We start from the raw sequence: 136839 nt of genomic DNA on the forward strand, positions 1-136839 counted from the left end.
GACATGAATTGAATCATCAGATATGACTAGAAATTTCTTTCTTGGGGTATCTGGGTGGCTCAGTTGGTTAAGTGTCTGCCTTCGGCCCAGGTCATGATCTCAGGGTCCTGAGATTGAGCCTGGGGCATTGTGCTCCCCGTTCAGTGGGGAGTCTGCTTCTCCCTCTCCTTCTGCCTCTCCCTCTGGTTCACTCTCTCTCTCTCTGTCTCTCAAATGAATAAATAAAATCTAAAAGAAAGGAAAAAAGAAAAAAAAAAGAGAAAGTTCTTTCTTGTATCCAGACAAAATCTCCCTTCTGGCAATGATGAGATTTTATTTTGGTGCTTCCCAAAATGCGGCCTGTGAACCTCCTTGGATTACTTACTGGGTTCTACCCAGAATGTCCTAAGGACAGACTCCCAGTTGTCTTTTCTCCTTAGACTCCACTTGGTCATGTTTTCAAGGGACAGAGCCCTGGGCTCTGCATCTCTGACAGCCTTCCCAAACAATTCTTTTTTTTTTTTTTTTTAAAGATTTATTTATTTATTTATTCATGAGAGACAGAGAGAGAGAGAGAGGCAGAGACACAGGCAGAGGGAGAAGCAGGCTCCATGCAGGGAGCCCAACGTGGGACTTGATCCCAGGTCTCCAGGATCACACCCCAGGCTGCAGGCGGCGCTAAACCGCTGCGCCACCAGGGCTGCCCCCAAACAATTCTTGAGCACAGCAGAGTGCTCTGTTCTTACCAGAAAACCACTGATAAGGTGAATGAAACGCACTGCTTCTGCGTCTAGGGGTTGGAGGGACCTGGGTTCAAATCCCAGTTCCATCACTAACTTAATTAAGATTTCTGTGCCTTGGGCACCTGGGTGGCTCAGTGGTTGAGTGTCTGCCTTTGGCTCAGGTCATGATCCCAGGGTCCTGGGATCAAGTCCTCTATCAAGGACCCTGCTTCTCCCTCTGCCTTTGTCTCTGCCTCACTCTGGGTGTCTCTCATGAATAAATAAATCTTCAAAAAAAAATCTCTGTGCCTTGGTTTCCTGGTTTTTAAAGGGATAATGTCTATGTGAGTCTATGTGAAGATTAAATACATGCAAATGGTTTAAGACTTAGGCCAGACCCAAGTAAGTGCTCAACAAATGTTAGCCATTGTTTTTCTCCTGCTAAGTGTGCCCAGTTGCTCCTGCTGTCCCTCTGTGGCACAGGCCAGGATCCCTCATCATCCCAGAAATTCCCCAGGTGAGACACGTTGGGAGCAGGGCAAATGGAAGCAGGGGAGGATGTCCCGGTGAGAGCGTTGGGCTTGAGCTCCCTGCTGCAATCCGTGATACACTGTGAGGAAACGCTTGGCCACTGGGGGGCAGCATCCGCCTAGCTCATTTTAACAACAGCTTTCTCCGCATTATCACGCTGTAGCGTTAGAAGGGTGGAAGCCTTAACGGGGTCTTACTGGACTCCGGGTTAGGTGCTTTACCTAACATCCACCCTCCTCCAGGCAGCGCTTAGTGAACAGATGTGGCCTAAATATCACCTATAAAGAAACGTTTTGCATAAAGAACCCTGTTTTCCCATTACCTTGAATTATAAAATGGGAATTTTGCTCCTAAACCTGGAGTCTCCCACTGGGGAGGCGCCCAGTGACAGTTTTCTGAGTGTCCATATGCCTGGCCACCAGGATTCCTCATTCCTCTCAAGCACACCGGAGGCTCCTCCAACCAGCAGGCCCAAGTGCTGTAGGACGATGTTTGGCCGGGACATAGGACTCCCTGCATGCCCATCTCAAGGGTCTAAACGGAGGCCACCAGGTAGTCACTCTGCCTGCAGGTCCCTGAGAATAGGCTGTGTGTGCATTAGGGCTATCCCCAAAGCCACCACTGGGTGGCTGGCTGCTTATGCCACAAGCTCTGGGCAGCTGGATTCAATCCTGTGGGACGGACAATGCTATGAAACAGTGCAAACCCCCAGGCTCAGAATAATGCCGTCCGAGGGGTGTGGAAGCTGGTATGCATTCTCCCTAGAAGCTGCTTCCTGGCAGCCTGCCTTACCCTCAGGCAGAGTGGCCTTCGGTGGTTCTGGGGGGGAATGTCTGCAGCACAGAGATGCAAGAACTCTAGGTGGAAGTTTGCTGGGGATGAGCAGGGCCGTGACAGTGGTATGACTGTTGCCTCTGACTTGGGTGCTGGCCACCCATCGTCCCAACCCTAATTCCCCTTGCCTCCAGCCACAGCCCCTGATCTAGGATGGGAATCCATTCCTTCCCACTTTCTTAGATGATGTCATGTTTGCTGGCTGGCCAGCATCAGCTTCTGGAGAGCCCATTCCTTATGAGTTTTGGGGGCAGGCAGAGTCTTCTGTGTTGCTTGCAATAAAGAGTCCCGACACACTCACTCCAAGTCCAGGTGGCCCGGGTGGGGCTGCACCCTCCACTCCAGAATGAGCACATAGGCCAGGCCAAAGCCAATGAGCAAACCCCATTGCCTTGGCTGAGGCCATCATGTTACCTACCTCTAGGGAATGTCATTCTCTCCCAGAGTCTCTCTGCTAGATTCAGAATTGTAAAGCTGGAGCCTTTGGCCACTTTGTCAACTCGGAGGGAGAGCCTATTTGAGAATGCAGTCAATCCCGAAAAAGCATGTCCTGGTGGCATTGTGTGAGTCCCTGCCCCAGGCACCTGGGAAGCCAGCATTACCTCTGGACACTTCAGTTATCCAAGTCTCTAAGGTGGGTCACTGACATCAAGGAAGCTACCAGGCTTCCCAGAGGCCTGGACAACCTTGCAGGTGTTAGTTTCCTACGGCTGCTATGACAAATTACCACAAGCATAGTGGCTTAAAACGGATTTATTATCTTATACAGGCATCTAGTTCGGAGCTGCTGCAGGTTCTGTTCCAGACCACTGCAATAGAGCAAACATCACAATAAAGCAAGCCAAATGAAGTCTTTGGCTCCTTACTGCATATAAAATTATGTTTACACTTTACTGGAGCCTATTAAGTGTGCGATAACATTATGTCAAAAAAAAGTGATGCACACACCTCAGTTTTAAAATACTTTATTGACACAGAGACATGAAGTGAGCAAACGTTGTTGGAAAAATAGACTTGCTCAACTCAGGGTGGCCAGGAACCTTCAATTTGTAAAAAACACATGATCTGGGTAGTGCCATAAAACAAGGAGTGCCTATGGTTCTGTAGGCCCAAAGTCAGAAACCCAAAGTCAGTCAGCAGGGCTGTATTTCTGGAAACTCTGGGGGAGAATCCGTCTCTTTGCCTGTCCTAGCTTCTACAGGCCATCCCCATTCCTTGGCTTATGGCCCTCAGTGCTCCAACCTTTACCTACGTTACCTCTCCTTCTTGGACTTTGACACTCTGGCCTACCTCTTTATGAAGGCCCACCCAGATCACCCAGAATAATCTTCCCATCTCCAGATCCTTAATCACACCTGCAAAGTCCCATCTGCCATGTAAAATAACCTCATCACAGGCTCCGGGATTAGGACATGGACTGTGGGGACCACTATTCAGCCCACTACAGAGCTCAAAGACTTAAGAGGACTCTTCTTACTAGTATTTTCCTAGTCAGTCCTTTTCCCTTAAGAATAAAGTAGCTTAACAAAGCACAGTTAATTAAAAAAAAAAAAAAAAAACTATATTAATACTGTTATCTATTGAATGCCTACCATGTGCCAGGCACAGAAGGAAAAAAACATTATTGACACCATGTGAGGAGGTTATTTGCCCAGTTGGGAAGCAACAGGGCACACCCGAGCCCACGTGTCTCCCTTGAAAGGCACTGATGTCCGAAGAGGTTGTATGTCTTCCCTTAGTGACAGGAAGGCAGACCCTAGTCTAGGACTGGGTTGAGATGGGACACCTCAGAGGCACTCTGCACCCTGGACGCTACCCTTGGACACCCTCCATGCTGAGCAGCCTCACCCTTTGGCACAGAGAACTGACAAAGCCTCTGATCTCCTTACAACCTAAGGAAATCTTATCTGTTCTCAGTTCTGGTAACTCCCCCACCCTACTGACTGTACCCTTTGGGCACTGGTCCTGTATCCAGGGGACGGTTCTGAGCTGGCCCAATGAGAGGACACAGCGGACTCCTGAGACAGGCCTGGGATTTGGAGTGGTTGTAGGATTTTACCAAAGGCTTGACAGGCTAGAGAAAGAAGAGCTATATTTATAGATTGGCCTTCCCCAGACTTGTCAACAAATTCCCTCCAAATGCATGTGTAGAGGCAGATAAAAATACAAAAGAAACGTATGCCCTACATAGGCAAGAAAGAGATTTGATGAGTTCACCCCCCTGCTGCAAGAACAATCAACCACCACTACATCAGGGAAGAGAATTTCATCTTCCCAATCATTTAAAGCAAGTTGGAATTGTTTATGATGAAAAGTGGCCAACGGTGAAATAAAAAACATGACCGGCAAGGGAGTGAGGTGACAAGCTGCAGAAGCAGCGCCAGAGGAGGGGCCTGAGCTCAGGGACCCTGGTGACACAGCAAACAACGTTGGACTCTTAAGAGTCGATGCCATGAGTTCACCGGTGTCTTGAGTGAAATCTAGAAGTGGATGATCACCTCTTCTTGTGTCCTAGTTTGGAATCTCCACGTGATGTATGTCCTAATTCTCAACCTGCCACCCTGAAAACCTAGCAATGAGTGACAGCAGGACTTGATGTCACCTATGTAGAAAGAAGTACATGGATGAAGTAAATCTAATTCTCAGTATGAAGATTTCAGCAGTTTTGTACTCATGACAACCTGTGGATTAATTTAAGGAGCTTGAACACACAAGCGAACCCAGCATATATTCGCTTTGGGGTTTTTATCTGGAATGCGGAATTGAAATTAGATGCGTGATTTTCATTTTGGAGATATAAGAGAATTGTTAGTAAACAGCTTTGAACTGCTCCAGAGAACTTCATTTACATTTATAATATTCCAATTGCTTTGTGCTGAGCAAGAATCTGCTGCTTCAATTTGAATTTGCCTCAAATGGGAGTCTATGTACTGAAAAGAATTATTAAAATCTGCAAATATGTTTAAAATAGTTACAGGAATTAATTATTTAAATGGGGAGATTTAAATAGGATTGTTTGGGGGGTGGTTAACTGTTACATGTATGATTGATTAGGGCAAGCAAGAATGTTTTTATTTTTACAGAAAAAATGACATTGTCAATATAATAAGACATATGTGATGACCTAAAATGCTTAAGAAATAGATTTTTAAATTTTTACCTCTTTAACAGATTGAATTTTTAAAGTAACTATAGCCATTTGCACACATACGAGCACACTTGAATACTGAAAATATCCAATCAGGGTATTTCTCTAAAGAATGGGCTCAATAAGCACACTTTCATTCAAATGAACCTCAACAATTCTTTTCTAAAGTGAGCAGTGAAAAAGTCGATTGATCATACCTCTAGAAACTGTGCGTTGGGGACACCTGAGTGGCTCAGTGATTGAGTGTCTGCCTTTGGCTCAGCATGTGATCCTGGGGTCCTGGGATGGAGTCCTTCATCGGGCTCCCTGCACGGAGCCTGCTCCTTCCTCTGTCTGTCTCTGCCTCTCTCTCTGTGTCTCTCATGAATAAATAAATAAAATCTTAAAAACAACTATGGGATGGTAAAGAGCTTGTACCTGGTACCCAGGAAACTTTCTGGCTGGAACAATTTCTCTCTCTCCTCAACTCTTATAGCACTGTGCCCTTGGTTGGACTCATCTGTAAATAGCTAAAATAGGGCATCTTGTGTATTAGCCTTTCTCAAAAGGACTTTGACCCTGAGACCAGGCTCTGGCCTTGTTCCACAGCAGATGGACACTGAGCATTCACTGGATATATTTTACCAGCCAGTGGTAAAACCAGTGTCATTTCCCAAAGCAAATGCCAACCTCTACCTCCATGTCCTTACTTCTGAACAGTCCTCTTGCCTCTTTCCCTGGACAAGTGAGTATTCTAGAATGTTCTAAGATTCTAGGAGCTCTGTATTACTGCATTGGCTTTCCCTTTTTTAAAAAAAAAAAAAAAAGATTTTATTTGAGAGAGAGAGAGAGAGAATACAAGGTGGGGGGAGGGGCAGAGGGAGAGGAAGAAGCAAGCTCCCTATTTGGGAAGCCTGACGCAGGGCTGTATCCCAGGACCCTGAGATCATGACCCGAGCTAAAGGTAGACGCTTAACTGACTGAACCACCCAGGCTGAACCACCCCAACAGCAGAACATTTCGAATAGCAAGGGCCGAGGGGACTCTTACTGAGACAGTTCAGTGTGTTCCCCTGTAGCAAAAAATAAAAGGAAGGAGGGCACACAGATGTCACCGAGCTGTCCAATGCCAGAGAAAACAAAAGCAGGGCTTATCATTAGAGTCCCTTCCTTACACATCCATGACCTCATCTTCAACTCATAGGAGCCTTCTGAGGAAATCACCTTATCTTGTTTAAAATACTGATAGCAGGGCAGCCCCGGGGGCTCAGCGGTTTAGCACCTGCCTTCGGCCCAAGGCCTGGTCCTGGAGACCAAGGATTGAGTCCCACGTCGGGCTCCCTGCATGGAGCCTGCTTCTCCCTCTGCCTGTGTCTCTGCCTCTCTCTCTCTCTCTCTCTCTCTCTCTCGCTCTCATGAATAAATAATTTTTTAAAAGTCTTTAAAAAAAGGAGATAGCAAAGTGTAAATGAGGGATGAATGCGCCAGGGTCAAAAACCTTTTAGGGTTGGGTACAGGTGCCCCATATCATCCTTGACCCGACGCACACTTCTGGAAAACGGTAAGCAAGGAGCAAGGCAAGAGCCATCATGGGAGTGCTGTTGCTTTAATATGGTGTGTGACAAGCAATATCAAAGTTATCCACACTCTCCAATCTCATTCTGACCATTTCTAATCGGTAATATTAAAACTAAAGGGGGAAAAAAGTGTGTGCTAACCATACCTCTGGACTTAAAAATGAGAAGATAAGACACATAAATTCTCTTCCTTAAAAACAGCCATTTCAAAAGATTTTCTTTAATATCATAAAATATTTTCATGGACAAGTGAGCTAGCAAACACACATGCACCAATGTGCCTTCTGACAAGATCCCCCCTGACCCCCACCCTCCCACCCCCACATCAAGGTGGACATGAGATTGGAGAAATGAATACAGCAGATGATACAGAGAGAGAAAAAAAATCGATAAAAAGTACGGAATAGAACATTGTGCTTGGTTATTTTCCTATGTCACAACAAAACAAAACGTTTCGGTGCAAACAGTTAATTTTTCCTCTTTTCCATTTAAGTCTGGTGGAGAAAAAAATACTTTTTCTATAATAAAATATGTGGGTTTTTTTGTTTTTTGTTTTTGTTTTTGTTTTTTTTTACTTTTTTTAACATAACTTTTTTTTTTTCTTTTTTGCAGAAAATAATTTTGTAAACTGTCACTTGGCGGGCGGGGAGGCTCGATGCCACGTGGGGTCCCGGCTGGTGCCCGGCTGGAGGCTGAGCGAGGAGACCTAACCCGGGCGGGAGAGGGGGGCAGCGGGGGGCGCAGGGCGGGGGGCGCACAGCGGGCAATGAGGGCGCTGGCCGGGGGCGGGTTAGAGGTCGCTCTCGCCGTACAGCGCCGTGGAGAAGGACATGTAGTCCAGAGCACCCGGCACGGCGTCGGGGCCCGAGTAGGGGGCCATCCGCGCGATGCAGTACTCGGCCTGGTCGGGGGGCAGCTCTCGGCGCAGCTCGTCCACGGTGATGTAGTTCTGCGGAGAGAGCGCAGGGTGGCCGCGGCCACTATCGGGTCACTGGAGGCAGCGGTACCCCAACCGGACCCCGTCCCCTCCCTTCTGCTTCTGGTTAGAGAGGGGTGTGCGCACACACATCCACAGGTGTATCACGTATGCACGGGTTTAGGAGGCAGACACACGCACACCTACACATGTGTGTATTTACAAAATATACATTCATTTTAAATCTCCTGTTTGCCATGTCCATACATATGCTGGCCTGCTTCTGAGCTAATCCAAGTGCTAACTGCACCTCTAATTTCATGTATGACTCTAGTCTGCAGTAGCCACGGACTAAAGCAACACCAGCAGGTACTGTGGTGAAACATAGTGGGACCCCGCACCGGCTCAAGCGAGTGCTCTGGAGGTCGTGTAATTTCAGCAAAAACGGTGAGCATCCAAGTGGGACATCACCAGGCAGACAGCTGTGTCAACCATGTTTATAAGATGTGGGCCTGCCCCCACCTGGCCTCGCTCCCAGTCCCAGTCTCTGCTTGCCCATGGCAGGTCTACTGGGGGGTTGCTTATTTTGGGAGTTTTAGGCTCCAGAAGTGCTCAATCGGAGGCTCTGACCCACAGGGTGGCCTCCAACCCCATGGCCTACCTCTGCCAGAGTCCCCTAGGAACCGGTGGGACTCTGGCAGAGTCCCAAGTCTCAAGAAGGTGGGGTTGCCCTCAGGTCACTCCAAAAGTCAGGCAACTAGGCTCCTTTCTAAGGGCCTCCGAGACCCAGAGTCAGGTCAAGCAGGTGGCTTCTGAGGGTCATTCTGGCTCCAAGGGCTAGGGCTCTACTAGGGTGTCCTTGAACTTAAATCAGACCTTTAGAAACCTCCATAGGTTGTCTTTTTCCCTTATAGATCGACACATTTCAGAAATTAATGCTCCCCACTGGCTTTTGCTTTTTATTAACTGAATCTTTTCAGTCTGAAGGAAGGATGGCATAAGGATCACCCTATGGATTTTGCACAACGGAAATATGGCCTCTAGACATCCCCCGCTTGGCCAGTTTCCCCCGGTGTTCCCACTTTCCCATGGCCAGGCAGTGCTTTGCGGGGAACTTGGGAAACTGAACTGACTGCAGCTCCAGATCGACAAATGAGAGACATGCTTCCCTCCTGCTCCCCGCCATCCTTCCACGCCGGTGCCCAGAGTGATGTAAGGGTGAAGTCTGAGTTCTCCGATCGCCCTTCCATCACTAGGGTACATACCCACTCCCCTCTACCCAGCTCTACTCTCATCACTCCATCCCACAAGTGAAGGAGTCCCGCACCCTGGCTGGAGACCCCTTTAAGCTCATATTGTGTCCTAACACCTTAGCTGATCCTAAAGCATTACAAAAATTGATAGAGGTGGACGGCCATGGGAGGCCCAGTGGGAGGAAGGGGCCACAGTGAGGGGAGGATCCGACCTCCCCTCCAGATGCAAGTAGCCCCTGCACAGCGCCCACGCCATGGTAGACCCACCTTGTCCCCAGCCAGGATCTTGAAGGAGGCCATGACTTGGTCGGCTGTGTCTGTGTCGGCCGTCTCCCGAGACATAAAGTCGATGAAGGCCTGGAACGTCACTACCCCCAGGCGGTTGGGATCCACGATGCTCATGATGCGGGCAAATTCTGCCTCTCCCTGGAGAGAAGAGCCAACCCAAGCCTGTCATCCTCTCAGCGACAGCCTGCTGGGAATCTCTCATATGGACCTGAAGCCCCTGGGGCTCAGGCTGTTAGGCTGTTAGGGGGAGCACAGCAGCCCCCTGACCTAGCCTGGGCTGTCCTGAGGGCATCACAGGGACAAGACACCCAAGAATGAAGACTTAGTTCAGGCCTCCCAGCCCCACTCACAGGTTCCCTCAGGAGCAAAGAGTGACAATGCTGACCACAGCTATCATGGCTGCCAGCGCACAGCACGTACTGGTGCAAGAGGCGCTCTTCCAGCTGCTGCATGTGTTTCATTTTATTTCACCCTCCCCACCACCTTATGACGCAAGTCATTATTATTTCCATCAGGTTTCCAGATAAGAAACCTGAGGCCCAGACAGGCTTGGTGACTCATTCAAGGTCACACAGCCAGTAGGCAATAGAGTTGGGATTTACACTTGGATGGTCTGGCTCCAAGGCCTGTGTCCTCCTTACCATGCTGTACTCCCTGTGTGTCAGACACATGTGCGGCACCCATGCAAGTTCCTTCATTTAACCCTGACCACAGTCCTGCAGGGTTCCCCTCACCTCATCCCGGTCCCCAAGCTGGGGGTGGCAGGGCTAGGACCTACTCCTGGGTTCACTGTGTCTAGAGCCTGTGCCCTTGCCCTGCCCTGGGCAGCCCACAAGCTCTGCATTTTGCACCATGGCCCAGGAGTTGCCTGGCTGCCCAGCTCAGGCCCCTGCTCTGCTCTGCTTAGAAGGCCTGCCTGAGGGCAGACAACTGAGAAGGTTGTGAAGGCCAAGGAGTGACAGGTGGGGCTGGAGCCACCACCAGGGCAGAGGCAGAAATCTGTGTGCCTCATAAAAGATGGAAGTAGAGTCAAACCCGACCCAGGAAGTCCAAACCACCAGTCCTTACTGTTAGCCTTGGAGCCAGCCCTGCTATCCACCACGTCAGTGAAAAAGCCCATCTCCACAGTAAGTACCAAAAAATACGCCAGCAGAGACCAAGGTGAGAAGGCCAGACCTCTGGGACACACACAGGCCACGAGGCTGGGCCCCGCCTTCGGGGGTCATCTTCCCACAGACCGGAATCTTGAGGCCCCTCCAGGGAGAGCAGCCCCTAACTTGAGAGCTTCCAGCCTGCCCTGGCCTGGACTTGGCCTCTCTGGCCAGCTGGCTGGCCCTCGTCAGAACAGAGGGTGGGGTTTACATTACCATGTTGTAACCCATGGAGATAAGGCAGGCGCGGAAATCATCCGTGTCCATCATGCCTGTCTTCTTCTGTGGGGGCAGTGGCACCAAGACACAGGAGGGTCAGAGGCAGGAGGAGGAAGGGCCAGCCCAGGGCCAGAAGACAGGGCACAGAAGGCCGGAAGGGGAAGTCGAAGTGTATGGTTGGGGGGTTAGGAAGGGAAAGAAACACAGGAGACACATCCACAGGGAGGAGAGAGGAGGGAGATGCAGAAGTCCGTCCACAGGATGGAGAGTGACGAGGAGAGAGGGAGGTGGGCCCCGAGCAGGTTCCCACGAAAGACGATCGAGGGCAGAAGTCAGAGGTTGAAGCAGTGGGAAGAGGAGCCCGACATGGGCCCGGTGGGGACAGTGGGAGAGGATGAGCCCCAAGGCCCACAGGAAAGGGGAGACAGGGAGATCCAGACAGAGAGAGAAAAGAAAAAGGAGAAACGCGTTATTTCTCGCCCCGGATGCCACCCCTGAGTGTGCTCCATGCAGGAGGCGAGTACCTGGGGGTCGTTGCCAATATCATAACCCAAGCTGATGAGGCAGGCTTTGAACTCCTCGGGACCCAGCGTGCCGGAGTGATCCTGAGGCCGCCGTGCGCCAGGCAGCGAGCCATGCGGTGCCAGGGAGGTGGAGGCCGTGAGGGGAGGGGGGTGGGCCATGCCCCGGGTGGAGGGTGGCGTGTGTGGGGAGACACAGGGACAAAGGCATGCGGATGGAGAGGGTGGAGGGTGGAAAGGGCAGGGGAGGAGGGGAAATAAAAGTGCACACGGTTAGACACACAGACGTGGTCCAGAGGGTGCCCTCTCCCTGGCACACACAGCCCTGCTCCGGGAAGCAGGCCAGAAGGGAGCATGGTGAGCCATGGGGGTGAGAAGCTCCCCCAGAAGTGCCCAGCCCACCCCAGTCCCAATGCCCTGACCCGGCTTTCCAAGAGGGCTTCACCCACCCAGGAGGCTGGAGGACGGTGAAGCAGGCAGGGGTGGTGGGCAGCACCTAACCCCATGCTCCTACCCCTCTGGCTACCCAGAAGCCCCAGGGCACTGAGAGGACAGCCCATGTAAAGCCCAGCCTGTCCCAGAGCTAGAATGAAATCCCAGGACTAACACCATCGATGTCCCCACGGAGTCTCCCAAAGGCTGCTGGGGGGTGGGGGCAGGGGAGGGAGGCTCTGCTCCTCTGCCCTGAGGCAAAGGCAAGCATTAGTTCCCAAAGCCAGGGGACAGCAGGCCTGCCCTTGAGGCTATGGTAGCCTTGCTCCCAAGGGCCAACTCCTCAGACAGGAGAGCAAGTGCCAGGGGCCAAAGATCCTCGCTCCGCTCATTACATGAGTTCTTGCTCCAGAAAAGCAGGGAAATTCACAGGACACCAGGACAGGCTTCCTAAGGCCAGTTGTGAGGTGCGAAGAGTCAGAGCAGGATGATAGCACTTCTCGCTCTCCCTCCTCCTCCTCCTCCTCCTCTGCCTCCTCCTCCCTTGCCTAGGAACTGGCCCAGCACGGCTGCCCGTCTCCTGGGTAGTGCCCCCCAGGGCTTTGGGGCAGGGGCCAGGGACTGCTCCAAGTGTAGGGGGAGGGGGCTCTCACCCGGTCAAAGTGGTTGAAGGAGGCCCGAAATTCATTCATTTGCTCCTGGCTGATGCCCTTGGCATCTCGGGTCAGGATCTGATTCTCCACTTCGTTGATGGTCCTGGCGATGGTGGTGAGGAGCTGCTCCCAGCCCACACGGATGTGCTGGGGATGGTGGTGATTGAGGAGCCTGTCAGCCAGGGGCCCCAGGCCTGGGCCTAGGCTGTTCCTGGCTATTCCTCCCCCAACTATTGAAATGGCCTAAGCAATCAGAGCCGGACTTCATCCAGATTGACAGCATCACCAGGACAAGGACAACACATCAGGACAGAGGACCCAGATGATGAAAGGGGAAGCATGGGCAGAGTGGTGGCCTCTGCCTGAGACAGCAGAGACCAAAACTGACAGCATGGGCCAGGTCAGGAAGTAAGCCAAGTTTGGTAGGCGGAAGGATTAAAGAATGAAGCTTGTGTAAGTCCCTGTATATCCCACTCTAGAGCCACACACACAAGCCTTCATGACCCAAATAATTCACCACTTGGAAAGCAGATGCCTCAGTCAGTGTTTGGAGGCCACCCGCATTGAATCGCCAGGATGCTTGTTAAAAATTTAGATTCCTCAGCCCCATCCCAGACCTAGTGAATCAAATTCTGGAGATGGAGTCTGAAAATCTGCATTCTCAAGACAAGCTCCCTGGGAGAGTCAGAAGGAACTGAAGACCCAGAGCTCCAGGGGTGAGGAGCAGTGAGTAGCTCCTCACTCCCAAGTGAGAGTTTGTCCTCCTATGACCACTTTCCTTAGAAGATGAATAAGTCCCAGTCCAGGGGATAGGGGACAGAAGGGGATCTGGAGCTCCCTTCCTGGAGAAGCAAGGTGGGTGCCACCCACCTCCATGGTGTAGTTGGTGTGCTTGTTGTCAAAGATGAGTGCCTCCTGGATGAGCTGGTGGTCACCCTCGAGCTGGTCGATCTTGGGCTTATAGTTGACGATGCTCTTCTCGTACTGTCGCAGGTGGCTGAGCTGGTCCTCCAGCGTCCCGTGCATCTCAATGGAGATCCGCCCTATCTCCTGCTCACCCAGAAGGAAGCCCTTGTCAGACTGCCCCACTCTGTCCCTGGGGTAGGGGCTGGGGAACCCAGGTCATTGATCAGCCCCTCAGAGGCTTCTCATTTCCCATCCCAGCACCAGGAAACCCATCACTGGTAATTAATCGAGAACAAGCAGGGATACACCTTGGTGTGGAAACAGCATCATAGAGGGGTATGGGAGGCATCGTTACACCTCTTGGGTACCTGTCAACCTCAGAAAGGGGCTGCATGTTCAGTTCCTAACCTAAATGTTCACTCCTCTGCTTGCCATTCTAACTCCCAGTGTGAGCCTGTTCCCAACTATCACCCATCCTGGGGACTCTCTCTCTGCCCACAGAGCCAGCTTCCTTGCAGCCTCAGAACACCTGACTTGCCTCCTCCGTGGTCATGCACCTGCTGTCCTGCTCCTAGGGTACCTGCCTCAGCCTGCCTAAATCCTACATGCCCCATGGGCCAGGCCTCTCAGCACCGCTTCTGTCTATACCTCATCCATGTAAACAAAACTTGCTTGTAAAAGCCCTTTCTGTGCACTTGATTGGACCCAGCAGATATTTCCTGAGCACCTACTATGCACCATGTGCTAAGCAGGTGGGGTGGGTGTGAGAGACACACGAATATGAACTGGACATAGTCTCTGCCCTCAGGGAGCTTAGAGGGACACCATGCTCTAACCCAAGCAGTGCCCCTTCCCTCATCTACAGCACCCCAATACCTGGCCCAACAGTTCAACAAAAAATTCCATGCTTGCCCAAAGCTCAGTTCTTTCTGGAAAGATCATTCTTTTTTGACAAAGCTCTCTGCTCAGGAGGAAGGGAGACGTGGTCAGCCAAATGAGCCAAAGGATAAATAAGCTAGTCAGTTCCCCAGGCACTCATCCTTCTATGGGACTTTCTCATGTGGCTCTTCAGTGACATCTGGGTGTGGGTCTTTGCTCCCAAACCAGAGATTGGAATCAATCCACTGGCCTAGTCTACAGGCTACACACCCTCTGTAGAGCAGCAGACCAATTGTGGGCTTAGGATCGGCATTCCTCCCTGGGTCCTGCCTAGGAGGAGACAGGGCAAGCCTGATGGGCTGGGATGGTGCTGGTAAGGGGTGGAAGCCCCATCCCTGCCTCCGGTATTGGGACCCACCTCCATCTTGGTCTGAATCCAGGGCCCGATGACATTGGCCTGGGCTGCAAACTGCTTACGTAGCCTCTCATTGTGCTGTTGGCGAGCGTGCTCCTCCGTCAGGGCCTGGTCCCTCCGTGGCACCAACTGCCGCACCTGGGGTGGGAACAATCGTGGGCCATTGGGGATGGGCCAGCCACCTGCCCCATACTTCAGATGAGGAAATGGAGGAGCCATGAAGGGAAGGAGCCAGTCAGTACTAGAACAGGAGTCAACAAGTTGACCTGTTCCAGAAATTCCATCATTCCTTAACTTGACAGATGAGTGCTAACCATGTGATAATGAAAAAAATAGAATCAATGAAAATCAATAAAAATCAACCAAAAAAGGGACAAAATCCCTGCCCTTATAAAACTCACAATGGCAGCCAATGCCCCCCCAGCCCTTGGACTCACGTGGTCCCATTTGCCATTGATCTCCTGAGGAGTGATGGTTGTGTAGGGGTTGGTGCCTGCCATGTTGACGTGGTAGGTCTGGACAATCTTGGACACCTCGTTGTGGATACCTAGGATGGCCAGGCGCTCCTTGTCGGCATCAGGGAGGGTGGCCTTGAACTGCTCATGGGCTGTGGTCAGTCCCTGGAGGCAAGAGAAGTACAGTGAATGGTGTCTCCTGTGGGCAAGATGAACTAAGGGAGCCCTACAGGTCCCAGGATAGAGGTGGGCAGAAAGGCCACTGAGGCTTGGCCCCATACCAGCTAGGAGACCCAGAGGCATCAACCAAGGATGCTCATGGCTGAGAACCAGGTGACTGGGGCTGGCCATGGGGAGGTGAGGGCAGAGCCATCAAAGCAACAGATTCATGGTTAGGGCTGGTGAAGTCAGGAGCAACTACCCTAGAGTGTGCACTACCCCACAGTCAGGTCAGGGACAGGGGTGCCCCGTGTTTCCTCCCCAGGTAACCTCCCGCAACCTAGGCTTCCTTTACAGAATCTTTTAAATCTAATCCCCTGTAGCCATATAAAAGAATAAGGGGGATCCCTGGGTGGCGCAGCGGTTTGGCGCAGCGGTTTGGCGCCTGCCTTTGGCCCAGGGCGCGATCCTGGAGACCCGGGATCGAGTCCCACATCAGGCTCCCGGTGCATGGAGCCTGCTTCTCCCTCTGCCTGTGTCTCTCTGCCTCTCTCTCTCTCTGTGACTATCATGAATAAATAAATAAAATCTTAAAAAAAAAAAAAAAGAATAAGGAAGCTGTTTATTGCTATGCAATGAGATCCAAAACATTAAGTTAAAAAGAAAGGTTTAGAATACAGTATATAATAAAAAATGCTTTTTGTCTTAAAAAGGAGTATGAGGAGGGCAGCCCCAGTGGCTCAGCGATTTAGCGCCACCTTCAGCCCAGGGCATGATCCTGGAGACCCAGGATCGAGTCCCGCATTGGGCTCCCTGCATGGAGCCTGCTTCTCCCTCTGCCTGTGTCTCTGCCTCCCTCCTTCCCCCCCCCTCTCTCTCTATCTGTCTCTCATGAATAAATAAAATCTTTAAAAAAAAAAAATAAAAAGGAGTGTGGGGAAGAAGGCATTAATAAGTAAATATATTTGCTTGCATATGCAGAGACTATGTGGGCATACTGCTTCCCTCTAGGGAGGGCCCTAGGGTTGGAGGGAGAATTTATGGCATATCCTTTTTATCTTCTAGATTTTATACCATCTGTATATATTACCTAATCATAAATAAATAAAATGTAATTCTTTTGATGTATAAAATCTTTGGATGCTCCCCCCATCCATCTATCCTCTCCCTACACAACAGTCCTGCCAGAGTGAGGTTTACAAGGTGAGGTTTCCACAGGTGCCTGGGGAAGTCGGCCTTCACTGGTGTGGGGTTTGCAGCACACCTGGATCTCCTCAATGGTGTGCACGATGAAGGTGTCCTGTAGATCTTCCATGGCCCCCTCCATCCAGTTGTTGAAAGGTGCAGCCCGCTTGGCATACTCCAAGTACAGCTGGTCAATGGTCTCCAGCAATTTCTCTGTCCGCTGGGAGTGACAGTTGAGGGGAAGGGGTGGACAGGGAGATATTCAGCAGAGTCATATTTAAAATCACCACTCCCTGTCCACCCCCAGAGACTCCAAGGTCCTCCCAGCCAGACTCAAGACTTCAGTCTAAGTCTAGAAGCACCAGACTAAGTTCTCCGAGACACTGGTTCTTAATATAGGGTCTATCACCATCCCACATTGGGATCACCCAGCCTGACCCCCATCTGATCTGTAGAATAGGAAAGTTCTCAAATGGCTGGGGTTGCACTGCAAAGTATACTAAACCAGGGGGATGAGGTATGGTTAGGGCCAGAGACAAGGCATCTCCATCAATGCAATGCCCAATGCAGTGCCAGAGTGAATCCTCAACAGTCAGGCCAGAGCAGTTCCAGGGAACACAGTGGAGCCTTTTGGCCCAAAGCAAAGGGAATCACAAAGCAGGAAGAGGCAGGCACGCAAAGCTGCTAGAGGCAGGTCTCCCATCTCCCTCAGGGGTCCTTACCTCCAGAGCTTCCCTCCGCTTCTGGGTTAGCGCTCCCAGATTGTCCCACTGGTCACAAATCTTTTGGCACCGGGCATTGACACTGGGTGAGTCGTAATAGTCCAGCTCACTAAAAGGGAAGAGACAGGAAGAATCAGGTGACCCGGGGGGGTTACCTGCATGGCCTACTCTCCTCTCCCTGGGTCTGGGGATGTGAGTGGTACACGGAGGCTGGGCGTGCTCCCTTCATTAAGACCTTCCAGGTGCGCCTCCCACCCCTAACTCCTTGGCTTTCAGAAGATTGCTGGGCCAGTTCTCTCTAAGGGCCCCTGCCACACCTCAGCTGGAGGCGATGCCAGTCTTGACCTCAGTGCCCAATGGCAACGAGCCACTGAGACCTAGCAAGAGCTATGGGCAAACCTGGTCATCCTCTGGTCCTGTGCTAGTTACAGGTGACTGGATGCCCTCAACGGTAGGGTCATGGGCTCACTCTCCATCTGGGGGGACACTCATAATCTTCTGCATTGACGCCCTTCCCACCCAAGTGTCCACTGTACCCATCACCCTCCTCACTCTTCATAGCTACACTCCACTTCCCACCACTGCCCCAACCCTTGCCAGGCCATGCCTACTTGAGCTCCTGTGCGATGGCGGCAATCTGCTCCACACGGTCCTGGTGGGCAGCCAGGTCACTCTCAAAGGCCTCGTGCTTCTTGAGCAGGGCCTTGATCTCCGAGAGAGTGGCAGTCTCATAATCCTTCTGCCGTAGCATAGCCTCTTTGCCTGGATTCGGAGAGAGGGGGTACAAGGCTGAGCAGAAGCTAGAGGCCCCATGTTCTTGGCCCCAGGAGCCCCATTTCCGGGGTTATGTCCCCAGATGTCCATCCTACAGCAATCAGTCATCTGCAGTTTGAGAAAGCATCCACTGTGAGGCTGGCTCAGGGAAGTTACTACCTTCTATGGAACATGTGTAGGGCCATGAGGAGTAGTTACATACAAAGGCTATGCAGGACTAAGCCCTGTGGCATAGCCAGGAAAAAACAAGCCAGGCACCGCAGGGATACCCCATCTTTTAGCGTTTCTCCAGCTACTGTTGCTAGCTCCCAGCAGCCCTGCAGGGACTGCTCCCCTTAATTACTCTCAGGATGGGGTCAGCATGTCCAGTGCACTCTACACCTGATCCATCAGTGGCCATGACCTCCTCTGACTGATAGGGGCACTGCCCTCTCTTTCGGAGCAAGGCTTGCATTTCTTGGATTGCAGTTTCCCAGGAGGAAATGAGATGAGGAATGAACCTCCTGGGACTACTGATATATGAATGTCTGCCAGCTGTCATGTGAAGCACCTGGTACAGGACAGGGGCTGCCCTGGCTCTGCCCACATGTGCACCCTCTACATCTGGGCCTGTCAGGGATGCTCAACCCTGCTCAGGCTCTGGAGGCGGAAAGACTGTGCCCAATGTGGCCTTTCTTTCCTTCCCTCTACTTTCTTTCTTTTTTTTTTTTAAGATTTTATTTATTCATGAGAGACACACAGAGAGAGGCAGAGACACAAGCAGAGGGAGAAGCAGGCTCCATGTAGGGAGCCCCATGTGGGACTCGATCCCAGAACTCCAGGATCATACCCTGAGTGGAAGGCAGACTCTCAACCGCTGAGCCACCCAGGCATTCCTTTCTTTTCTTTTTTTTTTTTTTTTTTTTTTAAGGATTTCATTTTTAAGTCATCTCTACGCCCAAGGCAAGGCTCAAACTCACAACCCCAAGACCAAGAGTCTTCTGACGGAGCCAGTTGGGCACCTCTCTACTTTTTTTTCTTTAGGTCAGAATATTAATATGACAGGTTTAGGAGGAAAAAATTATAGATGAGCCTATTTATCAACTCCTTTCCAGTCTTTCCTTGTACGGCTGCTGTGTTAAAACCAGAAGATATATGTAAGTTGTGTTTCCTGCTTTTCAAACATTCAGCAGCACGTCATCAGAGTCTCTGCTCTGGCTCCAGGTTTCATGTGTGCCTCCCCCGGAGGCTGAGCCACCACTGGCATGACCACTTGCCACCCTCTTGTGGGGTGTTCAGGCCTCTCCACTTATGCTGTTAGAGAGGGTCTCACAGCGAATATCTCTAGACATGTGATTTCCCCACATTTAAGATGAATGCTTTAGACAGCCTCAAGAACTCCTGGGTCAGCAGGCAATAACACTGTTAGGCATGCATAGCCAGATCGCTTTGCCCAGAGGCTGTGCCAGCAATGACTGCCAGCATGTCAGCAATGCTCATGTCCTAGCTGGTGGCTTGCTGGCTGATGGGGCCAGTCCCTGCTCTGCACCTTCCTGTGAGCTGTGCCTTGGCCCCAGAGAGGCCATGATAGAAGCACATGGGTGAACTGGGGCAATCTCCACTTCCATTCTGCACCATGCACACCTAGATACGGAATTTCATACATGTGCAATGGGCTGGGTAGCAGCGACCTCTCATCATTGTGTCCTCATGGCATGGAGCTGAACCGGCCCGCTCAGGCTGAGTCAAGCCCACTTCCATCCCCTACCAAGCCACACTGCTCCCAAGTGGCCACAGGGTATACCTGTCCCTAACCGTCTCCAGCCTAGGATCTGAAGAGCACAATGGAGGCTAATGGGGGAGTGTGGAGACATTGCATCCATCCGCCAGGAGGGTCTGCCGAGGCTCCAGCTGAAGTGGCTGGAGGACCCCAGCAGACGAGCAGTGTGGATCCCACTCCAGCCCTTGCCCGGGTTCTGAGGAAAAGACTATCAGGAAGAGGGAAGGCAGTGGAGCAAAAATCCTCAGAGCTCCCATTCACGGAGTGTGTTCTACGTGCTGGGCACTCAGTGAAGCATGAAATGCACTTATCATATTTACTCCTACAACAACCCTATGAGGAGATATGCCCAGTTGAACAGTGTCCCCTTGAAACTCATGCCAACGCAGAACTTCAGAATCTGACTTTATTTGAAAATAGGGTCTTTATAGATGCAATGAGTTAAAATGAGATCATATTAAGACTAGGGAGGGCCCCAAATCCAATGACTGGAGTTTTTATGAGAAAAAGAAGGAGAGGACGGAGTGGCCAACGGCCTGCAGAGCAACATGCCTAAGTTTTATTGTGACTACTGCGACACATACCTCACCCATGACTCTCCATCTGTGAGAAAGACACACTGCAGTGGTAGGAAACACAAAGAGAATGTGAAAGACTACTATCAGAAATGGATGGAAGAGCAGGCTCAGAGCCTGATCGACAAAACAACCGCTGCATTTCAACAAGGAAAGATACCTCCTACTCCATTCTCTGCTCCTCCTCCTGCAGGGGCAATGATCCCACCTCCCCCCAGTCTCCCGGGTCCTCCTCGCCCTGGTATGATGCCAGCCCCCCATATGGGGGGCCCTCCCATGATGCCAATGATGGGCCCTCCTCCTCCTGGGATGATGCCAGTGGGACCTGCTCCTGGAATGAGGCCACCTATGGGAGGCCATATGCCAATGATGCCTGGGCCCCCAATGATGAGACCTCCTGCTCGTCCCATGATGGTGCCCACTCGGCCAGGAATGACTCGACCAGACAGATAAGGAGAGACAGGAACCTCTTTATATTCATTTTATATTACTTGTTCTACTTCACCAGGAGATCATGGTGCTGTGACTCTGGGTGTTTTCTAACAGCATGACAAGGAAGACTTGCTTCCCCTTCCTATTGAGAATAGTTTTTGCAGGGGAGTAGTGAGACAAAAAAAAAGGCAATTTTCATTTGTATTGTGAAATGTGAAAATAAAATTGTCAACTGTTTTAGTTAAAAAAAAAAAAAAAAAGAAAAAAAGAAAAAGAAGGAGAGGGCACCCAGGTGGCTCAATTGGTTAAGGTCTCCCTACGGCTCAAGTCATGATCCTGGGGTCCTGGGATCGAGCCCCACGTCGGGCTCACTGCTCAGTGGGGACCTGCTTCTCCCTCTCCCTCTGCCCCCTGCCCTGCTCGTGCTCTCTCTCTAATAAATAAATAAAATCTTTAAAACAAAGAAACAAAAAAACTAACAGTGAATTACACACACAGCACTGTCATGTGCCAGGAATCCTTCTCAACGCTTTGGATGTACTCATTCATTCCATTCTCATAAACCCAGCAAGTTGGCTCTGTGATCATCCCCACTTTACAGACGAGGAAGCAGAGATGACCAAAAGGCTAATGGACTTGTCTAATGACAAGGAACTAGTAAGAGACAAAGCAAAACAAAGAGCAGGAGAGAAAGGAGCTGTGTGGCTGGCGGTCCAGCTGGCAGAGCGCGAAAGCGGAACCCCCGGGGCGGCGGGCGGCTGGGCTGGCCTTACCGTCCGTCCAGGCCTCGTGGATGGAAGCCTTCTGCCGGAACTTCTCTGCCAGGTGGTCGAGCCGCTCCAGCCTCCGGATTTCATTCAGCAGCCACTCCTCGTAGCCTTTCTCAGCCTGCTCTAGACAGCCCCAGGCATTGTTGATGTCCTGAAGGGATGGGAAGCACAGGGTCAGCCCCTCCTGGCCCCCGAGGCCCCCCACAACTGCCCTGTGCCTTCTAGAAGAAGCCCCTTCCCCATCTCAGCCATACACTGGTGTTCCCTGAGCTCCTGGACACCAGCCTCCTGGGCAGGGAGTGAGGCCCAAGTCCACATGGGCCAGCCAGCTACAGGGCTTTGGGCGTGTAGGCCTGTGGGGAAAGAGCCCGACCCCTCTGTGGCCCAGGATTCCAACCAATCACAGAGGATGTAGGATAAGGCAGGGGAAAAGAGCAACTAACGAACAAGGCAGGCAGGCATGGGAGCCTCCCAGGCTCCCCCACATTTCTGGATCTGCTCTCGGGCTCTGGGCAGTAGCCTGGAGCCTGCAGGGACCCTGGTCTGGGCAAGCTGGCCAAGCACCTGAGAGAGTGACAGCTGCTGAGCACAAACCCACGGCCCTTTAGACAGGAAGCCACCCACAGGGTCACTCCTGCAATTAGCACAGGGTGCGTGCTGGGCAGATATGGGCTGAACTGGCCTGTGTGCCATCCGGGGGCCCCAGGGACAGGCTGCCTCCACCCAGAGTAGGGGGTGCTTCTAACTCACAGAGCACCCGCCCGGTAGTGGGGCTCTAGCCACCTAAGACCTACTGTTTCAGCCTGAAATCTGTAAAAAGACTACAATTTTCCAAAGTGCATACACAACAGGGCCTGTTTCCTCTCCTCCAGGGTCCCCCAGGATCCTGCCTCCTTACAACGCCGTCTGCCTGCTTTGCCCATTCCCTGCCCTTCCCACCTTATATGCCCACACCTCATAACTTCTCATTCACTTTGGTGAATTTTTAAATTTTCTTTTGCATGTTTCTCTGGCTCACAACATTTCTCCCCAAGTCTGAGGGTAAGGTAAGGGGGAAGGAGAAAACATAAGTAACCTAAATTTAACAACTTGGAAAGCCATTCACAATATAATTTTAGTTTTTTTTTTTTTAAGCAGCTTATTAAATAAAACATGCTTTAGGATTTCCTTAAAAATTATACTTACGTAGACTAAAAGAATCTTTTCTAAAAAGCTTTTTTTCTTAAGTAGACTCCATGCCCAGCATGGAGCCCAAGTAGACTCCATGCATGGAGTTCACAGCCTGAACTCACAACCCTGAGACCAAGGCCTGAGCGGAGATTAAGAGTTGGACGCCCAAACAACTAAGCCACCCAGGCATCCGGTAAAAAACATTTTTAAGTTGATATTGGGCAGTTAAGATTATGAGTAATTTTTATTTTCTGTATCTTGCCTATTTGTATCTTTGAAATACCCTACCCCCCTCCAAAATCCCTTAACTTGCCTAAGATAACACATTTTTAAAAAGTGCTTTAAAAAGATTCTACAGCAGTAAAAATTATCCTAATTGCTACTGAATTGTGGCCTGTTTGGTTCAATATGTCAAGAGGCATTTTGAGGGACACCTGGGTGGTTCAGTGGTTGAGCATTTGCCTTTGGCTCAGGGCATGATCCTGGGGTCCTGGGATCGAGTCCCACATTGGGCTCCCCGCATGGAGCCTGCTTCTCCCTCTGTCTGTGTCTCTGCCTCTCTCCCTCTCTGCGTCACTATAAATAAACAAATAAAATCTTAAAAAAAAAAAGAGGCATTTTGTTTGCAAAGATGATTTTCAGAGGGGTGGGGGAGGAGGCGGTGCTAGAGGTCCAGGTGGGAGTCTGGCAGGGTGAGTCTGGCCTAGAATAGTCGGGGCGGGGGGTGCTTGAGCCTGGGGGGCAATCTGGACGGGAGAAACGATCTCCGGAGCAGTGTAGCAGACGGAGAAGACACGTCCCGCCCTGAGCAGGAGCAGCCCAGGGGCTGGAGGCAGTCCAGCGGGGCTGTGGGGGCCTGGGCTCCCCGGCGCTCACCGAGACCATCCTGCCCTCCGAGGGCATGAAGGCGGGCCTGTTGCTGAGGCGCAGCTTGGTCTGCAGCGTGTTGAAGTTGATCTCCAGCTGGCACTTCTCCTGCACCTTGGGCGGCTTGTGCAGGCGCCGGTAGTCCCGGAAGTCCTCCAGCTTCTGCTGCATGGCATGCATGGTGTTCTCTGGCGCCCGGTTCTCCAGCCACGGGATGGTGCGGCGGATCCACTCCAACAGCTGGAGGAGGGGAGGGCGGCAAGGGTTGTTCCCCTCTCCTCCTGATGGCCTTTTGGCCCTTCCCCCCCGGGGGAGCTGGCGGACGTCTGTCCCCGCAGCACACACTGTCCCAACTACCACTCCCTGGCTGCAAGGCCAGGTTCCAGGGTGTTCCCTCTTAGAATCACAGGCTTCATGCAGCCTGGCCATCAGCCTCCTCTCTGCCAGCAGAAGTTGTTAACTCAACCTCCCTGCTCTGTCTGCTGGGGGCAGAACCGCAGACCTGCTAGGAAGTCAGCTCGACCAGGAGACCCGAGCTCTGGTTCCAGCTCTACCACCTGGCTGGGCCTCTGTGTCCTTGTCTGTACCAGGGAGGGGGTTAACAGTTGTTTCCTGAGGCTCTTGTCACCTGGCCATCTAGAATTCTAGAATGAGGATCTCGAACTCAGAAAGGAAGTGGCTGGCTTCTGGGGACACAGGCAGGGAACAGCCTGGATGAAGGGATGACAGTGGAGAAGCTGGAGGAGGAGTGTTGGTGGTCACAGGAAATAAAATGAGCGCCTGTAGGGTGTCAGCTTGTCCCCCAGATTAACTCACTGGGATGATGACAGGAACCCCAGGGGGCCATATGCTATGATCCTCCCCTAGGTTGCAGAGGGGTGACTGAGGCACCATGAGGTTATGTGACCTGCCAAAGTGACAAGCTGGAATGGCAGAGCAGGGGTTAAACCTGGCACCTGGGTTCTTACTATGCTGGATGGCAGATCCACCAAGAGGCCGGGCTGAGCTGTTCAGAAGACTGAATTCTTTTAAGGAAGAAGCAAGTAGAGCCTTAACCCAAATATAGTCAGTGGCAAAACAGCAAACCCAGCTCTGTGTCCTGTCCCCTGGGTGGGCCCAGCTGCTAAGCTAGCTTGAGCCAGCCCAGGTCCATCTCCAGTTCCTATCATCTCAGAACCAGGTGTTCTCCTTTTCTAGCCCAACCAACTCACAGAACAACAGTGTACCAGGCTAGAAAGGCCCCTCAGAGGTCTTGGCTTAGTTCTTACTTGACAAGTGAAAAAAACCAAGACCCAGACAGGTGATGAGTTTGCCAGGCTCACTGTTGGTTGGTGAGAAAAAAAGCCAGAGACTCGGCCCTCTGGGGCCCAGAGATCGGCCCTGTCTCTGCCTTCTAGGAGAGCCAGAGAGGAGCCGAAGCTGCCCTGGACTTGCTGTGCTGGGACCAAGGACTATGCCCAGCCTTAGACTGCACCCCAGGGATGGGTTTGGAGGTACAGGTTCTGGGGGCTCCCACTTGCCCCAGGGTGGAGTAGGAGAGCCTTGCTGGAGCCAGGCCAGGAGAACCCAGGAGGTACCCACATCGCTGGCCAGCTTCTCATAGTCTTCCATGAGCTGCTCGTTCTCCTGGTTGACGGCCAGCACCTTGCAGATGCGATTGGCTGCTGTCTCCGCCTGGCAACAAGAAAGGGGGGGTGGTGGTCACGGTCAGCCCGGGGCAGCAGGAGCTGCCACCCCTGCAGCTCCATGTGGCAGGAAGGCAGCTTCCAAGGTTTCGAATCCACATCTTCCTTGTCAGCCTCTGCCAGCCCATGCTGGGTCCCAAGGATCAAGTGAGCTCAAAGAGAGATCTTGGTGGCTGAACTCGGGGCCCCTGGAGAAGGATCTGAGCTTGAGGCCAACCATGCATGTTGGGAAGACACTAGCGTGATGACTGATACAATCAAAAGGGTCAGCTCAAGTGAAGAGGTGAGTCTAGAACCCAAAGTGCAGGCCCTGGGATTCCCAAGGCTCATGCTCTCAGGCTGGATTTGCCAGGATCTTGGGAGATGCAGAAATTCAAAGCTGGGAGTCTGGAATAAGGTGCAGAGGGGCCTCTCGGGATCCCTACAGAATCTGCTCCTACCTAGCTCAAAGCCCAAAGAACATCACAGAAGATTCAGGGACCCTCTACGGCATAAAGTGCAAGACTTTAAGGATCAACCAAACACGGGCAGAATGTGCAGGAAGCACAGGCGGGAAAGCTAAGCACAGGTGTGTGCTGAGTGAGAGCTAGGCTAGCAGACGCCGGACATGAGTCCTGGGGACAAGAGAAATGAAAGGGGACTGACTCAGATGCAAAGGCCTGGAAACTCCAGGGCATACCGCCTTCTCAGGCCATGGAGGGTGTTGTGGAATCAACACCAGCAAGGGCCAGACGGTCCTATATCACCTGCCACTCCGGTGATTTTTAAATTCATCTGTTCACATAATGACCCAACTCCAAGGGGAAGGGAACTCAAAGCCTTTTTGGGGTCCTGGGATAGAAAGACAGCCTAGGGATGGGAGCAGATAATGCCGATGAACAAACAGATATGAATCCTGGGGCTCTAGAGAAGGGTGACCCTGCAGATATCAAGGGCTTAAGGGATAGAAAGATGGGACCCACAACTGGTTGATGAACAAGACAAAATCTTATTGCTGCAAGATAAACAGAGGCTAGACATAAGGGAGAACTTCCTGAGAATGAAGGTGCTTTGAACTGAAAAGAAGTAATTCAGATGTAAATGTTTTCTCTTTGAAGAACTTTCCAAATAGGACACACGCCCACTGAATTGTGTGACTGGGAGTGACTGCTGGGATGTGTGTGTGTGTGAGGGGACAGAATGAGCATAAAGGTCCTTTCAGGCTCAAAGTCAAGAGATTGCACCCTCCAGGGCAAGACTTCAGAGTAAGAAGGCCTCCACCAGGTCCAACTGTGGGATTGGCCAGAGGGCCTCCACGATGGGATGGGTCCTTTGAGTCCCAGGTCTCAAGAAACGGAGGCAAGGAATCTAATCCTTAGACCCTTACCCATTTGCCTTCCAGCCTAACTGCCCTGGAGATGCCATGGCCACTTCTCACATGGAGCTCCTGATTGATCATCCTTCCTCTTAAGAGCCAACAGGTAACCACAGGGAATCCCAAAAGGTGACAAGGAGGGACATTCCTTCCTTGTGGGGCTCTGGAAAGAGGAAAGTCATAGGAAACAGACCAACTGCCCCACGAGGAGGGCTGGGGTAGCAATCCACCTGAAGTCACCAGGGCCACTTCCTGAGGCTGAGGCAAGGGACACAGGGGGCCAGTGGTCTCTGTGTGGACACAGGTAAGCTATCCCCAGCATGATGACCCAAGTGGGTAAGAATCAGAGATGGCCCACATCCTAGGCAAGAAGCAGCTCCCACTGTGATGTCTGATGGATAAAGCCCTCCTTGGCCTTGTTATCCTCCTGATTCATCTTGAAATCCTGGGCTCAGTGGTCATAAGCTTTGACTTGTGTGTCAATGTCAAACTGGTAAACTAAATGAGGCCTGTGTTCATTTTAAGAATTTTAAGAGATCTGTCCTGTGAGCCACAGGAGCCTCCCCCATCCCTCAGAGACTGTTGGCTGTTTCAGGGTCAACAGAGGCTCCTTCTGGATGAAGTCTGGCAGGGGGGAGGGGAGTCCCAAGTGGGCCACCTGGGAATTTTTCAGAGACCTGCCTCTTTCCCAAGCCAGCAACTCAGCCTGCCTACACCCAGGTGGCTTCACCCAGAGAGACTGAGAAAACCCATCATTACAACCAGGAAATCTGCCTTTGGAAAGAAAGGATAGGCATTACGGAGCAAGAGTACTTTCTTTCAAAAAGGCAATGGCCTGTCTGCAAACTCCATCAGGGTTGCCTCTGCCCTCAAGGGACAGCCCAGCTCCCACAGTTACCTTTAGGAAAGAAACAGGCTCCTGGAATCCAGATTTTATTTTATGGGGAAGACAGGTAGAAACTTCAAGGCCTTGATCTATTTCTTTTGCTCACTGCTTAACTCCCCTAGGCTGGCAGCCACCCTGCTGCAGAAGCCTACTACGTGACACTTGCTTCCACATTGGTCCTTTTACAAAGAATGGTTCAGCCATCCAGCACCCCCAGCCCAGGAGGTCACAGAGACCACGAAGGAAAGTAAGGTCTATAGGACATAATTGCTGGGGTGGAAGGCAAGTGAGACTTTTGAGGGTGGGATTGAAGCCTACCCTAATTGTCCCACTCATTTTCTAGAAATGGTTTCTCCTGTGGCTACAAGAACTCCATCATGATGGGGGATTTAGGAGAGAGGTACCCAGCACCACCATGTCATAAAGAGACTGCTCAAGGGAGACATTGGTTCTAGGGGAGGAAAGACTCAATCTCTTAGAGAAACAGAAATTGAAACACCATCAGAAGAACAACCCTAGAAAAGTCCTGGCCTTAGGCTGTTCTGGCAAGAGGAGATGGGGTGCTTTGGACCCCAAGAAGCAAAACCAGACTGCCCAAGACCTTTCTGATGTTGACAGGATTTGCATGAAATCAGGGACATGAGTGAAAATAACAGGAACAGGCTGAGAAAATATTCCATAACACTGGGCAAAAGGATCACTTCTAAATGCCAAAGGAAGACTTCTAGACATTTGTGTATACCTTCCCTTGGTTTATTTTTCATGACTTACATTCAACTGTATTATTATGCAGCTTAACACAGAACAATCTGGTTTTATGTTAGAGTTGTTTTTTAAGTTATGGACTATTATTCCTGGAATACTAATAACTTAGCTATCCCAAGCCAAACTGCTGTTCTAAGAAGCAACATCAAATTCACCGGTACAGGTAGTGACGTCTACCATCCAAAGTGCATCCAAGTGACGCACAATGGCTCTGCCTTCCACCACTCACAGATTCACATGAATGCCACAAAAATGTCACCTGTGACCTTTTTAGTCAAAAATCTCCCAAATTCTATCTAGAATTGCCCATTTCCTTCCTCCCACAGCCTTTCCCAGAGTCTAAATCAGCAGCCAGCCCCAGTGTCCCTGCCGGTGGGGCCCGCAGGCCAAGGGGCTCAGCATGCTCCCCAGCAGCCATCATCTCCGGCTTCACTCGTGTGCCTCGCGCTGGGCAGCGGGAGGGCCCTGGCACCACTGTTAACTCACCCTCCCCTCACAGGCTGCACCGTCACACCTTGAAGCTGTCACACAAGCTGAGACTGCCTTCCCAACCCTTGCCACACCTTCACTAGAGGACTCCTATTCAACCCTTAGGCCCCCAAGCTCCAGGGCCTCTCATTCAAGAAAGCTGTCGTGTCGTGCAGCCCCACAGCCCTCTGATCCACTTGTCCCCTGCTCAGCTCTGTGGCAGAGCAGGCGCTGATCAGATGGCAGCCAAGGCTGGCTTCTGGGTGGAAGGGCTCCCCCAAGTGGACTGTGCATTCCTCGAGGGCAAGAATGGTGGTTCCCTCCAAGAGGAGATTCATGATGTGAAAAAGCAACCGACGGGCCAACAGGGCAGGTGCAGACATCACCATCAACTCCTGAAAGCAACCAGAAACACCTACCGCAGAGCTGGTCAGGGCCAGCTCATTATTTCTCACAAGCATCCCCAACAGACCATGAACTTCAAAGCACAGATTACATAAACAAAATCCGCTGCTTTCTGATGATTCTAAATCGACACAGGGGAAGGGGAGGAGTGAAGAAAACGGAGAAAGAACCAGAACCCAAACCACCATTTCAAACAGAAGTGGGTCTTTGTCTGACCAGGAAAACCAACGACGTGCACTCGCGTGCTACATGCCTGTTTATGGGTCCATGGACTGTGACACACACTCGCCCGCACACGTGTACACACGTGCATGCATGCAAGACACTCTGCCGTCTTTCTAGTTCCACTGTCCACGGCTTGACAAGGGAAAGACAGTGGAGAGGATGCAGGGCGTTGGGCATGGGTTTCAGCATATTTCCCCCCACTGGCACCAGACACGGAGACAGTCAAGACAAGAAGAGAGTATGAGTCTGAAAGAATCCTCCTTCTTCCATAGGGGAGGGGGAGACCTCCCCTACCCCTGGCCCACTTGGCTCTAAGCAGTTGCCTGAATCCTTAGAAGTAGTTGGGGCCAACTCCGGAAGAGGCCCCTGACCCGGGACATGAGAATGCACCACCACCTCCACCCACTAGTGACCTTGTCCTTCAATGTGGACAAAAGTAGCATGAAATGATTGCAACAAGGATGAGAGGGAAGGAAGAGGGCATGGGCGGGGGCCGGGAGCGGGGGGGCGGGGGGAGGTGGCATGAGACCCGGGAGGGAAGAAAGCAGGCTGCTACATGCACACGCACATATGCACATGTGAGCACATACTCTCGCACACACTCCCGTCCGAGCATGATCATCAGCCAGGACACAGGGAAGGCCAGTGTCAGCAGGCATGAAGCCCAGGAGAGAACCCTTGGAGGAGCAGGGGAGAAAGAGGAAGAGCTGGAAAGAGGAAACCCCCCCTCACCCACCCCAGCTGTGGCTGCAAGCAGGCAGGGCTGGGAGCCCACCCGAGAAGTAGACAGATGCTGCTTACACCCTGGCTGAGAGGTGGGGGGTCAGAGGAGCCAGAAGAAGGTGACAAGAGAGCAGCAGCAGAGATGGGATAGAGAAAGGAAGCAAGAAGCAGACCAGAGAAGAGGCTGGAAGGGGCTGGAGGGGGGTGGAGGGCCAGGACACCTGTGAGGCAGCCTGCACACGGGACAGCTCTCCAGTCTCAGGGGGGACAAGGTGAGGCCCGGAAGGGAGGCAGGGAGAGTTCTGGGTGCCCATCTGGCCAGGAAACAGGGCTGCTACTAGCTCACACGGTGTTTCTGTGTGATTGAGAGGCGCCTCTTCCCAAGGCACCTCTATTGGAAAACTATCATACTGCTGTGTTTGAGAATGTTTCTACTGCCATCTGCAGGAGGACCTCAGTGACAAATATTCAAATCTCCACGGTCTACAGTGGACACAGGGTCCCACTGCGGAGCGTGCAGCCTGCACCACGTCCGTGGCAGGCCCGGCTGGGAAGGGCTCTGAGCCTCCGGCCCGGACGCCAGGAAGACGGCAGGAAGATTTCTCCCTGCCCGTCTGCTGGGTCATTTGAGAGGATGGGCTGGCCAAAGCAGGGAGGGGAGAAGAGGAAGGAGTCCTGAACCTTTAGGGGAACAGTCAGGAAGCACAGCCAAGAGCTGTACTCTCGGGATAAGGGCTCCTGACTCAGGCTCCAGGGAAGGAGCGGAGACCGCAGGCTTCGTTCCCATCCGCGGCCGCCAGCGCGTACGGACAGAAACACGGGGGCCGGCCAGAGGCTGGGGCTCTCCGGCACCTTCCGGCGTCCCGGCCAAGGTTCAGAGAGCACCCTGCCCTCCTCCAAGAGGCAGAGGGGCTTCTCCAGCCCCTCCTGTCACTGCAGGGCTGTGGCCCCACGGGGCGTTGCCAGAGCATCCAGGGAAGACTGAAGAGGCGGGCGGAGGGTGGCGGGGAGAGCGGACGAGGCCGAGGGGGAGCTCACCTTCCGCGCACCCGAGAAGGCGTGGCAGTGACATGAAACAATAGGGCACATGGCCTTCCCCTCCGGCCTTAGCGTGCCTACACATCTGCACAGAGAAGGAGAAGAGGTTGAGGAGAAAGGGCGGCGGCAGCAAGAATAAACCCAAACAGCCGTGGTGGACGGAGAGGACACAGGACAGTTGCATGGGCAGCAAATGAGGGAATGGGCAGAAAGAGGAAAAATGAGATGGTGGGAGGAGTAAGGGGAGGGGAGGGAGCACAAGCTAAGACAGGGAAGGGGGAGGAAGAGCAGAGGGGAAGGCTGGGCGGAGGTGGGGGGAGCACCCCCATCATGCATTTGGAGACAGGTCACTCAGACTCCATGCAGAGGGTGAGGAATTTGCCTAGCACATCCATGTGATGTGACAAGTCCACAGCCCCAAATCATGAAGGCCCGGCCTGCGGTCTGTGGTCATGTCGACCTGCATGTTGTGTTTCCAGGGTCCTGCCTGTGAGACGGGTCTAGGAGAGGGGCTGCTGCTGCCTGAGCTAAGCTTCACAACAAAACATTCAAATCTTTAATGTCTGTGGTGTGAACAGTGCTCTTTAGTTGTGGTACCCTTGTGCAGTGCAGAACCTGCACAACCAGACTTTGAACTCAGGCCTCCCTCCCTGAGCAAAACTGAGCCAGGGTATTTGAAGGGGTTCACAGCTGCCCACCTCCTCCCTCCCCCCACCTCCAAGGAGGGGATATAGAAGGATATAGAAGGTACCAGGAACCCACAAGAAGCTGTGGACAGATTTGCTAAATCATGCCCATGAGTGGGAGAAAGGTGGGAACTTTGTGACACGTTTGTAAAATAGGTCAGTGAAGACAGGAGATGCCTCTCCAGGAGAAGCCCTGCGGCTCTTTTAATGCCTGTAGCTTCAACGAAGGTGAGCACAGAGGAGCTGCTGCCCACTGCGCCTTGCAGGCATCCAGAACCCCCAGGCTGACTTCACACAGGCAGCTCTTCCTGCTTAAGCCAGCCCTCTGGGCCCCAGAAGGCGAGCTCTAGCCCAGTCTTCTCAGAGACTGCAGAGGAAGAGGAGAGAAGGAGCAGAGATGCAGGGTGGGAGAGGAGCCGAGCAAGAGCAGCACGCCACGTTGGCACCGGGAGCTAACTCTACCAAAGAGACCATCCAGACCCTGTTGCCGGGGAGAGGCGGGTGGGGCAGGGGCGCATGGTTTGGGGCCCGGCATGAGGTGTGCTGCGCAAGGAAGGGGCAGGGGCCCTGGTACCTTCTGGGCTCCAGAGAAGGCATGGTAGAAGCTGGACACGTAAGTCATGATGGCTTTCTCATCCGGTCGGGCGGTTCCGACGATATCTGTCAAGAAAAATCTGGAGTTAAAAGCCAGCTGGTGAACACATGATGCACTTCCTGATGTGACGTGGAGAGTTTATAGAACCACCAAGTCCTCTTGCCCAAATGTTGAGCCTGAGTCCTACGGGCTTCTGGCATCAATCTCCATGTACAGGAACATGAGAGATAGACAGTGGAGAAAAATAGTGCCCCAGGGAAACAAACAACAGACCCTGAATATGGAACGTTCCATGAACGGCTGGCCCGGTGTCTGTAGCAAGTTCAATGGCAGGAGGAAAAAGGAACGGAAGGAGGAGGGAAGTGCTACAGATGGGAAAAGACAGAAGAAATAGAACTAAACGCCACATGCAGACCTTATTTGGATCCTGATTAAAACAAACTAACTCGCAAAAGAAATGACTGGAAAAAATTTGATTTTGAATTGGGCAGTAGATATATCAAGGGATAACAGTCAACTTGCTAAGCATGAAATTTGTTTCATGGTTGCATAAGAAAATACCCATATTTTTAAGGTATGTATTCTGAAGTATGTAGTAGTGAAATGCTGTGATGTCTGCGATTTGTTTTCAAATACTTCACCTAAGGGATCCCTGGATGGCTCAGCAGTTTAGCGCCTGCCTTCCACCCAGGGCGTGATCCCATAGTCCCGGGATCGAGTCCCACATCAGGCTTCCTGCATGGAGCCTGCTTCTCCCTCTGCCTGTGTCTCTGCCTCTCTCTCTCGGTCTCTCATGAATGAATAAATAAAATCTTTTAAAAAATAAAATAAAAATAAAATAAAATACTTCACCTAAGAAAACAAAAGGGGAAAAGAAGTGGCAAAGTCTATAATTGTTTTATTGGGATGATGGGTATATGGAAGTTCATAGACTAGTCTTCCAGCTTTGGCATATATTTGAAAATGGTCCCAGACAGACATTGTCACACACTATCCCCTCTCCCTCCTATTCTCCCCTAAGGGCCCATTCATCTTTCTAAAAAGTACTTTGCTTTTCCATAAATGCTGGTTGTCCCTTCCCTCTCCCCTACAAGTCAGGTGTGGATATAGACCCCAAACTCCTAACCACCCTGTGAAGTACCCTGAGAGCTCTCATGTGTATGGACATGTGAATAGACTTCTGTTTGCTTTTCTCTTGTTAATCTGTCTTTTGCCAGTCTAATTCACAGGATCCCAGCTGGAGAGCCGGAGAGGGTAGGGGAAAGGAGTTCTTCCCTCCCCTACAACAACAAGGAAATGCTGTGTTCCATCCCAGCACCCACTACCCCGATTCCAAGATGGAGACGGGAACCACCCTGAGGCGGTCAGTACAGAGCAGCCTCAAAGGCACCAGCCAGCACCCATCGCCAGCTAGCCTCCTCTCCAAACCCCAGGGAACTGAGGAATCCCTGACAGGCGGGTGCCCCTTGCCCCGGGCTCTCCAGATGAGGTCCCAGAGCCAGGCCTCTTCCCTTCCCATGTCAGGCCGTTGAGGCCCATCCCTCTTCTCTCTGACAGGTGAGAGAAGAGCCAGAGGCACAGAAGGAAAACACCTTTTACCTTCAGCATCCAACATCTTGGGGATGTCCAGGTACTTCTCTGCCACATCAAAGGCTGTGTTCAGATTTGTGAGTGGGTCGTCCTAGAGGAAGAAGAGGATGAAGGCATGGGGGGAGGGCCTAAGAAGTCACCGGTAACCCACATCTGGTGGTCAAAGATGGGGGCGCAGAGAGGACTTCCATGGTCCCCTCTCCCCCAGGGCTTGCTGGGTGGGCATTTACAATACCAGTTTTCCTTCTCCAGGCCTCATGTGTCAGAGAAACAGGGTGAAGAACACTGGCCTACAGCCCAAGAAGGAACAGCTCAGATATACACACTGGAAGAGTCCACAGGCCTGGGCACTGTTGGTCTTGACTTCCAGTTGCAGCTCTCCCAGCAGCTGGCAGGGGTGGGGCGGGGCTGGTCAGTAACCCAGCCTCCACTTCCCCTCTGGTATTAGGAGGTGCACTGGGAAACCTCAAGCCCCTCTGCTGCTTCACGGTCCATGAAATGTGGGGGCTCCTTCAAACGGCCACAGCCTTTGGACTATTCTGGCTTCTGGCACCATCTCTAGAACACAGACTGGGGACTGAGAAGGATGCGGAGGAATGAGAGCCCGTGGGCACCATGGGTGGGACAGGTAAACCAGTGCAGCTGCCATGGAACATTAACACAGGAGGGAGGGTCCTCAAGTTAAACCAGGACTGCCGCATGACTCAGCAATCCCACCTCTGGGTACATATCCCAAAGAATGGAAAGCAGGGACTGCAGGAGATAGCTGGACGCCCCTATTCACAGCAGCGTTATTCACAAGAGCTGCGGGGTGCAAACAGCACAACTGCCCAGTGACAGATGAGCAGACTAACCAGGGTGGTGTCCACACAGTGGACCATTATCCTGCCTTCAAAAGGAAGGACATTCTGACACATGCTACCACCTGGGTCAACCTGGAAAACTTCAGCTCAGTGAAACAAGCCAGACACAAATACTGTACAATTCACTTATATATGAGGCGTCTAGATGACTCAAACCCGTCGACTCAGAAAGTAGAATGGTGGCTGCTGGGGGCTGGCAGTGTGGGGAGTGGGGCATGATGGTTTCGTGAGTTTGGAGGCCCCATGGTACAGGATGAAGAGCTGAGGAGACAACCTATGGGAATGCATCCCTGCCACCACCCTGGACACCTCAGCATGGCTTGGGTTTTTACATCATATATGTTTTGTGTTTTCATGTACGTTACCTTTTACGTTACGTGTGCTTCACAACGATTAAAAGAATTTCTTCTAACGTGGGGAAAAAACCACCACGTAGGGATGGGAGCTCCTTGCTAGGTCTCCCGCACTATTTCCTGGCTCTCTAGAATAACCTAAAGCAACCTGGTTTTGTCAGCCCAGGACTCAGTTTCCTCATTTGCTAAGATGAGAATCACAAGGTTACAAAGAAATAAATAACATTCATCCAGGATGCTTTCAGGAAGAAACTACTCAAAATAGAGAAGGTGGAGTCCTTCTGGGAAAGTTTCTGACGGCTTCCAGAATGATTAAAAAAAAAAAAAAAAAAGACAATGCCAAGCAGTGAAAGTCACTTCCGTCCAGGACCTCAAGTAGCCCTCAGGCCCCGGGCTACACCCACAAGCCACACTCAATTTCCAGGGACAGCCAGGCTCCCTTGCCCACGTAAGGCCACAGCGGGAAGGAAGAGCTTCCCAGCCAGAGCCCCACAGCTCTCTCCTGTGTCCAAATGCCAGCTAGCTCTGGCAACCCATGCTTTCTGGAAAGCATTCACAATTCAGTGAGACCAGGTCTGTGCTAGGATTTGGGCTGGATTTTGCTGATGCAACTAAATTAAGGAGAGGAGAGACAGACGCAGTGAAACAGGGAAAAAAGATAAGACACACAGGGTGGGCAGCTGGCCGAGTAGCAAAGGCGCCTAGGCTCTCACCCCCCAGATGACTAAGACCCCTGCAGTCCGTGGAACGGGGGAAGGGACTGAACAGCCACAGGCAGCAGGGCCCCACTTTATAGGGGGTGGCAAATGGCTATGGATTCACTGGCTGCCACCACATCGACACAGGGATGCCCACCGTCACTGAAGTGCATCAGGCAAACAGTATGAAGGTATGGGATGCCGCCTCTGGAAGAAAAGTAATTACCACTTCTAGGGTTTCCTGCCTCGGCTCTGTTTGATTTGGCCACACAGCTCTCAGGTAAGTCAGGAGCTTCTCAACCTCATTTTCTTCCTTGCCAGGCAGCTGAGCTAGAGTGCAGGGACCCTCCCACCCACTAAGACAGTGGCCTGGGAAGTCAGGCGAGCACACGTACCTTCCGCAGCTTCCCGTAGTCAATCAGCTCAGGCCGGTGTCGATGGATCAAGGCACAGAAACCGAGGCCGTCCTTCCAGCTGTCCGAGGGAGAGAGAAGGTGGGAGGCAAGCTGGTGAGTGGGGCTGGACAGAACTCTAAAAGAGGGGAAATCCCTAAAAGAGAATTGGGGGGGGGGTCCTCCTTTTTTCCACAGAGTGCTTTGGAGCAGGAATGAGGGGAAGACAGGATGAGAAGAAACATTTCTTCCGGCCACAATCCCAGGCACTGGGGTCAGGATCCTGTGGGGCCTGAGAAGCTGAGACACCTACCACATCCAACTTAGTCTCCACCAAGGTCTCTGTCTGTGCCCCCCCTGCTCTATTCCAGTGCCCCAGGCTGGAACTTCCTGGACAGTCCCCTTGGGAAGCTCCCCAGTAGCTCCAGCATCAAGCAAAAGCATACACAGCAGCACAACCACATCAAAGGCACTGCTGGGAGAGAAGGAGTGTTGTGGGGGCAGGGGCTGTGGACCTCCCCTAGAAAGCCACTTCTTCCCCAAGGACCTCTGCTCTGTTCTAGAGCTGAGACTAACCCAGCCAAAGGGGGCCGAGGGGTCTTAGGGGAACAGCATAGGTTCTGCAAGAGCCCCTCAGCCCCCAGCCACTCACCTTATGTGGAAATTCTGGATGTTGACATTTTTGTAAGGGGCTGTCTTTCTTTGACACCACAAGAGCAGCCCTTCCTTCGCAGAAGTCTCTGTGAGGAGGGGGATGACGGGCGGAGAGGTCAGTGGGCTGGCTCACCACAGAGAGGGGGTGTTGGCTCACAGGAAGCCCCACCAGGACCACGGGGTCCCGGCTTGTTCACATGAGGGGTCCCTACAAAGACCCCTAGATTCCAACCCTGGGGCTACCGGGCCACTAAGAGTTTCCTCAACAAGGTTTGAGAAGTTATTTGAGAAACAAAAAAGTAAGACAGGCAGCTTTTACGAGCTAGCCACATTACATTTAAATATTGAGGTAATGGCCTTTCAAACTTTCAGAATACCTCCCCCATCATTCCCCTTTATTCAAAGACATGTAGCACTACAAAATAAATCAGCAACCTATGTGAGGTCTATGTTTGATTGGTCTATAAAATCTAAAGTCCTGGAATCTCCACACAGGGGTCTACAAGCTGTGCAGAGTACACACAGCCGTGTGGGGCAAAAGCATTAGGATCATCTAAAAAAATAAAGTTCCTTTATATTTAATGCATGGATTGATACCATTGCTGTATGTGTGAAGCAGACCCGTGTCTGTAAAATAAAGCAAGGAGGTATCCGAGGGGACCCCAGGAGCTCCCAGCCCAGAAGGGCTGCAAACCACACTGCCCCCATGGGCTCACATCTGTGAACTGCAGATATGGTACCCAGCAAAGAGGGTTCCTGGGTGATCTCATTTACTCTCAATTTACAAAATGGACTTTTAAATGACATTAAATGATTTCTGCAAAGATAATGTTTCCAGCGCAAGCAAACAAAAAAATCAGCAAAGCTAATGCTTCTACTCAGCTCAAGCTCATCAGCTATATAAGATTAAAACAATGACAACAGCCCCAAAGAATCAAATTGATCTCATCAAGAAGGCAATTTGAAAGTGGATTTATATTCACCATCACTAACTAGCACCGTATATGAAGTGGACACCTTTTTAGCCACTTCCACCCTAAATACCATATATCTATAATCCAAACTTCAGATGGCTGTATCATCATGTGTCAAACCAAAATTTCCATAAGAAAGTGATTTATTCTACATTCTTCCCATCAAAAAAATTACTTTGAATAAAAATCTTTTTAAGATTCACAGGACATGACCATGAACAAAAATATATTTTTTAGGTTACATATTTATTTTTTTGGTCTCTGCACCGGGTGTGGGGCTTGAACTCACAACCTCAAGATCAGGAGTCACACGTTCCACCAACTGAGCCAGCCAGGTGCCCCATGAATACAAAATATTTTAAAATATTATCTCCATCTCACCTTTTTAAAATTTGTTTTGGTGTGTATATTTCATAATATGAATATCAATATACTAATATAACTTATTACAAAATAAATACACACATATCAGATAGAAAGCTCAAAAACTGCTGGAGTGTGGAATCAAAAGTTTATTTATTTATTTATTTTCTTTCCTTTTTTTTTTTTTGGAACCAAAATTTAAAAAGATCCCAGCCCCAGACTACCATGGCCTCTCAAAGATCTGTGAAGTGGCCACCAGAGGGCACTATGGGAGCAAAGTGGAGACCCTGGAGTAGACTCGGAATCCTGAGACACTCTCTCCTGGTTACTAAGCTATTTCCCTACCCTTTTGGATTGAACAACCTAAAACCCAATACTTCCCACAGCACCTTAGTGTCCCAAAGTGAGGAGGATTCTCTGGGGCCAACATACCAGTGGGAACCAGCACCTAAGCAGTTCTGATTTCTTTACAGATGAGGGAGGCAGATGCCAGCGATGGGCCAGAAGCCCAGGATGTGGTCCACAATTAGGCCCCTGTTGCCAGGGGTCAGGGAATTCACCAGGCTGAGCTCAGGGAGGAGGATGGTGAGGGCAGGGGAGAGAAGGGAGCTTGGGAGACTAAAGGCACAGAGCAGAAGACCCACCTTCCACAGAGATGTCCTGGATGGCAAAGCGGAGGATGATGGTCCAGATCATGCCCAGAGTCATTTTCACATTCCCATCCACGATTTCTAGAGAAATGGCATCAGGACATGTTAGGATGGCTTTTAGCAGGGGCAGAGTTAAAATTCCCGGAGTGCCCACATCACTGAGAGTACAGAGACAGAAATCAAAGACCACACAGCTCCACCTCTAGGGAAAAGTAAGAATGTTTTTAAAAGTACTATTAGGCATCACAGGTGCCAGGAAAGAAGTCTATTTGGGGGTGATCCAGGACACAGGGTAGGTGTGACCAATTTCACTGGGTACATCAAGGAAGGCAAGAGAGAAGGGGGTGTCCTCACCAGCCTGACAGAGAAGAGGGAGAGGTTTCTAAATCATCACAAATGTTCTGGCAACTTTGTGAGTTGGGGAAGTCTGGGTAATCACAGCTCTCAAATTAGCCATCCACACGCAAAAAGCCAGTGTAGGGAACAGAAAGCAATCAATCCAACAAAGCTTTGTAAACTGACATCTTGAAGGATTTACTAACTCACAAATCAACCCCATGGCATTACTTGGGTATCAAAATACATATTTAAAAAAAAATCAAACAACAGCTTCCAGATCACAGTTAAGAGATAACCCACTAAATTCAGTCTAAGCAACACTTTAGATTTTTTTTAAAATGCTATAAATTCTATGAAGTAATTCTTTCCTTCCTTCCTTCCTTCCTTCCTTCCTTCCTTCCTTCCTTCCTTCCTTCCTTCCTTTCTTTTCTTTCCTTTCTTTCCTTTCTTTCCTGCTTTCCTTCTTTCTTTCTTTCTTTCTTTCTGTATCAAGCCCAGAAGCAGGGAATACAAACATAAGTACCTGTCCTTAAGGAGCCCAAGACATGGAGTCCTTTATGGTCTTGGGGGCTAAGCCCATGACAATCAAATGCAGACTCCTTGCCTTCACCTGCTTCCAAACTAGGAGACAGTAACTCAGCCCCATGGCAAGGTACTCTCAGCTAACAGTCTGGCATCCAAAGAATATCGTATTTTTTCCAACCTGAAAAACTAACTATGGGAAAAAAAAACAAAAAGAACCATGAGAAGGGGTACTTCCAGGAACTCCCGATATCCTGAGCCCATGTTCACTAGGGTCTGCTTCCAACAAGTGTCTTAAGCAAGAGTAGATTCCACTAAAGAAACTACATTCTAAGATCTCATCCCCTTTCTCAAAAGGGAGGGCAACACCGCATGCTGCTATATATCCAACAAGGTACAGAGCACTGCCGCTGCTTCCCGGTGAGGCAGGTGACTCTGCTGAGCCTGTGCTGGGGTGCTGAGGTGGACAGGTGACCACGTTGGACAGGAGACAGGATGTAACTCTTCCTGCTAACAAGGGCCTTTCAGAGCCCGTCCCAGAGCCCCAGACACCAGCAGGGCACAGATCTGAGTGGGAGGAATTCGATAAGACACAGAGAACAGAGTAGGGTACAACCGTCTTCTTGAAGATGTACAACAGCCAGGTAGCACATTGCAGAACATGCTGGGAGAACACAGAGGCAGGTAGTAGTTAAGAATCAGTTCATAAAGATTTTATTTGAGAGAGAGAATAAGCAAGGGGAGTGGCAGAAGGAGAGGGAGAAGCAGATTCCATGCTGAGCAAGGAGCCCAATCCCAGGACCTGGGATCATGACCTGAGCCAAAGGCTGACACACAACCCACTAAGCTACCCAGGTGCCCCATGATTTGGTTTTTTAAAAATTCCCTTTCATTTGTAACTTCCAATGGTTTCGTATCTATAACATTTAAACAGTTTATATAAATTCATAAGGAAAAAAGCCTAAATTCCTAATAGGCAAAGAACCTGAATAAATACTTCACAAAACACAAAATATAACCAATTTATAAGTATGCTCAATCTCCCTTGTAATTAAAGAAGATATTTCCCCAGCTATTAAATTAGCAAAGTTAAAAACTCTTTAATGTGTGTTGATGGTAACAAGCTACGACACTGTGGCTAGAAGTGTAAATTGGTTTCAAAAAACAAAAAACAAAAAAACAAAAAACGGGCAGCCCAGGTGGCTCAGTGGTTTAGCGCCACCTTCAGCCGAGGGCGTGATCCTGGAGACCTGGGATCAAGTCCCACATCAGGCTCTCTGCGTGGAGCCTGCTTCTCCCTCTGCCTGTGTCTGTGCCTCTCTCTCTCTCTCTCTGTGTGTATGTGTGTGTGTGTGTGTGTCTCATGAGTAAATAAAATCTTTAAAAAACAAAAAAACACTCTCTGGGGGTGCCTGAGTGGTACAGTCGCTTAAGCGGCAGTCTCTTGGTTTCAGCTCAGGTCGTGACCGTAGGGTCGTGAAATAAAATCCCATGTGGGCTCCATGCTCAGTGCAGAGTCTGCTCTGGATTCTCTCTCCCTTCCCTCTGCCCCTCTCACTCATGCATGCTCACAGGCTCGCTTGCTCTCTAATAAATAAATCTTATTAAAAACAAAAAACAAAAATACACTTTCTGGGAAATAATTTGGCAACAGGATCAAGCATCTTGAAGTTGTTTGACTTTTTGACAGTGAAATCTACCTCTACGAATCTATGCCTAGCCAATAATCTGACATGCAGGGTACGGCTGCCATATAAAAGAGCCTGTCATGGCCCCAAGCTGGAAACCACGAATATACCAAGTACCAGTGTGACGGAGTAAATCCCCTGCCCCCATCACTCCTCTGCTCAGAACCCCCATGGCTTCCCATCTTACTCAGAGTCAAAGCCAATGGCCAGTGAGGCTCTGATAGTGGAGGGGGGCCCCACCTCCTCCAGTTACACGGCCTCCCCGTAGCTCTCTCTTCCCTGGGTATCCACTGTCCCTCACCTCCCTCCATCTGCTCTTCATCTGCTCCTGGAAACCTCCCACTTTACTCCCTGCTTGACTCTTCTCCATCTGACACGTGTGTGTGTGTGCGTGTGTGTGCGCGTGCATGCGTGTGTATTTTCTCTCTCCCCACTTCTAGAACATAAGCTCCGTGAGGGGAACAATTTTTTTGTTTTACATCACTGCTTAGAGCCCAGCATAGCTCCTGGCACAAAGAAAACCTTCCATCAACATCTGTTGAATAAATGAACGAACGAATGAATACCGGAGGGCACTACACATGTGTAGGCAGAGGTTACCCAGGCCTGTGGCTGGGAGAACAGAGCGGCACTCAGGCTCCTCCAGGGAAGGACTCGGGTCTGGAACAGAGCACAGCTGTGCTCTACAATTAACACAGCCACTAAAAATGACATTCACACATTTTTAATGACTTGGAGAAATCTTTATGATATGAAGAGTAGAAAATGCAAGAATTAAATTTCATGGACATTTTCAATACAGGAGGCATCTTTTTAAGGTCTAAAAGAGGCATGAAAAAAATGGGGCCACCGGACCTTTCCAAGAGTGTGACTGCAGCCCCAGCCCCCGCCTGTGCCCCCATCCTGTGGTCCCCTCTTCTGCCCTACTTTCGAAGGCCAAATACCTGGGCCTCCTGCTGGCCTTGGGCTCACAGCCCTCCCCAGCACTAAGGGAGACAGTGGCTTCTTTTTTGGGTCTTGCGTACTTATTCCTCTCTCCCTTCCCCAGAAACCGCCAGGATTTTTGCTCACTGAATTCTCACTCATACCAGATCCTGCAAGAAACAGGAGAGCCAAGTACAGGCAAAAAGAGTGGGGTGTGTTGACACCCACGCCCTACCCTAGCCTCGGGGCCCACTGGCTCCTTGTCCCACACCCAGAGCGTAGCCCCCCAAGCGACCCCCAGGACAAATCCTTTTCCCAGGCATCTATGTCTGGAGCAGGGACACACCATCTCCCAGCAGCTTATGTCAGGGGGCAGGCATGCTGAGTCTAAAGGAAGGTCCCACGGCCACAGCTGGGCCATGTGAAAGAAACATGAGGATAGACTACAATGTCTGATGTGGGTGCGGGAAGAAGGCAGTGGGGGTCGGGGGGCATGTTTCTGCCATTCCTGGTCTATAGCCAGCCAAGAAGCTGTTGGCATCCTGTATTTACCCCCTGCCCCCACTCCAGGGGTGCAGTCACCTGCACATGATTCAGAGAATGAAGACATTCCCCCTCAACAGAAACCAGAACCAGACCCCCCGGGTTCCCCCTCAACAGAAACCAGACCCCCCGGGTTAACCAGCTTGCAGACCAATGCTCTAGCTACTGCACCACCGTCCCTCCGCCCTGAGGACAGGGGATAAATCTTCAAGACCACACCCAGGCTCTTGGCACCCAGAGCCATCAGACTTTCCCCGCCCAAAGATCGTAGGATAAAAAAATCCTTCCTGGTCCTCTCACCTAGTTAAATCCCAACCTCTCACCTAGGTCAGGTCTCAATTCCACTAAGTCTAGACATTCTAAATCAAGTGCAGTACAGGAAAGCCCAAGGATCTACTCTAATCCCTCCTGGATGTACGGAGGTCCCTTGCTCTCAGCCTCCACCTGAACACCTTCAGGAACAGGGGCCATATACCCCTCCAGGGCACCCATTCCATTCCATGCCCATAGGTCCTTCCCGTCATCCAGAATCAGCCTGCCCATGGGCTCTCCCGGGCCTGGTGCTGCCCCTCAGGGGCTCATGAGAGTCTAGTCCTGCACCATGTGATAATCCCCCTGTGATAATCCCACCGTGAGGTCTTGCCCACGCTGGGCCTGCTTCCCTCAGCCCAGAATGTTCTTCAGGGTAACCAGCAGCATCTCTCCCCGCCCCAACCCCTATGAGAGCTCATTCCAAGTGATCTGCTCCACTGCCTTTTATTTTATAGTCTAGAGCAGTAAACTTCATTTCATTAAAATAAACAAAACCCATTTGTGGCCTCATCCAGTTTCCTGGCACAGCAGAGCAGTCACCCCAGCATGATCTTAGCGCTCAGTATGAAACGGGAGAGGTGATTTCAAAGCGGAAGGCTCAGCCTAACGCACAGACTCCCTAGGGCAGTGAGAAGAGAAGGATTATCTCATTTTGAAGGAGCCTTTCCAAATCTTTAGAGAAGCGAGGCCTGTGTGAAAAAGAAAAAAAATTAGAAAGCCGTGGCCAGCTAAGCTGACTTTCCGGAAGGTCGAGGTGCTGCATGGAGTTTATGCCCAGACCTGTCTTTGCTCCTCACCCTCTGCTGGAGCAAGCGTAGCCAAGCTGACCCACCACTCCGTGGCTGAGGAAAAAGCAGACAGGAAAGTCTTGTCCTCAGCCCCCACGCACCACATCTGGAGTGATGGGAAGAGGTTCAGACCCCAGCTCCAGAGCCCAGACTCCCAGGTTCAGCCTGGCTCTGCCACGTGGAAGCAGTCTGGCCCAGAGCCCGTGCTCAACCACACCACGTGCTTCCACCCTAGCGACTATTCTAAACCTCGGCTGCCTTGATTATAAAATGTGGCTGGTGATGGTCACCCTACAGGCCTGCTCACAAGTAGACGGGGACAGCATCCTGTCTAGCCAGACAAAGAGCTGGAACCAAGTGCTATTCTCTCTCACCTTCCCCTTTGGACTTCAGTTTTGTTTTTGTTTTTAATTTGTGAGTAGCTATTTAATTTTTCTTTCTAAAAATCTGGATTTCTGGCTTCTTTTGAAAAACTGGAAGATCTAGCAATGCTGGACCTGTATTCCCAACAGATGATTAGATCTGCATGGCAGGTGCCCCACTTAGGACGTGCTACCCCCAGTTCTCCACAATCCCTACCCATCCCTACCACCACCCCTGCCCCCCCCCATACATCCTTTACTTCCCTGCCCCTGTGGGCATGTGAGCTTGCACCAGACCAGCTGAGCGCCACCTTCTTTGGTTTCCCAACCCTGCTTAGTTGAAACTTTTTCAGCCAAGTCTTTAATCTTCCCTAACAGAGCAAACTACTCTTTTCTTCTTATTAAGAAGCAGAGAATATGTCCCCACTCACAAAACAAGTACCCTGCTATGTGTGCGTCCTTTGAACATTTTCTGAGCACCTGCTGTGTGTGTCACACTGTTAGGAGCTGGCGCCACACAGACGTGGAAGGCATCAGCTTCAGCTGAAGGTGTGCTGGGACACATGGGGCACCACCCATGACTGCTCAAGTGTTAGCTTGTGTCCCCAGTAAGGTAGGGGTTGGCAAATTTTTTTCTGCAAAAGTGTGATAGGAAATATTTTCAGCTTTGCAGGCCATTCGGTCACTGTCTCAACTATCCTGCCAATAGTAGCAGGAAAGCAGATAATTTTTATGAAAACCCATGCCAGCTGAATTTGACACCACGGCCTATCGTTTGCCAATACTGTGCTAAAATTTGTGTTTGATGTAGCAACATAAAATCCCTCAATTTCTAGGAAGAAAGGGGGGCAAGGGAGGGCTTTAAACTCATCAACCAGAAAACAGATCTGCTCCTATGATTTACTGGAGCAAGTCCTCCACCGTCTTCAAGAGGCCACTTTTCAGGGGCATTTCTTTGGTATCATACAGACCTGAGTTCTGGCTTTGCCACTTACCAACACTGGGATCTTAAGTAAGTTATTTCATCTTGTTAGGCATGTGTTTCCTTTTCATCAAATGAGGATAATAATTAGAGCCACCAGAGAGTCTGTGAGAGGGTTCCAGGAGATCGCTGGTACAAAGGGCTTTGGCACAGTACCTGCCACAGCCTGTGTGCTCAGGGATCACAGCCGTGCACATACCTCCAATGATGAACGAACGGATAGAAACTTGTACTTTCTCTAGATTTCTGACACCACACAGCAGGTGCCCAGTGAGTCTCGTCTGAATCCATGGGGTGCAGTCCTGACACGGCCTGGCCACGACGTTCCGTTCTAATCACCTCCACCCTCCCCAAATCCTTCAGTGCCATCACACTGCACACAAGACTGCCTCTTTTAAATAAGAACAAACTAACAACGATTTATATTGAGCTTTAAAAAAAAAATTCAAATGAAGGAAAAGAGAGTCAAGAAGCTAATCTGCAGAGAAATGTTATGAAGATTGTTCCTGAAGGCTTCTGGACATTGGTCTTCCCGGGGCTCCGTGGGGCCTCAGGGCAGCCTTCACCCTCCACCCAGCCCGTGTCTGACACTCTCCAGGCAACAGAATTCCCTGCCTCGGGCAGCAAAGCAGACAGGCCTGTGGGTGAGGGAGGTGGCATGCCACTCTCACAGGATCTCATGGCACCAGGATTTGGTTGGAGGCGTTGGGCATCGAGGTGAGAACCGGAGAGCCAGCCCTTGCTTTTCCAGGGAAGAAGTTGTGGAATAGTCAGGAAGGGCCTCTGAGTGGGAGGGCAGCCAGGCTGAGGCAGCAGAGAGTGATGGTCAAGGCAGAAGGAACTGCACATGCAAAGGCACCCAACCCCTTCTAATCCATACTGCTTGGCCTGGGGAGATGTGTGGGCACTTTAGATGTGGGGGGTGCTGAGACTAGATGGGAATCGTAGTTGTTACATGAAGAATCCACAGGTCGACCAGATGGAGGTGCTAGCAGCCCCACTTCCAAATGCACCCGGGGGGTGTGGGAACCCAGGAGTCAGGGCAGAAAAGGCCAAGAGAACAGGGAGCAGGATATGAGGTGTGGTGTAGCAGCCAGAGAAGGCCTCACTCACCTTCAGCTCCAATGGACACAAGCTTGACACCCTTGCTGGCTATGAAATCCAGGGCCTTGTTGACGTTGGAGATCTTGTGCACTCTCATTTTGCCTCTCTCCGGCTTGGCCAAGCGCTCCCCTGAATACAGACCAAGAGGGAGGGTGGGGGGGAGGTCAGATGCTGTTTCCCAGGAGTGGGGCTGCTCTCATGATACTTTCACCCAGGTGCAGCTGAGTGCCCCCCCCCCCACCACCACCACCACCAGCAGGGACCAACAGGGAGAGTGGACCCTGCCTTTCCTGCCACTTCTCAAACCTACCACTTGCCTCCACCCAAAAGATCTGTAATCAGCCCCACATGTCAGGGACTTGGCTGGGCGCTAGGAATACAGGGGTGAGCAAAACAGTTCCCTGCCTCCATGCGCTTACGGACCAGGAGGAGACAGACCTTCAACAGAGAGACACACAAATGTACGCACATGAACAAACACCAAGAAAGATAAATGCTTAAAAAGAGGATGCAGAGGAGGGCAGGTGGGGGATGAAGGAGTTGTGGAATAGTCAGGAAGGGCCTCTGAGTGGGAGGGCAGCCAGGCTGAGGCAGCAGGGAGTGATGGTCAAGGCAGAAGGAACTGCACACGCAAAGGCATCCAATCCCTTCTAATCCATACTGTTTGGCCTGGGGAGATGTGTGGGCACTTTAGAATATTCTGAAAAAGTTCCCTAGTGTTTACGTGGAGCTGCCCACAGTGTTCCTCTCTTACTCGAGAACTGCTGCCTCTCGTGGGCATCCTTGGCTCAGCTCTAAGACAACTCTCCACCAGCAGCCCACCCCCTCCTCCAACTCAGGTTCCAGGACCAGAAGCTGCAGGCAAAGAGCCAGTTCTCCAAACACCCCAGCAAGGGTGAGCACTTCCAGCTTACAACAGAGGCCCTCAGGGACCCTTTTTAAACTAAAACTAAGGGGCAGGCTCCCTGCTCAGCGGGGAGTCTGCTTCTCCCTCTGCCCCTCCCCCTGGTCCTTCTCTCTCTCAAATAAATAAAACCTTTTAAAAAATAAATAAATAAATAAACTAAAACTAAAAATGGGTTACATGCGTGCCCATAGCCGGGGAAGGGGCACATAGCTTTAGAGTCTCTAAAAGGCCAGACTCCAAAATGCTAAGAACTATCATCCTGGAGTCCGAGACTCAGGACCCTTGCACCTGCCACAGTCTCCAGCCCCACCTAACCACACGTCCCCTCCCCGCCACACCCAGCACATTAGTAGCCTGGCTGAGAGCAGGGCAGCCACAATGTGGGAGCAGCACTTCTCCAGGGGGCCTCCCAGCCCCCCAACTTCTAGAGAACAGACTTCCTGCCGCAGATATGATTAGGCCTGGCAGCTCCAGGGAAGCACAGCTGGGGTTTTATGATTAAATTAAGACTTTCCACTAGTGGTTCTCCCAAGGCTGTGGTCATTGCTTGGCCTCCCCAACAAGGTACTCTACCAAGCTCCTGGGCAGATGAAATGCCACAGGGACTCCCTCTCATAGGATGGATAAGGTGACACCCCATCCCGCTCCCCCACCTTGCAGCCTGAAGGCTCTTCTGCTGAAGCCCCAGCCCTTAGTCCTGCCAAGCACGGGCTCCCTAGCCAGCCCCCAACTGTACACACTGGCCAGCACAGGACTTCATTGGGACAGGGGAGGCAGCAGGCCAGCAGTTCTCAAACTTCAGATACCCAGCCCCCTCTCCCTGCCTCCTAAGTTTTTGATTTAGGAAGTTTGGGGTGAATGTGCAGGTGGAGAAGCGGTCCCGCAGGTTCTGGTGTCAGTAGTCCAGGGACACCACTTAGAGGACCTTGAGGGGCAGCCATCCCTTCCTTCTGTCATTCTACCCACCTCAAAGATGTTCGAGGATGAAATGGCAACATCTTAGTGACTCAATGTCCCCCACTCCAGGGAAAGAGACAAGCCCCCTTCACAGACGTGCACAGGTCCCCCTTGGGCACAGGCCCACCTGTTCAGTGGTGGTTATGCAGAAAAGCCCACTTCAGGGCATCTGGTCACTCTGATATTTGTTGAGCATCACATACATGCCAAGTACAATCCTGAGCACTTGGGACACAGAGATGAGACCATCCCGTCCCCCCAAGCAGCTCAGGGTGAGATGGGGAAAAGAACAAATGGGCCAAAAATGATCATGCTGTGGGAAAACTGACATAACCAAAGAATTAATGGGATGTTACAGGAGCCCAGAGTTGAGCAGCCACTCTTATGGGGAAAGCTTTCCTGGACGGAAACCCTGAGCTGAGTTTTAAAGAATGAAAAAGAATACTAGGTTTGTTTAAACTAAGAAATGTTGGAAAAGGAGGCAGTGAAGGACATTCTAAAAGGAAAGGCAGTTAGAGGAAAACAGTATGGCAGTAGCTAAAAAATATTAAACACAGAATTACTATATGATCCAGCAATTCCACTTCTGGGTTTATACCCAAAAGACTTGAAAGCAGGGGCTCAAACAGGTAGATGTACACCCATGTTCACAGCAGCACTTTTCGCAATAACCACAAGATAGAAGCAGCACAAACGTCCACGAGAAGATGAATGGATAAACAGAATGCGGTATGCACCTGCAACGAGTATTAGCCTTAAAAAGGAAGGAGAGCCTGCACGTGGATGACCCTGCAAGACGTCACGATGAAATAAGTCACAAAAGGACATATACTGGATGAGTCCACTCATACGAGGTGCTGAGAACAGTCAAACAGACTAAGAGAAGGGTGACTGCCAGGGGCTCAAGGGAGAAGGGAATGGGCAGTCGCTGTTTCCAGGGCACGGAGTCTCCGTGCGGGATGACAGAGAGGTCTGCAGATGGTTGGCGGTGGCTGCACAGCAATGTGAATGTACTTAGTACTTAGTGAAATCGAAAATGTTCAAAATGCTAAGTTTCATGTTCAGTAGATTTCTACCACGCACACACAACCCCCCAGCCCTACCCCCACCCCACAACACACAGATTTCACCTGCAAGAGGATATTTCAAAGTGTTGGGGAACAAGTCAATTGGAGCTTCTGCAGAAGTGCAGAGAGCGTGTCCTTGGTGAGGACTGCCTGTCTCTTGGGGTGGCAGAGGGCCTGAGGTCTGATACCTTTTTGGGAAGTCAGTTGAACACAAAACAGGTGCCAGCTCACAAAGGATCCTGCAAGCTATACTAAGGAATGTGGGCTGCAGGCTTCGAGCCCTGAGGAGGCTCTGAAGGGTTCTAAGCAGGGAACAGCGAGACCATATTTGGGCCGTCAGATGGCCCCTCTGGCTGCGGTGTGGGTGATGGGACTGTGGCGGTGTAGAAGGAACTGGGAGGGGGTCAAAGGCCTCTGCGGATCATTGGGGTAGAGCTGATGTAGGCCCACACTGACACCACGCAGCAGAGGTCAAAAGGTAACAGAAGAAGGAAATAGAATGAACATAACCTGAATGCCAAGTTGGCAAGCAAAGCAGAGGAAGAGCTGTCTCTAATTCCTACATTAGGTTTGGGAGAAGAAGATTAAGATAATAGGAGGAGGGACGCCTGGGTGGCTCAGCGGTTGAGCATCTTCCTTCATCTCCAGGCCTGATCCCAGGTCCGAGGATAGAGTCCCACAACAGGCTCTCTGTGAGGAGCCTGCTTCTCCCTCTGCCTGTGTCTCTACCTCTCTCTGTATCTCTCATGAATAAACAAATACGATCTTGGGGAAAAAAAAGATTATAGGAGGAAAGAGATCTGTCAGGGCCAGGGGTAGTCTTGGGCATGCTGGGGAGCAGGGGGTGCTGAGGGACATCTGGGTCTATATGGGGCCTGAGGGAAAAGGCTGGACTGCGAGGAGGTCTGGGACTCACTGGCATCAAGGCAGAAGGTAAAGTGAAGAGAGTAGCTAAGATCACCCAGTGTATATACCAAGATGAGAATGTTGGAACTACCAACCTCTAAGGAATGGTGGAGGAAAGGTATTCATAAGAAAGAGGAGCTCTGCATTCAAGAGGAGCTGTCCCTCCAGATTTCTGGACATCCAGATTCTACACTGGGGGCCAGATAAGGAAGCCGGATCCTCTAGATAAAGGGAGAGAGGGACTAGTGAAGCCACAGTTTAGAGATGGTCAGTCATGGTTACATGACGACCATGCAGTCCTAGCACTCTGGAGGGGAAGGGACCTCTGAGACTACCCTTCAAACTGCCTCTTTGTGCAAATGAGAGTGCTGAGGCAAAAAGGAAGTGACTTGTCCAAGGACGTGTGGATGGCTGGCAGCAGAGCTGGGACCAAACCCAGCCTCCTAGTCTGAATTCACACATGTCGCCCACAACTTCTTTCAAGAGACCCAAAGCTCACCATGACCAAAGGCAGAGCAGAAGCAGAGATGTCAGAGCAGCATTCCCAAAGTGGCCGAACCCAGCAGGCAGCACCTCGTCCTCGGCCAGGGTGGCCCACCTCACCTGAGATGACCTCCAGCAGCAGCATGAGCTTCAGTCCATCCCGGAAGTCCTCCTCGATGTTCTCGATCTGCGTGCCCGCCTTGCGGAGGTGGGAGTTGCACCATGCCGTGAACGTCTGGGCAAAGGAAAGAAGAGCAAGCAGTTAGGCTCCCCATGAGTCACATGGTCTCTGAGCCCTCACAGGGACCCCAGTGGGTCTCCAGGACCTACCTGCCTCATGCCCTCTCCAATTGCTGTGTGTAAGGCGTGGGTGGGCACGCGTGGGATGGACAATGCAATACCCTCTAGTGACTCCCCTCCCACAGTTCGAAGGGCCAGCAATTTACCTCTTCAATAAGGCTTCATTTCCATCATCACAGTTACAAAAACCCCAGAGGTAACAGATTAAGCCTTTATTAATTAATCAGGGCAAATTCATTCATTAAATCTTGGTCCATTTGGCAGCTGGCTAAGGGAAAGAATTAGTTAAGTCCTGCTGGACTCAAGAGTTCAGAGGCCCAGAATCAGGACAAGGAGAGAAAGGTGAGGATCCCAATGCGCACTATGTGGGTCTGGCATCAGGATGCAAAGCACCTCAAGCTGCAAAGGTGTGAGGAAGAATTCCAGAAAGGGCATCTAAGGAGACTAAATGAAAGACCATCTCTACTGTGACTTTCTAGTCTGCAGGATAGGGGGTAGAGGGTGGGGATAGGGGGCAGCAATGGCTGAAATGGCTTCTGGATAAACCAAGCAGTCCCATGCCAACAGCACCACCTCGTGGCTCACACAAGGAACAGGGCGACTCAAAAAACAGAAACAAAAGCCTGTGCTTTCCCAGGCTTTTCCCAGGCCCACCCAAAATGTGGGCAGGGGTTGCTCCCCTGCTGTCACGTTCCATGGGAAACAGAAAGAAGGGCTCTCTAGCTTCAGAACCAAACTACTTCTTGGCAACTCCAGGCATCTATGCACCAAATGTCACTCTCAACTACACAGGGGCTCAAGAGCTCGTGTCCGGCTCTCCTCCCACCCGCCCCACAAAGTTGCAATGGTGAGCAGCGAGTTACTCAAGCAGTAGCAGCCACCCCAGAACTCCCCCTCCTCCTAAGAAAGGTCATCAGACACATGACCCCCTTCCCCCACCACTTCCTCTTGCCCTGGGGAACAAAGGGAAGTGGCAAAGAACAGGCAGGAGGGAGGAACACCATACCATTAGGGGTAAAGAAATGGCTGCTTAGGTTTATAAGCAAGAGTTGAAGAGCCTGTGGGCAAGAAGAGATGGTATCAGTCCATCAGGTGTGGAGGAGGAGGCAGCATTAGGATACCCCCAAGTCTGGGCCTCATCTTTAAATCATGCTTCACGGGCAGCCTGGGTGGCTCAGCGGTTTAACGCCGCCTTCAGCCCAGGGTGTGATCCTGCATGGAGCCTGCTTCTCCCTCTGCCTGTGTCTCTGCCTCTCTCTCTGTCTCTGTGTCTGTCATGAATAAATAAAATCTTTTAAAAATCAATCAATCAATCATGCTTCACTAAGAATTCACCAACATAGGTGACTTCTCTCTCCTGACAAATACTGTTCCAACTCTGTGGATCAGTCTGCTCCCGTGACAGCAGAGGCATGTGTATGCTATACAAAAGCTTCGGGAAGACTGGCATACAGACTGAGGGTGGGCAGGGGATATACACTCATCCTCAACCTGGAATGTCCTCCATGTCATGCTTGGCTAGCTCACTCTCATCTTCCAAGATCAGGCTAAGATATCACCTCCTCCTGGAAGCCTTCCTAAAAGCCAGCCATGACAACATCTGGGTTGGGAGCACAGAACCCAAAGCACTCTGTGCCCACTCCATCATTGCCCATATCCCACCATTGCATGGTGCTTGCTGACCACTTGTCAGAATGGGAGCTCCTGAGGGTGTGAACTCAGTGCTCTTCTTAGAGTCCCAGAGCACAGAGTCAGGCACACAGCAGTGAACAAAAAAGCAAAACCCCTGTCCTATGCAGCAGACATTCTAGTGGGTGGAAAAATTGGGTAACTGGGTGAAGGAGCCAGTGAGGAATTCATGCAAAGTCAGGGGTGAGGGGGTCCTGGAAGCCCCAACTACACCTGTGGATGATGCCAGATGGTTATCGGGGCAAGGGGTTGGTGGACCAAATAGCACCCTCGGGGACCCTCCAGAAGTGTAAGCTCAGAGGAAGAATACTTACTGGGTGACCTTCCTCTAGTGTTGGCACTGTAACCTGGCAGAAGACCAGAGGTTACTTAGCCTCTCTTTTCATTTTGTTAAGACTTTTTTTATTGCAAAAAATATTAGAGGGGCGCCTGGGTGTCTCAGGTGGTTAAGTGTCTGCCTTCAGCTCAGGGTCCTGGGACTGAACCCCACGTCAGGCTCCCAGCTCAATGGGGAGTCTGCTTCTCCCCATTGCTCGTGCTCTCTGTCTCATCATTTCTCTAATAAAATCTTTTAAAAATATATTAAGAGAATTTATCTTGAAGAGAATTTATTTTGTGGTTCCATATTCTCTCCCAGCTGGGACCTACCCCGGTGTCAACATGCTGTATATATCTGGGGGGAGGGTGGCTTTTCTCATTTACCACCATCTGGAATTTCCACAGCGCTTGCCCTCCTCTCCCTTCCAGGCCCGCACTCAGCCTCTGCCCGAGGTTTTCTACACACTCAAGGTGAATTGGACCCCCGCTTGTACCCCTCCCTTCCCCACAGCAGGGAATAGTTTCAGGTCCCATCTGGCCAAGGTCCTGGTGGGAATCACCTGCATCTTGGCCCAGCGGGGAGCTGTGAAATCTGTTTATCACTCAGTTGTGGAGAGGGGCTGGGGACAAGAGGAAGAAGAGGCAGGTTTTGAAAAATATATACTGGTTTTGCAAGAGGAAAATGCTGCTGAAAGCAGCCAGCCGCATTTCCTGGGGAAGCCAGGCTCCAAGCTCTGGAAGACAAAAATGCACCTGTGTTTGCTCACGGCTCCCGCACAAAGGCCTGCTTCTGAGGCCTCCAGCTGCACGGCACTGCACTGGGTTAAATCCCTGGGTCTCCTATCCTCGGCCCGCAGGGGACTGCCTTGAAGGGGAGGGTGAGCACCTCCCATGCAGCTCAAGCAGAGGTAGGGCACAGTGGAGATAACCGGGTCACTGAGAACATGCCTGTCGGGGCGCACCAGATCTGGGTTTGATGCCCAAATCGACCATGTGCCAGCTGAGTGACTTTGAGATTACCCTCCCTAAACTTTAGCTCCCTGACCAGTGAAAGGGAGACAGTGAAAGCACTTTATAAACCCAAGAGGATTAGCTAGAAAACACTCATGAAGTGCCTGTCATTTAGAAAGCGGGGAAGGAAAAGCAGCTCCCCTGAAACCTACCGGTGGTTTCACTGCTCTGCGCCCCCCAGCCTGCAGCCGCCTCCCTGTCCTAAGCCACCAAACTCTGTCTGGGTCCCACTCCGAAACTAGTGCCCGAGCTCCACGATGACACCCAGTGTGTCTCAGACTCTGATGTGTTATGGGGAAGGACTAAAATTGTGGTATGCAGTACAGAACACCTGTGATTTGGCTTTCTCCGCAACAGAGAAGAAACCAAAGGGGCAACGGAGTGGGGAGGAGCGATGTGGGCTTCCAGGCACACCACGCAGCTATCTCCTCTCGTCCCCACCTGTTGTGTCTGAGACTGAAGATTCATGGTTCCCTGGCCGGGGCAGTCCTCCACAAGCTCCTCAGTAAAGAGCTTAATAAACTGGATTCACAGCATAGAGATCAAGTAATTTCCACCAGAAACGCAAAGGGTGGAGATGTCCCAGTTGCTCGTGAAGATGCACGAACAGGGGATCCCTGGGTGGCGCAGCGGTTTAGCGCCTGCCTTTGGCCCAGGGCGCGATCCTGGAGACCCGGGATCAAGTCCCACATCGGGCTCCCGGTGCATGGAGCCTGCTTCTCCCTCTGCCTGTGTCTCTGCCTCTGTATCTCTCATGAATAAATAAATAAAATCTTAAAAAAAAAAAAAGAAAAAATGGGTCACTGTTAAGTGACACTACCGATCAAGTGGAATCTGGGTGACCGGTCAGCATTGGCACAGAGTCTGAGTTGCTGGAGCATCGGGAGAGCTGGCGTGGGATGGGCAGCCTCTCTAGAGGCAGCATGGGGGAGGGAGGTGAGGAGAGCAGGGCCAGGAAGCAGACAGGTGGTTACCAAGACATAGGAGAGCATTCTGGATGGTGAGCAGATCAGAAACATGTCTTTGCAGGTAACTCTGAGACCTGGGGCTCTCTGATCAGAGGACAGAAGAGAGGACTCAGCAGCTTACCTCAAAGATTTGAAAGACCTTCCTGTGAATGAGGAAATAAGCTTGTTAGGTACAGCCCCAGGCAGGACAAGGCAGGAAGCAAAGTGAGAAACATAGATTCTAGAGCAAGATTGACCCAGATCCAGTCTCAGCTCTGCTGCTGAGTGATCTTAGGCAAGTGACTTTACTTAATCTCCACATCTGTAAAATGGGTGTAAGAATAGAACCTGGTCAGCCTGGGTGGCTCAGCAGTTTAGCGCCGTCTTCAGCTCAGGGTGTGATCCCAGGGTCCAGCATTGAGTCTCACATCGGGCTCCCTGCAGGAAGCCTGCTTCTCCCTCTGCCTATATGTCTCTGCCTCTCTCTGTATCTCTCATTGGAAAAAAAAAAAAAAAGAATAGAACCCACCTCAAAAGATGGCGAGGAGCAATGCTGCAAATACATGTCAACTACTGAGTACAATCACCCACACATAAGGCTCAATGAATGGTGGCTACCATTATTAGGAAAGTGCCGGGAACACTAGAGTTCAATGTAATAAACAGACCAAATGTTGTATGTACAGTGTGCAATCTGCCAAAGGCACGTGCTTGGTGAGGGTGCTGGGAAGGGATCCACATAACCCTGGGGGCTGAGCTAAGTCCCTTATGATGCTGATTCTTTAAGAGACCAAGACAGTCCTTAAAAATGTTACTTTAGAGATGTGTTTAAAGAGCTCAGTTACCAAGAGTCACACTTAAACGTGTGAGCAGGGCTTCTCAACCTCCGTACTATTGATATTTGAGGTTGGTTTCTTGTCAGGGGTCAGGGGGCCTGTCCTGTGCATCACAGGATGTTCAGCAGCAACCCTGGACCCTCCCATGAGATGCCACTAACATCTCCTCATTTCACGTGGTGACAACCAAAGACCACCACCAGTCAAGAACCTAGAGGAGATAAACATATGCCATATAAAAGAACAGTATTAGTGGCTAACATCTACTAAGCACTTGGTGTATACAAGACCCTCTTCTGAGTGCTCTAACCCCTTTAACTCATATATCTTCATAACAACACTGTGAGCCAGGCGCTATCATTCTGCCTTATTTTACAGATGAGGAAATGAAGCCTCAAAGAGGTTTTTTTTTTTTTTTTTTTTTTTAAGATTTCATTTATTTATTCACGAGAGACACGAGAGAGAAGCAGAGACACAGGCAGAGGAAGTGCTTCTTAATCAGGCTCCATGCAGGGAGCCTGATGTGGGAGTCAATCTCCGGTCTCCAGGATTAGGCCCTGGGCTGAAGGCAGGCGCCAAACCGCTGAGCCACCCGGGCTGCCTCTCAAAGAGGTTTAATAAGTGAGCAGAAGGAACAAGCGTAAGGAGAGTGGGGCTGGGGCTCCTGGCTGGCTCGGTCCATAGAGCATGTGATGCTTGATCTCAGGGGCTGTGAGCTGGAGCCCTACGTTGGGTGTAGAGAGTACTTAGAAATTAGAAGTTATTTTAAATTAAAAAAATAAAAGGCCCTTAGAGTCTCTGGCTCTACTGTGGGAAAACATGAAGTCTTTTTTTTTTTTAATACTTTATTTATTTGACAGAGAGAGAGAGCACAAGCAGGGGGAGCTGCAGAGGGAAAGGGAGAAGCAGGCTCCCCCCTGAGCAGGGAGCCCAATGCAGGGCTCAATCCCAGGACACTAGGATCATGACCTGTGCCCGAGGCAGATGCTTAACCGACTGAGCCACCCAGGCGCCCCACATGAAATCTTTCTAAGTCTCCTAACAAAAAAAAGTGGCACACATAGGAACATACAATGTGTTGACACGAGCACTGAGCACAAGACAGTGCTTAGCACAGGTACCCCTCCTAACACCACAGCTGCCACCAGCCATCTAGGGATCTGGGAGCAAAAGCTGACAGGACTTCCTGCCAGGAGTAGTGGGGCCTCCCCTCATTAGGGCTTGATCGAGGACTGATAACCTGGCACCAGGGTCAATTAGATGTGCCACACACACTGCCATACTTTGTGAACTGAAACAAAGGTACCAATTTTCATTCGTTACCTTTGCAAAAAATAAGTTCCTGCTAATTCCCACTGCAGGGTAGGTATAGGGACAAGGCCTGCAGCATGTCACAGCAGGCAGGCCAATGTGATACCCCCCTGGGGAAAGCTACTCACCACGGGGAACTGAACTGCACACAAGCCCTAGCCCAGTGCTGGGGCGCTGCTCTGGGTAAGTAATGCTAAATAAAAGGCATGAGTATGAAAATGTTCTTGTCAGCCTTACTGGAGAGGAAAAAATTAGAAATGGCCTGAAATTATATTAATAGAGCATTAGTAAAGTAAATTATGATTCATCCACTTAATGGAACATTACACGATCACAATGAGGCGTTCTGAAACTATATATTATTAGGGAAAAAAAACCTTAAATATAATTAACAAAAAAGGCAAGATATAGAACTGTTATGTACTGCAGGTTCAAAATTAAGTGAGTGATCACAGGAACATGAAAAGCACCTGAAAAAAAAAAAAAAACCATCCACACGTGAACAGTGCTGGTGCCCCAGGAACCAGAGGTCCACAGCTTTCTCTGCTTCCCTTGTTCAGGCACCTGCAAATATGGCCGGTGTTAACCATCTGCTCCCTCACCCTTCTCCCTGCTAGCACTTTCCTTTTTGATGTTTACTCGCCACCGAGCACAATCCAGGCCATCCACTCTTGGCTGACCTCACCAGAGAAGCCTCCGTTGACAAAGGTGCCTTTTCTATTGGTCACACAACAGAGTAAACAAGATAACCCACCTGCAGCCAAATAAGACGGGTTGGCAGTGGGGGAAGGACAGGAGCGCCACCTCACTCATCCACGGGGCCCCAGGCTCACGTGCTGACCACACCTCTCCCAGTCACATCCTCCCACTCCTCTGGGATCCTTCCAGGGGAGCTATTGTTCAGGAGGCAGGGGTCAGGGAACCTGAGCCCTGCTCTGCCTCAGCCAGGTGTTCGTGTGATCCCAGATAAATCACCTCGACCCCTTCCAGCTATGTAACCCCAAATATGTCCCTCATTCCTTGCAGGCTGGAATCGAGCAACTTTTCCCGTCAAAACATGCCTAATTAAAAGACAGCACAGACGTGAGCAACGCTTGTGGTGAGCATAGCATACTGCACAGAATTGTCGAGAATCACTACTGTACACCTGAAATTAATGGAATGCCACGTGTCAACTATACTTCATTAAAAAAAAAAAAAAAAAGACACAACCAAAGGACAATCTTTTGTTCCTTGTAGGGTTGATTCTGATTGGTAGGCTCTGCTCCTAATCAAAAGAGGCCAATAAATTCCATAGGGACAGTTTCATCTCTATGAACTCAAAGATCTGTGTTTCAGTGTTAAGACTGCCAGCTCCTGCCCTCACAACCAGACACCTGCTAGTAGTTTGCTGATCATCCACAAAAGCTAGATGTCAAAATATCCCTGGAAGGACATACAGGGACCTGAAAGAGTGGCTGCCTCCAGGGAAGGGAGTGGGGCCTCCTGACAGAGGGGGGAAGGACATTTGCTTTTTTACAGAATGCCCTTTTGTTTCTTTGGAATTTTACGCCCCATACAGTCATCACCTAGTTAACAACAACAAAAAAGCTACACAAATATAAGAAAAGCTGGGGTACCTGGGTGGCTCAGTGGTTGAGCTTCTGCCTTCAGCTCAGAGTGTGATCCCTGAGACCCAGGATCGAGTCCCCCATCGGGCTCCCTGCATGGAGCCTGTTTCTCCCTCTGCCTGTGTCTCTGCCGGTCTCTCTGTCTCTCATGAACAAATAAAGTCTTTAAAATATAAAGTCTATCTGCAAGCATATACATTTATTTAAGTCAGACCTCTGCGATGGGATAAGGAAACTTCCCATTTGTTTGGGAATTTTTTTGTAGGGGTGAGGGATCAGTGCTCATATAGTATCGGGGGTGGGAGGGAAACAGCTGTTTCCAAAATAAAAAAAGGAAAAAAAAATTCAACCCATCTCCTTAAAAGAATTAGTAAGAGAATCAAATAAGATATTTTATAGAGAAAGGGTTGTGGAAAACTTTAAAGTGCCTTATCAGTGTAGAATATTACAAGAAAGTCATAATTAGGAGCCAGGGCATGAGGATAAATCAGTCATTGTGCGCATGTGCACACACACGCGTGCACGCACACACACACACACACACACACACACACACCCCTACTCCAATAGTTAGTAAACTACTAACTGTGGGGGAAGATGAAAAGCACTACCCCCTGGCCAAGTAGCTCCAGAAAAACCCCAACCTAGCTTCTAAACCTCATGAAAGTGGTACATGGCTGCTCATTCTCAATGCCCCTCCCTGGAATAGAGCAACCCAGACTAGATTCATCAAGTAAAAAATCAGTTCTCCGGCTGCCAGTCCCCAACACCCCTTCCAGTGGGTGCTCTGCTGTGGCTGCCAGTCAGAGCGCAGCACGTCCCTGGTGGTGCCACTGGCTGCGGTGGGTGGCCATCAGATCAGGGGCCCCTAACGGGGCCGGGCCAGCACGTGTGTGCAGGGCTTTGTTCTCCCAGCACCTGCTGGCCCAGCCAGGGTGCCTTCTCTCTCCCTCAGGCCACCCTGGAGACCCTCTCGTCCCCACACACATGGCCAGTCGAGCTAGGGTGTGGGCGCTAGGTGGTTTGTCTAGGCAGAGAGCTGCCCAGAAGTGATCTCAGATGCCCGCTGCTCTCATAACATAAACAGGAGTATCTGGTTAACTTATCGAGGGCACACTGCCAGCCTTTCAAAGCAAGCTGTCAGCTGGCTCGTTCAAAGATGAAAAGCAGAGTCCTCAAGAACATCTCCACCCAGATCTATTTACTTTCCCCCAACCTGGGAGTGGTTGCTGACAAAGTTGAGAGCCGCCAGGCAGTTTCCTCTGTTTGGAAACGGCACCTCTCTAACAGCTTGCCCCCCAGGCTACATGAATGCTGGGATCCTGGAAAGTCAGGGTGCAGGTGGCTGAGGCACCCGGCAGAGCCAGGCTTTGGAACTGGACAGGGCTGGAGTTGCAGTCCCACCCACACCTCTCACCAGCTCTGTCAGGACAGGACTCTCAGTCTCGGCCTCAGGATGCCCACCTATAAAATGGGGATAGTAAGGCCTACACAGCACAGCATGAGAAAGGACCAAATGAGATCTTACATTCTTAATTAAAGACTATCTGCTGCTGTGTCCATAGCAGACACTTTAAAAGTCTTAATCCAGCCTGTCTCTGTCCCTCTATGTGACCTTAATTAACCTGTCCAGGCCTCAATCGCTTCATCTGACAAATGGGATACATAATACCCCTGCTTTGCAGGTTGTTGTCAAAATGAGGCCAATGGAAGCAAACAGAACAGAGCAGGAGCCCATAAACGTCCGTTGCCATACTGCTCTCACTTCCCAAGCCTTTCTGTTGAATCAAGGTTAATTATTCACAGAGCTCTACAGGCTGGAAAGAAAGACATCCTGTTTTTTCTTTCCCCCCACTAATGAGGAAATCTTGAGATCAGCCTCCCAGCCAGGTTGGGAGACTAGGTGGGGAGCAAGGGCCTGTGTGTGTTTCCTGGTTTATGTCCACCTGCAGCCCATGTTGGGAGACAAAAGGGTGGCCAAGAGCAGGGGACTGAATGGCTGGCTCATCCTGGTCGGCGGTTGGACCTAATGAACATGCTCGAGTTGGAGAGAGCTCCAGGAGCATCCTTCTTGACAAGGCCCTCAGAAAGCAGACCAAGGCCTGGGCAGCTCGGTGCCTTCCTGCCATGTAGGTGGCACTTGCAAGCTCCTGAGAGACCTGGGGACCATTTTAAAAGACAGGTGGCGTGTGATCCCTGTGAAGAAGCAAAGGCTGTCCTGTTAGCTCCCGGCCAGTGAGAGTCAGCTGCCTCCACCAACCTCCACCTCCACAGCCAGAGACCAAAGAACAGCAATGGCTGGCAGCCATGGGCAGGCTCCGTCAACTGTGGCCTCTGTGATCCCGGTCCACTGGGCCTCAGCTGTCACATCAGTAAGACGAAGACAAACATGAGCATCTATTCCACACGGTTGTTGTGTGGGAGTGTTGCCTGAGCTGATGCGAAGGGCTTAGCCCAGTGCTGCACTCAGATTAAATGCTCGCTAGATGTTAAAATCCAAAAAGCTATCTACAGAGACAGAAAGTAGAGTCCTGATTGCTTAGGGCTGGAAGCAGGGGAGAGAGAGGGCCCAGCTAAGGGACATGGGGTTTTTTTTTGAAGTGATGAACATGTTCTCCAACTGACTGCGAGGATGGTTGCACAGCTGTGAGTGTACTAACCACCATTTGACCATATCCTTTAAATGGGTGAAGTGTATGTAAATTTTATTTCCAAAAAGTGATTCTAAAAACAAACAACTAAACTAAAATGTTCCAGGACCCCACTAAGCCTCTTACCATGGTTTCATTGTTGTTGTTCACCCATTAGTCTCACTGGCAAGAAACCAGCCAAAAAAGCAGGCTCTGGACCCTCCCCGGCTCCAAGCCCCAGCTCCACTGCCTGAACTAACTACCCAGCTACTGACTGTGGCCCAAACGCAAGCTAACTCGAGGATTCCAAGGCGACAGGGACCGCTCTCCCCTTTGGTCACATGGAGCACTGGAGCCAGGCCTGAACTGTGAGCTGGAGGTACCACTGGCCTTCTCGAGGCCTCCCTGAGGAGTAGCCACTTTGAAGGTCAGGTCACAGCCCAGGACCTCTGCTCCTCTGGCCACACCCCACAGCAGGGCGACATCTTGCTCTGGAGACCAGCATGAGAAGGACCCACTGACCACTGCCGACTTTGGGCTGCTCCCACCTGGAACACCGCCCCCACGTCTGGAGTCCAGCTCTGGCCCCTGCAGGTCTGATAGCACACAGGCCTCGGCAGGCTGTAGCTCACAGGAGTAGCCCACATTCCTTTTCCAAAGAAGGAAAAGCCACCCAAAAGTGAGGTCATTTGGTTTTTCTGGCAAGGACGTGCACAGCTATCGGCCACTCAGTTACACAGAAAACTTCCCTGGATGACAAGGATTTGGCCCAGCCTGGTATTCATAAAATTTGGGGACTTGTGGTCTGGCCAACTTGACCCTAACTAGACTTCCCTGTGTAGCAGAGGTGTGACCCTTAACTTTACATCTCGAAGCCCCAATCTGTGAAAGCACATTGAGTAGAAACGGTCCTGCAAGAGCATACGAACTGTGTGTATGACATGGTCAGCAGGCTCCATGCAGGAGTTATGGAGGTTGCCTTGGTGCCTGGTGTCTTCCTGAGCCTGGGCCAGCATGCTCCAGCAGGCCCTGCACCCCACCTCCTCCAGCCCTGGACTCCTTGACCCTGCCACAGACACATGACCAATAGGAACTCAGCACCAGTCTGGCCCAGCCTGAAGCCAACACCACGACGGCACCCACCTCCCACCTGAGGGACTGCCATGCAGCAGCCACATGACCTCACACCAAATACAGGTAGAAACATAGCCTCCTGAGGGCAAGTTCAAAGCTCCAGGGAACCCAGAGGCACCCCATGCAGAAAGCAGGGGTGGCGGCACGAGCTGGGATTCCAAGAACTGGAAGCATCACAAGCCGGGAGGAATTTCCCCGGTGCCTGGTGGTGGGGGAGCACAAACTTCCCGAACAGTATATAGGTAAGGTATAGACCGTACCTATAAACTGGTGCTCCTTGGGGCACAGGGGCTTTCTGTAGAAGACCTCCACAGCTCTCATCGATGACAGCAACTACCCCGTGCCTAGGAGCAAGTTTCTGGTTCCTGGAGCACTGAGTGGAGAAGGGAACTGAGGCTGAGACCCCTCCAGTGAAGCCTTCTACCTTCACTCAGAGTGGGAAATAATGGGGCACCAGCCAGCATCACCCACCCAACCACCCAGCTCCACCCGCACCAGTCCTGGATCTAAGAGCCACAGGGGCAACTGGCCTCAGGCAGTCCCTGGCCTGGATCAGGGAGGGAAGCTAAAGGGCAGCCCAGGACACTGGGCTAAGAGTCACCCCCAGGGCTCATATCCTGCCACGAGAGAAAGTCCTGGAGCTGGTGGCTCCCTAGGGATATAGAATGGGCCGGGCAGGTTTTTCTTCTAAGTCTCAGTTTTAGGGAGGTGGAAACAGGGTTTGAACTCTTGTCTCTTTTGGCTTTCTGAACACAAAGCCCATTGAGAGAGATCAGGAATAAATTAAAGGGGCAGCCAAGTTGGGGATGTGTATGCCAAAGTGTGGGCCACTGGCTTGTTTGGGCTTGGATTGGTCTGATGTCAGCAGCCTCCCCCAGAGTGGTCCACAGCAGATGCTCCTGACTTGCCTGGCTCCAGGATCCCCTGCCTGTGAGCTGGATTCACATGGGACTTGAGGTCAACACGATGGGCTCCGAAATCAAGGCATGACAAATGTTAATCAAAGACTCATATAAATAACGGTGTATGTGCTGAGTTTAAATGTATATATGAATTGTTCTGGAAGGTATGAGGCTAAAACAGGCCCCTAACTTGGTCATGTGTGTGTGTTCAGGCGTGCATGCATACCCACACCTGACTGCTGCTCTGAGGAAGTCGATGAATTTTTTTTTAAGACTTACTTATTTTAGAGAGGGAGAGAGCACACACATGAAGAACAAAGGGAAAGGGAGAGAGAATCTCAGGCAGACTCCATGCTGAGTGCAGAGACTGATTGATACAAGACTGGATCATGTCCTGAGTCTGAGATCATGACCAGAGCCGAAACTAAGAGTTGGACACTTAACTGACTGCACCAGCCAGGTGCCCCAGTCAGTGAATTTTTAAAGCTGAGGAATTTTAATTAGGTGATAAGACTGTAAATGTGAAGGGGAGGCCATATAATTTATCATCCAAATCAGGGCACTTCAAAATAAGAGGAGGTGCTATTAATAATTACATCAGGGCATCCACTGATCAATGAGTATACACACACACACACACACACACACACACATATACACACACACATAGGATATTACTCAGCTATCCAAAAAATGAAATCTTGCCATTTGCAATGACATGGATGGAACTAGAGGGTATTACGCGGAGTGAAATAAGTCAATCAGAGAAAGACAATTATATGATTTCACTCATATGTGGAATTTAAGAAACAAAACAGAGGAGAGTTGAGGAAGGGAGGGAAAAATAAGGCAAGATGTAATTAGAGAGGGAAACAAACCAGAAGAGACTCTTAACCATAGGAAACAAACAGGGTTGCTAGAGGGTAGGTAGATAGGGGATGGGGTATTTGGGTGACGGGCATTAAAGAGGGCACTTGATGGGCACCTGGGTGGCTCAGGTCGTGATCCCGAGGTCCTGGGATTGAGTCCCACATCGGGATCCCCTCAGGGAGCCTGCTTCTCCTTCTGCCTGTGTCTCTGCCTCTCTCTCTGTGTCTCTCATGAATAAATAAATAAAATCTTAAAAAAAAAAAAGGGCACTTGATGTAATGAGCACTGGGTTTTATATGCAACTGATGAATCACTGAACTCTACCTCTGAAACTAATGATACACTATATGTTAATTGAATTTAAATTTTAAAAAATATAAATACATCAGGACAACAGGTGCAAACCAAGCCATATGGTCACCTTATGCACATGTGTGGGGTAGGGTGTGGTCAGGAGGGCGAGGCCACCCAAGCGGAGGGAATCAGTCCTCAGGCACAAGGGAATGAAGCCTTGGACCACTGGACAATGGTGCAGGAGGAAGGCGGGGGGGCAGAGGCTGAGGTCAGCCGACCACAGGGGTTTGAGGCTCATACGCAAGGTTAGGATGGTTTCTCCTGAGAACAAACGGAAGCCACTGCAGAGGTCTGTTTGACTTCAGTGGAGTGTCGGAAAGGGTGAGGATGAGGGGGGTGCAGGGATCAGGTGTTGGATGATACATAATTACACCTGCATCTTGGAAAGAGATTCCTAATTTTGGTGTGAAGAACAGATCAGAGGTGGGCAAGAACGTCAGCAGAGAACAGTCAGGAGACCAAACAAAGGTCCAGGCAAGAGATAAAAGAGGCTTAGCCCAGGGCTAAGTGGAGACAGAGAGGTGGGTGGACGCAAGTACACCTGGGGGTCAAGGAGGGATCAGAGGTCACCCTCAGATTTTGTACCTGAGCCAAGAGATGGATGAATGGATGAAGGTGCCACCACCGGAAGCCAGCTTTCCACCACACGCCCCTGACCAGCCAGACACCCGCAGCACCTCACTGCGGCTGCAAAGGAGGGTCTACAGGCCTCAGCCTGACAATCTAATGTGAAAGTCAGCGTGGAAGGATCTGAGCGGCCAGGACGCCCTCCCAAGCCCACCGGCCACTGCTCTGTCAGTCCTCCCCACCTCCCTGTGAGGTAGGCTCTACCACTGATCCCATCTTACAGGTGACAAAGCAGACACGGAGCCCACAAAGTCACTCAAGGTCACATCAAACAGTACGTGGAGGAGCCAGAATTTAGGCTGCAGAGCCCAAGCTTCTAATCACAGGCTCGGCCAGCCTGGACCGACCCACCCGAGGGCCCAGCAGCAGGGCACGGGCACCAGCCCCGCATGAGGCTCCCCCCCGCCCCGCACTGCCCACGGGCCCCCTGTCACCCCGACCCAGGCAGATCACCCTCCAGGAGTGGAGCCGGGGAAAGGCGGTCGTACTGTGCAGAAGGGACGGACAGCCTTGGTCTTAGAACAGCCTAAAGGAGCAGGTCCAGGGCCACCCTCCCGCCCTCCCCAAGCCTTTCCACCAAAACCCAGAGAAAACCTGGTTGAAATCATTAAGAGCCTTCTAAAGGGAAACTGGAAAGGGCTTTCCTTTATGGACCAGGCCAACCTTGGGAACAAGAAAGCAGGTGAGGCAGTGGAGCCCTGTACTGGGAAGGGCCGGCTGACCCTGGCAGCAGCCCCTCCTCACTTCTCACACACTCTGAGCAGGGGGCTCACCCCGCCTCTGCTTCGAGAAGGCTTCCCAGACCTAACCATACAGGGTAGAGGGGCAGGAGAGGTGGACACTAGCTACCCACAGGACTTCGACGATTCCACCAACAGCCCTGAGATGATATTTGAGCCCTGTCCACCTGGCCCATGCCACCTCCCTATCCTCCTTCTATCTATGGACCCACAGTGGCCGTGAGACAAAACCCACGGCTTATCATGCTCAGCTGGGCCTGGCTTTCAGAAAGCACACCTGGGGAAGTGTCCCCAGCTGAGTGGGTGTCAGGGCTCCCAGCCGGCCACCACCCTACCACCTATTCACTATGGCTGGTCTCTCTCTGCAGGCCTCCCTCATGGGGCAGCAGAAAGACGCCACTGTTCCCCCTCTGCCACCACCACAACCATGATACTCACCTCCTTCTTGTCACCCCACCTCTCTCCATCCCCCACCTTTTCCATGCTTCAGTAGAATGTTTGCAGGGACAATGGACACATGGCACTGGGAGATCCAAGTTCTAATTCTGGTTCCACCACAAGGGAGCACAGGGCCCCAGACTGTCCCAGAAGCTTCACGGTTTCCTCACCTAGAACATCTTCCACTTTAGGGGGGGCCACACCTGCCTCATAGCTGTCTCAGTGGACTCTTGTGAAATCAAATGACACAGCCACTAGGACAGCAATCTGAGGGCAGCAAATGCGAGAGTTTCCAAAATTGGCCTCATTATAAAACATGCTGAAAAGGCAGATCCTAGGGATCCCTGGGCGTCTCCGCGGTTTAGCACCTCCCTTCAGCCTGGGGCATGATCCTGGAGACCCAGGATCAAGTCCCGCGTCAGGCTCCCTGCATGGAGCCTGCTTCTCCCTCTGCCTGTGTCTCTGCCTCTCTCTCTCTTTGTGTCTCTCATGAATAAATAAATAAAATCTTTAAAAAAAAATGAAAAGGCAGATCCCACCCCCAACGACCGGCATTCTGGTTCAGGAGTTCTGGGGTGGGACCCATGAATCAGAATTTTTAACAAGTATCAAGTACTCCAAGTGAACCCTATAATCAAGCAAGTTGGTGCAACTCTAGTCTCCGAGAAACATAGAGGAAGTCTTACCACCTTGCCTGTGCAGAGAAGGGCAAGAGGCGTTTGCTAGAAGCGCTCCTTGGCTCTGTGCACACATAGGAGATAACAATCCCTGCCCACACTTAGGGGGCCACCAGGTCCGGGACATCAACCGGAGTGGTTGACATCCTTCGTCTCATTTAGTCTTGGCAGGGACCCTGCAGGATAGATTGCCTTCTTTAGACAGAAAAAGAAACTAAAGCTCAGCATAAGGATCTGCTCAAGGACACAAGGCTAAGATGGCAGAGCTTCCCTTCACCCCAGAACTGGCACCACCAAAGCTTGAGTTCTTCTCAACACACTGCAGCCTGGCAAGAGGAACTGTCCTGCAGATGGGGCAGGACAGTTCCAAGGAGAAGACAGCGGCAAGTAGGACCACCCTTCTGTTCCCTCCCCCGAGCCTGGATGGGGTCCCAGTCATCCTATCCTGCAGGACAAACGGGGACCCCACTTCATGGACACGGAGGCTGCTATTTCCTGTCTTCAAATATAAGGGAGACAGGGGTCCGGGAGCCGGCAATCCATGAAGGTAGGCGGGACCCAGCGTGGAGAGTCCTGAGCCAGAATGCCTGGAGTTGAAGTGAGGGTCTGGCAGGAGAGGGTGCAGGGATCCAAGAACATGTAGCATTGGAATGAAGCCCAAGGTACCCTGGACCCCTTCTTCCCCCAAACACATAATCCCTGCTAAGTGGGTGGCAGCAACCCCATGACAATGCATGGAGAGGAAGCTGCAGCCACCCAGCCAGAGAGCTTCACACCACCCCTTCCTCCTCCCATCCAGCCTCTCCCGGGGGGCTCGGCCTGGGACCAGGCAACAGAGCAGCACAGGGAAAGCACAGGGCAGTCCCCAAACCTCACCTTCCAGCACCAAGTCCTCACCTGGGCCTGGTGGCTGGTGCCTCCCCTCCCACTTGAAGGGCACAGCAATGACCACAGCTGACAATCAGTGACATTTATTTACCATACAAGCACTTTGTACCGGTTATCACACATACTCTTTGCAACAACTTTAAGAGTTAGATTTTGACCCCCATTTCAGAGATGGAAAAACTGAGGCTCCAGAGGGTTAAGCACCCCAGCTGGCAAAGAACAAGCCCTCAACCAAAAACCAGGAGTTCTGAGACACCAAATTCCACAGTTCCTTCCCCTGCTTTCTCCTCCCTCACTGGGCATCTACTGAGCACAGGGTACCAAACCAGCTACTACCAGAACAAGAGATGGCCCCACTCCAGGGAGCCCCAGCGGAGCTGACGGATGGACGTGGCTCATGGTGGAGCCAGCAAGCAGGCAGAAACCAGTTTGCTCTGTGTGGGGCTCCAGGTGCAGCCATACTTGGCAGCCCGGCTTGAGACAGTGGTCAACTGCAGGTGCAGCAGATGTGGTGAGAACAGAAATCGGGAGAGGACATTCTGCTCTGTTATCTAGCAACAGACAGAACTTCTCTCCAAAGGAAGCTAGGAAATTTTACATCAGTCTCTGTAACTCAGTGGCCAAAAATCTATCTCACAATTACCCTCCAGGAGAGCCTCTGGCACAGAAACAGCCTGGAACAGGAAGATCGGGAGAGGGGCAGAGTGGGAGGCATGGAGAAGAGTGGGGCCCTGCTGGTTCTGGGGACCCCACTCCTCTCCAGAGTGCCCAGGAGGCTGCAGTCCCCTTCCCAGGATCTGTAGCAGGAAAAAGGCTGGGACCTGGCCCCAAAAGATGCCAGAGCTTCTCATTAACTTGGTGGCTCAAGACTTCCCCAGAGCTGTGCCACAGCCAGCACCAGCCATGGTAACCCCATAGTGATCCCATGGTGACCCAGCTGGCCAGCCCGCCCACCTCTGTAGGCAGCTACTGGGGCAAGCCCAACTGACCAGGGACCTGGCCCTGGGGGGAGGAAAAAGAGGTGGTATCCAGAACCGTCTGTGGACCTATCAATCCTGCCTTGGGGGCTCAAAGTGCCTGAAAAGCATAAACAGTCAATACACAATACATAGCAATTGCACTTCTGAGTAGTCACAGAAAAGAACTGAAAGCAAGGACTCAAAGAGATATATGTACACCCATGTTCACAGCAGTATTATGCAGAATAGCCAAAAGGTGGAAGCAATCCGAATGTCCATCAAAAGATGAATGGGGGCACCTGGGTGGCTCAGTGGTTGAGCATCTGCCTTTGGCTCAGGTTGTGATCCCAGGGTCCTGGGATCGAGTCAGCATCAGGCTCCCCTCAGGGAGCCTGCTTCTCCCTCTGCCTATGTCTCTGCCTCTCTCTGTGCCACTCATGAATAAATAAATAAAATCTTTTTTTTAAAAAAGATGGATGGATAAACAATGTGGTGTATGCATACAACGGAATATTGGTGAACCATAAAAAGGAAGGCAATGCTAACAGAGGGCACAACACAGATGAACGTAGAGGACATGATGCTAAGTGAATAAGCCAGATACAAAAGCACAAAAAATGTACAATCCCCCCCTTTTTTATATATTTTATTTATTCAGGAGAGAGAGAGAGAGAGGCAGAGACACAGGCAGAGGGAGAAGCAGGCTCCACGCAGGGAGCCCGACGTGGGACTGGATCCCGGGACTCCAGGATCATGCCCTGGGCTGAAGGTGGCGCTAAACCGCTGAGCCACCCAGGGATCCCCATACAATCCCACTTTAATGCAGCACCCAAAGCAGTCAAATTCACAGAGAAGACAGTAGAAGAGTGGTTGTCTTGGGCTCGGGGAGGAGGGAATAGGGAGTTTGTGTTTAACGGGGACAGTTTCAGTTTTGCCAGATGACAAGAGCTCTAGACCTGGACGGTGGTGATGGTTGCACAATGCTGTGAATGCACTTAATGTCATTGAACTGCACACTTCAAAATGGTAAAAATGGGGGTGGGGGGGCACCTGGGTAGGTCAATCAGTTAAGCCTCTGCCTTCAGCTCAGGTCATGATCCCGGGGTCCTGGGATCCAGCCCCAAGTTGGGGTCCTTGCTCAGTGAGGGGGAGAGGCGGTCAACTTCTTCCTCTGCCTCTCCCCCCCACTCGTGTTCACACACTCTCATGCTTTCTCTCTAAAATTAATTTAAAAAAATTTTTTTAAATGGTAAAAATGGGGGGCATCTGGGTGGCTCAGTGGTTGAGTATCTGCCTTTGGCTCAGGGTGTGATCCTGGGGTCCTGGAATCATGTCTTCATCAGGTTCCCTGCAGGGAGCCTGCTTCTCCCTCTGCCTATGTCTCTGCCTCGCTCTGTGTGTCTTTCATGAATAAAAAAATAAAAATCTTAAAAAAAGGTAAAAATGGTAAATTTTATGTTATGTCTAGTTTACCACAAACAATCTCTATTTTTAAGTATATAGGGACGCAGATTAAACACAAAACCTTTATGTGTGGCATAGAAAAAAATAACCATATTACATGCAGGGAAATTTTTTTAACCATAAGCAAGTCATACTCTCATAATAAAACAGAACAGACACTGAAGACTTATCAACCCAAAACATTTCAAATCGTGATCCATGCAAGTGTTTAAGAACTGCCCACTCTATGCAGCAGGGCAATGCCATCGCCTGGCTCCTCTCCTTGCCACCAACGCCAGTCTGCCCGGCACTAAAGATGAGAGACACCTGCCCCACCCCCACCCCCCTTGGCAGGAAAGGTGGACTTGAGGTGGGGGGCCAGCTATAATGCACAGGACCTCCCCGGCCCTACACCCCTCATGAAAACAGCAACGGGGGAGTGCCCCCAGGGCCAGAGGTGATGGGGAACCAGGGTGCCGCCCCTCCCTGGGCACAGACTCCATGGTGACTCCGGCTTTGGAAGGAAATGAGCCAGTGTGCCCCATTTCCCCTTCTAGGAAGGCACGAGGGAATGACTTAGCCCAGTCCCTGCCTGGGAGGGCTCTGGGGAAACCTTGTCCCAGTTCACTCCCATCCCCTCCCCCTCAGGAGGACAGGAAGCTGCAGGGAAGAGGGAGAAGCACAAAGGCCAAGATGGGCCTTTCCTCCTCCTGCCCTCAGTTCCCACCAAGGAGGATGCAGACTCGGGGCTCCGGCGTGGATGCTCCCACCGATGAGCTGTGTGGCCCTGCCTCAGGTTCCTTATCTGTGACTCAAAAGGGTGGGATGCTTGCTATCAGTGGCTCCTTTTGGCTCTGAAACCGTAGGCTTCTGTACCAGCTGGGCGAGATTGCAGAACTGGGAAAGGACTGGGGAAGACAAGACAGGGCCTTGGAACAAGGAGAGCCTGGCTCCAGGGACCCGAGCCCGGTACCCCCCCGCCCGAAGCAATGCATCTGACTGGAGCACCAGCACCCCCGCCCTCAGACCACACCACTCGGTCATTCAATTCATGTTTCCCAAGCTCTCGGCCGGTGCCAGGGGCCGTGCGAGCCCAGACCGCCCAGGCCGCCCAGGCCGGAGGCATCACAGCCTCCCAGACGTCTCTACCCCGAGCCAGCCCTCTGGGAAAGCAGGGCCTGGAAGAGTAATACAAGCAGCAGGCAGAAGGGGAAGCCGTACGGGGCCCCGAAAAGAGCACCAAACCAAACTGAGAGCCAGGGAAGTGTGGTCTGAATCCCACGTCTGCTGCTGATTTGCTGTGTGAGGACCCTGGACTAGCTTCTTCAGTCCTCTCTGCCTCAGTTTCCAGATCTGCCAAGAGGGGACTGGGGCCGGTGTCTGCAGGCCCTTCCGGCTCTGGCAGCTCGGAACACCTCATCCCGGGATCCCGGGATCCCAGCAGCACTGCTGACCCCTGACCATCCGGGCCCCAAGGACTCCAGACAAGCCGAGCTGACAGTCGGCCAGCTCCGGGGGAGTTCTGAGGCACCAGGGACGGAGCCGAGCCCCGCCAGGCCCAGCTGCTGGAGGCCGTCTGAAGGCAAACATCTGCTGGAGGTCCACGGATACAGTGGACGCCGCAGATTTCTCAAGGCTGGAACTCGGGATGGGGTCAGAGGACCAGAAGGAAGCTTTGTGCATTCTCGGCGCCCCAGTGCCTGGCAGGGCAAAGTGGTGCCCCCCCATCCCCATCTCTGCCGGATTTGAACCATAAACACAGCCCTTTTCTGAAGGGAACGGCTTAACACAAACCAGATGTGGTAGGGACTTTCCCCCACCCCCTCCTGGCCCTAAAATTAAACATTCAGTGTCTCCTCTGCCAAATTCACTTGAAGGCCGAGCCTTAAAGAGCCAGCACCTCCGGTTCTCACCCTCACACGTTCTCAATCACATCCCTGCTTAAACAAAATGTCAAAATCCCCAAATGGCAAGTGTGGATGGGGCGGCCCCCCAGGAGTGCCTGGCACCCATGCGGGCCAGGGACAGACTGAAAAGAAAAGGTCACTGGAGAAGAAATGTGGATCCTCTACCACCAGCCCCAAAGGGACCAAAAGGGCAGTCTTCCAGAGGTGGTTCCTAAGCCTGGGGAGCACCAGCCCTGTCCCTAGAAGACTCTGGAGATTCCTGAAAAGTCCATTTCCAGGACTAGAGTTTACAGTCTGTAAAAATGGGATGAATAACAGGCATCTTATTTACCTCTGATCTCATGCAGGGCTGTGAGGATCCAGACAGAGTCCATCCACCTCAAGAGAACTGGACTCTACTGGGCTGCCAGGCTGGTTGCTCCCCTGTCCTGAAAGATCTTTCTAACCCCAACAAAAGGCCCAGACATCCACCTATCTGTCCTCACCTCCCCATGCTGCCCCCACCCGTGCTAGGGCCATGCCTCAGCACCTAGCACTAATCAGCTGGCCCAGTGGAGGCACATCTTACCTCCCCAGCAAGAGGACACGTTCCCTCCCCTACTCTTTAACTCGGGAAACCATGTCTTATACCTTCTGTGTACTCCACAGCACCTAGCAGTACACAGCACACACACTGAGCATGCTCAGGACAGACGGTTAAATCTCACGTAGCCACCAAGCAAAAAATATAAATAAATAAATAAATAAATAAATAAATATTCAGAGAGGGATAGTGCTTCAGATAGAAATTACCTGACTTGCTATAAAATTTAAATACGATTTTTTTAAAGATTTTATTTATTTGACAGAGAGAGAACACACAAACGGGGGGAGCAGCAGGCAGAGGGAGAGGGAGAAACAGGTTCCCCACTGAGCAGGGAGCCCAATACGGGGCTTGATCCCAGGACGTGGGGATCATGACCTGAGCAGAAGACAAGGTGCTTAACCAACTGAGCCACCCAGGTGCCCCTAAATACAATTTTTTCTTAAGAAGTATTTCATCTTACAACCTCAAAACAGACGTTTTCATTTTTGCTTATCATCTTTCTGTTTACACTGGTTTTGACAGTTGCAGCTGATTATAATGCACATACCATATAGTGTTAACATTCAACAGACTACTGAATATTTCATTCCTGTATAATCTTTATAAATGTCATTTTAAAGGCTTGAAAAAATATGTTCTATCACTATCAGGTAGGTTCATGAAATGTACGCCCCCTCCCCATGTTACTTAGACATTGGAAACAAATTTCTAGATAGCCCAGAGAATATTCTTAGACATTTCTATTCTGTTGGACAGTCCTCTGCAGGCAAAATCCTGGAGGCTGGGGGAGTAGAATTACCAGGCCAAAGGGTATAAACATTTTCACAGCTTTTGCTACATAGATGAGCCATGATGCTGGTCCACAGGCTGCACCAATCCCAAGTGCCTTTAGAACACAGTGCAACTAGAACTTTGTTCAACTAGAACCTTTCCTGATTGGACTGTCTTTTATAAAACTGTTTCTCAGTGAAGTTGTATTGACTGGTAGATTTCATCAACTCTAGGCTTCCAGAATAAGTGCTCTAGGGATCCTTTTTCTTGGATCTTTGCTCCAAGCCCCACCTTTTCCATACTAACCCTGGTAACCCTAGTCCGTTCTATATCAATGGCTAGTTGTAGAGCTGAGGCCTCCTCTACCAAACTCAGTCTCCCCCATTTCTGAGATCCCTGATCCCCTTCTATACTGAGGCCCCCACAGTACCACATCCATAGAGAAACTCCTGATAGTCTGAGAGGCAACCAGGGGGTGCTTGACCTAGAGCCCCCAAAATGATGCCCAGGGATGTTGCATTGCACTTAAAGATTTAAACTGAATCTCACGGGCCTTCTAGGCTCCTGGTTGCCTGGGTCCATCATCAGGGGCCTGAGTCTGTGCCAATAAAACACACTGCTGCTAGCAGACCCCAGGCTGAAAAGACCCAGGAGCGTGACAATGAGGCGGCACTCACAGTCTAGAGCCAACCCCAAACTCCTGTTGTCACGCTGTCTGCACGAAAGCTAGAACCCAGACAATAGTTCACAGTCCAAATTTGGCTCAATGGACACTAGAGGTTCAGAGGTCACTAAGGTGCGACAGGGTGGGGTACAGGGCGAGGCAGGATACAGAATGCTGAAAAGCCCTCTCTCCACAGGAAACTAAATAACAGAGCTGGATGTTCACTGAAAGACACAGATGTTTGTGCTCAGTAAGCAGGCAGGGCCACCTGTGTGTTAGAGACGGCCCTTTGGAATGCCCAGGATGAGAAGAGCGTGGCCCCCAACATTAGCACTGCAGTATTGCTTTAAAACAGCCTTGCACAAAAAAAAAAAAAAAAAAAAAAAAAAAAACAGCCTTGCAGGGGCGCCTGTCAGAAGAGCATGACAAGTCTAAATCTCAGGGTCATGAGTTCAAGCCCCACCTTGTGCATGGAACCTCCTTAAAAAAAAAAAAAAAAAAGAATTTAATTAAAAAATAAGGGATCCCTGGGTGGCGCAGCGGTTTAGCGCCTGCCTTTGGCCCAGGGCGCGATCCTGGAGACCCGGGATCGAATCCCACGTCAGGCTCCCGGTGCATGGAGCCTGCTTCTCCCTCTGCCTATGTCTCTGCCTCTCTCTCTCTCTCTCTCTCTGTGTGTGACTATCATAAATAAATGAAAAAAAATTAAAAAAAAAGAGATACGAGACCCATATTAATAAAGAATGCATTAAAAAAAAAAAAAAAAAAAAAAAAAAAAAAATAAAACAGCCTTGCAGACAGTCAACTGGCCCAAAACAATGCACCATCAGAGAAGCAAAAACAGATTTTCTTTCCTTTCCTTACTTTCCCTCTACATAATGTGGGTTTAGGATCCAGAAGAGACATTTGGTTCACATTTGCGGGAAACTCCTACCATTCAGACTGAAGCAACAATATTCTCCATGTAAACCTTCATAGAGGTCTCTAGCATTATCTAAACATTAAGTAGGGAGCTTGCTAGAAATGCAGATTTCTGGGCCCTGAACCCAGAGCATTTGGTTCAGCAGGTCTGGGAAAGGCTCTGGACGCTACAGTTCGTATATGAACCCTAGATGGGCCTTGGACCACCCTTTAGTAAATATGGCATCAGAGGGAAACTCTCCACATGGGTGGCAGAGAGCAGACAAGCCCACTGGGACCAGAATACCTACAGGAAAGTTGTGGCCACCTGGAGTGGGTGCCCGATTAACAAAGTGCAGGCAGGAGGTCCTTAATTGCTATGTGCCTCCACTCCTCTGGGCAAAGGAACCTCTCCCTCACAGAGCAAAGCATAAGTCACTGTCTCCTCAGGAGTCCCTCTCTCCTTCCCAATTACCGTGAGTCTTAATTGGACCAGTCTTTATAGTCCTTGTGGTTTTCTGGGTGGGGAGAGGCAAAGAAGGTAGAGTGTCTAGCAAGCCAGACAGAACAAATCAATCCCAGCCTGTCCACATGGCCGCCAGCTGGAGCACCATGAGGCCCTGACAGGGAGCTCTTTACCCAAACAACACGAACAGCAGCTGAGACATTCCAGTGGCTTCCCCCTTCGGTGCCCCCAAGGAAATGTCCCAACACTGAGAATCCCTCTGGCAAATCCCACAGCTCCAAAATTCTGGTCATCCACAGCCCCTGGACATTGGAAGACTGTCCGCAACTGTGTCAGATGGGCTGGGCTGGCCATAGAACACTCCTCAGATTAGGATACTCAGCATTAGCATCCTCTAGATGCACCTCCAAGACAGCCTGAAGGTTCCAGTTCCAAGATACCAACATGTAAGCACCGTCTCTTCCTCCCCCAAGAAACACTGTGGACCTCCAGGTATGGTCCCTGACCAAAGCACACTCAACTCCATGCATCTAGCACTAGATTACAATGAAAAAGTGGGAGAGCCAGAGCTGCAGGAGAAAGGGACCCTCTGTGCCTCACCTCTTCCATATTGAAAATGACGCAAACGTCCAGGTGTGTCACTAGTGTTCGCACAGCACCAAGTGTTCCAAATGCATTCACCCATGTTGGCATTTGAAGCCACCTAAAAAATCTTTAGTTGGCTCCTAAGAGTTCCCAGGAACAGAGGCCTCATTCCCTATTTCAGGTCAAGTCATTTCATGAGCAGCCCAACTTCCTCTTCCCACCACAGCATCTGGGAGATTCGGTCAGATACGTAACTGTTCGGGTGACTGGAGCTGCCCAGTGACAGAAGTTAACACTGCGGAGGGGCGGGGGAGCAGGCTGTACCCCAGTCAAGAGTTCAGCAAGGGCCCAGCCGGCACAGGAAGTGGGCTCTCCTACCCAGAGGCTTCCTCCTACAGATGGGGGACAGGACAGCGTCGCCCAGGCCATGGACTGTTCGGTTCAGGGAAGTGAAGGGGGGTGTAGTGAGAACAGGACACAGAGTCGGCAGCTTTAGGTTCTTATATAGGACTTCTCCCGCTTCCCTTCAATTTTATCAGACAAGCCTCACAGACAGACAGGAACTGGGAGGATGTGGTCAGCAGTCAGGTTTTGGGTAAAATTTTCCCCAACATGGATCCCACGTCTTGACTACTTTTCCACCGACCCTCATCAGCCTTGTGTCCCTGCCACTTAGGCCCTACCTGGCATGTGGTAGCTACTGAAGAATCTGCTAAGTTGTCACTGGGGGATAATATTTCACATTTTCCTCCCAAATATTTCAGTCCCGACAGTTCTCTGCACCACCTTCTATGCATCTAGCACTAGATTAAAATGTTAGCAAGGACTTCAGATTAGAAATGTAAACCCACAGCCAGGTGGACCAGTGGCTAAGGTACTTTGGGTCAGAAGAAAATCGGGTGCCCCCTTCCAGGGAGGGGGTACCTGGGACGGCTATGCGGGGGGGGGGGGGGGGGGGGGAGACTGCCACAGACCACAGCTCCAACCCCTGCCTGACAAGAGGCAGTGGGTTCGCTACAGCAGCACCCAAAACCAACACCTCATATTCTTAGTATGTTAGAATTCCAGGTAATCTTTCTTCTCTTCCTTATACTTTGCTGCATTTTCCACAATAAGCATCACTTTCCATTCTAATAAGCTAAAAAAATTGGTTGTGTATTGCTGGTGGCACATTACGCCAGTCTATCTTATTTTTTTTTAAGATTTTATTTATTTATTCATGAGACACACACACACACACAGAGAGAGAGAGAGAGACAAAGAGAGACATAAGCAGAGACACAGGCAGAAGGGGAAGCAGGCTCCATGCAGGGAGCCTGATGTAGGACTCGATCCCGGGTCTTCAGGATCAGACCCTGGGCGGAAGGTGGCGCTAAACCGCTGAGCCACCCAGGCTGCCCTAAGTCAGTCTATCTTATGAAGGCAACCGATGAATATGTAAAATGGTCATCTCCCTCGACCAATTCATTCAGATCCCCAGATACTAACCTAAAATGCAGGAAAGTGTCCGGATGAAAGTAATATATATATATAGTGGCATTACCTAGGATAGCCCCAAACTGGAAACCATGGAAATGTCCACCCCTGGGAGAATTAAGAGAATATCTGTCACCTCACTGAGGAGTAAAGCAGCCGGTAAAGCTCCCATGCTAGGCCCAGCCCCAGCGGGCAAGCCATTTCCTTCCAGGAGGGCCTCGTCCCTGCTCTGGGCCAGAGCGCCTGGCTGAGACATAGAGCAAATCCAAAAGTGCTTCTGGAGGATATCCTTGGCCTCCACTGCCTTCCTTCTGAAAAGGCAGATGGGCCAAACTCGTTTTCCTACCAAAACTTTGGTCCTCACATGCCTAGTACCTAAAGCAAACAGTCCTCTTCTCTGTAAAGGTCTTGGAAAACCTCTAATAAATACAGGGCCCGGGAGTCCACACAGATGGCTCTCCAGCCCCAAGCATCTGCAAGGAGTGAGGTCTTGGCCTAGGCTGAACCTCTAGAAGCAGGAGGATGAGATTTCATTATTCAGCTTCTCACAGAAATGCCTTCATATAACTGTGACTTAACATCCTGTCTACTGGGGGTTGATTTAAGTACCAATATGCAGGGGCACCAGCTGGCTCAGGTAGAGCATGTGACTCTTGATCTCAGGGTTGTAAATTCAAGCCCCATGCTGGGTGTAGAGATGACTTAAAAATTAAAATCTTGGTCAGCCCCGGTGGCTCAGCGGTTTAGCGCTGCCTTCAGTCCAGGGTGTGATCCTAGAGACCCAGAATCGAGTCCCACGTCAGGCTTCTTGCATTGAGCCTGCTTCTCCCTCTGCCTCTCTGTGTCTCTCATTAATAAATAAATAAAATATTTTTTAAAAATTAAAATCTTAAAAAAAAAGAAAAAAGAACCCATATGCAAAAAAGGTCTCTGTGTGTTCCATGAAACCACTACTGACGGTATCATCCATCACACCACTCTCCTAAAATGGAAAAACCCTGGTGTTCAGTACTTACAATGTCTCTCCCATGAACTGATATACTTCCTTTTATTAGAAAACAAACGTATGATAATTCCAATTTCCCCTTTTCTTTGGCTACCAGGAAGCTCAGAACTAGGGTCAAGGCAAACTTACAAAAAAAAACTAACCTCTTATAACACTGTTTTCTCAACTACTTCATCCATACCCTGACAAAGCTCAGAGCTTGCAACTTTAAAACTTTGTTATACATGAGCCTTTTAATGTGTTCTCCTAAAAGCTTTTTGGAAAAAAGCAAAACAGTACAAATAAAAAAATATTCATGAAACAAAGTCTATACTTGGATCTCACTTTCTCCAGAGAAGGAACACAAAGGCTGTGCAACTATATATGAAAATTTAAAAAAACAAACTTTGATAAAATGCCATGTGGAGAAATAAAAAAGCAGAACTAAAACTATACATACTATGATTACCACTATCAAAATAATACACTTATGAGTATAAACATAAAAATAGGTTTCTAAACCTATAAATTGTGTGTTTAGGTCAAAGGGTTAAAATGAGCATATCCACCCCCCTCACCAAAGTTGTTTGTCTTCTCAAATGGAAACAGAAGCCCATGCAAGCGAAATAAGCAGGCAAGCAGAAGCCAGACTTCCCTGGCCTTTCCAGTGTCACCCCCAAGGCTGCCACACTGGGGGGAGGGGACAGGCTCCCTAGGGACTGGAACCCAGTGTGGGGGGCGGGAGGCTGGATTTCTTAGGGTCTTGAAGAAGACCTGGACCCATGGCCTTGGAGAGGGGCAGGAGCCATCAGCCATGACCCCTGACCTCCAAATGCCTAGGACTTGACTGGCAAACTAGTGCCCCCTCAGCCTTCCCACTCAAATGTCACCCTCATCCATATCCAGAAACTCCCCTCAGGCCTGACTGACGGACATTCACAACCGGCCTGCACACCTCCTTCCACCACCACCCTGCGCCCACACACCTGCAACCACGTCCTCCATGTCCGTCCAGCCCAGGGGACTGCAAGCCCAAGGCCAGCACAGCTGTACTTGGTGCCCAGGCGACATGAGCCAAGTGGCCAGCAGACGGGACAGGTCAGCCCCTGCTGAGGGCCAAGGTTTGGGCAACTGGACTAGAGGCTTCCTCCTGCCTCCTCTGAAGTCAGCCCCCACCCCCCCCAACCAGGGCCGCCAGCCAAGCTCTTTGCCTGGCCCACCTCCTCACCTTTTGCCACCATCCCCCTTTACCTGGCTCACCCAGACATACTCCAGATTGGACTTTTAGCTCACTCTATCACTTCCTCCAGCCTCTACTGTGTCCATCTTTCCTCCAGTGACAACAGCCCACATCGGGGCAGGAAGCCTCAGGGGTCTGTGGAGCAACCAGGCCCTGGAGAGCAAGAGGGAGGCTGACTCATCACCTCGCAGGTGGAGTGAGCTCATTCCCATCCAGGGCATCCTCAGAACCAGAAACTCACAGCAGAGGTGGTTCCCATGGCAACGGGCCAGCGCCTCCTCCACAGAGGCTTCCCTGGCGTGTACCCACCGCCTGTGCCAGGGGTCACTTACCCCGCCCTCAACCCTGACAACAGAGTGAGCGGGGGCCTTGGGGACCAGGCGAGGCAGAGCTTCTCCCTCCACACCCCCACCAGCCTCAACCAGTCTACCCGAACGCACTTGAGACCAGGAAACACATGACCCCACAGTTCATTCCTTCTCTGGAAAGTTTGATGATTAGATATTCTGAGCTAGACTCCATCTCCCACACAACTCCCACCAGTACTACTTCTCTCCCTCGGGCCTCGCAACGTGGCCTGGAGCCTTCTCGACACAGTCAGGTTCCCCCCACTACTCCTCACATGGCTCCCACCCTCCCCACCAGACTGTGTGGCTCCCCAACCGTCCCCTCAATGCGCAGTGTCCAGCGCAGGCAGCCGCGCGCTGAGCAGGCCTCAGGACACGCCCAGAGCCCACTGCTGCCCTGAAGACGGCCGAGCTGGTCCCTCTGCTGACTCACCCAGGGCGCTGTCACCCACCCCCAGGTCTCTTTCTCTTCAGCTGCTCCCAGCCCACGCCTTCTCACGCATCCCGTACCCCACCCTTCCCAGAGCTTGATACTCACTGTTCATGCCTCTGGTCACACTCTTTGCCTGGCCCACCTCCTCACCATTAGCCACCATCCCCCTTTGCCTGACTCACCCAGACATACTCCAGATTTGATTTTTAGCTCACTTTATCACTTCCTCCAGGAACTCCTCCAAGGTAGGTTGAGGCCTTCCTAGGGCTCCCTTCACTGTACGGCGTGTGACATCTTTGACCGTGACAAAGAAATGCCTGTTCATGGGCCTGTCACCCACTGGCCTCTCAAGCACCTGACCCTGATCTGCAAAAAAGCAGTACTTATTATTTGTTAAATCTCAGTGGTGAGCACATGGGTCTTTGTTGTGCTATTCTCCATACTTTTTCTTAGATTTAAAATGTCCTTAAAAAGAGACCCCCTGAGTGGCTCAGTAGTTGAGCATCAGCCATTGGCTCAGGGCGTGATTCCAGGGTCCTGGGACCATGTCCTGCATCAGGCTCCCTGCAGGGAGCCTGCTTCTCTCCCTCTGCCTATGTCTCTGCCTCTATCTCTGATGAATAAATAAATAAAATATTTTTTAAGAGTGTCATTAAAAAAGATGAAATGACCCGACCTCCCCTTCCCCCCCCAGGAAATGTGAACTGAGTGGATAGACTTTTGTTGGCTGCGGTGCCCCTGGCCCCATATGTCTAATCACCTCAAATATCTGGCTGGACTCATCCTTTGGAAACTTTCCTCCCACCCTGGGGCTGGAGTGGTGCCATGTGGCCAGTTACCAAGTCATTCAAACCTTCTGGAGCACTGCACCATGCCTGGCACAGTGGTGACATGGCCACACAAGGGTGAGTTTGCATTAGAACTATAATATCATGCCATCCCTGGAGGCTTGTCCTTTTTACAAGTGAGAAGAGCAGTTCACATGGGTGCACTAATCTCACCGTAAACTAGCCCAGATGGCTAAATATGACAGGGAGGCTTCACTGCTAAGGGTTGAAGCTGGGTAATGGGTACATTGGGATTCATTATGCTATTCTCTACTCCTGTACTTGAATTTTCCATAATGAGGTTTTTCTTTTTTAACTTATTCATGCAATGAACATTCCCTAAGTGCCTACCACATGCCAGGCATGGTGGATAAAGAGAGAAATAAGAACCTCCTCCTCTACCAGCCATGAATTGAAACCCTTTTTTCCCTTTTTGTTTATTTAGTTATTCATGAGAAACACACACACAGAGAGAGAGAGAGAGGCACAGACATAGGCTGAGGGAGAAGCAGGCTCCCTGCAGGGAGCCCAGTGCCGAACTCGATCCCAGGACCCTGGGATCATGACCTAAGCCAAAGGCAGACACTCAACCTCTGAGCCACCCAGGGATCCCCATGAGTTGAAAACCTGATTAAATTCTAAATTATCTGCTATCTGGGATCCCTGGGTGGCGCAGCGGTTTGGCGCCTGCCCTTTGGCCCAGGGCGCGATCCTGGAGACCCGGGATCGAATCCCACGTCAGGCTCCCGGTGCATGGAGCCTGCTTCTCCCTCTGCCTATGTCTCTGCCTCTCTCTCTCTCTCTCTGTGACTATCATAAATAAATAAAAATTTAAAAAAAAAAAATTTTTAATAAAAAATAAAAAAATAAATAAATAAATAAATTATCTGCTATCTTACCTCGCCCAGAAAATTAAACACCTGATGGCACTTGTGACATGAAGACAATACCGATTTCCCCAAAGGGAAGAAGAGCTAATGAGGGGCTTTGGACACCGTGTCTCCTGGGCTTATCTCCCCAGCCTTGCCTCCTCCACCTATCCTTGGGGTCTCCCTCTGTACAGGGGTGCCCCCCCATTTAGTAAGTGGCTGCAGGACACCAAGGGTGGGCCTCAGGGCTGCTGCCCATCTCACAAGCCCACAGGAAGCCAGGACAGGATACCTGCAGAAGCCAGCTTTCCCTCAAAGGGCAGGACCCAAACACCCGTCATCCTACCATTACAACTTGTCCTAAAGCTTCTCAGTAACAGGTGCTAGGCCAGCTTGGGAGATTGAAATAAAGGCCACATGGAGGTCCCTGATTTTAAGGGAATCATGGTCCTATTGACTGGAAAGCCTTGGATTCGAATCCTAGCTCTGCCACTTACTAGCTGCAGGACTTTGGGTGAATTACTAAACCTGGGCAGCCCCGGTGGCGCAGCGGTTTAGCGCCGCCTGCAGCCCGGGGTGTGATCCTGGAGACCCAGGATCAAGTCCCACATCGGGCTCCTTGCACAGAGCCTGCTTCTCCCTCTGCCTGTGTCTCTGCCCCTCTCTCTCTCTCTCTCTCTCTCTGAATAAATAAATAAATAAATCTTTAAAAAAAAAAAAAAAAGAGAGAATTACTAAACCTCTCTGGGCCTCAGTTTTCCCATGTGTAAAATGAGGATACTAGTGCCCACCTGACAGGGCTATTGTGCAGATTTCATAGGTCAGGGCTTAGATGTAAAAAAGCTAAGAACAGTGCCAGGCACACAGCATTCAAAGAGTTAATTCATATGACTCCTGCATTAGTGTTATTCACCAGGCTCCCACGGCCTATGAACAGGTCTAGATGACGACGTAGCTTGAAATGCAAAGAAAAAAAATCACAGAGTCAAGGCCAGATTCAAGAGACAGGCTTAGACTGGCTCTCGCTGTCCTTGCACCACGATGTTCACCCGCCTGAGCTCTTCTGAGCGATGTCCCAGCCCCAGCCTAATGGGTAAGTGGTGCCTGCGAACCTGGGAATGCTCTCCATCTGGCCTCTTCTCTGCGAGGAAGCCAGCAATGCCTCTTCTCCCCAACCTGCCCTCACCCAGGACCCTGTAGCCAGGCTGAGCAGTGGTTCCTTGTTGTTTGAGGTTTGTGCTTTTGTCTTCTTGAGGCAGCTGCCAATTTCTGTTCGCTCCGGGCACTGCAGCCCCCAAGGACCCAGCGTGAATCTGTATGCAGCATGCGAGCCTCAGTGTGCTATTTGACTTCTCGGGGTTTTGACCCCCTCACCTGTAAAAAGAGCTAATGCCTCCTCCCTTGTTGTGGGGATAATGGGAGGGCGTGATATGAACCAGCCACACAGGGCCTATACCCACCATGACTGTGTCAGCAGGTGGAGCCTGAAGCACTTCCAGAGACACAGGCCCCCCCAACCCTGACATGGCCAGGAAGGTGCCACACTCTGAAGTAGCCAGTAAAGGCATGGCCAGCACCCCTATGCTCCCCGGAAGGCCTGACAGTCTGCCTCTCCCCAGAGGCAAGGCCCAGGCCAGCCTCCTCCAAGAACAGCCTTGGGGATGGCCAGTGCCTGGGGTGCCGCACACAGCAAGCGGGAAACAGAAAAGACGTGGGGAGGAAAGAAGAGGCCCAAGAGAAGCCGCCATCTTGCCCTGAGCTGCCTGACAGGGCACTGGGCCCTACAGGGGCAGGGACCAGAACCCCAGCAGCTTTCACAACGGAGCACCCCCACCAACCTATCACTCAGCACCCCCCATGTTATAGGTGAGAAGCAGGTGTCTTGTCCAGCATCACACAGCAGTCATAGGCAGCTCTAAAAACAGACCACTTCCAGGTTCCGCAGGAATGTGTAAGAATGTCTGTGTCAGAAGAAAGGCATTTGGGACCCAAGGAGGTGGAGACCCAGTTCCATCTCTCGTGAGGGGCTCCCGGTCTCCAGTCAGGCCAGTGGTGAGGATCACGGGCTCGGATCTGGGAGCCTGGGGTTCAAAGGCCAGAATACCACTCACGAGCTATGTGGGTTGGGGCAAATTATTTAATCTCACTGAAGCTCAAATTCTTGTGTAAAGTGGAGATGAAAATGGAATAGTATCTACACTGCACAATGTGGTTATGCGGATTCATGGATATAAAGCACATCACAGACTTAGCGCAGGGCTGGGCACGTGGTAATAAGTGTTCACTGTTAGTGTCAGGACCGTGACCACTTGCACCACCGGCACCACCCGCCTTGACCCTCTGGCTCATCTCTCACTCCCCTCCTCAACTGCAATCTCGGGAGCCAGTCCCGGGGACATCCGAGTACAATAACAGCCATACAAGGACCCACCTGTCCTCCACCACCTCCAACGTGGCAAAGCACAGCTGCCGTCATGTGTGAAATGCACCTGAACCTGACCACCCACACACCAGCCGGAACCCCAGCAGCTCCATCCATCTGCCTTCAGAGCACAGAGGCTCAGGCTGCCTGTCTGTCCGCAGGTGTTCTGGAGCCCACCCGCAAGGATGACCTCAGAAGACGGTTTATATGTGCTTGAATAAACACTCCTTCCCTAAACCAGCCCCGCCAGGAATGAACCCATGGCAGAGCATCCTTGGACAAGTCAGATCACCATTATGGACCTCAGTCTCTTCATCTAAGGGGGGAGGACCAGGTGACAGTATCGTTCCCTTTGGGCTCTGGCATTCTATGGTTTGATTTCTTCAAACCGCTACAAGGGAAAGAAGGGCTACAGCAGCGCTCTGGAAATAAACACAGTGAAGGACAAGGCTGCCTATTGACACCAGTCCCTTGGGCAGATTCCAGGCTGAAATCCTTGCTCCCTGGCTCAGGCTGGAGTTTCTCCTACCTCGCACCAGCCCTGTGACGCAGCTAAGCCTACACAAAGGACCGATTATGAACGGTCCACCTTGCAGTGGGGTAGAGATGCTCTCCTCACCCCCGGACCACACCCTGACTAGATAGAAGGCAGAGCTAAGGGACCCTTCACCAATCCCAAATAAGGCTCCCTAACCCTCCACAGGCACCTGGCTTCCCAAGTGGCCACACCCCAAGCAGGCATTTGCAGAATAAGAGTGCATAGAGGGCCCAAGATGCAGAGCACAGCTGGATCCATAAGGAAAACTCACTCACCTGGCCCCACCCACACACTCCCTAGAGGGTGGGAACAAATTCCTGAAAGCTGAGGACACAGAAGACTTCTAAAGATAAGAGTCTTGTGTTAGCAAAATAGCTAGTCTCAAGGCCAGGCTGGTAAGCCCAGGAAATCAACTTCAAGATCACCTCTAGAAGTGCTTGGCTCTACTGAGCAACCCCCACCAAGAGGACAGAAAAGGGGCGCCTGGGTGGCTCAGTGGTTGAGTTTCTGCCTTTAGCTCAGGTCGTGATCCCGGGGTCCTGGGATAGAGTCCCGCGTCAGGCTCCCCACGGGGAGCCTGCTTCTCCCTCTGCCTATGTCTCTGCCTCTCTCTGCGTCTCTCATGAATAAATTTTTTAAATCTTAAAAAAAAAAAAAGAGGACAGAAACACAGAATGCTGGCACTGACCCAGACCTTAGAGATCATCTCCATGTGATAATCCAGGTAAGGCATTCACAACACAGCACTCCTATCGTCCTATAACCCAGCCCCCGTCCCGCACCCCAGTGTTACAGGCAAGGATCAGGCATGGCTTGTCCAGCATCACGCTGCAGCCACAGGCAGCTCTAAGAGCAAACCGCAGGTCCCCTGTGGCCCTGCTACATAATGCACGACTGTTCTCCTTGTTCCAAGGGGAAAGAACAGGGTCCCCCCAAGCACTGCCAAGCTCTCTGAACTGACAGTTCAAAGAGGATGGTTTTTCCACACCCACTCCTCTCCTAAATGCCACCCCCCAGGGTCCCAACAGAAAGGGAGGCAGGGGGGAGCAAGGTCCTGCTGGACCCCACATGCTGGTAAGCTGGAGGGCCTTAAGTTTCTGTCTGGTTCCACACCCCAAGGCCGCTGTGGCTAAAGACAACAGGCTGCTGCCATCCACCACTTGAGAGAGAACCCTCAGGGCTGGGGCCAGAAGGAGGTTTTACTTCCTCTGAGGCCCCCAAAGCCACACGAGAGGACCAGAAACTCCCTAGGATTTTTCTGAAGTAGGGGGCCTAGCCAAATGCAACAGGAGCCAGGAGCAGAGACGTGTCAGTAAGGCCAGTACCTCGGGAGAGGGATCTGAAGGGGGCCGCTGGCCAAAAGAGAACACACAGCTGGTCTGCCTAACAGGGAGCTGGAGGGGGGCAGCAGGGCGGGGGCAGGGGCTGTGCACGGGCTCCAGGCCACCCTGCAATCAGACGCCCTGTGTGGGGCGTGTAGCAGGGCCTGAGGTCATCCTAGGCTCAGACTCCATCTCAAGCATTAAGGCCGGCTTCCCTGACCTCTGGCCTCCTCCAGACTCCAGGGCACACCTATGAGGCTGGGGAGCCAGCCTGGGCTCTGCTCTGGGACCTGGAATCAGCCCCATAACTGCTGTGGCCCTTGGTGACTTGGACTGGAGCCACACAACACCTCAGCATCTGTCAGACATCTCCTGCTGGACTATGGCCACCACACCCCCTCCAAAGGCACCCAGCATCACCGTTCAGCACATCTAGTATTTGGTGGGCACCTATATCGTGCTAACAGGAGACCCCTGAGGAGCCACCCTGCTCAGGGTACAGGAGCACAGTTCTGTCCCCAGGCCTGCCACCCAAACTGAGAAAGAACACAGCTTTCCCTTATTTGGGAGGGGGAGGAGGAGGCACGAGGTTGTAAAAATCGTCAGTCACCATCTACGTCAAGACTTCTACAGTAGGTGGCAAAAGCAGCCCCAGTTCTTCACCCCTGCCTGTGTCTACCTCCCTTGCTAGTAGCTTTGAGGTGTCTGCTCACTCTTTAAAAATGCAAATTCTCAGGCCCCACCCCAGACCGATACAAACCCTGAAGATGGAGGCCAGCATCTGTATTTTAACAAGCCTTCTGGGTGATTCGGATGCCCAGTCACGTTTAAGAACCACCCTTCTAGGCCTCAAGGCTCTGGGATGAGGTGACATGAGTGTGTCTGGATCACAGTAGCAGAGCCTCCAGGAGCCCCAGATAAAAAATCTCTACCAGAGGGGCTCCCGAGACCTCCAATCATCCAAGGAGCCCCAAGTCATTCATAGATCAGTGACATCCCCTGAGAACCCTCCAAATGTCCTCAGAGCCAAGAGTTTCACAACAATGCCCGAAGCGAGGGTGATGAGGACTGCCAAGAGGCTGCCAACACGCCTGTCCTTTCCAGCTCCCTCCTGCCCATCCTCTACCCAGGCGCTAAGTGAGCGAGGCAAGCGCTGAGTGGCTAAGAGCCAGCAGAGAAGGAAGAAAAGGCCAGAGCCGGGAAACCAAGCAGGGGCAGGGAGGCATAACTGGAATCCCACCGGCTGCCCCTGGGGCCCAGCCAAGAAGGGCTCAGCTGTGGCTCCCCACCTCGGCCTCTTCCAAAACTCTCTGTGCAGAGAACGACTAACTTCCAAATGTTGCAGGATGCCACTGTGAGACATAAAATGCAAACTCATTTAGAAGCATTCCCAAATTCACAGTAGCTTTCTGTCATTACATATTTGCTTCATCAAGAAGCAATAAAAGCATAACTGCTACCCTGGGAGGAGAAAAACTGGCAAGGCGGCAAGTCCCTAAGAAGCTGACTCTCGGAGGCCCGGAAAAAGAGGGCAGCAGGCAAGGGTGTAGGTGCACCTCCGCCCCCCCACCCAGGAAATGTGAGCCAGGTACCAAAAAACTCGTGGCAACAAAGAAAAGAAGAAACTGAGGCTGGCTGCTCCTGTCCTCCCTCCTCAAATACCGGGGAGTCTTTGAACCCAGTGCAGTGGGGGTGGGGGATGGGGGCACAGGGCCACAGGTGCAATACACGGAGCAACCCGCAGAGGCAGGAAACCCAGCTTCTGGTCCCCCTGCCACCTGTAAGAGTGACCCAGACAAGTTCCTCAAGTCCCCCAGCCCCTCCAGGCCTCAGCCAGGGTCTCATCCATGAACAGGAGCCAGTCCAACCGCCACAGCTCCAGGGCACAGGAAAGGACAGGGTGCGTGCAGGGTGCTATGTCGGTGTGACACCATTTAACATACAACTACACAGGCAGGGACTGTATGAACACGGGCTGAGGACAGAAAGCACCGAACCAAAAGCCAGTTACTCCCAGGAAGGAAGGGAACAGCACGGGGCAGAGCACGCCAGCACCCCACCTCTGCCTGTAACACACGTGGTCTTTGTGCACTGGCCTCCAGAGCAGAAAACCCTAGAAATACCAGCTGGAACCGCCTGAGCCTCTGCAGGCCTTTCATTTATTCTTTCCCTGCAGCTAAGTCATCTCATAATGGTGATGTAAAGACTAAATGAATTCATAGCTGGGAACCCCTTGACAGTGCCTAGCCCACAGCACCCTACAGGGTCGGCACACACTGCAGGAGGGGCAGGAGACAGGGGCAGATGCTCAGCTCCATAGTCCCAGATACCTTCCCTGGGCCAGGGCCTTGCTGGGCCTTCTGAGCCAGCAGCTCCCCTAGAAAGGGAATCAGGGGCAGGTCCCCGAGCCTGGCACCCCTGTGCCCCACTGTGACCTTACTGCTTGTGCCAAGCAGCTCCATTACAAGGGCTCTAGACAGGCCCACTGAACTGAGACCCTAGTGCAGCATTCCTTCATTTTTTTTTCCTTACCTACAATGAACCTCTAAATTAACTACTGTTTAACTTAACACAAACAAACAAAAAGATTGGCTTTCACTGAGACTTAAGTTTGGGGAAACATCTAAATTAAAAAGAGGCCTCAGGGTTTCACACATGCAAAGATACCTCCAGACGGTCCCAGCCAGGATCCAGGATAAAGGGCAGGAAACCAGGGGTCTGGCCCCGCTTCCCCTGCTACGGGAAAGCAGGATTCGTGAGCCGCCTCCTCCATCTCCCAGCTCCCAGAGCCAAGTCTGGAAAAGCACTACGGGTTCCTGGAAAGAAAGGCCTTTCCGAAATATCGGGAACACCACTGGAGAGTGCCATTATATATTATCTGGAGGATGTCTGCGGTGTTTGAAAGGGAGCCACTCCTCTGCTGAAGTCAAGGCAGTGGCCAAAATCAACACAGGGGCTCCTGAAAGCCAGAGAGACACACACGCATGAGTGCCTGCACTCACACGTATGCACAGCCTGCACACCCGCACTCACTCACAGCCCAGGCCAGACACAAAGGTCAAGACTGCGGGTACCTCCGCAAAAGCTGCTGCCTCCCTTGCAGAGCCCACGCTGGGGGGCGGCAAGGATCTTCTCCCCTGGTGTCGGGACTTGGAAGAATGAAAAGCTCCACTTCTCTCCATCCCCAAGCCATAGGCTGGGACGGTGCACATCCCCACAGTGGACACAAGGAGAGACGGTGGGGTGGGACTGTAACAGGCCCCCGCCTGCCCACGCACAGGGCTTGCGGCCTGGCCTCCGAGCCTGTCCTCCGAGCTGGAAAGCCAAGTTCCATTAGGAGACCTGCCCGAAGGAGGCCACCCACCTCGACGTCCCCACCCCTCCTGTCGTTTCACCTCCAGACGATTTGAAAATAGAGCTCAACACCCCTCACCCCTCCATTCTATTCCCACCCGTTTATAATCAGCTTTGCAGGTGGCTTTTAAAAAATAACTCTTTGGGCTCATAAAAAATGCTCACCTGCAAGCCCCGGCCTGGCCTCAAATCGCAGGCCCCTGTCTGTGCTCTGAACGGGCCCACGGTACCAACCACCACGAAACAGGAAAAACAAGGCAGAGAGGAGGCAGCTCAAAAGCTCCCTTCCCCCACTGCTTTTCCGCCTCAGCTGAACCACTTGGGGCCTCTGATTTTGAGGCCAAAGGTTCAACACTTGGGGGCAGGAAGGGCGCCATCCTACCCCGAGGCCTGTCCTCTGGCCTGGCTCGCAGCGCTGAAAAGCTAGAACTGCTTGTTCCGACCTAAGCCCCCAACGATCCCTCACCAACTTTCTTAACAATCTCAAAGCTTAAACAGGAACCTCAGGCATTGTGTTTCATTGGAAACCAAAATAAAAAGGGAGCCTCAGCTACCTGGTTCAAAGCCTGCTCAGTTCCCCTGGTGACCAAACAAAGGGAAAGATGAGCAAGGGAAGCGGGAGGGAACCAGAGCAGGAGAGGAGGGACAGGGCTGAGTCTTAAAGTTGGGACTCCAGTTCCCAAAAACTGGGCTCTAGGACTCGGGGGGCCCTGCAGCTTCTGGGGGACCTGAGTCTATCCTGTCAGTTACTCCTATTGAATAGTGTGGAGAAATACAAGTAGAACACTCTCCTACCTTTTCAACCTGGGGAGTAACTTCAGATAGGCCCTGCTCCCCTGGCTTCGCCTATCAGACCCTCCAGGCAAAGACCTGAACTCAAAACCAACTCCGCCCCATCCAGGTTGAGAGGCCCTGGTAAAGTCATTTAACTTTTTCTGAGTCTTACCTGCCCTGTCTATAAAAAAGGGGTAAGCCCTCACAAGTTTGCTCATCATGATTAATGAAGACAAAACCACATGTGAAAGCATCAAAAATCGTAAATCATGGGGCACCTGGCTGGTTCGGTCAGTAGAACATGCAACTCTTAATCTCGGGATCATGAGATCAAGCCCCACATTGGGAATAGAGTTACTTAAAAAAACAGAAACCAGAAACATGAGTCCTGGGACGCCTGGGTGGCTCAGTTGGTTAAGTATCAGAGTCTTGGTTTTGGCTCAAATCATGATCTCAGGGTTGTGAGATGGAGCCCTGCATTGGGCTCCATGCTCAGCTGGAAGTCGGCTTGCAATTCTCTCTCACTCTCTTTGCCCCTCCCACTCATGTTCTCTCTCTCAAATAAATCAATCTTAAAAAAAATGAATTCTATAATGAGTACTTGATTATAAGTCATCTTTAGTTGTTCCTTATGATTTTATTTACGTAAGCCTTGTCTCTCAAAATATAAACTAAGAATAGCAGAAGGTTCGGAAACTGAGGAGGGCACTTGATGGGATGAGCACTGGGTGTTATACTATATGTTGGCAAATTGAATTTAAATAAAATATTTTTTAAAAAAGGAAGAGCAAAAGGTTTGTACTTCTTAAGAGTTGAGTTCAGAGGTCGATCAGCCTGGGCTCATTCATAACCTGGCCTACTAGCTGGTTGATCTTGGGCAAGATACTTAACCTCTCTGAGCCTCAGGTTCCTTGTCTGTAACAAGGAAAATAACAGTACCTTCCTCATAGACTTGACAGATTTAAGTAATGCAAACCGTACAATCATGAGATAGTAAACGATCAGTCGTTTTACTTATTTGGGGAACCAAGACAATCTTAATAAATAGTGGCTGGCTGCATAAAGCAGAAAACACTCCTCTCCAGCCTTCCCTCTCTCATCCTCTCTTCCGTCCCCAGGAGGTTGACAATGTTTACATCACCTCCCAGATCTTGGGCTTGGGAAATGCTTTAAACCAAAAGGTTCCCCTTAAGCACCCAGGGCACCAGCACCTTCCTCCCCTTCTCGCTTTGCAGCTGTTGACCACCTTACACTCCCATCTCCCAGCTTGAGGTTTTCATCTGTCAAGAGGAATCATCCCATGTCCCTTCCAAGGCTGTCATGGATGCTAAACGAGGCCACCGACAGAACATGCCTAACAGGCAAGCCATGTACAAGAGGGGTTTCTCGGTGACCCCCACCCCCCAGGCCAGGAGAGGACCCCATCACCTCTCAATAAAGAACAGACCCCAGCCCCAAAGTAGCCCATTACAGCCAAGGACCAAGCAGTCAGTTTCCAGGGTAACAGCATCCTCTGCATCTACTCCCAATTTCCATCCCCGGCTGCTTTTCATTCTCTTCCCGCCTCTGTAGTGGGCTAAGTCACCTCTTCCCACTATTGCTAGGCAACCCTGAGAGCAGGCAGCTGCCTCCTGGGGGAGGACCCTGAGCCCCCTCCCCTTCCCAGGGCTCAGGCCCTGGGGAAAGCTGCCCCAGGTGGACACTTCCACCCCCACCCCATTAAGGCTGGGGCTGCAGAGGTGGGAAGCATGCCAGACCAACAGGGTTTAGAGGTGCATATGCAGGCGGACTTGGCCTTGGGTAAATGAGGAGAGCCACCCCCTGCTTCCCCACCCCAGCCTTCTTTCTACTTGCCTGTGCTCATCTGTGATCTATTCTTAAGCAGTTTCCAAGCACAGGGTAACATCATCAAGCTTTTGATGAAAGGCACCCCTCTTGATTATCTTCCTCTTCTGTGGCTCTCCCACTCACTCACCATGAACCTGGATCCCTGATCTTCAACAGCGAGCAAGAGAGAACAGGTAAACACCAGTGAGGAAGAGGAGCAAGGAGGCAGAGCACCAGAAACTCCTGTGAGGTTGCTTAGCTCCGAAGGTGGGAGGACAGGCAATTGTCATTTTCTTCTCTGCATCGCTTAGCATGTTCTCAGGTTTTTTAAATTAAGATAGAATTATACCATAAAAGTCACCCATTTGAGGGTACATTTATATATATAATATATATTATATATAATATATATTATATTTACATATATTAGACTGTCTTTACATATATTTCATGTATACATATTTTGAGCAAGTTTTAGTATATTTAGTATATAATTTTCAGTGCATTCACAAGGTTGTGCCATCATCACCACTATCTATCTAACTCCGGAATGTTTTAATCCCTGGGTTTTTGTTTCATAGATGTTTGTCTCCAGTGAAATGGTCCTAGATAACACAAGTACTTTTCTTTCTTTTTAAGATTTTATTTATTTATTCATGAGAGACACAGAGAGAGAGGCAGAGATGCAGGCTCCCCAGGGGGAGCCTGATGCAGGACTCGATCCCAGGACCCCGGGATCACGACCTGAGGCGAAGGCAGACGCTCAATCACTGAGCCACCCAGGTGTCCCAAGCACTTCTTTCATAAGCCGCAAAGTGGCGAGGAGGCAAACACCGGATCCACGCTGCCTGGCTGCAGATCCAGGTCCACCTCTTACTGGCTGTGTGATCTTGGAAGTTAGGCAGCTGCTCTGAGCCAGCTACCTCATCTGTAAAATGGGAATAAAGTGCCCACCTCATGGGATCAGATGTGCTAATGTAACAGAGAGTCCCCGACACAGTGCCTGACACTTAGCCTGTGCTCAGAAGGGTGAGCCACTATGAATATGATGAGAAAAAGAATTGTTTTTTAAGTACAGTTCTGCTCCCGGCTTGGCTTTGGGAAGATGACTGTGCCCAGGCTGTTGGGGACTGCCATTATTTTTGCTTATTTGTCTGGAAGGGCTGAATTGGGCACACAAAAGCAGCAAGTTGGTGTCATGACAGTTGCCCGCGTGGCTTTGGGGCCTATGCATCACCATACCAGACTCGAGGTACCCAGCATGTTGAGAATCGCCAGATAGTCCCCAGCTCCAGGACATGGGAGCAAGGGCTACGGCAGGCAAGGCAGAGAAGAGAGCACCTGACCAGCCCTCTCTGTAAAAATGTATCCCCTACCCACTGAGAAGGAAGGTTTCTGGGAACTTGAACTTAATGCCTAGACTGGGACCCAGGGAGAAACCTTGAGGTGTTTTTTGTTTTTTTTTTAATTTTTATTTATTTATGATAGTCACAGAGAGAGAGAGAGAGAGAGGCAGAGACACAGGCAGAGGGAGAAGCAGGCTCCATGCACCGGGAGCCTGATGTGGGATTCGATCCCAGGTCTCCAGGATCGCGCCCTGGGCCAAAGACAGGCGCTAAACCGCTGCGCCACCCAGGGATCCCAAACCTTGAGGTGTTAAGAGGAAGTAGGAACGCCTGGCTGGCTCAATCAATGGAGCATGTGAGTCCTGAACTCAGAATTGTGAGTTCAAGCCACATGTTGGGTATAGAGATTACTAAAAAATTAAATCTATTTAAAAAAAAAAAAAAAAAGAAGAGGAAGGTGGGCTTTCAGGATGGCTCTAAGCCCTGATTTGCTGGGTCTCCTGTGCCCACCACTCCCAAAGCCCCTTGCCTCCAACAGGGCCAGGTTGGGCAATTCATGCTGACTTAGCAGGACACTAGTGCCCCAACAATGAGGCAGAACCTTGGGCCTGAATCAGGAGTCCGGCAGGCTGACCCCATGTGGCCAGAACAGTGGTTTCCTCTGCCCGTGGCCCCCGAGCCATGACCTCCTGCGAAGCTGCAGATTACACGGTCCAAACCAGCTGGTGGGTTCTGGGACCTCTCCGGTGAGCCCAGCTCCCCAGGCCCTTGCAGAGATGTGTGCCCACTGAGCATACTCACAGGGGAAAAGTTTTCAATCAGCAATAATTGCGCCTGAGATAAACCTCAGTGGCTACGATACTGCCACTGCGCAAAACTCTCATGGGGGAAAAGCAGGGCTGGTGGGGAAGCTGCCTGAGACCGCGGCTGGTTGGCTGCATACCCTGTCCTAGGAAAAGCTTGTGTGGGTTACAGGTGAGGGCAGTTCAGGCGGGGTTCACTGGTGGGGATGGTCCCAACAACACCTGCACAGGCGTGGGGCTCAAAAGCCCCACCTGTGAGCTGTACACACAGCCTGGCCTCTCAGAAAGGTGAGAGGTCAGCTCTGGGAGCAAGAACAATGGGAGGGGGTGTCCCCGGCCGGCAGCAGCTTACACTTTGTTGCCCTCCAGTCTGCCCTTCCACACTTCTCCTTGCTCCTTCCTGTCCTGCCCTCCCTTATAACACACACACACATCGCCTTCCCAGCAGAATCTTCAAATCCTGCCTATCCTCCAAGATGCAGCTCAAATGCCATCAGCTCCTCCCCTTCTCCACCCTTGCAGGCAGCAGTGCTGGCTCCTGCCCTACAGCAGCCAACACCACACCTCTGGCCATTTTTGGCACTGCCTCGTGTGACTTTTCTATCTTCCTGGTTCCCCCTCCACCTAAACCATGATTTGCAAGACCCTAGGTGGGTGGAGCATCTAGGGTACAATGCTCACTGATGGGCTCCACCGGGAGAAATTGTTGAAGTTCTTACACTAAGAAGGGACTAGAAGGTAGAGGACAGAGAAACACTGACTCTTCTCTTGAGACACACAGTAGCAGATCTCATGTCTCAGGCTTGGGCTGCCCCACCCTGGTTCCAGAACCACAGGAGGCACCAGGTCTTGTGCGACAAGTCCTCAAGCCAGGCTTACGGTTTGTGGCCACTGGCCAGGTGCCCAGCCCCAGGCCTTCCTGGAGAAGGAAAAGAGAGTTCCAAATCCCGACCACAAACAACAAACTACAGGATGCCCATTTGGTTTGACCTCCTCACCCTCAGCCCTGCCTGTAAGAGGGGCCCAGGGGTCCAAGCCTCCCCCCACCCGCACCCCCAACTCAACTGAGCACAGCCTTAGCAGACCCTCCTCAAGAAGCCAGCTTCAGGAAATGACTTTCCTCCTTTTCCTTTTGAAAAGGCTGGTGACCACCGACCCTGCAGGAGCCTGCGAGCCTATGACTTCGACAAGCCCATCTCCAGTGACCAAAAGCCCCTCAAGAGCTCATCATGCCTCAAAACTGGACAACTGGGTATTCAGTGAACTCCAGGCCTTCCTGCATCTGTGCTAGAGCAGCCTAGATGGCAGCCAGAGGCAGCCCCGCAGCCCTGACGCTCCAAGGCCCCCTGTCCACCTCTCCTTCAGGTTTTGTTGATCATTTTGCCAAACCATGGGGCACGTGTCCTCAGAGCACCCGTATGAGACAGGTTTGGAAGAGGAAGCAGCTGTGACCAGTCCTAGAGCAAGGCAGGGCTGGCGGGTCACCAGGAGGCGTGGGCAGGGCCCAAAGAATGCCCTCAGCTACTTGACAGTGGGACCTGAAGACATTCCAGGCTGTATCCCCTTGAAGAAATCCGTACTTTGAGGTCATTTTAGCTGTACCATAACCAAGTGACAAAGCTTTTGAGCACTTCACATTCATCTCTTCATGCAGGATACCCAGGAGGTAGGTAAAGGGTAGACAAGGGATTCGACACCATTCTGCAGTGAGGGGGCTGAGCTATCAAAAAAGTCAAGTGACACAGAACGAGCCAGAGTTTACTTCAGGGTCCAAGATCAAGGAGAACACAACTCCATATCCTCCTAGCCAACGAGGAGTTGGCTCACTCTAAGACGTGTTTATATACTCCACCTTATCTCCAAGAACATGGGGAAAGGCCACAGAAATCCTGGCACCTCAAAAGAGTTAACATTTATTTATTGAGCCCTCAGTGTCAGGTGCTATGCTAAATTCCCTACACACATTACTTGGTTTAAACCTCCACTCAACTATTATCAGGCAGGAATGATTAATTTCCTCATTTCCCCATTGGCATCATCAGGCACAGAGCAAGTAAGTGACTCACTGAAGATCACGTAAGAAGTCGGTGGAGAGGTGAAGATTTGAACGCCGTGTGCCCAGAGCACATCTATCTGCAGAGGCTGGAGCCAGGATACAGCCCCAGGATGGGTGGTTTGTCTGGAATGTCAAGCATTCCATCCCTGTCCCCACCACCCATCCCCGAGTTGGGAGCCATGCATGATGTTATTTATCCAATTATTCAGCGTTACTTCTTGACCACCTACAACAGGACTTGCCCTGTGCTAGCCACCAGGCATTCAGCAGAGAACAGAAGAGGCTGGGCCCTGCGCCCACGCCACCGGCATGAGGTGAAGCAGGCAGGAGCACAGAACAGTGAAGGGTAGGAGGGCCGGAACGAGAGTCCATTCTCTCCTCCTGCACGTTTTACTTCCACAAGGCATCGCTCTGGTTTTTGCAGCCCTAACCTTCATGGCAGGTGGATGTCCTGGTCCTCCCCCAGTAAACCCCTCCCTGGTAGGTCTCCGTCCCCCCCACCCCACCCCCGCCGCTGCCCCCCTCCCCCGCCCCCCACCGGCGGCCTCGGCCAGCTCCTGCAATGGTCCTGCATCCAGCAGGGAGTATAAACAAGGTGACCCATCTTCCTGTGACCTGGCATGATGTGGGTGCAGACTCAGGACCTGGGCCTATTTACAACCACCTTTATTCACCTGCCGGGTGAATGCCGATTTCAATACCATCAGCTCAACAAATATTGACTAAGGTCTTCTATGAAAAAAAACAAAAACAAAAACCACCGGGGCTGGCATCTGTGAGATCTGTTAAACCTGAGCCTCCATGATTCAAGTAAGAAGCGAGAATAGAATGTAATAGCTGAAAACTACCATTCTCCAAATCTTCATCAACCCAGCAGGTGGGGGTATTAGCTCCTTTTTCTAAAGAAGGAATCGGAAGCTGAGAAGTTACAGTAACTTGCCCCAGGTCGCAAGCCTGAAATTGTAGAGTCAGGGTGCTGCTACTCCGAGTCCCTGCTCTCCCCGGCCGGCTTGGGCCCCAGCGGGCACACACACGAGGGTGTGCAGGAGACGCACGTGACGGAATAAACGGAGGGCTATCGTCATCCTGAGAAGATGGGTGTTCAGGCCTCCCTTCGAAAAGGCAGCACTGGAGCTCAGCCTGAGGCAAGTCCGGAAGATTGTGAAGGCCCGCAAACTCCCTAAGCCACCGCATTCTGGGTCGGAGTCCAGCCCACAGCATCCCTTGAAGAAGGGACAAGCCACAGCCAAACGCTGCAGGTTCTTGAGTCATGCCTCCGGTCCACACAGACGTCGACCTGCATCTGCAGAGGCCTAACCAGTCGCCAAGGAAGTACTTCCTACCACATCATTTCACCGCTGCCTGGAAGAGCCCCGCGGGATGGGCAGGGCAGGCCAGGAATGCAGCCCGGAACGGAGGAGGGAGCAGCGGAAGCACCTGTCTGCGGCACTCAGCCCTCCAGCCTCAGCGCTCGGGACTGGGCCTGGGCCTGCCAGCGTAGGTGCTCGGAAAGCATTTGTCGAGTGATCTAATTAAAGCCCAGAGAAATGAAACGACTTGCCCGAAGTCTCTCAAACTGTTGTGACTGCACTACAGCTAAAAACAGGGCCCTCTGCCTCCCCCCGGAGGCCTTCGTATCCCACCGCAGTGTCCTCCCACCCAGCCACCGACACTCACCCTCCTGCCTCCATCCGAAATGGCCAGCCTCCTCTGTCCACTCGTCCGCTCTCATCCCCCTCATCCCTCACCTCCCACGGTCAGCAGGGAAGCAGTCAAAAGCAACAAGTTGGGGCGCCTGGGTGGCACAGTCGGTTAAGCATCCAACTCGTGGTTTTGGCTCAGGTGGTGATCTCAGCATCACGAGATCAAGCCCTGGTTCAGGCTCCGCGCTCAGCATGGAGTCTGCCTGGGATTCTCTCCCCCTCGCCCTCTGTCCCTCCCACTTGTGCTTGTGTGCTCTCACTCTCTCTCAAATAAATAAGTCAGTTAAAAAAAAAAAAAGGCAACAAGTAACTTTAGGTCTGATCCCCACCACCCCACTGAGAACTAGGTGAAATTTTCTTTCAGACGCTATGGTCCATGCAAGGTAACAGAATTAACAGCAGGAAAAAAAAAAAAAAAAACAACTTGGATTTTCAGTCAGGCCCAGAGCTTGTGCCACGCCCCCACCTCCTCCATCAAGCCCTGCCAAAGCAGACTTTGGCTCCCCTTGGTCCAGAGATCCATGAAGGCTCTGGATGCCAAGCTCAACTTTCCTGCCTTCCTCACCTCCCAGGGACAAGTGAGGGAAAGTTCCCTGCCCCTAATACGGCTGCATTCCAGCCTCCCCCCACCCCACCCATGCACCATTTGGGATTCGGGGCTGGTTACTTCCCCCTCTGCCCCTCATCTCCTCCACATCAGGTGTGCCAGGCTCACATTAGCCAATGCCAGCTCTTGCAACTGTTGAGTTTGCTCCTTAGATAACCAGATCTTGCAGATGACCCTGTTCCCACCTGGCTGTGCAGAAGCCTGGAACACACCCACCACCACCCCGCAGAGTTTTATGCATCTATGTGTGTATACACAGAGAAAGAGGCAATATAATTTTTCTCCCCAACTATATTTAATGTATTCATTCATTCATTTGATAATATGGAATACTATGAGCAGGTCCAGTGACGTGACGTGACCAACACTGGGGAGACAAGAGTTTCTGCCCTTCCAGGAACTTTATCCCCCAGTCCTGTTCACTCCTGCCCCAAGTAGGCATACAATAGGTGCTCTGTAAACAGGGATGTCTCCTCTCTTCCCCATGGAAGATCCCAAGACATTCACCGCCCTAATCCCACCCCCTCCTATCCAACTTAAAATCTCGTCTGAAAAAGGCCTCACCCTGAAATTTTATTTTATTTTATTTTTTTTTTTCACCCTGAAATTTTAAAAAGGCGACCCTGCCTTGCCCACATGAGAAATCTCCAAATTACCCACTCCATTCTCAGCTCCACCAACAGCCCAATTGTCCCAGGAAATAAGCCTGGTGAGTGAGGGACTGTCACAGCCTCTCCCCCAGCATCCCCCCCATAGGGAGGAGGGGGGCAACAGGAAGAGGAGGAGGGATGTTTAAGTAACTGCCACACTGCAAGTCAGCTCCCCTCCTGCCATTGCCCTATAGGGCCTGGGTCACAGGTCCCCCCCGCTTTGAGGAAGCCCTTTGTGCGTGTGTTTTAAATTACCTCTGCTTGTCTGATGAAGTGAGTAAAAGGGCGCCGATTCAGGGCTTAGGATTCCTGAGTGAGCTAATACAGGATGCCTTTGGCTGGAAAAAAAACTTCAGTCGGCTCCCTAAACTCCCCCCCTTTTAAGTTTAAAAAAGGGAATGAATGTTACCATTTTTGGACATGAGCGTTCTCCCTCAAGCCCAGCCCTAACCGCACTATCCAAAGGGACGCGCCATCCTGCCCCCCCCCCATTCCCAGATCAGCCGGGGGTGGGGGGGGGGGGATGAAATGAGGAGGGACCGGATGGGAGCGGACAGCGGAGGAGCGGGGGGGAGAGGAGGGTGTGCAGGGTACGTGGCCGCCTGGGGCAAGAGCTCACAGCGCAGGCAGGAAGCAGAGGCAGGGTTGGGGCGCCCTCCCCTCCTCCCCCACTGGAGTGGTTTCTGACCTCTTCCTGCCACCGGCCACTGTGCCCGGGTCCCACCGCCAGCTCCGAGCGCAGCCCCCGTGACGAGGTGCGCGCCCTGCACACCGCGTCTGGGACGCCTGCGGACGGTGGCCAGGCAGGGGTTCGTTGGGGAACCCCAACGACTGACCCCAAGTATCCCAGGGAACAACCTCTTGTCCTGGAGCCCTGCAACTCAGATCAAGTTGCCCCCAAATCGCCTTCTCCCAGGAATAAGCGGGTGTCGGAGAGGCAGGACGCAGAGGCAAGCCCGCAGCTGAGTTAAGCAATAAAACGGTTTGCCGTCCTGACCCCGCCTCCACAGGGCCGGCTGGGGACCGGCTGGGGACCGGCTGGGGACCGGCTGATGCCCCTGGTTTCGCGGCCCCAGCCGCACTCCAGCAGGTCCACCTCCAGGCCGACCCGGAGGCGGCGGCCCGTCCCCGTGCCCCCCCCCCCCGCGCCCCGGCCCCCGGCTGGGGCTGGAAGGTGCAGGTCCCGCGCAGCCTGCAGCCTGCCCCCGCAGGTCCCGAGCCCAGGGCGGCCCAGGAAGCGCGCTGCCGCCGCACGCCACACGGAGAGGCGGCCAGGCAGGGGGCGATCCCGAGCGAGCAGCCGCCTCGCCGGCGGCTCGGCCCAGCCGCCCCAGCACCGCCCCCCACGCGGCCCACGCGGGGACGGCGCGGCCGCAGCCGGGTGGCCGGAGCCGCGGACCCAGGGCGACCTGCCCGCCGGCCGCCCCACCTCCCCGCGCTCGCGCTCGCGCTCGGCGTTCGCGGGCTCCGGGAACAGGGCTCGCCCCCTTCCGCCCGCGCCTGTAACCCAACACCCCACCGCGCGGCGGCCGCGCATCCCCCGCCCCCGCCCCCGCCCGTGCGCGCCGGGAACCCGTGCGGAGCCCGGAGCCCGGAGCCCGGAGCCGGGAGCGAGGCGGGCGGCGCTGGCCGGGCCGGGGGGCTGCGGGAGGCTGCGGGGGGCTGCGGGGGGCTGCGGGGGGCCGGGGCGGGGGCTGCTGACCTTTCTCTGCTGCTTCTCCCAGGCCGGGTCCAGGAGCAGGTCCCGATCCCAGTCCTCTTCGGGCTGCATGTAGTCGTTGGTTTGCTGGGAATCATAATGGTCCATGATGGTGCGCGCGTGCTACGAGCTGGATTTCTTCCTCCACCTTCTCTCCGGGCGGCGGCGGCGGCGGCGGCGGCGTGGGGAGGGGGCCGGGCGGGCCGGGCCGGGCTGGGCTGGGCTGGGCTGCGCGGGCGTGGCCGGCCTGGCTCCCGGCGCCGGTTCCGCGGCGGCGCTGCTCGCGGAGCTGCTGGCGGCCGGAGCTCGCGGACCGCCTGCCCGGGACTGAGCTCCACGCACAGTGAGCGGGGCGGACACCCTCGCGCTGCGGGAGCCGGGGCGGGCGGGGGCGGCGGGGCGGGGGGAGCCTCCCGAGGCTCTCCATTGGCCAGGCCGACTTGCCCAAACTTCCCCCCACCGCCTTTCATTGGGAATTCCTGGCATCCGTCAGGCGGGCCGCGGCCATATAGGTGGACCGGGCGGCCCCCTCCCCGCGGCGCTCGCCCCCGCCCCCGCCCCCGCCCGGGCTCCCACTCCCCCGCCGCTCATGTGACACCAGCTTAAGCCGAACGGGACCCGAGCGGGGGACGCCGCGCCGAGCTCTGCGACCGAGCGGCAGCGCGCCCCGAGCCCCAGCCGCCGCCGGGGGCCCGACCGCGCCCCGCCCGCGGGCAGGCGGCGGACTCGGGGGCGCCGGCCCCGCTGGACCCCCACGCGCCGCGAGCCCCCGGCGGCCGGGGCTGGAGAGGGGACGAGAGCACACCGGGACAGCGTTTCACGTCCCCGCTCCTGGGGTCCGAGGAGTCAGCGCCCAAGGAACGGGGGCAGGGAACGCCGGAATGGGAAGGCATTTCCCGGGAATTTCCTGACTCCGTCCCTCCCGCCCCGCCCGCGGGACCCAGCCGACCCCTGCCCCCGAGAGCCCGGTGTCCGGGGCGGGCGGCGTTCGGGGGCCACGGAGCTTTCCCGCCTCGCCGCACGGCCCTTTCTGGCCGGACCTCCGGCTGGGGGAGCGCTCTGCCCGAGGGCTTCCCGGGGTCCCCTGCCGGCCCCCCGCAGGCGGGCAGGCCGGCTCTAGCCCCTTGCACAGGCAGGCAGCACCCTGAAAACTGGGAGGGAGGGCCCAGAGTGGTCTGTCCACTCCTCCGCGCCCCGCCCCCAACACACCTGACAGAGGAGCACTCTGAGGCTCAAAGGCTAGAGCTGGAGAAGGGATTTAGCAGGTTTTCAGGACCCCAAGGCCAAGCCCATAACCTCAGGCCTAACAAACAAAGCCTTATTGTTTTTGGAGGAGGAAGGAGAGTAAGATTGGCCAAGCACCTCTAAGCTCTTGGTGGCCAGCCTGGGCTTCCTTCCCCAGGCCTAGTAAGGAGAGTCTAAACACACTGCCCCAGCTGTGACAGACACTGGGAAGAGGTAGGCCTGACCTCCTGGTGCACTCCTCTAAGGGATGCTGGCCTGAAGAACAGTAGTAGCAAGTGGACCTCCAACAGGTCCTGCACATAGTCCTAGGACTGCTTTCGTATTTGTGTCCCAAGGGCCGGTGAGCCAGCTGCAGAAACTCCAGTGCATCAAATGGAGGTGAGTGAGGAGTTAGAAGAAGAGTGCACGGCCAGAAAGGGCCATACTTGAAAGGCCCCAGATGGAAAAGGTGAAGAAAGTGCCTCTGACTCTCAGAACAGCCACCCGGTGCTGTTGTAAGCAGATATCTGTTATGTTGCCGCTCCCCGCGTCATTAGTCAACCTCACATTTATGCAAGTGTTACCGGTCAGTGCTGGGGCCTGCCACAGGCCCTGGCTGAGGAAGCCCTGCCTCTGAGCCAGAGAGAGTAGATTTACAGACTATTTTATAACCATCTCATAAACATGGCTCTAAACCTAACATAGAAGGTAATATGTGCTTTGCCATTCATTCACTCATATATTTGCTGAGCACCCCCTGTGTGTCAGGGTATAAGCTAGACGTTATGTATGTAGAGATGAAAAGACACAATGTCTTCCCCATGCAGCCCAGCAGAGACAGATACAGAAACAAAAATACAGGGCAAGGAGACAGCTCTGACCGAGGAAAGCTCTGACCACGGAGCCCAGCAGGGGGAAGGAGGCTCCAGGTGTAACTTTTTGGAGTAGGTGAAATTCAAGTGAACCTTGAAAATAAAAGCATCTGCAGAGTGTGGGAGGTTATGCCAGGCAGAAGAATCGGTGTGAGTACATGGGGGCAGGAAACTGCATGGTATAAAAGGAATGCCACACGTTTCAACGCGGCTAGACTAGAAATTCAAGGCCAGGAGGGGCAAGAGATGCGGCTGCGGAGGTGGGCGCCTCCGGACCGCAAAGGCCTGGTGTGCCGTGGGAAGTGTGGATCCGAGGGGAACGAGGCTGTACAGAAGCTACGAGAACCAGATGCAGAGCAGTGTCAATAATCTGGGTAGGAATGGTGTCCTGGTCCATTTGGACCACTGTCACAGAGTACTGTAGACCAGGTGGCTTCAACAAGAACGTGTGTTTCTCTCAGTTCCGGAAGCTGGAAGTCCAAGGTTAGACTCAGTGTGGTGAGAGCCGACGTCCTAGTTGCTAAAAGCCATCTTCTGTGTCCTCACGTGGTGGAAGGGGCTCTGCCCTCGGACCTTCTCATTCTCCTAATACCATCACACTGGGGGTTAGATGGCAACATATGAATTTGGGCAGGATGTAAACATTCAATCTATTGCAAATGGAGAAGAGTGGGTAGACAAGAAAGACATACTTGGAATATAAAACTGAGAGGAAGGGGATCCCTGGGTGGCTCAGCAGTTTGGCACCTGCCTTTGGCCCAGGGTATGATCCTGGAGACCCGGGATCGAGTCCCAGATCGGGCTCCCTGCATGGAGCCTGATTCTCCCTCTGCCTGTTGTGTCTCTGCTTCTCTCTCTCTCTCTCTGTATCTCTCATGAATAAATAAATAAAATCTTTAAAAAAAAAAAAACTGAAAGGGGCACCTGGGTGGCTCAGTGGTTGAGCATCTGCCTTTGGCTCAGATTGTGATCCCAGGGTCCTGGGATCAAGTCCCATATCAGGCTCCCCACAGGAAGTCTGTTTCTTCCTCTTCCTATGTCTCTGTGTCTCTCATGAATAAATAAATAAATAAATAAATAAATAAATAAATAAATAAATAACTTTTAAAAATGAATATAAAACTGAGAGGCCTCAGCATTTCAATGTGAGGACAGAGAGGAGTCTTTGCTCCTCTCACCCAATGTCCCATAGGGGACAGACCATACACTTCATCTACATGAGCTATGTAAGCTCCACCTATGAGACGAGAACTGTTTCCACCTTACAGAGAAAACCAGCCAAGCCTCAGGGAGGTAGCTAACTCATGCAAGGTTACACATGGATTTGTGACTCCTAGACCCATGCATTGGACCAGTGTTTCTTAACCCTGAGACAGTTAAAAAAAAAAAAAAAAAAAAAAAAACCCTGGGACAGTTTGACACCCTCCCTCCCAGGTATCTGGCAATGTCTAGAGACATTTCTTAGTTGTCACAGCTGGTGGGTTACTATTGACACACAGTGGATAGAGGCCAGTCCTGCTGCTGAACATCTACAATGAGTGGGACAAACAGGACAGTCTCCTCACAACAAAGAATGATCCAGCCCCAAATATCCACAGTCCTAGGGTTGAGAACCCCTGCCTTCATTATTGGTTTCCAGTTTGGATGATCTGGTGAATGGTGGCAGTAGAACCAATTGAGATACAGAATTTCAGATACGGGAGTGGAACTCTGGATTGAGTTTGAACTCCTTGAACTTGAAGTGCTCTGAGAAATTTTCAGACTCAGTTATCCAGCAATCACATGGCCCTGAACTCAGGGGAAACAGATCCAAGAGTCAGTGGTAGACAGATGGTATTGACAACCATGAGACCATGCATGAAGAATGCCTAAGGGGGTGGGGGGGAGCCCCTAGGGGGGTCAGTTGGTTAAGCATCTGCCTTCCGCTGGGGTCATGCCGCTCAGGCTCTCTGCTAGGTGGGGAGTCTGCCTCTCCCTCTGCCTGCCACTCCCCCTGCACATGCTCTCTCTGTGTCAAATGAATAAATAAACTCTCAAAAAAAAAAAAAAAAAAAAAAAGAACGCCTAGGTGGGGCTGGAAAGGGGACCAAGGGTGGAAGCAGCATTTAGAAGGGAGCATAAAGAACAAGATCCCCTGACCTGAAGGAGACAGAAAGGGGTCAGCAAGAACACAGAGAGCCTGAACCACATGGTGCTGTGAAAGTCAAAGGTACAAAGTTTCACAATGAGGGGAATCATCAGCCTCAGATATATCAGAAAAATAAGGCCTAACAGTCTTCTTTCCGTGTGATCATTGAAAATTCACTGGTGTCCTTTGCTTGTGGAATTTTAGTAGTGTGGCCAAAGCTGTGAATTTAAGAGACACTAGGCAGTGAATAAAGGACAACAGTGAATATAGAAGGGGAAAAATAAATATACATACACACACACACACACACACACACACACATATATATGGCATTCCTAGAGGGGATCCAAAAGAGGTGCTTTTGTTTGTTTGTTTGTTTGTTTTTTGAATAGGAGAAACTTGAGCTGTTTGTAGTCTGAGAAGGATTCAGTTGAGAGGAAAGAACTGAAAATGCACACAAGAGAAAGGTGAGAGATGGCACAGTTCTTGAGGAGACAGGACCATGTAGGTCAAGGACACAGGCTAAAGGATAGCCAATAAAGAGAGGAAGTGGGGAGTGGGGGGGTGGTACCTGGCTGGCTCAGTCAGTAGAGCATGTGACTCTTGAGCTTGGGGTTGTGAGTTCAAGCCCTACATTGGGTGGACAGATTATTTAAAAATAAAATCTTTTTTTTTCTTTTTTTTTTTAAGATTTTATTTAGTCATTCATGACAGACAGAGAGAGAGAGAGGCAGAGACACAGGCAGAGGGAGAAGCAGGTTCCATGCAGGGAGCCTGACATGGGACTTGATCCCAGAACTCCAGGATCATGCCCTGGGCCGAAGGCAGGTGCTAAACCACTGAGCCACCCAGGGATCCCCCTAAAAATAAAATCTTTTTTTTTTTTTTTAAAGATTTTATTTATTTATTCATGATAGTCACAGAGAGAGAGAGAGAGAGGCAGAGACACAGGCAGAGGGAGAAGCAGGCTCCATGCACCAGGAGCCCGATGTGGGATTCGATCCCGGGTCCCCAGGATCGCGCCCTGGGCCAAAGGCAGGCGCCAAACCGCTGCGCCACCCAGGGATCCCCTAAAAATAAAATCTTAAAAAATAAATTTTAAAAAAAGAAAGGCCCAGGGATCCCTGGGTGGCGCAGTGGTTTGGCGCCTGCCTTTGGCCCAGGGCGCGATCCTGGGGACCCGGGATCGAATCCCACGTCGGGCTCCCGGTGCATGGAGTCTGCTTCTCCCTCTGCCTGTGTCTCTGCCTCTCTCTCTCTCTGTGACTATCATGAAAAAAAAAAAAGAAAGAAAGAAAGGCCCAGATGCTCTAAGATGGGGGGAAGTGTTCCCAAGATGGGCATGGGTGTCCATAGTGATTGGGAAGAGGGTAAGGGAGTAGGTTGAAGCAACAACTGATGATCTTGGTCTTCTCAACAGGGAGGAGGCCCTGAAGAATGGACTGAAGGTGATGAATTGACCAGTCTTTTCATCCAGGACTCACTAGGGGCCAACACTGGTGATCATGGTCCCATATAACACCACCTTCTATAGAGAGAACAGAATTACTCAACATGTTAATTTTTTAGGGATACTAAGATATATGCATGTGTATAATGTCCATTCTTTGTTTTCCATTGGGGTCTAACATACAGGAGCACCTGGCTGGCTCAGTTAGTGGAGCATGTGACTCTTGATCTCGGGGTTGTGAGTTTGAGCCTGATGTTGGGTGTTGAGGGTCCTTAAAAAGATAAAATCTTTTTTTTAATTTGGGGTATAACATACACTAAAACACATTCCCCCAGGGTGCTAATCTTCAGCATATAGCTCCATGAAATTTTTCCTGGGTTTATACCCATGAAACTACTACCCAGGTCAAGGGAAAACATTTTCAGGGATGCTTGGGTGGCTCAGCAGTTGAGCATCTGCCTTTGGCTCAGGGTGTGATCCCAGTCCCAGGATTGAGTCCCACATTGGGCTCCCTGTGAGGAGCCTGCTTTTCTCTCTGCCTGTGTCTCTGCCTTTCTGTGTAACTCCCATGAATAAATAAATAAAATCTTAAAAAAAAAAAAATTCAGCACCTCAGATTCATGCCCCCTCCCTGCCTGTGTCTCTGCCTTTCTGTGTAACTCCCATGAATAAATAAATAAAATCTTAAAAAAAAAAATTCAGCACCTCAGATTCATGCCCCCTCCCAGTCTGTGCCCCCAGTCCACATAGGAACCCATTATTCTGACTTCCTACTGCTAATAACTGTTCTTGTTTTGGAATTTCATAAAAATGGAACCATACAGGATGTACACTTTGATTTCTGGATTTTTCACTCAATGTAATATCTATGAGATTTGTTTATGTTGTGATTTTTATCAGTAATTTGCTTTTAGTTTTCTGTTTTTGCTGTATATATAGTATTTCATTGTATAAGCATATCCTTAGTAATTTATCCACTCTCTTAGTGATGGGCACTTGCCTTGTTTCCAGTTTGGAGCTAACTATGAACAAAACTGCCATGAACAGTTTTTTGTTGTTGTTGTTGTTGTTTGTTTGTTTGTTTTTAAGTAGGCTCCACACCCAACATGGAGCCCAACATGGGGCTTCAACTCACAACCCTGAGATCAAGACCTGAGTTGAGATCAGGAGTCAGATGCTTAACTGAGCACCACCCAGGCACCCCTGCCATGAACATTATTATGTGCATTTTGGTGAACATATGCATTCCTTTCCCTTGGGTATATACCTAGGAATGGAACTATTGTGTCATAGGGTGGGTCTATGTTTCATTTAAGTAGATATTGCCAAATATTTTTTCAAATTGGCTCTAACAATTGACTCTGCAGCAGCAGGGTGTGAGAAATCCAGTTGCTCAATATCCCCCTACCACCAGGTATTATAAAAAAAGTTTTGTTTTTTTTTTTTAATTTCAGCCATTACAGTAGGTGAGGAGTGGTCTCTTTTTGTGGGTTTAATCTTACCATAGGCTTATCAACCTTTTGAATAAAAAGACTACCATTCCTGCTGCCATTTGTTTGTTTGTTTGTTTTTTTAAGATTTTATTATTTATGAGAGAGGGAGAGAGAGAGAGAGGCAGAGACACAGGCAGAGGGAGAAGCAGGCTCCATGCAGGGGGCCCGATGTGTGATTCGATCCTAAGACTCCAGGATCACGCCCTGGGCCAAGGCAGGTACCAAACCACTGAGCCACCCAGGGATCCCCTGCCATTTGTTTTAATAGCAATTCATTCATTCATTTTTTTTTAATATTTTATTTACTTATTCACGAGAGACACAGAGAGAGAAGTAGAGACACGGAGGGTGTAGCGGGCTCCTTGTAGGGAGTCTGATGCACACCCTGAGCCCAAGGCAGATGCTCAACCACTGAGCCACCCAGGCATCCCAATAACAATCGATTCTTAATGTGTTAACCGCTTGAGAGGCACTTGGGTGGTTCAGGCAGTTAAGCATCCAAGTCTTGATTTCACCCCAGGTCTTGATCTCAGGGTCATGAGTTCAAGCCCTGTGTTGGGCTCCACATCCACGGGTGTGGAGGCTACTTAAAAAAAAAAAAAAGTATTAGCTGCTTGAGTTAAGGGACAATGGCATGCATATTACATCAATTTCCCCCCATTTTTTTAAAGATTTATTTATTTATTTATTTATTTATTTATTTATTCATAGAGACACACACACACACAGAGGCAGAGACATAGGGAGAGGGAGAAGCAGGCTCCAGGCAGAGAGCCTGACATGGGACTCGATCCTCGGTCTCCAGGATCACGCCCTGGGCTGCAGGCAGTGCTAAACCGCTGCGCCACCGGGGCTGCCCAATTTCCCCAAATTTAATTCATTCAATATTTAGCAAGGAATGCTCTATGCCCAAAACCTTACTGGATAAAGATGCATGACTGGTCATGTCCCTCTTACAATAGACAGTAGATGCTTAATAAATATTCCATGAATGATTGTTTGGGGAGGCTGTGTGGCCCCCAATGGGAGCTGGGTTTTTGGGGGGTTTGTTTTGGAAGGAAGCTGGAGCATGTCCATTTCTTTTTTTTTTTTTAAGATTTTTTTTTAAATAAATTTTTATTTATTTATGATAGTCACAGAGAGAGAAAGAGAGGCAGAGACACAGGCAGAGAGAAGCAGGCTCCATGCACCAGGAGCCCGACGTGGGAATCGATCCTGGGTCTCCAGGATCGCGCCCTAGGCCAAAGGCAGGCGCCAAACTGCTGCGCCACCCAGGGATCCCAAGATTTTATTTATTTATTCATGAGACACACACACAGAGAGAGAGAGAGAGAGAGAGGCAGAGACACAGGCAGAGGGAGAAGCAGGCTCCATGCAGGGAGCCTGACGTGGGACTGGATCCCAGGTCTCCAGGATCAGGCCCTGGGCTGAAGGCAGCACTAAACTACTGAGCCACCCAGGGATCCAGCATGTCCATTTCATATGACTTTTCAACTAAAAGTTTGAGAGAAAACAGCTCTTCAAAAACAAAACAAAACAAAATACCTGGTGTCATGTGGGCAGCCAAAAATGGAGTAAGATCATGAAAGAAAATGGGAGGATTCATCTGGGAAGCAGTCCTGACTCCTGTCTTTCCAGAGGCTCAGCCTCCATTGCCCTTTTTCCATTCATCCTTTGCATTTCTTCGGGTGCAACAACAAAGGAATCAAGACTGGGCAGAGTTCTTGCCATGCTACAGGCCAGTGGGCAGGACCTGAGGCTCCAGAAGTTTGCTCAAGTCAAGGCAGGGAAGACAACAGTGATGTTTCTTCAGGCCCCAATCGGGCCTCTCCCTGGAGATTTCCTGACTCACCAGCAGCAAGCTCGGAGACTATGAGACTAGCCTAGTCCATCACCAGCTCTGTGGGCAGTTGTTTCTGCACCAATCCAGTTGGTGATGAATCACCCAGAAAGCCATAGGTGCTTTCTATCAAAAGAACCTGACTCTAGAGCAGATGACCTGGTTTCCTTGGAAAGAGGAAGGAATTCTCATGTCTGTGAGCTCTGGGAGCACTTACTGGGTCCCCCACTCTGTGCCAAGCAGAATGCTGGGACACACAGAAGAGCCCTATTCCCCCAAAACTTCTGGCCTCACTGGGAGCAAACAATGGCCTTCCTCTCCTAGTATTCATCATCTAACAGATACTTGCTGACAGCAACAGACTAAGAGAATAGTAGTGAATCGGATGCCACAGGAGGTGATAGAAAGAATGGAGGGTACCAGACCAGTGCTTGCATGCAGTGGGCCTCTTAGATGCACAGAAATTCCTTCTTCTTACCCTACTATGTGTCATTGGCCATGTGAGTCCCTGTGGGGAAACAGAAAGAATAGGATCTGCAAGACTGTGGAAACTAAAAGTACCATGGACCTCCCAGCCCAGAGATCTCAGGGATTTCCTTCATCGTGTCCTGAAATCTCTACCCTTACACCCTGATGGGGAGAGGCTCCTTATCGGCCCTTCCTAAGAGAGCTAGGGGAGCAGTAGTATTTGTAGAAGGCTAGTAGGAGAGAGGGAGATTCACCACGGTTTCTTGGGTTTCTAGCTCAGTTGGTCAGAGACCTTAGTTTTGTTGCCAGTCCCAAAAGCAATCTCATTCATAAACACTCTTTCCCCTGAAAGAGGGCATCATGGACACCATTTATGACTGAGATAACATACTCTGCTTTCTTGTGTTCCTTTGTCCACGTTTTATTTCCTACTATCCCTGTGTGCTCTCATCCCTCTTCCTTCCCCCCACGCAGTCTAGAACACTAGACTGGGTGGTCCAGTCAACCTTGGGAGGTCCAGTTCAACCTTTACTAAATAAAAAATGTCATTAGGCAGATTCCATCTCTGTGCCTCAGTTTCCCTCATCAAGCTGTGGGAGGCCCTGGAAGGCCAGTCCTTTGACGTAGTCCATGCAAGTATTGTTTAGGTCTTTGACCACCCAAGAAGCCAGTGCTGGAGACACTGACTTGACCTGACCATCTTGCTCACAGGCTTTAGCCAGCAGCTCCCAGTCCTCCCAGGCCCCAGTCTTCACCACCAGAGAAAGGTTGTTTGCCTCAAGGCTAGTTCCTGTCCCTCCCACCACAGGCTGCTCAGGGGAGGAGGGACAGGCAGTTTGCCTCTTGCAGGGTCTCCAGTCAAGGACTGGCCTGCAGCAGGCAGAGAGTGGTTTTGGTTTCCAAGCTCTGCCCAGGTCTCTGGTCTTGGATGTCAGGTGATGGAACATCCGGCCACTCTGGTGCCCTCTTTTTCATCTTTTTGCATATATCTCTACCACAAATTCCAGGGGTCAGATCCAAGCAGGGCCCTCAGAAAGCCCAGCTCAGAGAGTTATCCTGAGGTCAGCTCTGTGCAAGAGATAGTCCTGTCTGATAGCTGCCCAACCTGAATCCTCCAAGGAGGGGTGTGAGCTCTCCCCCAGCTAGCTCTAGTTCCCAGCAAATACCAGAACAAAACACCCACATCATGGCTGGGAAATTCCTGTTGAGTAATACACTCCCCTGCCCCATTTTAGGAGCTGGCAGGCAGACTCCAGGCTGGGGGGCGTGAGTTGTAGGGAAGCCTAATTAACCTCAGCTTCCCCCTCTTAGCAGCTGGGTCCCACTGGTCTTTGGAAGCTCAACCCTAAGGGCCAGCCCAGGGCACTTTCTAAAAGTGATAGAATATCTTGGGTGGGGAGTGCAGGGGAGACCCACCTGCCTGGCTCAGTCAGAGGAGCGTGACATTCTTGATCTCAGAGTTGTGAGTTCAAGGCCCATGTCAGGTGCAGAGATGATTTCAATAAATAAAACTATACCAAAAAAAAAAAAAATCTATCTATCTATCATCTATCTATCTATCTATCTATCTATCTATCTATCTATCTATCTATCTATCATCATCTTCTGGAGGACAGATGTCCTTATCTGGGCAGCAGGGTAATATCAAAGACTCTTGGGGCCAGGGGACCTGTGCTCCCTGGGCCTCGTTTTATTCAGCTGCACAGTAAGAGGGCTCGATGGTCATTAAGCCTTGAGCCCATGGGACGCCTGGGTGGTTCAGCGGTTTAGCACCTGCCTTCGGCCCAGAGCGTAACCCTGGTGACCCGGGATCGAGTCCCATGTCAGGTTCCCTGCACAGAGCCTGCTTCTCCCTCTGCTGCGTCTCTGCCTCTCTCTCATTTTGTGTCTCTCATGAATAAATAAATAAAATCTTAAAAAAAAAAAAAAGAAAAAGGCCTTGAGCCTGGCTTAAAAACATCCTTCTCAGGCTGCTTCTCTCTACCACCAATGAATGACAAGAGGGTTTGAGTCTTCTGAAACAGTACTTCTCAATATTGAATATAAGGAAGTTCCTCTATAAAGGATACAAATTCTCACAAAGTTAATTTTTGTTTTAATGTTGCTCAAATGCTTACAAACATAAAACTAGATACAAACTTCTTAAGGTTTTAGATTTAAGATTAAAGTCAAAACAAGCTTACAAATTCCTGTCTAAAAGAAACTATAAAACCAGTAAGACTCAAATTAGCTACCTTAATTTAAATGTGACTGTTGCTATTTGTCGAAATGAAACTGCTACTCCCAGCGTGACTGAAGTTCTGACTGTGATAGAGCAGGTGGTTCCTCGCGTTCAGGACGCCTGCATTACCATGTGCCAGCCGATGACTCAGTTCTCCTACTACTTTCTCTATTTGAACCACTGCATCAGGGCACCATTTAACCTTCACTTGGTGGGAACACACTGTAATGCGTTAAGTTCCCCTCTGCTGTGTTCTAATTAGCACTCAACAATTAAAGGTTTCTTTTCTTTTTCTTTTCTTTCTTTTTTTTTTTTTTTTTTGAGTTCTTTTTAATATTTTTGCCGACAGGATCCTTCTCTCAAGTTTCAATATCCTGGGGGAGGGATAGGCAAAATAGGTGAAGGGGAGGAAGAGGTCCACACTCTCAGTTATAAAATAAATAAATCACAGGATAGGGAATATGTGTGATGACAGATGCTAGCTACACTTATTGTGGTGAGTATATTGTAATGTTTATAATTGTTGAGTCCCTATGTCATATACCTTAAACTAATATAATGTTATATGTAAACTGTACTTCAATTAAAAATTTTTTTTTATAATTTTGGGGTGCCCAGCTGGCTCACTCCATAGAGTGTACTACTCTTGCTCTCAGAGTCCCACGTTGAGGGTAGTCTACTTTAAAAAAAATTTTTTTAGTCTAAAAAAAGTTTCAATACCCTTATCTATAAGAGAAGAAATATCACCAGGGTGCCTTGGTGGCTCAGTTGGTTAAGTATCTGACTCTTGATTTTGGATCAGGTCATGATCCCACAGGTCATGGGTTGGAGCCCCACTTCAGGCTCCATGCTCAACAAGGAGTCTGCTTGAAATTCTTCCTCTGCACCACCACACACCCCTTGCCCTCACCTGTGCGCACACACACACTCTCTCTCTCAAATCAATCAATCTTAAAAAGAGAGAGAGGAGAATCACCTTGATTCTGTCTACTTTACAGAATGACTGGGAACATACATTCATTCATCCATCATTATTTATTGAGTACCCAGTATGTGCCACACAATGTTCTAGGCACACAGGGTATAGCAGTGACCAAAATGGACAAAAATCCCTGCCCTGTGGAGGTGACATTCCAATATGGGAGACTGATAATAAGATAAATGATGAAAATAGTATGATAGTATTAAGAAAAAAATAATAAAGCAGGGAAGGGAATAGTGGATGGAGATCTGCTATGCGGGTTTTTGACATCACCAAGGTGATGTCACCAACAGGGTGTCCAATAACTGAACTCCATTCCATCACTGTCTACCCGGTGCCAGCATTGAGCCCCACTGGTTAAGTACCCCTATCTGCAAGATTTCAGATGCTAATCACAAGTCTAGGATGTCACCTCCACTTTGGACTGACTGGCTATAGACCCCAGGTTCCCACAGCCCCCTCCATGGGTTCGATTAATTTACCAGAGTGGCTCACAAAATTCAAAGAAATGCTTTACTTATGAGAAGACTGGTTTATTATAAAAGGATATTATTCAGAACAGCCAGATGGAAGAGATGCCTATGGGGACAGGGTGCCACTCTCCTAGGTTCTCCACATGTTCACCAACCCAGAAGCTTCCCAAAGCCCATCCTTTTTTTGGGTGTTTATAGAGGATTCATTACACAGGCATGACAGATTAAATCATTGCCCACTGTAATTGATCCAACCTCCCATCCCTCTCCTCTCCTTGAAGGTCAGGGAGATGGGACTGAATGTTCTAACCCTTCCATTACATACTTAGCTCTCCTGCAACCAGTGCCACCAATGCTTTCCAAAAGTCACCTTATTAACATAAACTCAGGTGTTAAGAGGGTTCTTCTTATCACATAGGAAATTCCAAGGGTTTTAGGAGATTTGCCCCCAGAAATGGGCACAAAGACCAAATATTTCTTGTTATAAGTCACAAGATTAGGGGCACATGATAGCTGGCTCAGATGGCTAATGTCTGCCTTTGGTTCAGGTCATGATCTCAAGGTCCCAGGATTGAGTCCCACATCAAGTTCCCTGCTCAGTGGGGAGTCTGCTTCTCCCTCCGCTTCTGCTTCTCCCCCCACACCCCACTTGTGCTTTCTCTCTCTCTCTCTTACTTTCTCAAATAAATAAAATTTAAAAAAAATAATAAGTCACAATATCTGGGCACCTACATGGCTCAGTCAGAAAAGCATGTGACTCTTGATTTCAGGGTCATGAATTCAAGCCCCACACTGGGTATAGAGATTATTTAAAATTAAAAAAAAAAAAAAAAAAAACTGCTGAGTGAAGTAAGTCAATCGGAGAAGGACAAACATTATATGTTCTCATTCATGTGGGGAATATAAATAATAGTGAAAGGGAACATAAGGGAAGGGAGAAGAAATGTGTGGGAAATATCAGAAAGGGAGACAGAACGTAAAGACTGCTAACTCTGGGAAACGAACTAGGGGTGGTGGAAGGGGAGGAGGGCGGGGGGTGGGAGTGATTGGGTGATGGGTACTGGGGGTTATTCTGTATGTTGGTAAATTGAACACCAATAAAAAAAAAACTTTTAAAAATTGCAATATCTTTTTTTTTTTAAGATTTTATTTATTTATTCATGAGAGACACACACACAGAGAGAGAGGTAGAGACACAGGCAGAGGGAGAAGCAGGCTCCATGCAGGGAGCCTGACGTGGGACTCAATCCTGGGTTTCCAGGATCACGCCCTGGACCGAAAGCGGTGCTAAACCGCTGAGCCACCCGGGCTGCCCAAAAACTGCAATATCTTAATGGAGAAGTAGAGGGATGTTACATTTTAAGAATGGCATGTTTAGGGCAAGTTTCACTGAGTAGGAAACATTTAAGACCTACATGGGATGGAGGAAGCTAAAGCATTTGAGGAACAGCCAGGAGAAGGTCAGGTGTCCAATGTGGAATAACACACAGCAGACACAAACACACATACACACACACACACACACAGAAAAGTACAATGCAAATATGGGTATAATAGATACCCATTGTTTCACTGCCCAGCAACCATTTCCCCTCCTGGCAACTGGACTATGATTTTCCTCTAGGGAGGCACCTCCCCTGCCCCAGGCCCCATCCTGCTGGTAAGGTGGCCCCACCCGTAACTACCAGGAATGGCCAGGGGACCCAATCAGAAAGAGTGACACACAATGGGACTTTTGCTGTCACCCTTGGGAGAGGGACACACACCATCTTTTCCCCACCTCCCTACCCCCAGGAGATCCGAGCAGTGAAGATGATAGGAGCCTGGAGTTTTCAGGAGCCACCACATGGAACCTGAGAAAAAAGCCAGTGTTGAGAAAGACAGATCTAAGGGGTGAAAAGAAACTGAATCCAGGAGACCTATTTTGATCCCGTGTATCAAATTGTAACTACTTTAGAACTTCTCAGTTCATGTGTACCAATTCACTCCCTGCTTTGTTTTGTTGCATAACTTAGTATATTAATTATCTTTTGCTGCACAATAAATTACTGCAAAATGTGGTGGCTGAAAAGAATATCTTTTATCTCACACTTTCTGTAGGTCGGGGATTTGAGAGTCCTCTAAGCTGAATGGTTCTGGTTCAGAGTCTCTTATAGGATTTCAGTCTGGGTATTAGCAAGGACTCTTAGGGTCTGATTGGGCCTGAAGGATGTGCTTTCACAGTGGCTTGCCCTGTGGCTGGTGGCAGGAGCCCTCAGCTCCATGTCATGTGGGCTTTCTAGGGGCTGAATGTCTGCACAATATGGCAGCTGACCTCCCCCAGGATGAGATGTCCAGGGCAAGTGAGGCGTGCCTTTTATGAACTAGTCTCTGAAGTGTGCATTGTCACTTCCACTTACTCTATTTGTGAGGAGTTACTACGTCAAGCCTACACTTAAAGGGAGGTGAATCGGGCCCCTCCTCTCAAAGGAAGGAAGATCAAAGAATTGGTGGACCCAGCTGAAAACCACCACACCTAGGTCGATTTTGGTTTTGTCACTTGCAACCAATAGAGCTCTGACAATTATTCAGGAGTTTATTACTATTGTATTATTGCTATTACAAAATGGCTCTTGGCAAAACAAAAAACCAGCAGTCAATAAAATGCTAACAAAATATATCTTATAAATGCCAATTTGATCCTGTACTATGTAAGCTCAAAAAACTCCAATGGCCCTCATTGTCCAAAAGTTCAAATTTCTTTACCTGGAGCACGTGGCCCACCAGCTTGTTCCCAGAGAGCTCTCTCTACCCCTCTCCCACAAACTCCCTGCTTCTGACTCTTCAGACTGCTGGCTCCTCTCTGGATCTGCCATATTTCTGCATCTCCATGCCTTGTCCATGCCACTCTAACTTCTCCCTGTAAGGCTCTGCTCAAAACTCAATTCAAATGTTACCTCTCCTGTGAAGATGCTCTGACTTCACTCCAAAATTGAAGATACTACTTTATTGATGGTAACTGATCATTATGCCCTTCATATTTATGATGTCCAAATCATAAATCCATAACCCTGAATTTATGTGCTTTCTGTATTATCCCAGTATACAAGTAAGAAGATTCAGGCCCCTCTAAATAGGTGGAGGCCCTCTAAATAGGTGGAGGAACTTGCTCGTGGTCATCCAGCTGGCAAGCAGCAGGGTAACCAGGGTACCCCCTGGTTAGTTAGGCATTCCTTCCTCTGCTCCCAACACTGTGTTCATGTGCATATAGTTATTGATGAATCTGGCTCCCTGAGAGACCAAGAACTTCTCCAGGGCCAGGCCCTCGTCTTATTTAGCCACCTTTCATGGAGCACTCACTGTATGTGTTAGGCACAGGGATTAATGTTGCCCATTTTGCAGATGAGGAAATCAAGGCTCAGAAGGATTAAATGACCAAGGTCTGACTCCGAACTCCATGCCCTCATCCTCCACGTGCTAGCAGTGCAAGAGACCTAGTAGGTGCTCAATATGCTTTTGTCAGAAGGCCTGACGGGAGTGAATGAGAGTTGGGTGGCCCCAGGTTCCCCATTCCCCACCATGTCCAGCTGGAGGCTTCAAGGCTGCTGTTTACCTGCCTCTGGTGGGGTGGTGGGGGCAAGGGGAGCTGCAGACAGGTGGAGTGGAGATACTCTGGGCCAGAAGCCAAGGGCCCTAGCTTCTGGTCCTGGCTCAGCCTCCATCTCACTATGTGACCTTGGGCAGGTCTCAATGCCAGGTGGGTTTGAGATGACTCCAGATAAAAGGGGCAGCCCAGACCCCTGTGGCTGTAGCAGCTGCTCAGGAGGCTGGAGCCTGCAGCCTCTCTACAGCAGGCATGTTCTAGTGACCAAGGCAAGCCTCTGCCCTGAACAGGGCGATTGCCCACTCCCTGTCAGGACCTCACCCCCGAGTCCTCATAAAAGAAGCGGAGATGAGCTTTCACTCCTTGTGCCTTACCTTGAGTGGGCTCAGGTTAAAGTTTAGCCACTGTCCTCGCCTGGGACACACAGGAGATTAACTCCATCTGGAGTTTCTCACAGGTCTCTTGGCCGGCCAGCTGAAACGTGTCTGGATCGACAACAAACTTCATCAGCTCATTTCCGCCTCCAACCCTCACTAAATGGATTAGGCAACAGGAGCCCCAGGGTTGACCTTTGCAGCATCCATTGTCATGGCTGTTATTGCAGACAGAAATAATAGCCAGGATAATAATTCGTGGTTAATGGTCCTTTAACCAGAGGGCTAGAGAGCTCTGGGAACATTACTTCATGGCCCTCTTGGCACGCCCTCCACAAGCCTTTTCTTCTATCCCAATTTCATGATCCCGCCTTCTGGAAAGCCGTCCTCCACATTCCCTAACTGCATTGTGGTACAGCTGATCACCCTGCCCCCTGGTTCCCGTCTTGAGAAGCCTCACTGAGGCCTCACCGAGAACACCGCCAGGCCTGGGAGATCTTGTCTCCCACCTAGGTCAACTGTCTGAGCAACCCCCTCCACCGACCTGTTTCTCTGTATGTTCAGAAGGAAGAAGAATTGATGTGTCAAAGTGTTTTTGGATAGAGATAGGCAAATAGAATCTTGTGGTTGGTATCTGGCTTGCCGTGGTTATTGGTACCCCCTGTTTCTGGTTGGCCAGAGGCTGAGTTATCTGCAAGTACAAGCTGTTCTTACAGAATGATTACCATATTGTGCATATAAATTTGGCTGTTGGGTGTTACTATTGGTTTCTTTCCTCTCCTTTGTTCTTCCTTTCTTTCCTTCCTTTCTACCATTTTAAAGTCAGAATACATTTGCGGTAGCACAAAAATTATCCGGCCTATAGCCAAGAAGAAGCTAAGCTACCCCCTAGATTTTGCGAAAACACAGCAGGTCAAAATGTATGGGCCGGTCAAACACCTTTCCTTGAGTTGTTTTGGAAATAAACCTGCAGGCAGGAGGAGATTATCTGGAGTGAGAAAGGAATGTGTAAAGAGGTGGGGAAAGAAATGGAGATTAGGCACAGTCTCCAGGAAATATAGCCTCCTCTCCAAAACAATGATGTGGCTTGACAACCAAATGGAATCATGTGGGTCCTGAAATATTTCCAACTGTTTAAAAAGGAAGTAACTGCAGAACCAGCGAAGACCAGCAAGTGTGTTTTAACTCCCCCAGGAATATCTTGCCTATGAAAGAAGCAGGGAAGAATCACAGATCCTAGATCCAGGCACAGTGGTGGCCCAGGTGGGCCAGCTGTCTAGGCAGAGCTTCCACCTAGACAAGGTGAGCGGGATGTATAGACATGGGGTGAGGGGGGGCAGGAGGAGAGCAGAACTGGAGTGAGTGGGATCAAGATGGTGCTGCTAGAGGGCAGGGCAGTGTACACCTGAGTGGGTGGTGGTGACCCTTTTTTCCGTCTGTAAAATGGGAATATTAGGAACATCTGTGAGGCAAGGTACATTGGTCAGGGTCTCCAGAGAAACAGAACCAGTAGGATGTATATATAGAGAAAGAGATTTATTATAAGGAATTAGCTCACCTGATTATAGAGATGGGCAAGTCCCAGGATCCACAGGGTAAGTTGGTAAGCTGGAGACTCAGGAGAGGCAGCAGGGTAATTCTAGTGTGAGTCTGAATGTCTGAGAAGCAGGAGAGCCTATATTGTAGTTCCAGTGCTAAGGCTGACAGGTTCAGGACCCAGAAAAAGCCAGTGTTTCTGTTCAGTTCAAGTCCAAAGGCAGGAAAAAAGCAGACATGCCAATTCAAAGGCCATCCGACAAGAAGAATTCTCCCTTAGTTGGGGGAGGGTCAGCTTTTTGCTCTATTCAGACCTTCAACTGATTAGTTGAGGCCCAGCCACATTAAGGAGAGCAGTCTGCTTCACTCAGTCTACTGATGGATGGATGGATGGATGGATGGATGGATGGATTTTAAAGATTTTATTTATTTATTCATGAGAGACACAGAGAGAGAAAGGCAGAGACACAGGCAGAGGGAGAAGCAGGCTCCACGCAGGGAGCCCGACGTGGGACTTGATCCCGGGTCTCCAGATCACGCCCTGAACCAAAGGCAGACGCCCAACTGCTGAGCCACGCAGGCATCCCCAGTCTACTGATTTAGATGTTGATCTCATCCAGAAGCACCCAGCATAATGTATGACCAAATATACAGGCGTCCATGGCTCAATCAAGGAGACCCATAAAATCAACTATCATACAAGGTTATTTTGATGGCAGATCACATGAAATCACTGTGTCTGTGGAAGCGGTTCATTTGTAATCATGTAAATAGCTGGTTGGCATTTGATTAATCACTACACCCATCCCTTGCTCTTGGCCTGAAATTCCCTCCTGTTGTTTCCAAGTCTTTGACTTGAGGGAAGGGAGTTGAGACAGCCATGGAAGGGAAATGGACAAGTAGTAGCAGCCAGATAGAGGTTTCTGTTAGCAGCAGAGAGCTGGGGCCAGACATCTTGGGAAATTTGTGGCTTAAGAAAGAAAGACTGCTGGAGAGGCTGAAATACGGGGCTACAGAGAGAGGGACCAAGGAGGCAAGGCTTGGTTAGTGGGCAGACTCCCAGAGGAGCCGCAGTAGAGGCAACCCCAGCCCACCCCTGCCTCAGTTCACTTAGGCCTGTTATTCCTATTAGTCTCAGGGCCAGCACCAGGAAGCCGGTCCTTCCTCATGTCCCCAGCTCAAGGTTATGGGTACTGAAGCTACACTCAATCCCTGTAAGGTGAGGTTAAATTAAATTAGGTAAGGTCTCAAAATCTTCTCAGATGAAAGGGAGCAATAGAGGTAAACCTCGCTCCATAGCTTCCTTTGACCCTCAGGATTCTGGAGGTGGGGAGGAGTGCCTGCCAGCCTTCATCCGTAGGAGGTAAGATCTCACCGGAAAGGTGGATTTCTTACCCTGTTACAATAGAGCTTACATCATAGTTCTAGAGGAATGCACTTCTAATAATTCAGGGCAATCAAGAGAAATGGTTCTGGACCCAACTCATGTCACTAAGGCTACAACCTCACATGGGGGCTAAGCAGAGTCAGAACCCAGAAGTACCTGTGCATTATCTGCATCCAGCTTTGCAGCATTCCAGACAGCACATCCCACACAGAGGCCTTTGAACAAGGAATTAGACATTGTCAGGGGTGATGAGCACCATCTTCAGAACGGGACACACTGCAGAGATTGTTTCTCCCTTGTGCCTGCTGGGAGTCCAAGCTCAGGGAACCCTTGCAGGTCAAGAAGGGTGGGCATGTCCAGAGAAAGCAAGGGCCAGTTGGGTGGTGACTTGATGCTCAACTCTGGGGCATGGTTCCTGTGAAACCTTGGACTAGACACTGAGCTGTTCTGGGTTTAAATTCTCTCTTCTTAACTCAGTGTTTCTCAAGCCTATGTTAAAGTCACTTGATAAACTTCAAAAAAACAACTATGCTTTTATCCCTCAGGCTGTTGGATTAAGCTGGACTCTCCAGTGTAGGTCAGAGATGTCCCAGGTGATTCTCATGTACATGTCCATATTTTCTAATTCACTGCTTCTAATCTGCCTGGGTTGCAACCAGATAACCAAGCTTGTTAGTACAGAGTAGGGCATGGAGAGTGCTGGTGATGAGGCTGAGTCTTTGTGGCTCCAGGATTCAAACTAGAGCCACAGGAGCAAATTACAAGGAGGCAGATTTGGGTTCAGATGAGAAAGAAATTTCTAACCATTCCTGAAACAACTTTTCTGGAATTGCCTTCATGACCTAGATTATGAACCCCACAAGACGATGAGTCTTATGTAAATTTATACTGAACACGTCTAATTTTGCCAAGTTGGATAAATTATATAGTAGACTTTGCTCCAAAGAGCTTTTGGCTGTTTCAAAAAAATTAAGTCCATTCTCAAGAGTAATCGAAGTGCCACATCCTGCAAGTTCCTTAACCTCTCTGAATGTCCCTGGCTTCCTCAAGAAGACCACTGAGATGAGTGGCCGCATGCCTCAGGGTGGTGAGATTTCAATAACCTAATGAAAGAATGTGAAAGTTCCTGATTCCTGGGGCTGAACCTGAGTGAAAGTGAATCCTCACACAATCAGTGAGGATCTGAAAAGACAGCATACATTCCGGGCAGCCCAGGTGGCTCAGCGGTTTAGCTCTGCCTTCGGCCTGGGGCGTAATCCGGGAGACCCGGATCAGTACACATCAGGTTCCCTGCATGGAGCCTGCTTCTCCCTCTACCTGTGTCTCTGCTTCTCTCTCTGTGTGTCTCTCATGAATAAATAAATAAAATCCTTAAAAAAAAAAAAAAAAAAGAACAGCATACATTCCAAGTTTTCAACATCATTCTAACCTTTGGAGTGGAGAACTTTGGGCCATGGTTTGACTCCCAGCTTCACTACCTAGTGGTCACATGACCTGATCTCTCTTAACCTTAGTTTTCTCATGTGGTAATGGGATCGTGAGGGTCAAATGAGAAATACCCATAAGGTTTTTAGCACAGAACCTAACATTTGGTAAATGCTTCATAAATGTTGATACTTTGCTATTATATCACCTTGGATATAAATCTGTAACCCACCTAGGTTACCATGTTGAAGGGAACGACACTCACTTGGATGTGTAGGTCTGGAAGGTTCATTATGAAGGCAGTCCCACCACTCTGTGGTCATAGCTCATGGATGGGCTTGTTGACTTCCATTCAAATTCAAGTCTCAGGTCCTTGGCTCAGGAGCTCCACTCCCATAGAGCACGTCTGAGCGTGAGAACAGAAGCCAAGACAAGTGTTTTCTTTGGAACAAAGAAGGGACAAGGATGGATTTCTGGAGGTGTTCGCCATTTTAGAGCAGAGTCATCTGTTTCTCATAAGATGGAGTGCAGACAGTGGAATACATCTTTCTGACCTCTCTAGGATAGCTCATTACTTGTCTGGCCACAGCTCCTATGGGTCAGGAGAGTGGCCAAAATAGGACCAGGCCCTACCATAGCCAGGACCCGACTTTGAAAATAGACTTGAGTTTCTTCTGAGTCTTTAAAGTTTCAGCTAAAAGCATTTCTGAGTTGTTCCCATCCTCTTCTCCATAACTAGACGTGGAGGTGGGGGTGGATCTCAGTGGGGAAGGTATCCAGGTGAGCAATCCTGAATCATTGACTTTGGGAAATCCTGCCATTGCACTGATTTAAATTCCTAAGAGTGTTTTAACCTCTCTTGTCCCTCACTGTGGGATTCAAGAAATTGCTGTCCTGAGGCACCTGAAAGTATCAGTCCAGTTGCAGGAGCCACCAGGCAGAGCCACACCCCGGACAAACCCAGCCACCATTAACAAGGGAAAGGTGCTTTACCTGCTGGGCTTTGGTTTCTCCCCATTGAACTCTCAGGCTCATGTTCTGCTCCTTGCACCACCCTTTCATTAAAACTTTCCTCTTTGAAAAAAGAAAAAAGGTACTTGCAGCTCAGAGGTTTGTTTTCATTTTATTTAAATTAAATATAAAATTAAAAATAAAAATTATGCTGTTGTTAGTAGTGTCAAGACATAAACTAAACTAAGTGAGGCACAGAGGCCCTACAGATGCCTATTTCTTCCCTGTCCCACAGGGGACAGTTCATGGTAAATGAGGAAGGCTCCCTCCCCACCCTACCCCTACCTACTCAGTTCCTGCCCCACCCCCCCACCCCCCCACCCCCCACTCCCCCCACCCCCCACTCCCCCCACCCCTGCAAGATGGCAGCAGCTGGTGGTGGTGGTGGGGAGGAAGTGCAGCTGCCACAGCTTGTTGCAAGTGGAAGGTGGACATCAGAAGCTGTCAGTACCACATCTCTCAACAACCCCAAATTACCACCGCACGATTTACATGGAAGGAACCAGGAAGTTGGAGAGACAGAACTCATGATACCTGCTGTTTAGTAAGGACTGTGAACCTACTTCCATAAGGAGCTATTGACTCACTGTTAACCCCCACCATGCTCAGGAAGGTCTGGTCAGGTGGCCTGGTTTCCCTTTGCCAAGAAAGAGCATCTTGCTAGGGAAGGGCAAGAAGCAAACACTTAGTGAGCTCTTTCCGTGAGCCAATGTTGAGCTTAGAATCTGACACCCATTCTCTCATTCCATCTTTACTACAACCAGGTTGAATAGGTGTCATTCCCCTAGAGGAGGGGAAGTTTAGTCTCAGTTTATGTGTTAGGCTAGGCTAGACTGTGCTGTAGCAACAATCTCAAGCATCTCCGGGGTTTTATGCAGTTAGAGTGCATTTCCTACTCATGCAGCAGCCTTCCGTGTGGTCACTCAGTGATCCTGGCTACTTTGACCTTGGAGCACACCGTGTCAACACAAGGCCTCCTGTACAATTGTGCCGTGGCAGGACAGGAGAGAGTCTGGACAACCAGGCATGTGTTGTTCACTCAGCTTGGAAGTGAGCTTTCTCGGTCACTTCATTTGCCAGAACCGGTCCCATGGCCCCACAGAACTGCAAGAGGGCTGAGTCTTCCATGCTCTGGGAAGGGGAGAAGGCCTGGATATTGGTGAACAGAGAGTCCGTTGACCATAGGGACATTTAATGGCTTGCAGGCAGCAAATGGCAGAACAAAGGTGTAAACTGCCCCACAGCTCAAGACAACTGAAGCAGGGAGGTGAAAAGACTTGACATGCTCAGAGCTAGTCACTGAAGTACTCAGATAGTTCTTCCAAAGCCTAATCTGAAGCTCTTCCCAACACATACAACTCTCTGTAAAAGACCACTCTTTCCCCCAAATTATCTCCTCTCTACCCACTCACTAATGCCTCAGATCCCACTATCAGAACATGGTGTCTTCATGGGGCCCTTCTCCAGAGGAGGTCATCATCAATGCATACAAAACCATTGAAGTGTCACATTGTGTAGCCTTAGGATTAAGAACATTCTGGACAGAATTAAGAGAATGGAGACCTCAGGGTGAATGGGGGAGTCCAGGAAGGCAGTACTAAGAAGCCACTGGCAGGAATCCATCCCCAATGAAAATTCCTTCCCAATTCTGTTTCCTCCTTCATTCTATTCCATTGCATTTAAAAATCTATAGAAGGGCAACCTAGGTGGCTAGTTGGACTGGTTGGGAGTCCAACTCTTGATTTCAGCTCAGGTCATGATCTCAGGGTCCTGGGATAGAGCCCAGATTGGGCTCCCTGCTTGACATGGAGTCTGCTCGTCCCTCTTTTAAATAAATAAATAAAATCTAAAAAAAAAAAAAAAAAAGAAAGAAAAAGATTCTCTCTCTCTCTCCCTCTCCTTCCACCTCCCTCAAATAAATAAATATTTTTAAAAATATTTTATTTATTTATTCATGAGATACACAGAGAGAGAGAGAGGTAGAGATACAGGCAGAGGGAAAAGTAGGCTCCATGCACGGAGCCCAACGTGGGACTTGATCCCCGGTCTCCAGGATCACGCCCTGGGCTAAAGGCAGCACTAAACTGCTGAGCCACTCAGGCTGCCCTAAATAAATAAACCTTAAAAAAATAAAAATTTGCAGAGTCCCTTCCATTTACTACTTTATTTAACTTCCTGAACATTTCTTTTTTTTTTTTTTTTTAAGATTTTATTTATTTATTTATGAGAGACATAGAGAGAGAGGCAGAGACACAGGCAGGGGGAGAAGCAGGCTCCATGCAGGGAGCCCAATGTGGGACTCGATCTTAGGACCCCAGGATTACACCCTGGGCCGAAGGCAGCGCTAAACCGCTGAGCCACTCGGGCTGCTCACCTGTACATTTCTGTTAGGGAATTGAGAGGTTAGTCAGATCTTTCTTTCCATTTAACAAAAAACCTGAAACTTACAGAGTATAAAGTAGGTTATCTAACATCAGAGCAAACCAGAGCCTAAACTTGAATTAAAAAGCAAAAAGGTTAAAAAGGAATAATCATTAATCTTTGTGTGTATGTGGTGAAACTGTTAATTTAAAGCTACCTGGTGGCATGTAGATTAATACATTTTATAAAAGTCATGTTTTTGGTATGAATATTTCATATTCATAATGGAAGTCGTGTAATACATATAGGACATATAAATATCATTTTTTTGTTGTTGTTAAAGATTTTATTTTATTTATTCATGAGAGACACAGAGAGAGAGGGGCAGAGACACAGGCAGAGGGAGAAGCAGGCTCCATGCAGGGAGACCGATGTGGGACAATCCTGGGACTCCAGGACCACGCCCTGGGCCGAAGGCAGGCACCAAACCGCTGAGCCATCCAGGGATCCTGACATCTAAATATTATAATAAAACACTGTACCTACCACCCTGTTTATTACCAATGTTCTAAAACATTAGGCCACTTTAAATTTTACAAATGATTTATAACAAAATATATAGCCAAAATTCAAATCAGGCAGAAGATGGAAATGTTAAAGCCCCTTTTCTCATCATGTCAACCTCTGAATCCTACGTCCCAGGAATAACAACTATTAGAAATTGGACACATGGGCAGCCCCGGTTGCTTAGCGGTTTGGCGCCGCCTTCAGCCCGGGTCGTGATCCTGGAGACCCGGGATCGAGTCCCACGTCTGGCTCCCTGCATGGAGCCTGCTTCTCCCTCTGCCTGTGTCTCTGCCTCTCTCTCTCTCTCTCTGTGTGTGTGTGTGTGTGTATCTCATGAGTAAATAAATAAAGTCTTTAAAAAAAAAAACAGAAATTGGACACATGATCCTATATATGTTCATTTTGGAAAACAAGCCAGCCATAAACATGTATGTGTGTGTGTGTCAAAAGTCATAAAGATGTCATAAGCGGGGAGCCTGGGTAGCTTAGTCAGTTGAGAGTCCAACTCTTGGTTTTGGCTTGGGTCATGATCTCAGGGTTGTGGGATGGAGCCCTGCATGGGGCTCTGTGCTGGGTGTGGAATCGGCTTAAGATTCTCTCTCTCTCCCTGTCTCTCTGCCCTTCTCTTTGCTCTTTCTCTCTCTCTCTCTCTCTCTCAAACAAACAAATAAATAAAATCTTTAAAACAAAAATGTCTATAACCTTTGGTCCTGTTACCCCACTACGGGAATTTATCCCAGGAAAAGACCTCCCAGTTTACCATCTTTCTTAGAAATGACCAAGCTCATTCCTATACGAGTCTTTTTTCTTGTTGTTTCCTCTGGAACTCTATTACCCCAGATTTGCTTATGGTTGGATGTCCATTCAAAGTCTCAGCTCATAATTCTGCCACCTCCGAGAGCCTGCCCACGGTCACCTGTCTAGACTTGCTCCTTCTCCTCACAAAACCTCCTGGCATGCGTTAGGAATGCACATTTTCATCCAGAGGACAAATGCCCACTCGTGAAACCGCACCTGGTCTACTTGGGGAAGGGATGTTATTCGTCTTACCTGGGAACCCTGGCAGCTACTTCTGCCAAGAAAGAGTTCTTGCTGGCTTTCAAGACTCTAAAAAAACCGGCTGAGTGGGAAGTCAGGCCAGCCTGGGGCCAATCTGACTGTCATTTCTTCCAGCAGTCTTTCAGATGCAGATACTGCAGGTGGGAGAGTTGCCCTCCCCCCTAGCGTTTTCCTTCTTGGCTTCTAAAACAAAGAAGAGGTAAAGAAAATTCAATGGGTGAGAGTCTCTGTCAAAATAACACCTAGGCAACACTTAATTAAGATGAATAATTTCAACACTCTCAAGTCAGACAATGGAAATATTAAGAGTTTCCACCAAAACATAAACTGGGCCAAGTGGGTGGGGTCTCCAGAAGCTTCTGTGAATATTCCCAGTTGGGGGAGTCAGGGAGCAGCTTCTTGCTTAGGGGTGGAGGGAATTAATTAATGACTTGGTTATTTCTTGCCTCATGTCTATGCATTTGTACTCCAGATGTGCCTTTTCCAGCAGACACTGATGATGACTGCCTGCCTGGGAGCCTTTCCATCCCTCTTTTCCATTTTTTGCTTCCCTCTATGGACAGTGAAAAACCTCAAAATTCACTTTTCCAGTCTCCACAGCAGCTAAAGGTGACCTGTCTTTGCCCAACGAGAACCAAGGGGACATCTGTTGCAAGGATCTAAGAATGTTTTCTCCCCACTTGACAAAAGGAGGGAAGTCAAAAAACTTGAGGTGCATTGACCCTGCACCTCATTACCAACATTTGATTCCTGTCATGTGGGTGAGTGATTCCAGGAGCTATGGCAGCCATCTTGCAACCATGAGGTGATAAGCCTAAGGATCAAAAAACTCTAATAATGGCTTATCCTCAATTACATCAGGGGGGTTGCTGAATCTACCCTGGAGTTACCTTGAATCTAACTCACAAAATAAATACCTTTACAGTTTAAGTTAGTGGTTCTCAAAATTAGTGGTTAAGTTAGCATGTTAGAATAACCTGGGAAGCTTTTAAAATTCCCTATGCCAAAGCCATAGCCCTACCAGTAAAAGCAACATTTCTGGGAGGACTGCGTAAGATAGGGTGGTATTAAAAAATCAGTACTTTTAAACATCTGGTGATGCTAAGGTGTAGCAAGTTTGAGAACCAGTAGCATAAGCCAGTGGTTCTCAAACTTTAATATGCTTACAAATCACCTGGGAATTCATTAAACTAAGACAGATTTGTCAGGTCTGAGGTTCTATATTTTTAGTGATCCCAGTTGACATTGATGCTGCTGGTTCAGGGACCATACTTTGAGTATCAAGCATCACTGTTACATTGGCTTAAGGCACCCTAACTGGTACATCCCTTTTCTAGGTGCAAAAGTTATCCTCATTATTTCACTGGTGTGGGTGGAAGAAGCCCTTTGGGAATGATGAGACAACAGAAAGGACTTCTCCCTGCCAGAGGTCTGTTAGCCCCTCTGTGTCACCAGGCCCCCAGCCAGAGCTGACTGGTTTTTAAGTGAATGCCTCATCCAGTAGTAAGCAAAACCCTGGGCTGTGAGGCTGTAGGCTGTTTGCCGGCGTCCTATCCTGCGCAGGCTGCCCCAGCCAGGCCAGCTTTTATGACCCACCCAGGCACATGCAGCCTTGGGCAAAAGGGCTCTAACTAGAGCTCACTCTTTATTTTGAGGCCTTCCTGCACCAGCCTCCATCTCAGCTTCATTCTTGCCTGGTAATAAGGGGGTGGCACTTGAGGTAACTTCTTTCTCTTTGGTTGCTAAAAGTCAGGCTTCCAAAAACAGCCAAGGTGAAATTTCAGGCCAGAGAAAAGAGTGCTAGCAGAGGCCCTCCAACCCCATCAGAGTCATCTGCATGTTTATCCTTCCATGGCTCTTTCCTTCCAATCTCAGGGGCGACATGCCAACTTCCTGACTGACACAGCAGTCCCCTGTCCGCTTCTGCAGCTCTGAACCCTCTCAGCAAGGTCTTCGATGACCACTCAGCTTCTCCTTCTTCTCCCTGCAGGTCCACTGAGCTGGTCTACGGCTCCATTTCCCTGTTCCCTGTGTAGCAAACCCCCTCAAGGAGATTTGTTAGTCCTTGCATTTGGGTCTCCTGCTGTCCCTTCATGCTTGTGCTCGCTCCAGACCACTCCACTGAGGCTCTCTTGTCCAGGTTCCCTGTGGCCTCCAACGTGCCAGTCTACACGGTCTCACCTGTGAACAGCTTTTGGCACAGGTAGGCCTGCCCCTTTCCTGCCAGCGTGCCTTCACTTGGTCAGCACGCCTCACCTGCTTGGCTTCATCTTTCCTCTCTGGCTCCTCTTGTTCCGTCCCCAGGGTGGTTCAGCTTCCTCTTGGGGACTTTGTAGTAGAGACCCAGGGCTTGGTGCTCACTTCCTCACTCCTCTCTTTTAAGTTTCTCCAGGGATCCCATATCTCCCTTAACTGTCAGCTCCACATGCAGATGACCCCACTCCAGATGTAGACTCACAGCCTCACATCTCCAGCTGCACACCAGGATCTCCATGGGGGTGGTCACTGGGCACCTCCAACGTCATGTCTCAAACACAATTCTTTTTTTTTTTTTTAAGATTTTATTTATTTATTCATAGACACAGAGAGAGAGGCAGAGACACAGGCAGAGGGAGAGGGAGAAGCAGGCTCCATGCAGGGAGCCCGATGTGGGACTCGATCCCAGGTCTCCAGGATCACACCCCAGGCTGTGCCACCGGGGCTGCCCCTCAAACACAATTCTTAACTTCCCTTCACCAGCACCACGGACTTGGAAGCTCAGGAGGCAAACCTAGTAACCAACCTTGCCTCCTCCTTCCTCACACCTGTCTCCATTCCAGGATCGAATCCTCCCGGTCCACTTTTCTGATAGTTGGCAGCTTTCAAATCCCGTGCTCCATGTGTCTCCCAAGTCAGTCCGTGGCCTCCTGTCAGACATAGAAAAACTGGGATTCTGTGGGCTGCAGAGATGCAGCCCTGCCTTCTTTTGCACCCCCACCTGCTGCCACACTCTCCTTCCCAACACAGAGCCATGCTGACGTCCTTGTCATGCCTCAAGCTCCTCCTTCTGGCCACAGAATATCGTACCTGCTGTTCCCTCCCCCTAGATCTGCCAGTCCCATTCCTTTCCCTCAGGCCTCTTCTCTCCAGAGATTTCCCCAACGCAGGTACAGAACTAGCTTACCTTTCCACTCCAACCACCCTCCCCTTATCTCCCTTCATCTTTCTTCCTGACACCATTGACTCGGTTAGGTTCTATACTGATTTGTTTATGGTTTTGTTGTGTCTTCCCCTTCTCGTCTGTAAACTCCACCAGAGCAGGCCTTTGTTTGCATCATTCACGGCTAACCTGCAGAGCCAAGCATGGTGCCCGGCACATCACAGGTGTTGACTGAATGAATGAGCATGTGTTGCCTTGACACTTGACTTGCTACATGATACTTGATACATGCTGTGAGGAAGGTACCTCAGCTCAGACTAATCCACCTAAGAGAACACATGTCTGTCCTGGAGCTGCTTCTGGAGGAGAAGCCAGGGCCTGTTCCTGGGATGGTCTCATGGTCACCTGAGCCATGACTGAGGATCCCCCAGCCAGCCCTGGGGACCAGTTAGGCCGTGGTCTCTTTCATTCCCAGTCCTGGATCTCTGCAGGCCTAGGAATGATCGGTGGATGATCCTAGAAATGAAAGCCACCCCTACACCTTCTCCGTCCTGTGTTCAGTTTCTCTGGAGGACAGCGTGAATTCCTGGACAGGTCCTTTCAGCCCAGGTTGGGAAGTTAGAGAAGCTGACCTTGGAGGCTGCCCTGGGATGAGAGCTGATTAGCCCCAGGAGTGCATTAGAGGAAATAAATAGATAAATGAAAGGATGGATGAGTAAATAAGTAAATAAAAGCTCCTCTTGGGATCCCTGGGTGGCGCAGTGGTTTAGCGCCTGCCTTTGGCCCAGGGCGCGATCCTGGAGACCTGGGATCGAATCCTACGTTGGGCTCCCGGTGCATGGAGCCTGCTTCTCCCTCTGCCTATGTCTCTGCCTCTCTCTCTCTCTCTCTCTCTCTCTCTCTCTGTGTGACTATCATAAATAAATAAAAATTAAAAAAAAAAAAAAAAGCTCCTCTTGCCTCTCTATTTACAACCCTTGGAATTTCTACCCTTAGAAATTCATTCTTTTTTTTTTTTTTTTTTTTTTTTTTTTTTTAAGTAGGCTGCACACCCAGCATGAAATCCAACATGGGGCTTGAACTCACAACCCTGAGATCAAGATCTGAGCTGAGATCTAGAGTTGGACACTTAACCAACTGAGCCACTCAAGCATCCCAGAAATTCATTCTTAAGGAATGAGAGGAATGTAGCTCCACCTCCTGTAAAGTCTCCCAACCCCCACACTCCTGCCCCCCTTCCCAGCCCTCCCTCAGCAAAGGGGCCTCCTCCTCCCTCCCTGGCCCCACCTCCTCCACCTCTTCACCAGGCCAGGTACACCTCTGGGGGCGGGCCTGCTAATCCCTCAGACTGGTGTCCTCCAAAGTTCCTACACCTTACTGTGCAAATAAAATCATAAGAAAATAAGAAAAAAGAAATCCCTCAGGAAAGGGTTAAAGGTATAGATTCCTCTGGTTTGGGGCTTATGCCTGAAAGCTGCACTGTAAGCTAACACGCTGTCTTCTGACACAGAGACTCTCCGGTGACACTGGAAAGGACTGTGTGAGAGATACTGCTACCTGGGCCTCCGCCCGGAGCCCTTGATTTGGCTGGTCTGGGCATCCTGGGCCTCGGGACTTGAACCCTCTCTGCCTCCCACACCTACTGCATTCCCCCACAGTCTCTCCTGCGCAGCTGGGGCTGAGAACCACTGGCTGGCTAATAGGCATTGACTGGAATGAGGGCCCTGGTTACGCGGGCATCTCCGAAGGGCTGAGTCACTCAGCCTCAGCCTGGCGAGCGTTTCCGAAGAAGCCTGGTGCCAGGCCCTTGTTGGTTGCTGGGGAAATGCAAAGAGATGTGGTCCCCCTCAGAGTTTCCATTCACCATGGAAAGTCAGAGCTCGGGAAGTGGCTCCACAGGCATGCCACCCCCGTGATGAAGTGCAGGGTAAGGGGAAGAAAGGGCTATGGACGAGGTGGCACTGACCAGTGCCAGGCTGGCTCTGGTGCTGGCTATCTGCCGGCTGGCTCAGTCTGCACCCCCCCACCCCAAAACCTGCTGGGAGAGGATGTGATGGGAAGGGAAGTAGGGTCCCCAGAGTTGAGGGTCTGGCCCTGAACCAGATGTGTCTTAACTGCTGTTCTGTCTCCGTCCAGATGCTGTGTGGGGGCAGAAAGGGAGTCCAGGGAGTCGGCCTCTGACATTTGGCCCTGAGAGGTCCTTGGATGCTTGCTGCCCAGGGGTTTAGGATCCCTCCATCAGCTGAGGGGGTCAGGAGGAGCCCCAAGCCCCTCTAGTGCTCTGTGTCCACGTGCCCCCAACCACCGAAGGTCCTGGCTCACTCTGCATGCTCTAAGAGCCTGGGTACTCTGGGCTTACATCCCCTACCAGGCAGTGAGACCCACTAGGGGTGAGGGACAGTATTCCCCTGACCCCACCTCTCCAGTGTAGAGCAGGCACCCAACAAATCAGGCACTAGGGGGCTGTCAGTAGCACAAGGCTGCTGAGGGTGCCCTGGGGCTGCAAAGTTGGGGGTGGCCTTGGATCAGAGAGGCCGCAGAGAGAAGCCAAGGGCCAACAGCCCAACTCAGCCTAGCTGAGTGACAGCGGACTTAACCTGTCTGTGCTTCAGTGTCCTCAGTGACAAACTGGAGAAATTCACCATTGTACCTACCTCCTAGCACTGCTGTGAGCAATGCTGCTGTGAGACAAAGCATGTAGTGCACCTGTACAGCCCAAAACAGTATGATCAAAGTATTGTCCTGATTGTCACTGTTATTGACATCGCGTTATCATCAGTGGTGCCTCATTGCCAGGTTGACTCTGGGCCAGCCCCAGTTGCAGACCTTGTACTGTGAGCTTGGGCTGCTGCCCTGGATTTCCCTGGCCTTTTTCTTAATCCTGGGGATGGTCAGGCCAGGTAACATCTACAGCCAACGACCTTGGTAAGCTTGGTACCCAAAGCCAGTGGCACTCAGTATTGGCCGCATGTTAGAATTACCTGGGGAACTTTTAAAAGTCCTGATGCTACATTAGATAAAAATCTGTTGTGGTAGGATCCAGGCATCAAAGGTCCCCAGGAGATTTCAACCAGCAGTCAATATTGAGACGCACTGCTCGAAAGCTCACATCTCATGCACAGGAGAGGCAGTACTCCAGTGGCTGGAGGCTGGTTTGGGGGTCAGACAAGTGGCTCTTGACATACTACCCACATGACCTTGTACAAGTTACTTAAGACTTCTCCGACTTGGGACACCTGGGTGGCTCAGCGGTTAAGTGTCTGCCTTTGGCCTAGGGTGTTATCCTGGAGTCCCAGGATCAAGTCCTGCATCCGGCTCCCTGCATGGAGCCTGCTTCTCCCTCTGCCTGTGTCTCTGCCTCTCTCTGGGTCTCTCATGAATAAATAAATAAAATCTTAAAAAAAAAAAAAGACTTCTCCAACTTAACTTCCTCATTTATAAAAAGGGGGGTGGTATCAACCTCACCCCATTGAGGAATAACATGAAGTTCAGTAGGGTGCCTGATACATAATAGGAATTTAATATGCATTATTATTTATAGTCCATCGCTCAGAGTTCCCCTCATTGGCTGAGTGTACCTTCCAACGTGCCCAAGAAGATGATACCCACCCTCCCCACTCACACACAATAGTACATTTAAAGTTCTTCCTCCTGAGGCTGCCTGAATGCAATTGTAAGCCTTGTCAGTTCCACTCTTGCCTCACACCATTGTCAACCAGTTTCTTGGGATTACTGTAATGCTTATAAGGTTGCCCCTGGGCCCCATCTTAGAAGGTTCTTTGTGTCCTCCTTAGGTCTGATTTGTAAGGCACTGTTATGACTAGTGGGTCTCCCCAGGACAGGATTTTCTCATTTGAAGTCTTCAAATCCCTGTGTTAGGGATGGGGAGAGGGTCCCCTGTGCATTCACCCAGGAAAAGCTGCACAGCCTGATTGAAATGTTGTTTCCTTGCTTTGGGCTAAAATTATCTTACCTTATACTGATTGGAAACCCTGGCAGTTTCCATGTGGAAAGAGAGAGATGGACTGCTCCCACTGCATCCCTAACCCTTAGTGTGCCACTAGTCCTAGGAAAAAGTGAACATAAAAAATTAGTTCAGAACTTAAGGCCCTGACAGAAGCAAACCCCAAAGTACTCTGTAAGAACGTTTTCACAATGTAGGGCTCACCAACATCCCATAGCAAAAATGCCCTTGACTAGCAGTTAAATGCCCTTGACTAATTAAAATACAAAAATAGATCAATGATTACCTATTAAATGTATTTTCCTCCACAAACCTCTCAAAAATGAAGATTTCCAGGGAAAAATCCTGGCCATAGGAGGGATCACTGGTAATGGCATGGTAGGGACCCCCTAGACAGGACAGGATCAATTAGAATGGGGTGCTGGGACAATTTTCACCAATTCATATCCAGGCAAAACTAAGATGCTGTTCTGGCGGGAAGAGCTGATTTTTTGTACTCCGAGGAAGGGTCAGGAGGCCGCACCCACAGAACCTATCTGCCCTGTGAGGCCAGAACTAATGTCTGAACTGAGGGGTAGGAGCTGAAATACAGGGAAACCACCATGGTAGAGCTTCTGCCTTAATAGACAGGATTATTATAATAGATGCCATCTCTGTTCCCACCATATACCAAGCATCTGATATAACCTGCTCTTGCTAAATTCTACCAACAGCCCCATAAATTAGATACTAATGTCCCAGAGAGTTTCTTCATTCATTCATTCACAAATTTTTAAGCTCTCAGTAAATGAGAGAAACTCAGCCCTTTTTGGGAGCAAATGCCAACACAGTCTCTGCTTCATGGAGTTTACAGTCTAGTCGGGGGAGACTAGTATTATTTAGAAAACATACAGGTCAATATATCAGAATACTTCTGGCAACATGTCAGCTTGAGCTATTTCAGGTTGCCTCTCCCTTGCTACCATATGCTGCATAAAGCACAAGACAACACTTGAAAATACACAGCTGAGCTCAAAAGAAAAGAAAATCCTCAGATTCCAGAGATAGTACATGAACTGAAAGCCAGAGTAAGGAATGGGAGCTTGGCCTATGATTCATGGGGTTTGGACTAGACAAAGGCCCTAAGGCCTGGAGCCTGGATTTCTAAGGCCCTTTCAAAGACAGGAGGTGGCCCCAGGCTGTCTGGTAGGAGAGCTGTAACTAATTCCTCTGGATTTATCCTTTAAAGGCTTGGAGCCTTAAAAAGAGTACTAGTCAGGGAAAAAGGAGGCTGTGAAAACTCTACTAACCTGGCTTGCAGAAGGAGCAACAAAACTTTCTCACCATCCTGGGCTTGGGTGGGAGAAAAGTTCCTGTGAAAGATGGAAGGCCCAGGCCTGACCCATGTGGAAGAGAGAGATGGACTGCTCCCACTTCATCCCTAACCCTTAGTGTGCCACTAGTCCCAGGAAAAAGTTAACATAAAAAATTAGTTCAGAACTTAAGGCCCTGACAGAAGCAAACCCCAAAGTACTCTGTAAGAACGTTTTCACAATGTAGGGCTCACCAACATCCCATAGCAAAAACAACTCCCAATGAAGATGAGTTCCCAATTGAAATTACAAACCACACAGGGAAAGAAAGTATCATAAGAGATAATCAGTACATACAAAAAACAAAACAAAACAAAACACACAGAAGAATTCACCCTCGCAGAAATAGAAGTAATAGAAAAATCTAAAAATAAAACAAACATGTAAAGAGATTATGAAGATTTTTTTAATATTCATAATGCCTGGCTGGCTCAGTAGGTAGAGCTTGAGACTCTTGATCTCAGGTTTGTGAGTTGAGTCCCACAATCTTGAAAAAAGAAAATAAACAATAATATAGAATAGGCTAATACAAAAAAAAATGATGGATAACAAGCCAAATGGAAGTTCT

General features: G+C 50.5%; 2 protein-coding genes, 1 long non-coding RNA gene and 1 pseudogene across 7 annotated transcripts; 1 reads left to right on the top strand and 3 right to left on the bottom strand.

Moving 5' to 3' along the window:
- Nucleotides 1-6973: 6973 nt before the first annotated feature.
- Nucleotides 6974-101721, bottom strand: ACTN1 (actinin alpha 1). Of its 5 annotated transcripts, none has more exons than XM_025444159.3 (22): nucleotides 101366-101721; nucleotides 50642-50756; nucleotides 46211-46330; nucleotides 38632-38718; nucleotides 36649-36736; nucleotides 36000-36078; nucleotides 33700-33781; nucleotides 32080-32165; nucleotides 24852-24944; nucleotides 23280-23510; nucleotides 21237-21384; nucleotides 17535-17685; nucleotides 16924-17032; nucleotides 16281-16421; nucleotides 14840-15022; nucleotides 14406-14540; nucleotides 13073-13252; nucleotides 12203-12349; nucleotides 11121-11201; nucleotides 10594-10659; nucleotides 9206-9364; nucleotides 6974-7718 (listed from the first exon to the last, which is right to left on the bottom strand). In XM_025444159.3, exons 1-22 carry the CDS (start codon nucleotides 101468-101470, stop codon nucleotides 7560-7562), a joined length of 2745 nt encoding a protein of 914 aa, XP_025299944.1. In that variant the 5' UTR covers nucleotides 101471-101721; the 3' UTR covers nucleotides 6974-7559. The 5 variants fall into 5 exon arrangements, with proteins under 5 accessions (XP_025299944.1, XP_025299945.1, XP_025299946.1 ...); XM_025444160.3 differs by lacking the exon at nucleotides 101366-101721 and adding an exon at nucleotides 76100-76123; XM_025444161.3 differs by lacking the exon at nucleotides 101366-101721 and adding an exon at nucleotides 66239-66298.
- Nucleotides 19978-20700, top strand: LOC112658029 (U1 small nuclear ribonucleoprotein C). Its single transcript, XM_025444164.3, has one exon. It carries the CDS (start codon nucleotides 20005-20007, stop codon nucleotides 20482-20484), a length of 480 nt encoding a protein of 159 aa, XP_025299949.1. The 5' UTR covers nucleotides 19978-20004; the 3' UTR covers nucleotides 20485-20700.
- On the bottom strand, nucleotides 94594-94723 carry LOC112658234 (U4 spliceosomal RNA; annotated as a pseudogene).
- Nucleotides 101722-112791: 11070 nt separating the features above from the next.
- Nucleotides 112792-121602, bottom strand: LOC112657747 (uncharacterized). Its single transcript, XR_003135268.3, has 3 exons — nucleotides 120029-121602; nucleotides 118471-118688; nucleotides 112792-116366 (listed from the first exon to the last, which is right to left on the bottom strand). It is a non-coding gene; the product is annotated as an uncharacterized LOC112657747 (long non-coding RNA).
- Between the last annotated feature and the right edge of the window lie 15237 nt (nucleotides 121603-136839).

The sequence above is a fragment of the Canis lupus genome, chromosome 8, assembly GCF_003254725.2.
Source record: "Canis lupus dingo isolate Sandy chromosome 8, ASM325472v2, whole genome shotgun sequence".
Classification (NCBI taxonomy): Eukaryota; Metazoa; Chordata; class Mammalia; order Carnivora; family Canidae; genus Canis; species Canis lupus.

Bases quoted from the DNA above. Each gene is read 5' to 3' on its own strand.
- LOC112658029 (XM_025444164.3), top strand. From the start codon at position 20,005: ATGCCTAAGTTTTATTGTGACTACTGCGACACATACCTCACCCATGAC.
- ACTN1 (XM_025444159.3), bottom strand. From the start codon at position 101,470: ATGGACCATTATGATTCCCAGCAAACCAACGACTACATGCAGCCCGAA. The intron at 36,079-36,648 runs GTGAGTGGCTGG...TCCCTCGGACAG, and splicing joins ATCCAGAATTTCCACATAAG to CTGGAAGGACGGCCTCGGTT. The intron at 17,033-17,534 runs GTAGGCATGGCC...CTTCCCTTTTAG, and splicing joins GCCATCGCACAGGAGCTCAA to TGAGCTGGACTATTACGACT.